Here is a 115826-nt window from a genome sequence, read left to right as displayed (position 1 = left end):
AATCAAGTCACCCGACATCGTAGATCTTTATCAACGGGACATAATGATTCTACGTATCGGCTCGATCATTATATATTGAAGCGTGTGACAACCCGTGCTCAAATCGACATGTGTAAAATCATATATAATTCATGTTTTTAAGATCCGTCTGCTTTCTCTTCTTCCTCATAATCAAATGAGTTGTCGTACACAATACCGAGTTTTTTATCAGACAAGTTGGGGGCCGCGTCGCTGCCATCACTACCGAGAGATGCATCGTCCTCATCCTCGCTGGGTGATGCCTCGATATCGCTGACGTTGGGCAAAGCCGCCGCTTTTGGGAATCGCATTGGAGGTCGCACAGGAGCGGTAGCATCACCAGATATAATACTTTTGCGCAGTACAACATACTCCCTTGCAAATTGTTCAATGACGCGGACGAAATTATTAAGTGACGGATGAGTCTTTATCCTCGCATCCAGCTCCCGGTGAAACCTCTCTAGAGGATTGTTAGTCCGATTCACGATTTGACGTTGAACGCCATATATATTCCAAAGATCGGGAGGGTAGGTTTCTAACCATGTTTTGGCAAAGTATGCCCAAAACTTATTCCACTTTTCCCGAGAATACGTAATACTTTTCCGATCGCAACGCTTTTTAATCTCGCGTTTAACCCACGCAACCCCCTGTACCGAAATCTTGTCTGGGTCAACTACGGTGAGCATGTCAAATACTCCAAAAGACATCGCAATTGCAGATTCATCTTTCGGCATACTGTACTCCTTTAGTTTCCTGCTACACGCCTGCTTGAAATGGAACAAGCAGCCAACAATGCGTGTTGACGGAAAATTATCACGTATTGCAAAAATCAAGGCTGCTTCAAAGTCACAAACCACGTTCGCTGGATTTGTTTTTTTCCCCAACGAAAACTCGATGCACTTGAACATTTTATTGTACAGCTTTTCCGTTTTATTTGTTGCCAGCGTAAAAAATACAGGTACGTATAGCTCCGTATACTGATCATACATCATGAGGGTCACAAACTGGTGATATCCTTTGGGTGTGCACCGGAACGTGCCATCGACAAATAAATGGGCACCGTCAATTCGAAGGAGATTTCGAAGTTCGGGATGCGCCCAACCGATCAATCGCTCAATGCCAGACTTATTTTGCTTTGCTCTAATGTCATCGTGCCAAACGTAGTGAAATTGAAGGAAACCCATGTTGGTACCGAATACTTTTACTCTTTCGGGACTCTCCAACAAGGTAAAAATATTTGTTCCCGATTTTGACTTTCCCACACGTGCGATCACTTGTTTTCGTGAGAGACCACGGACAACTCCAATCGAGTTTTCGTAAAACTTTTCGTAAGCCAGAGTCCATATCTTGTTAGCTGGAACATCTTGTTCGGCTAAATTATCGACAAATGTTTTCATCTCTTCTTCCATGTCGATACAGACAGATTCGTCACTCGCAGCCCCAGATACCTTTCTGCTCCGACATGTATGGGGTACCATGTTGTCAAAGTCGTACGTCATTGTGTCAGCATAGTAAAACAGGAGACCAGGACATAGTTTGGGCTTCCTATAGAAGCTACATCTATACGTTATTTTGACTGCTGATACTTTTGCGCGTGTGTATTCGAAGCTTTGATGGTAATTTTTTGATTTTCCTTCTCGGGGCCGCTGATCTGAGCGCACATGCAGATCTCCACCTCGAGCATGACGTGGAGGCCGATCATTGGAGCTTGTTATGATCTCTGTAGTTTGATGCGGTGTGGCCACGTTCGATTGACCCAGTTGCGCGGGCTGTGGGGGTAGCCTCTCTGTACGAGAAGTAGGAGCAATGGACAGGAGCGGTGATGGTGGCATTAGCTGTACGGACGCTGCCAAATGGGTTGAGGCTAGAGGGTCGTCCAAGCTTACAACAAGCTCTTCATGAGGATATTGAGAGCTTGTCGAGCGCGTATTGGGACGAGAGGTTGGTGAGTATCGGGGACTTTGACATCGCTTTTGATGCCGAGGTGATGGTGACGAGCGTCTCATGTGTAGTGTCGGTTATAGGATGCAATTCTGAAAATGAGACTCACACCGAGTTGAAAGCATGCGCACCCCGTAAAAAACTGCTCGTTGGTTCAGCGAGGCTCTTCAGGGATTATGACTTAAACACTTGAAGTGTGTAGATTTATGGTGCCCCTTCATTAATAACAGCTCGTTGGTTTCGCGAGGCCCTTGCTGGATTATTCTTAAAGCTCTTCAAGTATAGATGTACCAAAATGTAACAACTCGTTGGTTTCGCGATGATAGTCGTGGTTTCGCGAGGCTCGTTGCGGGCTATGTCTTTAACACTACAGCTGTGTAAATGAGCAAAAAGCCTTTGGTCGCGTTTGGGTTTTCTTGTTGCTGTCGTACGTGACCAAGGGCATATTTGAACACGCGCGTTAACGAGACCAACCGGTTTGGTCTCGTGACCAAAGTGCAAAATTATGGCGTGACCAAACTCGTCAGAGACCAAATATATATTCTACGCTCGATCATGTGATTCGACACTGGTTAGCTCCGGTACGTCACGTATTGGCCTTCTTCTTGTGTTGCAAACCGAGTCGACGGTATTCCGTGGTCTTTTGGGGAAGGATTCGGGCTCGTGTGCTGCAAGAAGCCCTGACGGGTCGACTCGGTGCAATGCCGTTGGATTGGTCACCACAGACGACACTCACACCGAGTCTCATCAAGACATTATTCCCTGATGCAACATTCAAGGAGGCCACCATACAACACCTCATGAACCGACATATCAATCGAGACTGTTGTCCTAGCTCGGAGGAAACCGATTGGGCTGCAAGACCAAGTCTACGCAAAACATCGATAGCTAGCAGCGCACCAAAGTCACCAGATGCGAAGTGCGGCTGCTATGTTGATACGAACACGGAAAAAACGGATATCAAGCAAGTTTCCGCTCGCCTCGACTTGCTTGAGCAGAAATAAGATTACCTGATTGAGAAACTCACACGTAAGGTGTTGTAAATTTAAAATACGCCGTGTTTTTGATAGCTCGACTGTGTCGATTTTTCTCTGTTTTGGAAGGCTCACAATGTTCATGTATCCTTGTGGTCGATTTAAAAAAACCCTTAGCATTACACAAATTTTACGAGTAGGAGCACATTTCCCACGATTCTGCTAGGTCGCGAAGTTACTCTTGGCGAAACACGATGACACATTTGAGCTCAAACCTGTCTTTCTTCTTCGTCATCTTGATTAATTGCGGCGAAGCTTTGTAGTCCCACACAAACATGCGCTCGTTGCCTTCGTCCATGTAATATTTCAACGGAGCAGATAGGAGTCCATACTCCATGATGAGATCGTCTCCTTCTTGACGTAATTCAAGCGAACCAAAAAAAACAGTAGAATTCTGAGCTGTATACTTTCCCAGCATTTTTGACCTCGCCATAGAACTGAGAGAGCGATACGGAGGGTTCTTCCAGAAGCGCAGTCCACAAGCTGGTACACCTTTCATGACTGGTACCAGTTTATCGTTGTTGCGCACTCACGATACGCAAAGTCCAAAATGTCCTTCGGTACATCCAAGAATATTCCCATGACATACGAACGGATGTGATCAAGCGGATACGAGAGATGCCCTTCCGGCGTCTGAGTGTTGCTCATAAACATCACACCGAGTTGCGCATCGGGAGCAATGCCAGTTCGAGTCACGTGCACTGCAGTATCGCCACTTTTGTCGACATACGCGTGACCCCATTGCCCAACTCCAACATAATCGAAACCATATCCTGAAGCGAGCGTGTTCCCGTCCGGGTAAAATTGGTGTCCTTCGATCAGGAATTGTTCCATAAACTCTTTGTTAACCCCTCTGTTACCAACGTCGTAAGTTACGACTTTGAGTAGGGCGAAAGTCGTAACTTACGACGTAATTCGAGCCTTCAAACAGAAAATGGCTCGAAAAAAGAGGACACGATACTTTAACCAAGTCAAATCTTGGAGGCAAATTATATATGCTGAAAGAGGTCGATTCGGCAAATGTAAAAGAAAGGGTGGGGGAAGGGTAGATGTGCTGCACCGAACAGAATGATGAGTGGCCGAGGGCGCCGACTCGAGCCACTGGTGTCTCATTCAAGAACTTGCCACCATGGCGAGAGTTCGATCAAGTACGCGGACGAAGCAATCAGCGGTTGCCAGCACGATGGACGTGCGTGCCATCGACTTCAAGCATCTCTGGCGGCAGCTACGCGCAGTGAGATGGACGTCGAAGAGACCTTCCGGTGGACTTGCGAAGGAGTGGACGTACACGTCGCCGGACGGGAAGTCGCTCACTGGTGCGAAGTTCGTATATGGTTATGTGCTTCATTTGTCTAATTTATATCACTTGTCTAGGGGAGGATGCTGTGGTGGCTTATGCAATCGAGACTGGGCTTATTGCTGAAGAGAGTGGCGACAGTGAGAGGGAGGTGGGCAGTGATGAGGTCGTGCCGGTGGACGTTACAGTGACGGCGTCACAGATAGACACATCCATCGCGCTGTCGGCCAACTCCTTATCGGCGATGTTTGGCACGGACAGTGACCCCCAGTCGGAAGCGGAGGATCAGTTAGAGCAGTCCGATCGAGAGATGGTCGTGGGGCCGTTCCAGCGGCTCCTATCGGGCGCCGAGTCGAGCAATTCGGACGACAACGATGATGGTTGCGCCAGTGTGGAGGAGAAAGGCGCAGACGAAGGCGTACTACCAGCCACGTCCAAGCGCAACACCACGCGGATGTTTATGCCCGACAAGCCCCATCGATACGGAACCAAGTTGTTTATGGCTTGCGATTCTGTGAGTGCATACTGCCACCGGTAAGTTTGTTTCGTTTAATAATTATGTCGTAACTTACGGCTTGAATTGTAATACGATATTTTATTACGTCGTAACTTACTACTATAGATTCGAGGTGTACGTCGGAAAGCGTGAGACCGAGGATGGTGATCAGCAAGCAGTCGACGACAAGACGGGGGCTGCTGCAGTTATTCGAAACATGAAAGCCGTTCTGAAAGATCGATCACAAGGGTTTCGATTGGCAGTGATCGATCGATTTTACTCGTCTATCCCACTGGCTATTCAGCTTCTATCGATGGGTATCTACGTGGTGGGAACGATCATGATCAACAGACTGGGGTTCGACAAGCAAGTTATTGAGAAGCGTAAAACACGTCCTCGAGCGATTGAGCGTGGTACTTTTGCGTTCTCTCGCTCCACTGCTATACCGACCATGATAGCTTGCCACTGGTGGGACCGAAAGCCGGTCCACTACCTGGCCACGGGTCCGGTCATGGCAGAGTACTCTATTCGTCGCAACGTCAAGATGGTCGGGCCGTCTTGCGTCAAATGCCCAAAGTTAGTTACTGATTACCAACGCTGGATGGGCGGAGTTGATGTACATGATCAACTTCGCCTGCAGTCCTATTCAATCCAAACGGCTTTCCGTTTCAGGAAGTATTACAAGTCACTGTTCATGGGTTTCATGGACATGGCACTCGTCAATGCGTATCTCACACACAAGGAAACATGCCGGATCAAGAGGCTGGTACCAACAGATCGTGATGAATGGTATCTTCTACTTCATAAGCAATTGATGCAACTCAAAGCCGACGACTTCATTGAAGCTACTGCTCCTACACCTTCTCCTATGGCTCGCTCTCGCAAGCGCCGCCGACTAGACGGTCACAAACACATCCAGTTCGACGACTGGGTCACCGTTTCAGGCACCCAAAAGCGCCGGCAACGCTCTTGCAAAGTATGCGCTCTTCTACGAGGCGATCGAAAAAAATCCTTTCAAACGACCTATTATTGTGAGGATTGCTCACACGCAGACGCAAAGTGCTTCCTCTGCCCCAAGTCGCGCCATAGCTACAGAGGCGTGCGCAAAACATGCTATCAGATTTGGCACGAAGACTTTGACAGTGGGGCTTCCATCCCAGCATCGCTCGGCAAGCGAGTCGTCTTGCGACGATCAGCCAAGGCTGGTAACTCGGCGTGAGCTGCTCTGTCAACAAGACGGCGAGGCCGACAATGAAGAGGATCAGCCAGCTCAGCAATCGGCAATCGTTTGAATGCGTTTGGACAGCACTTAGTTTATGTAAATGTAGCTTTTTCTCTGTTGTCAGAATGTCGTAACTCATACGACGTAGCTCAGAATATCCTCTGACAGTTTATAGCGGGAATCCAGTGTGGAAAAGACACATCCATACAAATAAATATACTAAAATAAAGTCGTAACTTACGACGTAAAATAGGCGGTTCCAACACGGATCTTCTGGTAACTGAGGGGTTAACGGCGTATTTGCCAGTGATCATCTTCGCCACCGAAGCAGGATCCTTCAAAATTGTAACTCCGTCCACCGTTCCTTTGTTCAGAATTAGTCGAAGCAACGTGGCCAGATCGTCCGAACTCGATAGTGTGGACCCCGCTGCAATTTTCTGGCCTTTACCGTGACCAGCGAGCTGAGCTTCTGGGTCATTGACGAGATCGTAAGGCCCAAAGAGGTCTCCACCACATAGAAAGTGACCATAACTAGTGTCGTTGTCACCTTGAGCGTCGAAAGCTGATGGAAACGTGCGAGTCATTCCTAACGGCTCCCAAATTCTTTCCTTCAGGAAAACATCCCACGACTTCCCAGTCACGCTCTTGATAACCTGTCCGAGAACGGCAAAGTTCGCGTTTGCGTAGTCATGGCCACCACGAAGTGTATGTGCTGGCTCAATGAAAGCAAGCCCGGGCATTAAATCCTCGTCCGTTGGATAGAGTCCAAAGAAGCGGCCGATGCTTGGAAGATCGTTTAGGCCAGAATTCATGGCACATAAATCCCCTCGGTAGCGTATTCCTCAGCATACTTGTCATAAAGGCGGAATGACGCGAAAAGTTTCTTCACCGGGTCATCCCACGACATCTTCCCCTCTTCAACCTGCAGTGGTTGCCGTCATAAGACAGCTCTATATACTTTTCAGGCATTCATCAAGTAGCGACTTACCAGGATAGCGATACCCAAGCTGATGAAGGTCTTCGAGACAGATCCGATCTGAAACAATGTTGAGCTGGTCACCTTGCTACTGGGGTCATCCGCCTAGAAAGCACAATTAATTTGCATGACCAACTTGAATCGAATCAGCAAAATCAAACAGACCTTGAAATATCTTACCTTGCTCAGACCGTATCCCTTGCTAAACAGCACCTTGTCTTGGTACACGATGGCTCCACTGACGCCAACACCTCGTTGCTCCTCGATCATCAGCTCCCGATCCAGAAATCCGTTGACCTCGTCGATTTTCTCCTGCAGCGAGCGTCCACCCTTGGGGAAGCGGCCTTGTCGTGTATAGCGAGCGATCTGGTCTTCCAATGGCTCCTCTCGCAGGACGGCCCTCGCACGGTAGCCTGCACGCCACTCGTCAAAGATGTTCGGCGATAGAGGTGACAGCTCGGCCTCCACGGCATTCCCTGCCAGATTAGCGACTAGCAACAGTCCTACACAGCTCCAGCGCATTGATACCCTTGCCACTTGACCGATAAATCTGAAATGGCCTTGACACGCATAAATTTATCTTCTACATATTATGGACTCGTAACTCAGGCCGTCGTGACACAGTACACTGCATCAGATGCAAACGACAGCTGTTGCGCATTTTTCTAAAGTACCTTTGCGGATACTGTATATTGCAGTGAGTTCTATCGCCAAAGCTTTTTGCAGAACTTGTTCGGCCTGGCGAAAGGAGCTTGCTGGTCGATGAGCTCACCCAGACGCTTAATGGTAGCTTCGTGGAACTGTGTTGTGGACAGAAATATTAAAAAGGGCCTTGAGAAGAGGGGAACGAAAGGGACGTACCTCCACAAAGGTTACGAAATGGGCGCCTTCATCCAGCAGCTTGCCGAAGTGGATCTCCATCTCGCGTTCCATAGCCTCGTCGTACTTGAGGTACCTACGATTGATAGCGAGGTTAGTGCGCCTTTGACTGCTACGCAGGGACTGGCATGCGATCTCTCACAATATTCCCATCGCATCGTCTAAGGAGATCTGGTGCCACATACACGACTTATCAGACTGCTAATGAGTGACATGCTGCATCGTCGAGGCGTACCCTCCCGCAGCACTCCTTGTCGAACATGAGGAAACACGTGAGGAAGAATATTTCGGACGGCTCGAGGCCCGAGCGATCGTTGCGCGACCTCACGTAGCTGTTGACGAACTCTTCGAAGCAGATAGCACCGTCCAGGTTGTCGTTCACCTGCCAAATCACCTCTTCCAGACGACCCTTTTCCTGTCCTGAGAGTTGGTATCCGAGCTGTTCGTAGACCGTCAACAGACCCTTCGTGTCGATCGGGTACTTGGAGCTGACGAGTTCATGTCCGAGATTCTCTTCATCCTGTAGCGTGGCGAGGTACTTGAGCTTCTCTTTCATGTAATGCTCTCGTTTCGAGTCCTGTTCCAATTGCGCGTATCGTCCTCGTGGAGCTTGTCGCTGTCAGCATCATATACGTCGTACATGTATCATAAAGGAATACCAGTAGTGACCTACTGGTCTCACTAAGTGAGGCCTCTATACAACGCCCTGTACCCTGTACCTCTGGATACTTGACCCCCTGCTCCCTTTCCGACAGTTTCTGAGTAAATCACCACAACTCGATCATGGTCAGCGAGGTCTTGTCACTGTGTGCCACGTCGATCAACCACCTCGAGCTTGTGCTCCAGTCGTCGAAGAGGAGTGTCGAACGCTAGCAGCCGAAACACTCGCCGTAATTGGACTTGCTCTTCCACGCTCGTGTCAGCCCCGCTCCCTGTAGCGTGCATCGTACCAGTCTATTATTATATAGCTAGCGGAGTTAATTGAGCGTGTAAATTGGTCTTCCATATCCTTTTCGCGGTTCATTTTTGCGCTTCTCACTTGTACGCTTTCATAATAACTCAATACGGTACGACGCAAGAAGCGAAGCGTTGGTTGTTTTTAGTTAAGAGCAGCTCTCTTTACTGCCGGTGGCAAAATTCTGCGTCCAGTGGTGTTTGTAGGTTGTGCCCGGCTTGTAGGCGTACCCGCAACCGAATGTCGAAAGTTGACACTTGGAGGAAGGAGGGTTGCGGAGAGGCGGAAAGGCGCTTGTACTCGTCGTGGTGTTTTGGAAAGTGATTGAGCTGGTGGGTCTTTAAAATGCAAAACTAACTGACACTACATGCAGACGGAGTCCCCTTTGACCGAGCCGCCTGCCCAAGCCTTCTCATCGCTCACGTCGAAATACCCACGTCGCTCCCATTGATGTCGCTAGTGCTGGAGCCACTCTGTCGCCCGTGTTCATCCTGTGTCCACTTGACACAGTGGGCCAACGAGTAGTACGTACCAGATTCTCCCTGATGACACTAGATCTGTTCGTCGATGTCAACGACGTTGACGCTCCAACACTCCCACTCGACGAACGGCGAGACGGTCACGAAAGTACTGGAACTTGGTTGCTCCCAGAGCCTTGGTGAAGTGGTCGGCGATCATCTCCGCAGTGGGGCAGTACTCGATACGAATGTGGTCCTCCTTCACCTTCTCACGAAGCCAGTGATACTTCGTGTCGATGTGGCGCGAGCGTTGCGTCACGGCCTTGCTCTCCGCCAGGTGTTGGGCCCCTTGGTTGTCTTCGAACACAGTGATCTGGTCAACTTCCAGTCCCAAATCCTTTAAGACCAAGTTGATCCCAATACACTCCTGGACACCGCTCCCCATCGCAATGTACTCAGCCTCGGTGGAGGACAGCGTCACCATCGACTGCTTCTTCGATCCCCACTCGATCAGGCAGCCGTCGTAGAAGATAGCGTACCCCGTCGCCGACTTAGCATTGCGCTCCACTGCGAATGCAGCGTCGCAGTATACAACGAGTCCTTTTACAGCACTGCTCTTGTATACCAGCCCAAAATCTTGAGTGTTGCGCAGGTACCGAAAGACGTGCTCCACACCGTGCTTGAGGCAGTCGGTCGGAGTCTCGATCTCTTGAGCAAGAATCCGCACCGCAGTAGCCATATCCGGTCTCGTGTTTACCGTCAGATAAAGCAGCGCTCCGATGGCAGGACGGGGACGAAAGTTGATCACCTCCTGCGCCTTGAAGAGTTGATCACGAAAACGTTCCTCCATCGGAGTGCGTGCTGGCATCGTTTTATCCATGTTGAACCGCTCGAGGATCGACTTCGCATACTTCTGCTGCCCGATAGTCACTTCGTCACCACTTGGTGACCACTGCAGCTCCAATCCAAGGAAGTAGCTGGCATCCTCGAAGTCGTTCACGTCGTATGTCGTTTCCATAGCAGCCTTGAACGAGGCCAGGTCCTCATCGTGCGTTGCGAACACCAACATGTCGTCAACGTAAACGAGTATTATCATCAGATTGTCGTCATCCGCGCTGCCCTTTGAGAACAGGCAGTAGTCGGCTTCTCCTTGATAGAAGCCTTGACTCTCCAGAAAGAGACGCAGGTTCTCGTACCAGGATCTTGACGCTTGCTTTAGCCCGTAGAGTGCCTTGCGCAGACGCCATACGTGTTCATCAGCATTCTTGTAGCCTTCAGCTGGTTCCAGGTAGATCTCTTCGTCCAAGGCTGAGTTGAGGAACGCGGCCTTCACATCCAACTGCATGCGCTTCATGCGTCTCGTCACCACAATGACCAGCACAAGACGAAGAGTGCTGTGGCGCACGACCGGGCTGAACGTCTCAGTGTAGTCCACTCCGAACCGCTGGCTGTACCCCTTAGCGACGACACGTGCTTTGTACTTGTCCAAGCTGCCATCCGCAAGAGTTTTCTTTTTGAACACCCATTTTGACTTCACAGCAGTGCGACCTGGAGGCAATGGTACTTCTTCGAACGTCCCATTGTCCAGAAGACTCTGGATCTCGTCGTCCATTGCACGCTCCCACTCGCTTCGATCATCAGACGCGTCGACTTCTTCAATGTTGAGCGGCTCAACACCCAGAGCCCAATTCGTAATGTCACTAGGTGTTAGGTTGCTGTAGATGTAGCCGTCTCGAACACTCCTACCATCAACTGCTGCAGGAAAAACACGCTCTTCAACCATCGCGCAGACCTCCTCCATGGACAAGTGCGACTCGTCGTAGTCCAGCTTGCGCTGACTTGGCCTCGGGATCCTGCTGGACTTGCGAACAGGATTCTTTGCCTTCTCTAGACGTGGATCACCTCGAAGCCGGGCTTGCATACGAACGGCTCCCACTGGTTGAGAACTCCCACTCGTTGGTTGATCCGGTGTTTCCAAATTGCTGCTTACTGCGCTCGGTGTCGGCACCATTGCCACGTCCTCCTCACCGGGTGTGGCCATGGACACATCTTGCTTTTCTTCTTCTACTGTCTCGAGACGTGATAAAAGCGTGCTGTTAACCGCATCCAACTGCAAGAGATCGAGCTGCGAGCTTATCGTGATCTCGTCTCCATCGTCGACAGGAAGGAACTGGTCTTCGTAGAATACAACGGTGCGCGCCGTGATTGCTTCACCAGTCCCATGGTGCGGAATGTACACCAAGTACGCACCACCTGTAGCATACCCGATGAAGATGCCGTTGCGTGTCTTGGAGTCCAGCTTCTTACGGTGCTCCTTCGGAACCAGTGCTTGCGCCTTACATCCAAAGACTCTCAAGTTGCTGATGTCAGGAGCTTTCCCAAACAAGGCCTCCATCGGGGTCTTCCCATCAAGCACCTTCGTTGGACAGCGATTCCGCACATACCCAGCGCACACGACTGCGTCAGCCCAGTACACAGTTGGCAAGTTGGCTCCAAGCATCATGGACCGAGCCATCTCGACAATTACGCGATTGCCACGCTCGACCTTCCCATTCTGCTGTGGACTGTACGGAGTCGAGAACTCCTGTACAATGTCGTTCTTCTCACAATAGGCAGCAAACACACCACCTGTGTACTCTGCAGCGTTGTCTGACTTGACGAACGCCACACGATACGTCGGAGCATACGCCTTCATCTTCGCGATGCAGTCCTCGATAGCATCCAGTTGAGCTTGAGAGCTCTTCACACGAAGTGGATACACCATATCTAGATGAAATGGCTCCACAACAACGTTCGCCATACCAGTAAAACCTTCACGAGACGTCACCTGCATTGGCCCCACGTAGTCGATTGCGAGCAGGATCTGGTTTTTCTTGAGGACGCGCTTGTCCTTTGCGGCAAATGGCTTCTGTGACAGCTTGCCACTCACGCACGTTGGGCACGCTTGCTTCACAGCACCTTTCCATGGTACCCCCAGCTCTCCCAGTAGCTGTTGAACACTTTGCACATTTAAGTGTCCAAAGCGGCGATGCCACGTCTCCACATGAGGCGCTTCGCTCGTCATCATTGCGACATCTTCGACGGGCTTGCTGGCAGCATCCAGCACGTACATTTGGTTGTGTGCTCTCGATGCTTGTATGGTCACTCCATTCGACGCGCGAATAGCGCAACCAACTCCCTTAAACTCCACCGTCATCCCGCGACGCGATGCCGCCCCAACAGACACGAGGTTGCGGGCTAGTCTTTTCACAAATAGAACATCTTGGAGGACGCATACCTCTTTCCCGTTCTTGTACAGTGGTGCTTGCCCCATGGCGGTTGCCACCAAGCTGTCACCGGACGCAACTGTGAGCACACGAGGCTCTGCCAGCTCACGCGCCCCCACCAAGTTGTCAGCATGTCCTGTCATGTGGCTCGTGGCCCCGCTGTCCACGATCCACTCTCGCTTGCACTCGTCGGTCACATCGTGGACCGAGAACGCCACACTAGCGGCCTCGCCGCCCCTTGCCCTTCGGTGACACTCGCTCCTTCGAGCAGTCTCGCGCGAAGTGCCCCATATCTTGACAGCTGTAACACTTGACCTTGGTCATGTCACGTTTATTCTTCCCCTTCTTGCCAGCCACTTGTTCAGCAGAGAAGGCTCCATTCGATGCATTCGACTTACCACTGCCATTCGTCGAGCGACGATTCTTCTGCTGGTCTCGACGAATTGCCTCAGCTTGGCACCGCGTCACCATCGCCTCGAATGTCTGGCACATCTCGAGAACGCCGACAAAACCGTTCCACGCAGGTCCCAGACTCTGCATGAAGTTCTGGCGCTTCTCTTCGTCCGCCAAGTACACACGCTGCTCTTGGAGGTCCCCAATCACCCTCTTGGTGGTCTTGATGTGCTCCGTCATGGAGTCACCATCAGCGAGGTACAGACTCATGTACTCTCGTTTCGCAGCACCGACGCTGGCACTACACTTCACGTTGTAGGTCAGCCGCAGGTGGCGCAGCATGGCCAGCGGGTGATCAAACAGATACACCTCCGCCGCCAGTTTCTCCGTCAGCGCCGACAGGATGATCGATGACGCCATCTTCAGCCGCATGACTTGTTCATGTAGTGGTGTTCTCGGAGCCACCGTCCCGGACGTTCCAGCGGCGACAGCCGCATCGTACACCTTCAGCGCTTCAGCCTCCGCTGCAAGCCTGTCAGCCGGTGGCGCATCCTTCTCGACGTCAGCCCAGAGTCCCTTGATCTCGAGGACCAGCTTCACCTGGGCGCCCCACGCTGGGAACCCAGTACCGTTGAACTGCTTCAGCTTCGTCGCGAACGCCGTGGCCGTAGTTGCGGACGTCATAACCTGTCGAAAGTTGACACTTGGAGGAAGGAGGGTTGCGGAGAGGCGGAAAGGCGCTTGTACTCGTCGTGGTGTTTTGGAAAGTGATTGAGCTGGTGGGTCTTTAAAATGCAAAACTAACTGACACTACATGCAGACGGAGTCCCCTTTGACCGAGCCGCCTGCCCAAGCCTTCTCATCGCTCACGTCGAAATACCCACGTCGCTCCCATTGATGTCGCTAGTGCTGGAGCCACTCTGTCGCCCGTGTTCATCCTGTGTCCACTTGACACAGTGGGCCAACGAGTAGTACGTACCAGATTCTCCCTGATGACACTAGATCTGTTCGTCGATGTCAACGACGTTGACGCTCCAACACCGAACATGGTATACTTGGTGCCCAGGATATTGGCACGATGTCCGCTGGACGCCATCCACGCTGTCATCACCGCATCCACCGTCGTCTGTCCGGCCGCGACGTTCTCGGCACAGGCACTCCACTTGAAGCCTGCAGTCGTGATCCGCTGCGACATCGTCGATCCGTCCGAACCAGTGTGACTCATGTAGTTGCTGGCGGCCATGTCGTTCGAGTGGCGTTGGGCTGCAGTCTGCAGCTTCTTGTTCATGCACAACTTGGATAACCCCTTAGCTGTTCGCTGCTTGTTGACAGCCTTAAGCAGCAGCGTCTGGAAACCAGTCGACGAGTACGTCTGTAGCTCTCGAGTAACTGTGGAGTTAGTGATCTCTGTAGCAACAGCAGAGCCGACAGTCGTCGTTGGAAGTGCAGATGCCAACGTCGAGTAGTCGAGCAACGTGAAGGCCAAGAACACCAGAAGGACGATGGAGTCACGGGGAACAGTTGGCATGGTGCTACTTGCAGAGTCACACGGGAGTACTCGGGTATTGGTGGTGAAATTCAGAATGAGCTGATAAAGTGGTCACGGGATTGAGGCAGGTTGCCTTAAACGTATACTTCGAAGTGCATGACTGCGAGCTTTTAGAGGTGGCGGTGCCCATAGCATCCGTAGAAATCTCATCGTGTTCCGTTCATCAATCGCGCTAGCTGCGTCAGATGGGGGGTACAATGTCAGTTATGCTGACACACGGTTCGCTAACGACGAAAGATCGCGGATGACCTGAGCTTCAGCCTACAGTACTGCAGACTCTGCAGGGCAGGCAGAAAGGTAGAGACTGTATGAGGCATTTCGACTGACGACCAAGCTTCTCCAGTTCCCAGAATCATTTTGCGTGACGACATCGAAGCTGAAGCTGTTTTCGATTAAAGAGAGTTATGTACATTGTCTCGGCAAAATACCACTATAGTACAATGTCTATCGGCTTTGCTGCTTCACCCGCAAGCTTCGGTACTGCCTGATGCAAAGACTTGCGTCCAGTAGTACTTGTATCTGCTGTTGGAGGTGCCAGCGTATTCGCAGCCCAACATTGTATTTCTGGCACTCAAGATGTTGGCTCTGTGCCCGGCGGAGTTCATCCAAGAAGTCATGACCCTGCCCACCGTTAGTTGGCCGGCCGCAATGTTCTCGGCGACACTAGTCCAGCGATATCCTGCATCCTGGACTCGAGTCGACAAAGTAGACCCGTCCGAGCCTGTGTGACTGACGAAGTCACGCAGGGCCATGTCTTTCGAGTGGGCCTGGGCAGCCACTTGTAGCTTATTGTTCATGCAGAGCCTCGGTAGTCCGACGGCCACTCGTTCCTTGTTCACAGCATCCAGCATTGTCGTGCGCCAGTCGGTGACGGTTTGCAGGTGGCGCGCGGTGGTATTGCTGGTTGAGTTAACATCGGCCGATGCAGTTGAAGCGCACAGGGTCGTGACGATAGCGACAAACAACAAAGTGGATCGTAATAACTGCAGGAGCGGCATCTTAAGGGGTGGGGGGAGAGAGAGAATGGAGCAAGGAGGGGGTCGAGCTCGGACTGGCGAAAAAGCAGAGTGAGGTCTCAATGTCCTTGGAGAAAAAGCGACCGGATCCGCTGCAACCTCTTCGGAGTGCAACCTCTTGAAGATGCAACCAGTTATTCTGTGAAACCTTGCCTGTCGCTTTCAGTTTTCTGAATATCGTCTAGTCAGGTAGGTGGTGGTGGCTGCTGCCTGTCGCCTTCGCCTAAAAGACTGTACAGGGATATTGTAGATAACGGTCAATTGGGTGGAGCAGGTTGATTCCTCGGAAATAAAGGCCGTGAAGAAGCTCAAAATATTTCATATGTATCGAACGGCTTTGTCTGCATCGATGTAATCCTCTCTGATATTTGAAGTAAACGTTATACCAACGTTATCCCCGTATCCCCTCAGTTGTACTGGGAGGGCAGCTTTAGCTGGCTGGACAGCCTAACCAATTTTTTTACATTGGCGGTGTGCCCCCCCCCCCTTAATACAAAATAATTAATGTACAGTACATAAGTGTTGCGTGGATATTGCTAGGAAGCCCAATGCGAGAAGCCGCTCATTATTGAAGCGGGGTTGGCATCCGCAGCTGGTAATAAGCTAGCGCAAGCTTCGGATGCTTTATTTAATTTATCAATATCACAGGGTCGTAATATCTTCAGCTGGTCCCATAATAATTTCAGCAAGTTGGCCCAATAGCGATTCTTGTTGCTTTCGCTTGAACCCTCTTGTCTTGGCTGAACATGCTGTAACAGCTCGCCTTTTCTCGGTGTCCATGAATCAATAGTCGTCTCTATCGTCTGCACTTTGGGCCATCCATTTATTGCTTGCCTGTCCCAACAGCAATGTTAAATATTACGAAGTACTTCGTATTATATTTCTAAAAATAAAAAAAATTGTAATTCTACTGTAGTAGTATTTCACTGCTATTAGTTTTTGCTCGGTGTTTTTGATGATTATTAAGATGAATACTTTAAAAACAGTTTCTCGTGCTCGACTTCGGTGTTATAATGGTTTCGAGTAAGGAAAAACTCCATAAATTTGAAAAGGAGTTACTGAGCTTGAAAACCTCATTAGCATGGGTTTTGGACGGAGTTTCTTGACATGTGAGCTCTATATTGCTTTTCATCGTCTCCAATTCCTAACTGTACGTAACCTTTTGCTTCTTCACGGCCTTTATTTCCGAGGAATCAACCTGCTCCACCCACTTGACCGTTATCTACAATATCCCTGTACAGTCTTTTAGGCGAAGGCGACAGGCAGCAGCCACCACCACCTACCTGACTAGACGATATTCAGAAAACTGAAAGCGACAGGCAAGGTTTCACAGAATAACTGGTTGCATCTTCAAGAGGTTGCACTCCGAAGAGGTTGCAGCGGATCCGGTCGCTTTTTCTCCAAGGACATTGAGACCTCACTCTGCTTTTTCGCCAGTCCGAGCTCGACTCCCTCCTTGCTCCATTCTCTCTCTCCCCCCACCCCTTAAGATGCCGCTCCTGCAGTTATTACGATCCACTTTGTTGTTTGTCGCTGTCGAGTTGGTTGGAAGGAGACGGGTGAGGCGAAGAAGGAGAATTAGAAAGTGAGTGAGATTAGAACTTACGCAAAGCCTGCTTACACCTAGTCTGCCTGCAGTCCTTGGGTATCGTGTCCAGTCCAGCACGCTGTCGTGTCCTACCTTGAAGTAGACCTTGAAATTGCCAAGATGACTCAAATTACCGTTGCACCTGCGGTCTTACCACTTGATGACGCGTGATATGTAGACCGTGTGCCGCACTGTGCTCACAGAGTAGCACGTTCCGACACTCTTACTCGGCACATGCCAAGTCGCGTGACGAACAAGCTGAACTTTGCTTGTGGCAGCGGCTTGGTGAACATATCCGCAACCATGACCGCGGTCGAACAGTACACGATCTTGATTGTTTCGCGCTGCACTTGCTCGCGAATCCAGTGATAGCGGAGGTCAATGTGACGCGATCGTTGCGAGACGCCCTTGCCTTCAGCCACATGCTGAGCTGCCTGGTTGTCCTCGTGGACTATCACCTTGCCCACGTCAAATCCCAACTCGAACAGCAGCTGCTTGAGTCCGATACACTCTTTGGCTCCGTGCGCTAGAGCAACATACTCTGATTCAGTGGTCGACAGCGTAACAATCGGCTGCTTCTTCGACCCCCATGCAATGCAGCACCCGTTGAGGAATATAACGAATCCCGTCGCCGACTTGCGCTCGCGCTCGCAAGCAAATGCAGCATCACAATACACTTCCAGCTGCAGCTTACGCTGAGAAGATCGACGGTAAACAATCCCCATGTCGGCCGTCCGCGCGATGTAGCCAAGTACACGCCTAACTGCATCTTGTACAGTGCGGGTCGGCTGCTCGGTCTCCTGTGCGATCAGGCGAACTGCTGTTGCGAGATCAGGTCGACTAACCGTTGATGCGTACAGCAGTGAACCGACTTCAGGACGGATCGACTCATCAATGACTTCGGTGTCGTCGGCTACTTGGCGTTGGAAGTTGCTGTCCATTGGTGTCCGGGGTTGCGACCTGTCACCATGGCTGGCGAGCCGCTTCACAACGGTGGCGGCGTACTTCTGCTGTGCGATCGTCAGCACATCACCGTCCTTGTTCCAGCCTAGCTCCATGCTCACGAAGCTGCTTGAAGCATCGCACTTGTTAATCGCGAACCGACTGGTGATGCTGGCTTGAAATGCAGCAAGCTCCGATGCCAAGTTGCTGAAAATTAGCATGTCGTCTACATAAAGTAGCACAACCACAATGCTGTCAGTAGTCCGCTTCACCAAGACACAGGAGTCCGACTGGCATTGCACGAATCCAGTCTCGCACAGGAACTTGGTCACGGTCTCATACCAAGCGCGTGATGCCTGTTTAAGCCCATACAGGGCTTTGCGAAGCTTCCATACCGCTTTGTCGTTGCCCTCGGTGGGTGGAGTGACGAAGATGGTTTCAGCAAGATTGCTGTTCAGGAACGCCGTTTGCACATCGAGCGGAAGATGATCCCAGTCCAGTTGAACAGCCAGAGCAAGAATGGCTCGGATCGAGTCGTGACGTACAACTGGGCTGAAGGTTTCCATGTAGTCCACGCCATACTGCTGCGTAAATCCCTTTGCAACCAGCCTGGCCTTGTACTTGTCAAGTGATCCATCAGGCAGTGTCTTGCGTCGGAATACCCATTTGGTCTGCACTGGACGCACATTCGCTGGAGCGAACACTTCCTCGTAAGTGCCATTGCGACGCAGGCTGTCCAGCTCACTGTTGATTGCTTGACGCCACTGTTCTGCGTCGGGCCGAGCCATGGCTTCCTGCAACGTAAGCGGGTCGCTTAGCTCGCTGACCAATGCTGTCTCCTCCGCGTTGTGCGACTGCTCGTAGTCCAGCCTACGCACGGATTTCTTCTTGATGCGCGTACTGCGACGAGTTGGCTGTTTTTCCGCGCGAGGATCAATGAGATGGCGCTCCGGCAAGTCACTCAAAGGTTGACTGCCATCCGCGCCACTAACCAGTTGACTGCCATCAGAGTCCTCCATCTCGATGTCTTCTTGGATCGCTTCGAGATAGCGAGAAGGTGCGACCCCATCCACTGGCTCGTCATACACCTGCGCTGGTAGTTCTCCATTTAGCGTCACCGTCGTGTTTCTCGGTACGCTTGACTCAAAGAATACTGCAGTCATGGAGACAATAGCTCTCCCACTGCCTCCGTGACCACTGGGTACCCAAAACCGGTAGGCGCCGCTCTTCTCGTACCCGATGAAAATCGCCTTGATGGTCTTTGCGTCGAGCTTGTGACGCTGTGACTTCGGCAGTAGGACTTCAGCATCACAGCCAAATACTCGAAGCCTGCTCAGCACTGGGGCGCCGCCAGTCACCGCTTCGAGCGGAGTCTTGCCACCAAGTACCTTTGTTGGGCAGCGGTTCCGAATGTATGCAGCCGTCAGCACCGCGTCACTCCAGAAGCGTTTCCCCAAACCGGCAGCCTGCATCATCGCTCGCGCCATTTCAACGACGACTCGGTTACTGCGCTCAACCTTGCCGTTCTGTTGTGGTGTGTATGGCGTGCTGAACTCCTGTGCAATCATGTTTTCATTGCAGAAGTCAGCGATTTCTCCTCCCACGTATTCTGCCGCATTGTCGCTTTTCAACACCGCCACTCTTGCACTCGGGATCACCACCTTGAGGTTGGCGATGCACTCGCGTAGCGCGCTCAGCTGGGTGACCGAGCTCTTGTCCTTGACAGGGAAAACTGAGGCGAGATGGTATGGCTCGATCATCATGCTCACCATGCCTGTGTAACCGTCCCGTGACGTGGTTTCCATTGGCCCCACATAATCGATAGCGATCACCATCTGCCCGCGCTTGAGCTTTCGCGGCTTCTTTTCCGGAAATGACACACTGGCCAGTTTCCCAGCTGCACAGGACCCACAAGGGAGCAGCTGCGAGCTTCGGGTTGTCACATCACCGGCTTTCAGCAACGCCTTTAAATCCCGAGCATTCAAGTGGCCCAATCTGGCGTGCCAGGTAGCTAAGTCGTCCAATTGGTCTCCAGACGCGTATTCCACCTCAGCACAATTGCCTGTGCTGAGGGCCGATACAACATACAGCCCACTGGTGCGACGTGTAGCAAGTAGCTTATCGTGACCGCTGGTGATGACACAATGCTCACGATTGAAGGTTGCCGTAAGGCCAGCTGCTCCGACCTTGCTCAAGCTCACAAGATTGCGCTTGAGGCCTGGGACGTACAGCACGTTGTCCAGTGTGCAGGTGCCGTTAGAGACGAGAGGTAGGTGAGCCGTTCCGCGATGCGTAGCGCTCAGCTTCATGCCACTCGCAGTCGTAACCACGATGTCATTGTCCATCTTGTTCAGGCCATTGAGCAGACCACGCGATCCCGTCATGTGACTCGAAGCTCCTGAGTCAATGATCCAGTCAGCTCCCACCGACTCTGCACTAGAGCTGACTTGGAAGGAAAAACCGCTTTCCTCACCTTCGTCGTCGTCTTGTCCAGACGTAGCAGCGTGGCCGAAGGCACCACCAATTTGCTTGGCCTTGCACTCGTTCTTGAAGTGACCGTACTTCCCGCAGTTGAAGCACTTGCCCTTCTTCGCGCCTGGCTTTCCGTGCGTAGCAGCAGCAAATGCATTACCACCTCGCACAGCCTGCGTTCCACCACGCTTTCCGCGTTGCGTCTGCGTCGTGCGGCGCCTGGCTTCGGCAGCCGCCTTGATCAGCAATTCCTCCATCGAAACACACGATTCCAGCGATCCAATGTAGCCATTCCAGTCAGGTCCAAGGCTCAGCAGGAAGTTGCTCTTCTTTTCCGCGTCCGTCAGAACTACCTTGTAGCACTCCAGCTCAGCAAGCATCAGGCGCGTCTGGCGGACGTGCTCCAGCATGTCGCCACCAACGTCGACATAAAGCGACATGTACTCTCGCTTGAGAGCCCCAACGGTTGTGTCACACACGTGACGATGCGTCTTCTGCAGCGCCCCCAGCATGGCCTTCGGGTGCTGAAGATCAGCCACCAACGCAGCTTGATCATCCGTCAGCGCTGCCAGAATGATGGTCATGGCCAGCTTCTGCTGCATCTCCAGTTGGTGCAGCGGTCGCTCTTGCTGCCGTAACGGCCGATCGGCTTGGCCGGACTCTTCGTTCTCGAGCTGGAGCAACGTCGGTGCGGGCTTCAGCACCGCGCTCCATACGTCCTTCACCTCCAGGTAAAGTTGGAGTTGCCGCGCCCAGACTCGGTAGCCCGTTCCGTCGAACTTGCGAAGCTTGGTCGTGAACGCGGTCGTGGTGTTGGCACTCATAACCTGTCGAGTTGGTTGGAAGGAGACGGGTGAGGCGAAGAAGGAGAATTAGAAAGTGAGTGAGATTAGAACTTACGCAAAGCCTGCTTACACCTAGTCTGCCTGCAGTCCTTGGGTATCGTGTCCAGTCCAGCACGCTGTCGTGTCCTACCTTGAAGTAGACCTTGAAATTGCCAAGATGACTCAAGTTACCGTTGCACCTGCGGTCTTACCACTTGATGACGCGTCATATGTAGACCGTGTGCCGCACTGTGCTCACAGAGTAGCACGTTCCGACAGTCGCTATCGTCACGACCCTGTGCGCTTCAACTGCATCGGCCGATGTTAACTCAACCAGCAATACCACCGCGCGCCACCTGCAAACCGTCACCGACTGGCGCACGACAATGCTGGATGCTGTGAACAAGGAACGAGTGGCCGTCGGACTACCGAGGCTCTGCATGAACAATAAGCTACAAGTGGCTGCCCAGGCCCACTCGAAAGACATGGCCCTGCGTGACTTCGTCAGTCACACAGGCTCGGACGGGTCTACTTTGTCGACTCGAGTCCAGGATGCAGGATATCGCTGGACTAGTGTCGCCGAGAACATTGCGGCCGGCCAACTAACGGTGGGCAGGGTCATGACTTCTTGGATGAACTCCGCCGGGCACAGAGCCAACATCTTGAGTGCCAGAAATACAATGTTGGGCTGCGAATACGCTGGCACCTCCAACAGCAGATACAAGTACTACTGGACGCAAGTCTTTGCATCAGGCAGTACCGAAGCTTGCGGGTGAAGCAGCAAAGCCGATAGACATTGTACTATAGTGGTATTTTGCCGAGACAATGTACATAACTCTCTTTAATCGAAAACAGCTTCAGCTTCGATGTCGTCACGCAAAATGATTCTGGGAACTGGAGAAGCTTGGTCGTCAGTCGAAATGCCTCATACAGTCTCTACCTTTCTGCCTGCCCTGCAGAGTCTGCAGTACTGTAGGCTGAAGCTCAGGTCATCCGCGATCTTTCGTCGTTAGCGAACCGTGTGTCAGCATAACTGACATTGTACCCCCCATCTGACGCAGCTAGCGCGATTGATGAACGGAACACGATGAGATTTCTACGGATGCTATGGGCACCGCCACCTCTAAAAGCTCGCAGTCATGCACTTCGAAGTATACGTTTAAGGCAACCTGCCTCAATCCCGTGACCACTTTATCAGCTCATTCTGAATCTCACCACCAATACCCGAGTACTCCCGTGTGACTCTGCAAGTAGCACCATGCCAACTGTTCCCCGTGACTCCATCGTCCTTCTGGTGTTCTTGGCCTTCACGTTGCTCGACTACTCGACGTTGGCATCTGCACTTCCAACGACGACTGTCGGCTCTGCTGTTGCTACAGAGATCACTAACTCCACAGTTACTCGAGAGCTACAGACGTACTCGTCGACTGGTTTCCAGACGCTGCTGCTTAAGGCTGTCAACAAGCAGCGAACAGCTAAGGGGTTATCCAAGTTGTGCATGAACAAGAAGCTGCAGACTGCAGCCCAACGCCACTCGAACGACATGGCCGCCAACAACTACATGAGTCACACTGGTTCGGACGGATCGACGATGTCGCAGCGGATCACGACTGCAGGCTACAAGTGGAGTGCCTGTGCCGAGAACGTCGCGGCCGGACAGACGACGGTGGATGCGGTGATGACAGCGTGGATGGCGTCCAGCGGACATCGTGCCAATATCCTGGGCACCAAGTATACCATGTTCGGTTGCGGGTACGCCTACAAGTCGGGCACAACCTACAAACACCACTGGACGCAGAATTTTGCCACCGGCAGTAAAGAGAGCTGCTCGTAACTAAAAACGACCAACGCTTCGCTTACCGTTTTGAGTTATTATGAAAGCGTACAAGTGAGAAGCGCAAAAATGAACCGCGAAAAGGATATGGAAGACCAATTTACACACTCCATTCACTCCGCTAGCTATATAATAATAGACTGGTGCGATGCACGCTACAGGGAGCGGGGCTGACACGAGCGTGGAAGAGCAAGTCCAGTTACGGCGGGTGTTTCGGCTGCTAGCGTTCGACACTCCTCTTCGACGACTGGAGCACAAGCTCGAGGTGGTTGATCGGCGTGGCACACAGTGACAAGACCTCGCTGACCATGATCGAGTTGTGGTGATTTACTCAGAAACTGTCGGAAAGGGAGCAGGGGGTCAAGTGTCCAGAGGTACAGGGTACAGGGCGTTGTATAGAGGCGTCACTTAGTGAGGCCAGTAAGTCAATACTAGTGCTCCATTTATGATACATGTACGACGTATATGATGCTGACAGCGACAAGCTCCACGAGGACGATACGCGCAATTGGAACAGGACACGAAACGAGAGCATTACATGAAAGAGAAGCTCAAGTACCTCGCCACGCTACAGGATGAAGAGAATCTCGGACATGAACTCGTCAGCTTCAAGTACCCGATCGACACGAAGGGTCTGTTGACGGTCTACGAACAGCTCGGATACCAACTCTCAGGACAGGAAAAGGGTCGTCTGGAAGAGGTGATTTGGCAGGTGAACGACAACCTGGACGGTGCTATCTGCTTCGAAGAGTTCGTCAACAGCTACGTGAGGTCGCGCAACGATCGCTCGGGCCTCGAGCCGTCCGAAATATTCTTCCTCACGTGTTTTCTTATGTTCGACAAGGAGTGCTGCGGGAGGGTACGCCTCGACGATGCAGCATGTCACTCATTAGCAGTCTGATAAGTCGTGTATGTGGCACCAGATCTCCTTGGACGATGCGATGGGAATATTGTGAGAGATCGCACGCCAGTCCCTTCGTAGCAGTCAAAGGCGCACTAACCTCGCTATCAATCGTAGGTACCTCAAGTACGACGAGGCTATGGAACGCGAGATGGAGATCCACTTCGGCAAGCTGCTGGACGAAGGCGCCCATTTCGTAACCTTTGTGGAGGTACGTCCCTTTCGTTCCCCTCTTCTCAAGGCCCTTTTTAATATTTCTGTCCACAACACAGTTCCACGAGGCTACCATTAAGCGTCTGGGTGAGCTCATCGACCAGCAAGCTCCTTTCGCCAGGCCGAACAAGTTCTGCAAAAAGCTTTAGCGATAGAACTCACTGCAATATACAGTATCCGCAAAGGTACTTTAGAAAAACTGTCGTTTGCATCTGATGCAGTGGTGTTTCGCCAAGAGTAGCGTCTGAAAATCGGGCAATGGGCATGGATGTTGGTTTTTATCAACGTAGCCGGCCGCATCACTCGGCATCAACGGCCCATTCACGAAAAAGGTAAATTTAATTAATCTAATAATAATTACGGTTGGGTCTCCATTCAAGATCAGCAATATTAATGTCGGGATTTTACAAGTCCTTGATTTTGGAAATGGAAAATTGGTTTGGAATTTAGTACTGTACAGGTACGATAATTGTGTGATACCGTCGAAATTCAAAGTCTTTGATAATTTTTATTACTCAAGAGTAAGAAAAACTCGTGGCAAGCTTTAAAATTTAACGCAATGTCTATCTCTTCTACTTAAAGTTGTTAGTCCTTCAACCGCAAATTTCGACATTGCCCGACGCAAAATCTTGCGTCCAGTAGTGCTTGTACTTGCTGCTGGAAGTGGCAGCGTAACCGCAGCCAAACATTTTGTGCTTTGTGCTCAATATGTTGGTTCGGTGTGGCTTAGACCTCATCCACGACGCGAGAACGCTGCTCACTGTTGCCTGGCCGGCAGCGACGTTTTCTGCGATGGAAGCCCATCGGTAACCCGCACCTCGGACTCGAGACGACATGCTTGATCCGTCCGAGCCGGTGTGACTGAGGAAGCTCCGCTTAGCCATGTCTGACGCATGGACCTGAGCAGCATTTTGCAGTTTCCTGTTCATGCAAAACTTTGGTAGTCCACGAGCTGCACGCTCCCTGTTTACAGCATTCAGCATTGCAATACGGTAGTCGCTGGCGGCTTCTTTCAAATAGCGAGTAGTATTGTTGACAGTCGAGTTGTTATCGGCAGCAGCTTCAAGGTCGGCAGAAGCGCTTGAAGCCCATAGGGTCGTGACGACAATGACGACCAGCAAAGTGGATCGACACAATTTCCGGAGCGACATCTCGGGATATTTGAGTTGAACAAGTAGACCGAGCTCGGACTGGCGAAAAACAAGAGTGGGAGCGGACTCGAAGTCCGAGTCCGCTCGGAAATGACGCCCGGATCCGTTGCAATCACTTCCAACTGCCCTGGGCTGTAACCAGAGATGCCATGGAGCATTGACCCTCGCCTCCACGTTTCAATGAACGAACGTTACTAGTTCGAAGTAGACGTTATGCGTAATAACTTTTTAGGCATTATTTTAACGTCTTCCAGAACTTCTGGGCCAGCAGTAACGTTAGTGGTCGGTGGTGGTTGCTGTTTTGCCTTGCCTGTCGCCTACGACATAATACAGTGCCTGACTGTGATAACGGACGCCATGTCGATTCTCGAGCCAGATGAACAACTTGTCATTCCGATGATATTAGAGCGCTGTCCAACTAAGCTTTTAGATAAAAAAATTATGTAAAATAATTAAACAATAAAATTGTTCTGTTTAATAATTTTCTATTTTTAAATACCGGTACTTAAATACTATCCGATAATTGTTTTAAACTTCCTCTGTCTGAAGGATTAATTCTTCAAGTTTAAATTACTACGGGAAGACTCTACGATGCTGTAGCGATCAACAGGAATTAAAACAAATCTTAGAATTCAAAGTGTTGTCGATTAGATTGATAAAGTGCTCATCATATCATCAGCACCCTTGGCAATGAAGTCATCTTCTAAGAGCCCGTCAGCATAGTGCTTTCCCGCAACGTCCCGTGATTAATATGTTCAAATTAAACGCGATGGCGTCACACGAAACCATAGACAAGATTCCAGAAAATGTGCTTGTTGTATTCGAATCGCCACATCTACTCGTCAACTTCGTTGCTCTTTGGTTCCTGCCATCGCATAGAGAAAACAGAAGACACAGGTGAGTAAAACTGTAGAGATGAAATGGTTTGTTACACAGTGCATCGTTATACCTGCGGCTCCAAGTCGTCCCCGTAGTTGATGGCGTGGTCCACGTGCATGAGCACGGTTTCAATGCTCTCCTCGCGGTTTATGTTCATAGGAACGAAAGCGACCATACTAAAGTCGTTGATCTGTGCACAGAAGTAACCCAAATTACAAATTAAACGTGCGCGAGTCGCCCTTTGCATGAGCATACAGGGGTGCACCAGGTTCACGTACCACGTTGCAGATCGCTGTGCTCAGCGGACGCCACTTGGGATCAGTGGAGTTCGCGAGGTTTTCGAGGAGATAGCCCTCCGATGGGTCCAAGTATCTGCAATAAACATTCGGTATTAACATCTGAAACCTCACCGAGTTCACAGAATCCGCACGTACTTTGACATCTCCTTCTCATCGACAAGATCGCACTTGGTGAGGACATTGATGTGAGGCAGTTCAAGTTGAACCATGGCCGAGAGTGAGCAGAGCACGCCCGAGATGAACTTGGTCGGGTCAACGATAAATAAGGAGTCGATCTGAGCACACCGAGTGTAGGTAAGGCATACGCAGAAAAACCCGAGGTCAAAGCAACAAACCAAGTAAACACAACAAATGTTGAATCCCCAGTCTTTCAGGGAATCGCAAAGCTGCTTCATCACTGGAAGGTGCGAGTACAGCTCGATCTGGCCTGCGTAAACCCAGCAAGTACTGCCACTTCAGCACTAGCACACCCTGGTATTAATCCAGCACAACCCACTAACTAACCTGGGCAGTCGAAGATGAAATAGTCTTCGTCACTGTACTCTCCCAGGAGGTCTTGCAGCCAGTCGAGGTTCTGCACAAGATACCTTTTGTCGACACTCCATCGGTCAGTCCACGCTCAATTCTGACCAAAATGCAGCAGTCCAATACTCACTCCATGCAGTAAATGAGGCCACCATTCGGACCGTAGCCCAATTCCTCCATCACGTCTTCCACGCTGATCAAATCGCGGATGTCTGGTGCATCTCACAGCAGAAATCGTTACTCCACCGGGACTGACGCAAATTTAATAGGACAAGCGGCATACCGAAGGCCACGGGATAATCGAAGTGGTCAGCGGCTGGATCCAGGTTCACCACATACGTCATACGTCCAGACGCAGCGCAGAACTCGTGCATGTTATTGCAGTACGTGGACTGCAATCGAAAAGCAGCAAACAAACCAGCACCCTTGGGTCAGAATTCGCTCAAATTACAGCAACCGAGTGGAAAATCAACGGAGAAGAGCATCGGACTTTCGTCGTACCTTGCCGGTGCCCGCAGGGCCCATGACCATTTGACAACAGCGCATGATGAACGAGCTCCAATTACGTCGCTTTCTGAATGATGACCAGGGCCAGCAACACAGTGCAGCTACCGTAGCTGCTTCGAGTAAGTACGGATTACGTTAGCGCCAATAACCGTCTATTATAGAGGAGGCACAGAATGCGCTAGAAAAATGCCTGAGTACATACTTTTAATACTACCGGTACAGTAGTAAGTGCTAAGTACTAGCTTAGTACTACTAAGTACAAGTCTTGGATGACACTTTCTGAACGCACAACAATTGAACGCAAAAGCACATGACATGTTACTGATACATTTCGTTCGAACTCGGCGCTGACTCTGACAGGGTGTCACCGTTTCCAATGGAAAGCGCTTGATGGAAATTCCATCAAGCGCGTGATGTGCCGTCTCCATTACCAGTGACGAAGACTTCATGACGCGCGAGCCTGTTGGCTGAGAGTTTGTCCCTACGCTGCGAGGGAGCCGCGTCGCGAAGACCCGAGGTTATTGCTACTATCCTTACGTTCAATCTCGTCCCAAGAGCAGCCCACAACTCGGTCCATGAACGCGTCGGACCACTTGTGGCTCCCGCCAGGCGAGCTCTCCTTGCCCAGTTTAGCACGCTCATCAAACACACTACTGCATGTCTTGCACACACGCTTCAGGTTGGACCGCTCGTCGGACGCATTGCGGTCGATGTGGCCTATAAAAGTGGACGGGAACGCCTCACTCTCTACCGAGACATGCGAGCAGCGGCCGCAGATGAGGCGACCGCAGTGACGGCAGTGGTGACGGCGCACGCCAACGCCGAGACGACTGAAGTTTCGCAGACAGATCATGCAGCCCTTGCGCTCCATGTTCGGGACCCACACGGGCGGGTACGAGATCTTACCGCAGAGTTGACGCAGGACCTTGCGGTCGACCTTTTCAAAGACCATGTGGCCCTGCGCATCCTTCGCGTCTAAACGACCTCCATGCCGCACCAATCGGTAGGCGACCTCATATAATTTGAGATCCAGAGCCTTGTGAAGCAGCGTACTGTTGCCGAGCGCACCGTTCGGGTCTGTCTTGTGTTGCAGCAACATCTCAGCAATAAGCGGATCATCGCGCTTAGTCGTGACGATGTGCACAGCCAGCGGTGTCTGGTTCCTGTTGTTCACACGTGAGGCGTCGGCGCCGTGCTCCAGCAGGTACTTGGTGATACGGCGCGACTTGGCCGACGCCAGATGCAACGGAGTGTTCTGTCGGTTGTCCACGGCATCAATCAGCAGACCGCGTGTCTTTTTACCGCACAGCAACTGCACGGCGTGCAGCTGGCCGAAGCGCACAGCAATGTGCATCGCCGACTGGCCGTGCACCGGGTCACGCTCCGTGAAGTCCGTGTTCCTGTCCAGCAAACACGTGCGCAGCAGCTGGATATTGCCGGTCTTAACAGCGCGAAGATAGTCCGAAAGACCCTCTTCCGTCACGCGCGGACCAAAGTGCATGACGGAGCCGCGTCCGCTCACTAGATCCGTACTGCGAGTGCTAGCGAACGGGTCTACACCGCGACTGCTGTCGAACACGTTGCTGCTTCGGCTGCTACCGAACTGATCGTTGCTGCGGATGCTGTCGATCCCCATGTTGCTGCTGCGACTGCTAGCGTACATGTCGACACTGCGGCTGCTCTCGAAGTTTTCCGGGGCTAAGCTATCGCGGGACATCATGGCTGTCTTGAGGTCCTGAGGCTTGAGATCACTCGGACGGTAGCGCATCATGCTATCGCGGTGGCCATTGTTACTCCCACCGACCGGATGAGACGCAACTTCGGGTACGGTTGGCGCGTCCGTGGCTTTCTTCTCCACCGACAAGCGATCGATCTCTGAATTGCCGCGTGAATTTCGAGGCACTCCCAAATTGACCATCTTGTTGTTATCCGCGGGGTTTGCAGGCGACTGATTCATGGGCATACTCTTGCACTTGCGGAGCTTCAGGTCTGTGGTTAACTTGTCATCCACGCTGTTGTTCAAGCTACGGCGTCCGCTGCTGTGCGGTGGGCTTTTGCGACGCGAAGATGGCTGCGGAGACTTCACCTTAGGCATCGTGGGGGGAAAGTAGTCGTCGTCATCCTCGTCCTCGTCGTCATCTTTCTTGTCATCGCGCTGTTTGTCCTGCTCATCCTCCTCGCCGGCACTGGAGATGGGGTCGGTGTCTGGAGACTTAGGGCTGGAGTCCTGCGTGTCCGTGATGGAAACGTTGGACGCCTTCTTCATGAGGTTGGACGGGAATGCCGGTTGCAGACTACCACGCGGAGCTGCCATCCAAGCCGGGTCGTCTGACACGTCGTCGTCGTCGCTGTCGCCGTAATACGGTGACTGCTGCGAATGCTGTTGCTGGTTAGATACTCGCACTGAGAGACTGCCGCGTACGGGTGGCGCATTGTGGTTCACCAGGCCTTCGTGGTACGGCATGTAGGCCAGATCCAGCTCGTTGCTGGTGCGTGTTTCCAGCATCGGTGACGCAAGTCGCACTGTTCGTAAGAAACCGCTTCAAAGAGCTCTGCTGCTAGCCGAGGAAATGCGCGAGTGACAGAAGGGGTCGGTTGTCGATTTGCAGCTCCGTTTCTGCGACGCAGTGCATACCGTACCGTAACCCTTCTGATTGTGACACGGACATGGAAATTCCAAGTTGGAATGCAAGTTGAACTATTAATAGTAGCTTAGAGCTACATGTACTGTATTTGACCTGTACTAATACTATTATTATACTTTTTATTTGATAGTGCCAACTGGGTCACAATTTGTGACCCAGTTGGCTGTAGAGACTCTCAACTTGGAGGTAACCGTTGCTGTTCGTGCAATGTTCGTGGTGTTCTGTGGGCAGGAGGCCATGCTGCCTCTTCCCTGTGTCACACATGGAAGTTGGCGTTTTAATTTTCTCGTGCTTTGATGCAACACGAAGGAAGTTTGCCAGCAACACAAGGCGGACAGGAAGCTGCCAGCTGGAATCTGTCCTTCCAACGTAGGTTGCACTTCTCGCATCCTGTGCTCATGACCGGAACGACCGGAAAACCATCGCCCGCACCGTAAGGCACAAGAACTGGGCTAGTGACCCGTATGTGAAGGCCTTTGTGGCTCAGTGAGCTGTCTGTGTTGCATTGTGCCAGGCTGTATGCTTGGTGGAACTCCATAGACGCCGATCCCGGGTGATAACTGTTGCACTTTGTCAGACGTTATTGTACAGACTGTAGATTCATACTGTCACAGTTATTTTTTTTTAATAATACCGGTACAGTGATCGCTGGGGCCGTGGCATTTGCACGTGGAGGCACGAACCGCACAATTACTAATACCCACGTTGATGGCATTTTGGCAGCTTGGCCGCTTTTCCGTGCAGCGGCAAACATTCAGGTTTCTTGAAGAACCTCTTCGTTCGACAATGCGATCGCTGTCCCTTTGCGGAAATGTTAGAGTTGCGGGGCAGCTCGCTAATAGTGAGTCGCTATGGGCACCGGTAACGCTTGGACGCATTGCAAACGGGTGTCATGGTCATCCAGCTCAACGAAGGTGTGGTCGCATCTGGTAGACGATGCTGGGCTTATGATATCACACCCCACTCCGAGAGAGCACGGATAAGAAAGATCTATGAAGAAAATGAGAAGATCAAAAGGCTCCAACTGAGCAAACGATCTTCTCATTTCCCAAGTGATAAACGACAAAAGCTTTGCAACGCCTTTCCGGCTAGGAACCCGGTATACAGTGACCAGCAAAGGCGTCCGACATGATGCCGGCGGCATCTACCCCCGTTACTTAGGTTCTCATGGTACAGGACCCGTACCATGAGAACCTAGTGGTCGTGGACCACGGTCCGTGGTAGCCTGCCAACACTTCAAGCACTCCAGCATCTATTAATGGTTTGCGACCTACCTGTCACAGGAGGATACACTCAGCTTTAGCTAGTCCAGCCCGTCAGTACCTAGTGTTGTGCCCTGAAATGATCGGACGCAGACGTTGGTCGAGGCACGCAGCAGAAGGCGATCGAGATCGATACTGTAGCTGCATATCCAGCCAGCATCCATCCAAGCTCAATATCAGCAGCATGCTGAGGGCTATTAACTACTTCGACTTTCAAATGCGAACCCTAGGACAACGCCAGAATAACTCAAGCAATTGGGCAGTTCTCTTATAAACTGCATTTCAGTCTCTATCGTCAACGCGTCCTTGTATTACATATCGAGGCCTAGTACTGTCCATACTGGTATTCTTCCTGCTGCTGCTGGATCTGCGGCTTCTTGCCCTCCAAATGCGCCAGAACCTGAGATAACTGGAACTTGACTTCCTCGTTCATCTGCACAGCAACATCACCAACGTTAAGACAGCTCCATTTCTTCGTCGCATTTGTATACTGCGCCGCAGTGACCGCACCATCAGATCCGTGTTCTCTTCCTCCTCTTTGCTATCAACGAACTTCTTGAGCAGCTTGGCCGCCGCCTTCTCGCTGATCGCCGTCGTCTTAAGCACCTCCATCCCGTTTGGAATTGGCTGGCCGCAACCGAAAGTATACATTATATACATGTATACTATAAATACTGCACAAAGTGCGTCGAGTATGCCGACGACGTGGCTCACCGGTGCATTCCAGTGGCCCTCGTGGGCGTCTTCCTGTTGCCTGGGGCTACTCGTATGTCTTCTGTCTCTGCACACGATAGAGAAGCTGTTCGTCCTGCAGACATCTAGATATACGAGTGGCAAACAAATCTATACCACGAACGATGAGGCTTTTGCGAACTTCCAGCGGCAGTATCTTGTCGTCTACGGTCTCGTCATGTTCGCCGACTGGTTGCAGGGCACGCACATGTATAGTTTGTACCAGGTGCAGCGTTAAAACTGCACTACGCGATACTGAAGTGGCTCAGCTGATACTTGTCGTCGTCTTTGCTGTTGGACAGAGCTACGACATGAACGTCGGGGCACTATTCCTAACAGGGTTCCTATCCTCGGTGGTGTTTGGCAATTTGGTTGGGCCGCTGGTTGACAAGTACGGACGACGCAAGGCGTGCTTGGTGTATTGTGCTTTGGAGGTCGGTGCGGTGCTGGAATTGTAATTAGAGAGGTGCAGATTGACTTTTTGGTGTCTGTTGCTGATGTTACTGCATTAGATCGTTATCAACATTTTAGAGCATATACCGATTATGGCAGTTCTACTGGCTGGGAGAGTAATGGGTGGGATCTCGACGTCGCTGCTTTTCTCGGCCTTTGAGAGTTGGATGGTCACGGAGCATCGGCGACGGGGTAAACTCCTTTTTCAATTGCTGTTGACTTACTCTTCTTGGCATCTCGTGTTAATATATTATCTGTCGTTTAGGCTTTGCGAATAGTCTGCTGGGAAAGACATTCGCTCATGGGTCTGAGATTAATGGTGTTGTCGCTGTAATTGCTGGGCTTATTGCTCAGATTACTGCCGATGTTTTTGGAGATATCGGGCCATTTCGTGCTGTGGTTATTGTGACGGCAATCGCTGCTGCATTTGTTTTCTCTTGGTCTGAGAACTATGGATCACCAACCAAAGATAGTCGCGAGGAGATCCGAAAGCTAGACAATTCGGAAGACAGCAGAGTAACAGCTGACTCCGGTATGCTTGCGGATTCGTACGCATTGGGCTGTTGCTATTCGCTTTTTGAAGGAGCGATGTATGTGTTTGGTAAGTGTCATATTGCCACATAATGCTAGAACATCCTGGGCTAATTTTTCATACTGTAGTATTTTTGTGGTATCCAACACTGGAGGCTGTCGTGCCGAGCGGTGAACTGCCAAGTGGTCTGGTGTTTTCGAGTTTTATGCTGTGCATAGCTATCGGTGGCAAGCTGTTCAATCTAGTAGACAACTCGTGTGTTCGTGAGGAACTGTTGCTCCTGGTTACTGCTACAATTTCTTCGATTTCTCTCCTCATTCCTACGGTTCGCTTTGATGATGTCGTCATGGTGGAATTGCTCGTTTGAATTTGCTCACAGTCTTCTTGTTTTGTTGTTACAAAGGTTTCGGAAAACTATCAGTACATCTTAGGCGGATTTTTGGTATTCGAGGTGAGCAAATGAAGCGGCCTAGACTAATTGGTTCAGCGGTACTCACGCTATCTTGTCTGACAAGGTGTGTGTCGGACTGCTTTCCCCATGCTGCGCAACGTTGCGAAGTAAATATTTCCCGAAAGCCGACTTGTGCACAACATTATCACTGTTTCGACTGCCAACGAACATTTTGGTGGTCCTCGGAACTGCAGGTGCGAGCTACTTCACCAGTGATCAGCTTTATTACGGGTGCAGTGCGGTCCTTGTAGTAGCTACCGGATGTGCTGCGAAACTGGTTCGGTCTTCGTCGATCACATCGACGCCACGAAGAAATCGTAAGGCACAATAAGCACGGAGTTTCAATCTGTCATAACCTGGTTGAGCTGCCGAGGCTGCCTCAGTAATTCTTGGGAAATACTTCAAAGTAATAATGTTATACTACATAGTATCTCTGTCCACTGTCTCATTCTGGCGTTTGCTTTCGCTTGCTCCTTGATCACGTCTATTTTTTTTATCAACCTAATTGTCACTACTCCCAGATACTTTGCCTCTGATGAACAAGAATATGAGCAGAAGGAAAAGCTGCAGATAACACAAAAGGAATACGTGAGCACATAGTGTAATCCCACCACATCGCATTCGTGTAGCAAGCACACGCACCAGAATTAATGCTCCGATGGCAATGTTCATCTTCACGTTTTCCCACCATAAGTGGCGGTGGAGGTTCGAGCTCGACTTGGCAAATGCTGCAGATTGGGAGCTACACGGCAAAAAAAAAAAATCGAGTTAGTATTCGTAACCTCATAGAGCTTACTGCACAGTAGGCTATCGTCTACGCACTTCAGCTGGTCCGTTCTGTCCACAAGCAACTCAATTTTATCGCCTCGTTCCAGCACTTTATCTGTCCATCGCATCGAAAACAACTCCGTCAGCGCTGTCTTCGATATGCACACCTCTACACTCAACGTCGTACTGATATTGTCCTGAACGTTGAATTTTACATTGTCCAGGTCCTTCTTAAGCGCTTGCAGCTTCTCCGCCCCTTTATCTGACGAGAATGTTTCCTACTCCAGCACATTCACAGTCAGTATTCTATCGCCCAATTAAAATATCTCTTGTAAAACCATTTGCTTCTTCAGCGTCGGCGCAAAGTCCCGATTCATGTCCAATTTGAGCTTCGTGGCCTTGCCTCGTATGCCAAACTGGTTGTCGAAAAGCTGGTTAATGTGCTTAAGAAACAGAGCCGCCGAACTGCCACAAACATCAATACCACATCCGTTTATGCCCAGCCAATAGCGAACGCACCTTTTGCCGAACGCAGCGTTAGTGACACAGACGTAGGCCACTTCGTTGTCCACACGGTAGCTGTACGTCTTGCCATCAAAGTCCATGGCCTCCACTGCGTCCTCGGCCAAATTAAGCTTCTTCAGCAACTTCTGTGCAAACTCGTTCATGCTCTTGTCGCCACCGTTGCTGTGCTCGGCCAGAGGACAGTGTTGGTTGGCCACCACGCAGTAAAAAATCGCCATGGCGAAGCAGCAACAATCAAGTCGAAAAATGCCAGTGAAAATAAAACGTTTCTTCTCGTCGACCAATCGTACTTAACAATAGGAAGCCACGGTACCCTTAGTGTAAGCCACTTCAACTTCCACGAGTTGCGACCTTTTGACTTGACACATTGCTTCGCGAGAATGGAGCAAGACCTGTCGTACTCGTACTCGTCTAAGCCGCGACCCGTGCAGACAAATCGAGGCAAAACGCGCGATGGCGGTAATAAAGCTGTCCCGACAAATATTATGCACGACCCCAGGATCCCGCGCGGCAGTGTCTTTGCTCCAGTACGAGCTGAAGCTTGTACAATCAACAGTTCCATCGCCACTAATTGTGATTGCGTAGGTCAACACGTCGAGATCAAGTGAGGGTCGGGAGAAGGCGAAGAAGCGGAGAAACACAGCAAATAAAAGGAGGAGTAACAACAATAGGAACCATGTGAACGCCTTTAAGACGATGGCTGGACCGTCAAACGGATGTAAGTGGATCACGATAGTTTTGCTGATATAATATTCGTGTAGTGACTTGTAGACAATTCACATTACGCCGTGGTAGTCACTTCGATATCACTGGCTTCGAACCTGATTGAACAAACGCAGCCAACATCAGAGCGCGAGTCCTTCAGCCAGACGGACGAGTTCTTATCGCGGACGGTGAATGCACGCAATGCAAAAACGAACGACATATTCATACGACCGAAGATCGGTATCGACACATTTACGCAGGCGAGTATTTTATCGGGTTGAGCATGGATTTATCTGTTTCGCTAATTTTTCACTAATGGCTGCCTTGAACAGATTGAAGAATCCGATGGACTGTTTAACTTTGATGTCGAGGTGAAGCCGCTTTTGAATGTATTGGTGAACAAAACACTCGCGCAAGCATTGTTGGAAGTGAAGGAAGAGCAGGAGATGCAGATTTTACACTGTCAGCATGAAGTGCTGAAGGCCGAAAAAAGTGACGCAAGACAAGAGGAGCGTGAGTTGGAGGAGAAGGCTAAGGAAGCAAACCGCAGGAAAGAGCTCGTAAAGAAGAAGAAAGATGAGCAGCAGATACACGACCAGATTATGCGCAGGAAGCTGTTCGCGTGGCAGTTTTCGCGTCCTCTGGTATCCCAGGCGATCGATCAGGCAACAGCTACACTGCAGAACAAGGGAGTATTTTATGATCCAATGCTCCGAAATCTTGTTATTTGGCTCTCAAAGGGTATTTACGATGGTGCCGACAATGTCATTTGTTTGCGTGGTCTCGCGACGGAGTTGTTAGATGGTACGTTTTACATTGGAAGCTGGTGACTCGGCTTGGCATTTTTATTGACGCTCGGGATTCCGCCGGCTCTAGATCTTATCTTTCACGGACTTCGTCGACAAGCTTTGTTCGCGCAATTACCTCTAAACGAAAGTGAAGCCATGGTTCGGCTTCTACTTCGGAATCCTTTCGTTTTACGTATCCCGGAAGATGCACCAAGCGGAACTGAGCCCCTGTCTGTAAGTGTTATCGGGCCCATCGCACTTTCGCGTAGTGATAGTTTGGAGGCCATAGAAAGCAGGATTGAGGTACGTTGCTTGTGTTTTTTTTTCATTAATTACCTTCGCTCTAATCGTGCGGCCGACACGTTTTCACAGGCGTGGATAGTTGAAAACGTAGGAAGCCCGGTGGACATTCCCAAGGGGGGCTTTCTCTCCTTGTTACAGCTAGCAAAGACAATTTAGCTAAACACGGGTATACCCAGTGTCTCTTAAGAGACTTTTGAAATGGTGGTATGGTACAGAATTGTTATCTCTCGCGCCAGAATGGGCTGCTTTTGCAGACGAAAACTCGGTAGTTTGTGTAGCTAGCTACTCTAACCCCGTCTCCTTATACATCATCCACTCTTTGTCCTCCAAGCGACCAGACATGAGCTTAAGCAGTCTGTCGGCCGTGACGTTGTCCTCATCCTCGTCCACTTCTGCGAAATGCACCTTGTAGGTGCCGTTATCATTCCGTGCGATCACTTCGGCCTCGTAGTACAGACGAGAGCCCTGCTCCTTGACTTTAACTCGATCACCCACCTCGATCTCGTCCCACTTGGCGATACGCTTAACGTCACTGCGCGAGATGCCGTCCAGCACCTCCACATTGGACACCTGGATGCTGCAGCAATCTTCCTGCACGTCTGTTACAATCTACAGCACATTCGCGTCAGTATAATCCCTATTGAATTGCTGATTTAACGCTGATACTCACTCCAACGACGCGTTTGGGATGATCTTCGACCTGGAAGGTTACGACATCCCCTACCACGATCTAGACACAAATTCAACAAACTTAGCTACAATGCATACACACTTTTAGTATAGCTACTGCGTAGACACCTCGCCGTTGTTGTCCGTCGAGGCACCAGCACCCATGCTTTATATCTAGTTGGCGGGTAGCAGTTGGCGAGTTAGTGCCGTGGATGTTACGGCTCTTCAACTGCTATCTTTATAATACCACTTGTCACTTATTGGTCAAAATGGAAAGACGGTAAGGTCACTTGCGATGACAGCCCCATCATGACCTCCGAAAGCTACCTTCGGAGTACTCTTATCGTGTCATTCACACTATTTCATAATTGTATAGTACTCCTTTCTCTTGTATAAATACCCTGTTTTGTCATTTGCTCATGTGGATGAATGGTGTGGCGCACACATGTCACCGCCTGTTTGCCACTCTCTTTCATATCACCGCTCAGCAGCTCCGAGAAACCCGCACGCGTGACGCCAATCTGCTCTTGAGTTGATGAACCGCGTGCTACAGCTGCCGCTGGGATCCAGCGCCCCGCCTGTCGTAGAGAGTTATACTCTTGGTGACGTTCTTATCTGCAAGGCCAACCGCGGGAAGCTGCTGGAGGTCGAGCACCTCATTAAAGCACTGCATGCCGACGTCAACTACCGCAACCAGGCGAGTCAGAGTGATGGTCGTTTGCACCACATCATACATAACTGACTGTGTCATTGCTATTACCACGTCTTTGCAGCACGGCTGCTCTGCGCTACATGGTGCAGCGGCGTCTGGACAACTCGACGTGGTGCAATGGATGGGCACGCACGGCAGCGTAAACTGGAGCGCCACAGACCACGACGACCAGACAGCACTGCACTATGCGGCTTTCTACGGACATCTGGAGGTGGTGCAGTTCTTAGTGGAGAGCGGAGTGCCACTGGATGCGCCTGATAAGTTTGGTCGCCTCGCGCACTGCTCTGCCGCCATCAACGGCCACCTGGACGTGGTCGCGTATCTGTTGGAGGAATGCCCCAGTCCCATTGAGATTAATGCGGTCGACGAGGTATGCTCCGAATTTAGTGAGAGAGAAATTAGAGGCTGACGCGTGTGTTATGCGTACAGTATGGAGGCACGTGTCTGCACTGGGCAGCGTCAAAGGGACGCAAGGAGGTGATCCAGTATCTGTGTATGAAAGGCATCGACATTCACATTACCAGCTATGTGCGTAAAGCTGCTGCTTAAATGGAATTTACCATCTCGCGTTGACAGATTTTGTACGTTTAGGACAACAAGACGGCGTATCAAATTGCCAAGGACAAGCACAAGCAGAAGTGCGTGCAGTTTCTGAAGAGCTGGTACGAAACGTCACAGGTATGACTCGTTTACTGTCGATTTATTGTTAAGAGATCGCTAACGTGAAGAGCTTTTTGCAGAAATTTGTGCATGCGGCGGAAGAAGGAGACGACGAAGAAATCGCGCGAATTATTGCCGATATCAACGGGTCGTACCCGCTGCGGTTTATGCGCGACAAGGTACCGGGGTGTATGAATAATATCTGCTGTGGACCATCGGTTAAACTTTTTGTGGTAACTTTGCCAACAGAACGGTAAAAATGCCATGCATTGGGCTGCAGAGTTCGGTCATTTGTCAACTTTGAAGCTCCTGATCGAACACTTCACTCTGTGGACGGACGTTGACAAGGTTTGTCCAATCTAGTACACTATGGAATGATGTAGTAACTGTACTATGTACGTTACAGTTTGGCCGCAATGCCTTGCATAGTGCAGCGCTTGGAGGCAACAAGGAGTGCGCGTTTTGGCTTATCCGCAAGTCCCAAGACTCGTCAGAATTTCTCTCGTTAACACTGGTAGGCGCTTCGATTTCTTTATCCAGCGATCTGCTGTCGCGGAGTTGAAGTGAATGACCTGACCTGTCTTTTTCCGCATTATTTGCTCCTGTCCTGTAGACGAACAAGAGTCCATCGCGCTGTGCATTTGAAGCCGGCCACAGCTCTCTCGCTAACTATCTCCAAGCCTGGGAAGAAGGCAACGACGATTATTCGACGAATGACGAGGCACCAGCGTCATTGATAGAGAATGACAATGGACGGCCTGCGGGTGATGAAGAGGAAAACGTAGCTCCGCGAAGCAGAAGTATGTCGTGTTGACGGGACTGCTAGTTTATTTGGCTGTGCATCTAATTGTTTTGATGGTGCTGTTCAGATATTGAGACCGTTTACAACTGGCTCAAGTTTTTCAAAATGGAAGAATACGCTCAGAATTTTGAGAAAGATGGGTTTGATACGCTACGTGGCGTGGCAACTATTGACGAGGATGACCTTATCGATATGGATGTGAAAAAGGGTCATCGACGGGTGGTGCTATCTCACATCGAGGAGCTCCGCAACCAGTTGATGATGCTGGACGAAAACGCAGAAGTTGCGGGGATGGAGCCGCTTTCATCACCGGACATTAAGCATGCTTCCACCCATCACGAAGCAGTCGTCAATGTCGAGTATTGTTAGTGCGTCTGGTGAGGCTATCCCTCATCGAACAGAGCGACGAGGATCAATTACAGCACCTCCCCCGCCAACAGACGTGTAGGTAGACAGCTCTCCGGTTGCCGTCTATGTTCTCTTGTCTACGATAAAGGTTCCAGTACCTGAAGACGGGAAGTGCACGCGCAAGGGTTGAGAAATTGGGTTCTCGTCGATGATGGAGATGACGGAGGAAGGAGGGCTTTAATATGTTTTTTGGGCGTAGCCTTTCTTAATATGTTGGCTATAACATGTTTATTCCTCTTCTATCCCTGTGGTTCCTGGATCAGCGAGTGGATTTGTCGGCAAAAGGGCTGCAGCCTGCCATAGTGCAGTAAGAATCGGCGAATTTGGTGACGTCGCAGCTTGAAACAGGCAAGAAACAAGGTAAGAATCACGCCGGATACCGGAAGGTAAGAGCTTGTGCATGTACCTGCCACGACCCTTGAACATTCGTTGATGCATGTCTGCTCGGATCCCTTTGCTTGCCATGTCATGAAGCCACCCGACACGCTGAGCTTCTGTCATCGGTAGGGCTTGTTTTTCTGTGGGTCTCTTGGTCACTTCACGCAGCTTTGCAGCGAGATCTCGTGTTCCCTGGTCATCTTGTACTTTACCAAAGTCTTCTGGGTGAGTCTGGGTTGGCTTTAGAGTGATCGAGCTTACTGAGGCAATCAAGCAAACTGTGAGGACGAAGAAAGCGAATTGAATTAGTCAAAGAGCAACACGTACGTGTCTTCGGGTTGAGCTGGAACGGTGTCAGTGCACTTTCCATCTCATACTCGGTCTTGAGCTGCTCGCGCCAAATCTGGTTGCGAGCTACCTCATCGATCTTGGATGCAAGTGATTCACGCTTCTTGTCTGACATTGCAGGAAAATCCTTGGAGATAAAAGCACAAGTGAAGATTGAGGACGCTTGAATACGTGCAACGTCGCATGCCGATACAGTGTGTATTTTAAGAAACCTATTTGAAGGAAAATGGGCTATGACAGTTTCTCGCTAATCAGTTGGTGCCTACATCTTTTCCATCGTAGTTTTGACAGCCTTGATGAAGTCGTCACGCTGCTGAACTTCGTACGAGTTGCGCTTCTCCACGATCTGTCCGTCGTCTGCCTTCCACTTGTAGTAGATGCTTACCATAAGTGCGTTCTTCTTGAGGCAGGTCATCCGTGTGATGTGCGACAGCGGGTGGCAAGATTTCACGATGAACGAGTCGTCCTCGTTGCGCGTAGCAGACCTCAGAACCACAAGGTTATTCTCCATCACAACCACGCGACGTGGGTTCATGCTAGAACGCGAAGCAGCACCTGCATTTCCAATAGGTGTTTTCTTCTTGTAGCACGCGAAGAATGGGCTACTCACGCATGACAACATTTGTGTACGACTCACCGTCATCCCCTTCTTGAGTTCACAAACGTGGCCCTTGATAACTTCGTGAATAGGTCCTGCAACACTAGCGCCGACAGGAGAATCCTTCGCGAAACTCGAAGTTGCAGATGTACGACTACCGCCAGCGTCTACACCTTGAACGAAGTGTCCTTCCTGATCTTCATCGTCGTCGTCGTCATCGATCGTGAACATTTCGTCCGTAGACTCGTGGAAAAACTTGCTGTGAGCGGGGTCAGCTGAAAGGACAGCTCGTGGCGCGGGAGGCGTACCAGAAGAGCTTGTGCTACCTGCGGGCGACTTACCTGTCGACGGTGACGTCACAGCTCCTGCTTCCTTCGGGGTGGGCGAAAAGGTTGCAGGGAACGGAACTCGGACCTTGGCTGTGGTTGTCGTAGTAGCCACTGCAGCTTGCTCGACGGCGTGTTCCATCGCAGACTCGACTTTCTTGAGCATATCCAGACTCTCCGAACCGATTGCGACCAGTGAGGTGCGCCATTTACTGAGGTTCGGCATTGCTGGCTTCATCTCCTTTGTAGGAGAATCACCCGAGCTCTTCGCCGTAGCCGCCGTGTCTTTCATGCTTCCTGTGCGGGTCTTATTGCCCATGTTTCCCATGCTGGCTGCAGCGTTGGCAAACTCAGCGGTGGTTGCAGCAGATTTCTTGAGAAGCCATTTCGTGCCGTCCACCGTCGGACTCAGGAGTGTCTTGCTGCCAGTCTTAAAGGCACCTGTAAAACTCGAGTAGTAAGAACCGCATGGAGGGCTCTTGGTGTTGGCAGGAGAAGAGAGGTTGATATCCGTGAAACCAGCGTCATCCAAAGCAAAACTTGAGGACGCTTCACTTGTTCTTGAGCTTCCAGTCCGTAAACTCGCAGCAAACCCCGAGCCAGAGTCATGCACACACTCCTTTTCTTCAGCAATTCTCGCAGTTATAGCGCCGGCAGTGGCAGGAGGATTGGCAGCCTCCATGCTACGGTCATGTTGACAAAGCTGGCAGTTTGGTGTGTCGTGGTCTGCCAGGTCGTCTACAGTCAAGCTGTGAGAGCGGAAGAGATGGCCGTGAGCAGCAGAGTACCCTCCATCCAGGACACTCACGCGTGGGAACTCGTGCTTCAGCAAGAACTCAATCGTGGATTGCACGCGCGTTTGGTCGTTCGCGTACGTCTCGAGAAATTCTTCGCTTAAGCAAAACGGGGAAGCTGATGCCACACCTTGTTTTTGCTGGAACTGACGTAGCTCCTCTGCAATGTGCGCATATCCTTGCCCCATAACACAAATGTGGACTCCAGCGCCTTTTAACGGACCGATTGTTGCGAGCACTTGATCAAGCACAGCAGGGTCGGAGACCGCATTGGGATCAAAATGGAAAGCAGTGGGAACTTGACCACGTCGCATATCTTCCTTTCCACGGCAGTCCACGATAAAATAGCGAAGTGATCCAGTTTCGTGACCCTGAATACCTCCGAACACAGATGGGATAACTTCACTAACCTCCAGGGTCACAGAGACAGAAGCTACGTCCATGGCCTGCACGTGCAGATAGAAGAGCTGCTGGGCTTCTGGAGAATCCGTCAGCGAAGTCGATGTCGGCGACGACAAAGCTGCCATGGGATTCAGCGGAACCATCGTGAGCAACTTGACGGGCATGTCGATCATCAACTTCACCGGCATGTCAATCATCATGTTCGACACATCCTTCAGACCTTGTGTCGATGCTGACAGCAAGTTGTTCATCCCGAAATTGTTGCTGGTAGTTCCTGACGTTTGAGCCTCAGTAGGCTTTACGTCATCCTCGATCACTGCTGGTGGTGGTGTGCCGGCACTGCGAAGCTTAGCGCAAATGCATGGTGGCGTGGAATTTATCAAGTGACGAATCCCTCGAACGAAGACGTTCTCTTTGGTCGCTTCACCACGGAGTAGCGTATCCAAGAGGGTCGTTGCCATGCAGTGGCGTAGTTGCTCTCCTTGCATGCGCATCAACGCTTTCTCAGCCGTCACAATGGCATAAAGTGTGATGAAACATCCCGTCGTAAGTGGAGCATTCGCCTGTGAAGAAAAAGCTTCCAGCACTAAACTGCAGTCCCAAACCTTAAGCAAGAAGTCGAAGTTGGCAGCATCACTTACCACTCCCTCACCTTCGAAGAAAGAGCCAAGCCACGAGTCTGGTATAGCACCACTGTCTTTCGTTCCATCACATTCCTCAGGAGGCGCTTGATTCCACGTCGGGAAGTGCTGGTTCAAATGGGAAGCAAGTCGTGGGGCGTGGTAGAGCAACATACGCTTGAGTAGCGGACGTCGGCCTGTCGTTGATGAGCGAAGGGGGACCTTCTGGCTAACGTGTGGAAGAAATCGACGACATGTAGCTGCGAGTGTCTCCACTGTTTCCGGGTGAAGAGGTTCACTGCCACTCGCAAGCAGCAACGGCGCGAAGGTAAGTACGATTCCCGAGTAGTAGTCAATGTTGAGTTGGCTGCACAGATAAGTGACGAGTGTTTCAGCACTGTCGATAAAAAGCAAGTGCGTGCCACGCATATTGTCACCGACTTCACGAAGAATACGCGCGTGCGCTGCACTCGAAAAAATACGTGAACACAGGGCTTCCACCTCCTTACGAAGCAAGGCTTGGCTTGGTAGCGAGCGTGAGGTTGTCTGGACCGCATACATCGAAGCCGAATCTTCGGTTCCGGGCTGAAACAAAGATAACAAGTCGTGAGAACTAAGTAGTCATCTCACGAAAACCATTCGATACAAGCCGCACCTGGACAGCACGTTGCCATAGTGCAAGCCGAGCGCTTGCTGGAAGCTCTCCAGTCTCGAGGAAAGTTTGTCGCGCAGTCAGCACATCTGGCATCATGCAACAAACGTGAGCACAATAGCGACAAAACCGAGGGCAATCAGAACGTACCGATTTGGATCTTGTGCGGTGCGTGGACTTGACTCTTGATCTGCAACGAGGAGCTACTGTTCTCACGCGAGCTACTTGCATTGGCCTGCTTGTTGGCTTTCTGGACAATTCTCTCGAGATCGTCGTCGTCATCGTCATCAAGCGAAATATTGCCAGCCGAAACGAATGTGCTTGCTCCAGCGCTTTTGACGAGCTGCTCCAAGTCATCGTCATCATCAAATGAAACAGAGTTTGAGGTATCTGAAGTCACGTATACTTGCGAGGTTGTGCTCTGCAACATCCGATCGAGATCGTCACCAGAGTCTGGTGCAGTGTTGTTAGCCATTTCCACTGAAATTGGACCAGACTCAAAAGAGCTTGGCTGTGCGTCAAGCATTCGGTCGAGATCATCGTCATCATCAAGAGAGACACTGCTTGGCGTATCAAACCTAGATATCGGAGGAGGGGCATGAGTGATTGTGCTCGTACCCTCTAGCATCCGGTCGAAGTCGTCGTTGTCGTCGAGTGAGACGCTATCAAACGTGGTGGCAGAGGTAGGTGCTACTGGCACAGGTGCAGGAGGGGGGACAAAGTTCGATGATAACGGTGGTGCGTCTGGAATTAAAGTACTTGCTGTAGTTGCCGGCTGGGAAGACCCGCCGTCATCGAGCCAAGACAAAAACTCATCCTGTTCGTGACTACCAATCTGCTCCCAGTTCGATCCGTGAGAAGGCTGAGAAGGTTTAGTAACTTTACCACTTGGCTCTCCGCCCAACAAGTCGTCGTCGTCTAGATTAACGTTCGTTAGCGTGGGTGCCCCAGTCGCATCCATCTTCGGGTCGTCGCCGAAAATGTCGTCGAAGTCTGCGGCCGACATCTTGCCTCAATCCAATGCCTACAAAAGTGAAAAGCTCCTTTGCGGATAGTCTCCTACTGTAGTAGTATGCTTCAAGTTGATCTGGCAGGCTTCGCTCGGGATGAAAAACTGCAAGGGTGGTTGCAGGTGGCTCACTATTTTTGCCAAACGCAAACATGGGAGAAAACAAAACTGCTTCAGGGACACTGGGAATAGTCAGCTCAAGATTAAAATTGTCCACCCGTCCTAAACCATGCAAACACAACATTACTGTGAGATAGTTGCCATCATAACAATCTCTCTACACACTTTCAAAAATATATATTCTCGTTCACTTGGACCCGATCTTGTACTAACTGTTTACACCACCTCAGGCAGGTGAACAGGAGGTGCAGCATTCATGGCGGCCGCAGCGAACGATTGGTTGTAGATGGAAACCTCCCGCTGATGCAGATATGAATGGCGAATAGCAATAATCCACATTACCACAAGCATGATCGTCTGGAATATATTGGCCGACACGATATCGTCTTTCGTTGGGCCCTGTCCGCCGTAGGGGTACTGCACTCGCTCCGTTGGAAAGTCCGTCTCCGAGATCTGCACCGTTGTGTAAATCTGCTCTGCTACAGTCAAGATGGCAAGCCACACAATACCACGGCAGTAGAAACGAATGGGGCGAATGTCCGTATCGTGTGCAGCCTTGAAGCCCACGCAACCCACGTACACGCCGAAGCAATGCACCATGAGCTCGAGGCCACCAATCAGAGGGTCGGGCGTGTAGTACTGCGGGTACTCGTCGTATCGGTTCATTGGCTGGTCCGTCTCGCTGGCCCCCGCGGCTTCCTGTTCACGTTGAGCGGCCCGTTGTTGCTGGTCATTGGCGAGCAATGCAAACTGGCCCATGACCTTCATAGTGTAGATAATCAACAGGAACGAACTCCAAAGTTTCACGCGACGTGCACAATTACCCAAAGGAGAGTCGAGCATCAACGGGTCTACACGTCTGGCCGAGTCGGACGGGAACACGGCCGACGATACAATGTCACTGTTGATGTTTACGACCGTGATGCCATCATCTCTGGCGGAACTGGAGCTCCCATTGGCATTGAGCTCAGCATTTAAGATCTCGGGGTCGGGTGTGGGCGCGGCCCTTACAAAGAGGTGAATAGTGTGTCCATCCTCGACCTTATAGCTATCGAGCGTGGACTCATCCTCTAGCACTCGGCCACGGTAGATGAGTCTCTGGGATGCCACAGCCACCTCTGTACTCTCCAACACCTTTTGTTTCATCTGGGCCACGGTCCAGTCCAGGCGACATGGGATGTTAAAGAACTTTCCGTTTAAGTCCAGGATGCGGACGTTGATGGCTTCGGGATCTGCGTCCTCTTCAGGCTGCTGGCCGGCGTCCTCCTTGTTGTCCTCGTCTTTGGTCTCGGGAGTTTCCTTCTCCTCCTTCGACGTGTCTTCATCCTGGTCCATCTCCTGGTGCTGACGCTGCAACGTCGGGTGCTGTGTTTCCTCCACGCTGACATCGCTGTCACTTCGCATTAGCGCAGATCGGCTCGCCGTGTTGAGCGGCGATGTCACGCGCGTGTCCTCGGCTGTAGAGGGAGATGCGGGTACAGCCGTCGGCTGCTGTGTTGTCTCGTCTTCTTCGTTGTCGCCTGGAAGCATCTCGTACCTGCGTCCACGTTCACTGCTCGCTGTGGGTGACGCCCCCAAGAACCTCCCCATGCTGCACGTACAAAATGCCTCTTCCCTTTTCCGCAGTGAGGTCGGAAACTGAACATCCAGTATGGATTGTTTAAAACAACCGATATTTGACCAATAACAGAGCGCCGTTCTATTGACGCTTTATGACCAGCATTTTTTTGTGTAATCATGGCAAAAGCGAAAGCGAAGGCGCCCGTGGCGACGCAGTTCAAGCGGCTTGGAGCAAAGAAGCAGAAGCGGAAGACCCGGAGCTCAGTGGAGATTGCTCGGCCATGGACGACGCCGCAATTTGAGGAACTGGCCAAGGAGGATCGTGATATTGTGCTGGATAGACTTCAGAAGGAGGTGGCTGAAGTACCGACCACTCTTAGCCGTACAGTGCGAGGCGTGAACCAAGTGGCCCGAGCATTGGCCAGACGTGAAGTCAAAGTGGTGGTCTTCGCGAACAATCCTGAGTCGCTGGCGTTCGGCCACCTGCCGCTACTCTGCAGACTGCACCAGGTGCCTATTTGCGTGCTCCATTTGTCATCCAAGACGTTCGGCAGGATCTTTAAGCTCAAGAGTATGGTGGCCATCGGAATTAGAGCTCCAGTGACAAAAGTGGAGACGGATGAAATTGCCGTGGTGGACAAGAAGCCGCTGCAAATAACAGAAGCAGAGCAGAAGAAGATCGATAGTATCACAAAGTTTTTGATCTCCAAGGCCAGTAAGCGGACATCGTGAAAGTACCTGTAGATGACCAGGATGCACAGTTACAATGTAAAACATTGTGTTTAAATTTTCGCCGTAATGCGGTGTCAGTCAAAAAATATAGTACTTCAGCTAGCAAAAAGCTCGAGACCTCGAGATCATGGAGAACGGAAGACAGCTCAATCTGGGCTTTGGAGCACACCTGACGGACGAAGTTGTAATTCATAGCAACGAAAGCAGCATACGCATGCTCGTCCCCGGTGAACAGATAAAGATATCGAATAACTGAAGTACCATAGTAGCAACTTCAGTCGAGTTCAATTGACAAGCCTGAATTCGAAAAAAACACTCACCATACTTTAGTCAAGTGTTCGAGACGCCAATCAATTTAAAAGCATGACAGCGCTGCGTAAGGTGCTGGTGGTGATCGGCACGACGGGCGCAGGTAAGACCAAGCTGTCTGTGGACTTGGCCAAGGCAGTAGGCGGCGAGATTGTCAACTCAGACGCCATGCAGATGTACCGAGGGTTGGACGTGGCCACGGCCAAGATCACCGAGCAGGAGAAGCAGGGAGTGCCCCACCATCTCTTCGACGTGGTAGACCCAAGCTCCCGCTGCGACGTGCTCGACTTTAAGCGCTTGGCTTTGCAAACCATCGACGACATACTGGCCAGGGGTAAAGTACCCATCGTCGTGGGTGGCACCATGTACTACACGCAGTCTATCCTATGGAAGTCTCAACTTCTGGACGATGTGCCGGTCAAGTCTCCGGCCACCGGCCACAAAGAGCAACAAGAACAGCAGACGCCAGAAGAACTGTATGTCCGGTTACAAGCCGTAGACCCGGTGATGGCCGCCCGGCTGCATGTCAACAACATGCGTAAGGTGCAGCGCAGTCTACAAGTATTCGAACAAACCGGTGTCCCTCATAGTGAGCTACTGGCCCAACAGGAGCAGGGGCAGAGGAACATTGAGAAATATTTCGATGCTTGTGCGCTCTGGGTGCACGCTAGCAAACCGGTGCTTAGCGAACGCCTTGCGAAGCGTGTGGAAACGATGTTGAGCTCCGGATTAGTAGAAGAGATCCGTGGGCTGCGTGTCCATGTGAAGGAGAATCCACCGCGAATGAATCCGGACAGCGAAGATGATGAAGAAGCGCAGAACTCTGTTGGTATTCTGCAAGCTATTGGATACAAAGAATTCCAGCCCTATTTCGACGCATTAGAGGCGAATAGCGGTGCAAAGGAGGAGGGTTCCAAAGAGCTGGAGACTGTTTTAAACGCGTGCGTTGAGCAGCTAAACATTGCAACGCGTCAGTATGCTCGACGACAGCTCTCGTGGATCCGAAACAAGTTTGTAACCAAGAACATCCCTGTATACCAAGTGGACAGCAGTGATGTCGCTCGATGGGACACTCTTGTGGCTCAACCTGCTGTTGACATTGCTCAGAAGTTCCTGAAGGGTGAGCAGATCACGACGTACCAGAGTGTCCAGCAGCAAAAACCCGAGGCGACTCAAGCAGCTTCGTTAGAGGACAAGTTCCAAAAAAACACATGCACGGTCTGTAATGGGCGGGAATTCACAGGGAAGAAGCAGTGGGCTGAGCACTTGCGCTCAAAGGGACACAAGTACCATCTCAAGCGAGTACAGATTGAGAAGGAGCGAGCAGAACGTGGAGAACCACCAATACCCAACAAGAAGCGCCGACATGAGAAGGATGTTAGAGATGAATCGCCATCACAGACGACAGATACTGAGGCACAGACGTCCGCATAGAACCAAAAGGTGCAACATGTTGATACTCTATCTATTGCTTGCGAACTTTTCGTTGCCCCAAGTTCCGCTCAAGCTGAGCATTAAGAACAGAGAACGCTCGCTTTTTGTCTGCACTGACGACTTCCTCAGTCAGATCCTCCTCTGCGATGTCGTCTCCTCCGCTTACAGACATCTTATTCTTGCGAAGAATAGAGGTGGCCTGCAGCTTGCCAGCCTTCTCTGCTTCGAGCGTGTCCTTGAGCTGTTGCAGTGCTTCAGTGTATCGAGGCACCAGCGTCTTCATGTGTTCCTGTTGGAGCGCGTACGGCTTCAACTTGTTGTTGTCGGCTTTCTTGAGCATGCGCATCATGCTCTTCATCTGGCCCAATTTCACAAGCGTCACACAGCGACCGTGACGGCCAGCACGAGCAGTACGACCCACACGATGAATGTACGTCTTGATGAACGACGGTACGTCGTAGTTTACGACGTTCGCGACATCCTCGATATCCATACCACGGGCCATAGCATCGGAACACACGACCGTCTCCACACGCCCAGCCTTGCAGTCTGCCACTAAGGACGATCTCTGTTTCTGCGAAAGACTACTCGAGAACTCTCGAATACGCTCCGGGTGGGTAGAGTACAATTGGAGTAGTCGGGCCAGACGATGGGTCGAGTTCACACTAGCCGTGAAGACAATGGACAATGAGCCCGCAAACTCGCTCAGCAGCTCCAGCAGCACAAGCGGCTTTGATCCAGTGTCACACTCGATCCAGTACTCATCCAGATTCGTAGGCGTCGAGTACATTTTCTTCGATCCGGTAGCTTCGTCACCGTCTTCATCTTCATCATCCGAGTCACCAGCATTGCCCAACTTCGCGTTATCAGCCAGCGGGTCGTCAATGCGGCCGATCTTGGTCAACTCAGCATTGCTCATACCGATGGCGGCCAGCTTCCTCGGGTTACGTGTCAGTGTAGCAGACAGCAATACTCTTGTAAGAGGCGTACGGATGCGACGTCTGTTGATGGAGTCCTGGCGACGACAAGTGACGCCGACGCCAAGGGTGAGGCCGTCCTCGTCCACCTCCTGGCCGTTAAAGACACTAGCGTAGACCTTCGAGATCCAGTCCTGGTACGACTGATTTAACAGTCTATCGGCCTCATCGACGATCATGATCTGAAGGTGCTGCAGTGTGAAGCCCGGCGTCTGTTCCAGGTGATCCACGAGACGACCGGGTGTGGCCACCAGGATGTCCACCAAGCTGCGGCCTCCATCAGTTGTGGCGATCACTTTGTTCCCTGAAGTGGCCCCCACCAGAGCGTTCTGCTCTGCTGCGAAGTTGCTCTGGCCGATGGCTAACCCGCACTTAAGAGGTGTGCCCTGAACAAACTGCTGGACGATCTGATGTACCTGCACGGCCAGATCGCGACTTGGTAGCACGATAAGCGCACGAACGCGACATACGACGCGTGGAAGGAGGCGCTGCACGATAGGCACCACATACGTAAGTGTCTTACCACTGCCGGTTGGCGCCGAGATGCAAATATCCGTCACGCGGTCGCTGTCACTGGCCAGGATCTTGGGGATGGCCACGGCCTGTACGGGGAAGAACGAGCGAATGTTTAACTTGGTTAGCGTGGCGCACACCTCTGGTGCCAAGTTCCACTGCTCGGCAAGCTTGGCCACGCCGTACTTGGCCAGGAAGCGCGCCGTCGCATCTTCGTCCCCTGTCGAGCGAGGCATCACCAGTGGTTATGTGTCAATACTGGGATTACTACATTGTATAAGTATTATACACACTTTCTATAGTACTTTATACTACATCTGCCAATGAAAATACAATAGTACCGGTGCTCGCCAGTCATTCACTTCGGCTGGTCAGCAACGCTTGCCCCATAGTGTATCATTCCTTGAGCATGACGTCGCATCACCACCGCTCCGGGCCGCTTAAGCAGACGAACAAGAAGCATAAGACTGGTCGACATGACTCCAAGACGCTGTTGGCGCGGCGTTCTGGTGGCAAGGTCGAAGGCCGTCGATCGAGCGTACGCAGCACAGGCTCCAGCATTGGCAGCATGAGCTTGTCAGGCCAGAAGGCGGCCCGTCTGCAGCGCCAAAAGCACCTTCGCGACAACAAGCGCGAAGAACTGCTGCTGCAGCGCCGTTTTGGACTTGGAGGTTCTCTTGGCCCGCCCAAGATCGTGGCCCTGGTGGCCCTCAGTGACATGGCCAACCTGGCGGAAGTGCAGCAAAGCATCTTGGAGGGCGCGGCTACCGTGGAGGAGCCGGCTCAGGACGCCATCGGTCTCAAGAATTGCACAGTCGGTGTCTTTAGCCAGCACAAGCAGAAACTCTGTGTCGTTGACTGCGGCTGCAACCTGCTCGTGGCCCTGGACGCGGCTAAGGTGGCCGACGTCGTGCTGTTCGTGCTGTCTGTGCACAACGGTGCGGACGGCGGACTGAGCGAGGAAGGTATCAAGATCGTTTCGGCTGTACGTGCGCAGGGCTTGCCGACCACGGTGGGCGTCATTCAGGGACTGGAGAAGCACACGGCCAAGGGTCAGACCGAGCTCAAGAAGCTTGGCAACAAGTTCTTCGCCACGGAGTTCGGCGAGAGCGCCAAGGTGGCGCTGGCCAATGTGCCCGGCCAGCTGTCTCGCGTGCTGATCACGCTGTCGCCCAAGGTTATTCACTGGCGCGAAGCACGCTCGTACATGCTTGCCACAACAGCCACGTTTGTGCCGGGCTCTGAGGCGCAGAACGATAAGGGAGAACAGGTCGGTGAGCTACAGGTGAACGGATACTTGCGCGGTAAGCCGCTATCAGTTAACCAGCTTATCCACATCACGGATGTGGGTACGTTCCAGATGAGCCGTATAACACGAGCGGGTGCCCGTCAGGTGCAGCACGGCAAGATGGACGCAGACATGAACGCCAAGCCTCCTGTTGCCCCGACTGCTGCTGGCCAGGACGAAGTACTGGTGCTTGCTACGGCCGACCCTGATCTACAGGAGGATCTTCGTTTCGAAGCCGAGTACGACCCATTCGCGTCGGAGCAGACGTGGCCAACGAACGAGGAGATTGCTGAGGCTGAGGCCGAAGCCAAAAAGCAGCGCCAGGCGGATACTGTGGCTAACAAGGGTGCGTCTAGCTACCAGGCTGCTTGGCTCGATGGAGATGACGAGGAGGACGAGATGAAGGATGAGGAAGAGGAGACAGACGCTGCAGTTAACCAAGACTTCTGCAAGACTGCCGATGACGACGAGGATGACGATGACGACGACATGTTCATGGTTGACGACGACTACGTAGACCAGGCTCAGAAGCGCAAGGATGAAGAGGAAAACATGACGTTCCCAGACGAGGTGGACGTACCGGTGGACCAGCCTGCTCGTGTGCGTTTCGCCCGATACCGCGGCATGAAGTCGCTGCGTACGAGCGCTTGGGACCCGAAGGAGTCGCTTCCTTCGGACTACGCTCGTTTGTTCCAGTTTGCGGATTTTGCAATGGTGCAGCGTCTTGCTCTTGCGCGCGGCAAAGATGCCGAGCGTGCCATGAAGGACCAGCTGCGTCGCAAGTCCAAGACCCTGCAGACTCGCTCTCGTGCTTCGTCGATGGCAATGGAGGACGTGGAGGACTCGGCTTCCGTTGCGTTATCCTATCTTGGTAGCGAAGCTCTGCCCAACGAGTTCGGTGAGATGGGATACGTCCCGTCCGGTGTCTACGTGACTCTGCACCTTAAGGCGGTGCCGGTGGCTAAGCTGCAGGCTCGTATTCAGGCTGGCCCTCTTGTCATGGGTGCTCTACTGAAGCACGAGAACCGACTGAGTGTGCTCAACTTTTCAGTGCAGCGCGCTTCGTCGTTTGCTGGCGAGACACTCAAGTCCAAGGACGAACTGTCTTTCCACTGCGGCTTTCGACGATTCTCGGGTAAGCCCGTTTTCAGTGACCAGAGCTTGAAGAGCGACCAGCATCTCTTCCAGCGATTCTTACCGCAGAGTGGCTGGAGTGTGGCCACTGTTTATGGTCCCGTAACATTCCAGCCTGCTTCGTTGCTGCTCTTTAAGCCTGATGGTCAGCTTGTGGCGTCCGGCACGCTGAAGAATGTGAACCCGGACCGCGTCGTGCTCAAGCGTGTGATCGTCACGGGCACGCCGGTGAAGGTGAAGAAGCGCAAGGCCGTGGTTCGGTACATGTTCCACTCGCCAGAGGACATTCGGTGGTTTAAGCCGGTGGAGCTCGTGACCAAACACGGTCTCACCGGCCACATCAAGGAGTCTCTCGGTACGCACGGCGACCTCAAGGCTGTCTTCAACAAGCCCATCAAACAGCACGACACCGTGTGTCTCCACCTATATAAGCGCGTCTACCCCAAGTTCCCGACCATGAACCCTCTGTCGAACTAGATCAACGGAGTTAGTAATCTTGCCCCTTATGCATCTGAAGATTTTTTTTCCTTTTGAGATACTGTAAAACTACGTATACAGTTTGATGCCCATGGATTAGTATTGCAATGTATGTCCATGTCGGTCTTCATCTCGAAGTGATGAAAAACATGCCAAGCATGCGTTGACCGGTGTGGAATGACACGACCTTAAGCGTCAGTGCTGGGCCAATTGCTACATGTAGCTGCGACCTCGGTATCGACTTTCCTTGAATGTGGCAACTTGTACTCGTAGTTTTCGTATGCGTGAAAACACGTTCGGTAGCCATGACTTTGACAGAGAATAACAATAGCATCCTATCATACTAAAAGAATGGCTGATTCAGGAGTCAGCTTTACTCACGCCGTCGCTTAGTAGCTGGCGCATCAGTGGGGTCAGTTTCCTCCCGTTGACGTGTACGGCCACGATGACTAGAAGCGTCGTCTCCTTCAGTCCAGCACAACAGACTATCCACAACAAAGCGCGCGATGAGCTCGGTTACGCCGAGCCACACGAATAGTCCTCGCAGCAAACGCTTCAAGCGCTCGTCGCTATCATCTTCATTTTCCATCGAGTCGCCTCTCGCGTAGGCCCGTAGTTGTCGAACAACTTGCTGAGCCATGGTGCGCAAGAAAGTTGCGCTGCTTGTTCCAAATGCTGCGGCGCGACTAGCAGACGTGGCTCGAACTAGGTATTCAACCAGGTCCGGGATAAATGGCTCCACAACACGCAGCAACTCGTTCCCAAGCGCCGTCTGTCGCTCTTCAGACCCATTAACTTGATCCAGCACGTCAGCAGGGAGCGCATGCGAGCGCAATAAACGACGGAGTTCAGCAACGAGATCCTGCGCCCACGTTCGGATATTCGGTCTCGTCACTCGCGGAACATCAACGCCACTGAACAACGCAAACCCAATGTGTGCAAGGATATGGTGGAGGTGAGTGGCGTCGCCAGCCACAACGCCGTAAAGAGTGGAGATCGGTAGTTCACTCATCAAGCGACTCACAAAGTCAGCCAAGTTCCAAGTTGTGGTCGCATGACTGCCGCCTAGCCCTGCCGCGAGCGAGAACGGGAACACTACTGATGACATTAGAGGCAGACCCATGCCAGAGATGGAAATGTGCGCGCCAGTGGGCGGTACTGAGCCATTGACGTCGTTTGGCACTGCATCAGTACGTCTGCTGCCCGTAGTTGACTGGGTAGTCGTCGCTGCTGCAGATGCCGGTAGCGCTGCGCCACTAGTCGGGTTCGTAAGATCCACTGGTGTGTCTGGTGTTGATCCGGGAGCCACTGCTGGGGTCGCTCTCGTAGCTCCTGCTGCTGCAGAGCTTCTGCTGCCCAGTAAATCCGTGACGTTGAATCTAACTCGTGAACGTGAGTGACCTGTACTTGACGACCTCGCAGCACGAGCTGGTCCCTGCACCACGTCACGCCTCGCTCTGTCAACTACAGTTGAGCCAGCAGTGCCTCCGCCTGCAGCTCTCCCTTGATTAAGTGCCGCTTGAATCCTATCACCCGCCGCAGTCAATGTACTTAAACGTCTCGAAAGTGGCTCGCCTAACAGCACTGACTGTCGAACAAATGCATGCCGTGCCATACGCGCCAGCAGATCTGTCGATTCTCCAATAGTTTGCAGCGCCTCGATGGCACGAAGTACGTGGCGAGGTGATACCGCTGGTTCGGCGGTGTTGCGAGCACCAGCGTCTCCAGTGTTGGGTGCACTGTTCGAAGCTGCCTCAGCTGCTACCATACTAGACGCAGGTACTGGTGCAGTGGGGCCGGGCGGGAGTGGCGCTGTAGAAGACTCAGTCTCAGTTGATGGTATCGCAGTCGACGCAGACGGACCTGGACCAGCGGCAGCACCATTCGTGCGGTCGCGCTGCGCAAGTGCAGCCGATAAAAGCCGAAGTCGTGGCCCAAAGCGTTGCACGAGGGTTAAGAACATCTCCACTTGTTGCTGTAGTTCTGTCATGGCTGCGTTGGTGTCTCCTTGCGGTAGTGCTGTAAGCTCTGCGGGGAAGTCAAGAGACGCGTCGTCCAGCGTCGCACGGACAGATTCGAGTCGGGCACCCGTGCGAGCACGCAAAGTGGCCTGTCGCTCAGCACTAGTGGACGAAGATCGTCGTCCGTGGCGTTGCCGTCCAGACCCGTCTCGATTTCGGTGGTGATGGCGAAGAGCTCTCGCCGTGGCGGCTTCCATCTCGGCGGATGTGCTGCCGCTCGAACCTTCGCGTGAAAATGTTGTGCGACGTCGTCCACGCGCCGCCGTTGGGCCTACACCCTCTTCAATTTGTGTCACGAGGTTGGAGATCATGGAGTTGAGAAATGGCACTGTCACGTCTGAAACCCTCGGGCATCGAGATGGTCGCACCCATAACCACGCGACTGGGCAGGTCGCCACTTCCTGATCGCCCCATTGTCGGGTCGGGCTCGTCGTTATCTCTCGGTGGCGTTAAAGATGACTGCTGACGCAATCTCGACCTGGCCAATCGCTCATACTCGTCCCGATAATATGTTCGCTCAACACGCATAGGAGCGTACTGGTACGGAGCGGGCATCTGTCTACCTGCAGGAGGAGCACCTTGGCCGGCGGAAGGGTCTGGAGCAGACGTAGCACTGGCCGACGCCCGGCTAGCGGCGTCAGTAGGCGGAACAGCCCGCACCACAAGGTGCAAGACATGGCCATCCTCCAACGAGTACGCGGACAAAGTCTGATCGTTCTTAAGCACTCGTCCGCGGTAGATGAGTCGCTGACGGGCCAGCGTGACGCCCGTCTCGGCGGCAACGAGCTCCTTAAGCTGCGGCACGGACGCAGCCGCGCAAATGGTGATCGGGTAGGTCCTCTGATCCAGCGTGCGTACCTTGAGCGACAGTTGTGCGCTCTCTGCAGCTATGGGTGGCTCGGCCGCGGGCTCTGGCATGGAGGCAGCGGCGGGAGGCGTCATTGTTGTTTTCGCCCTGTCTCGATGGAGTTATCAACGTGGCCTGGACGATTTCAGTGCACTTTAGCGCACAAAAATTCGGTAGTCGACGCGCAGGAGACTTGGCCAGCGGATGTGGGGGAGCAAGCGGGTGGAGAGAACCTGGAAATCACTCACAGACGCTGCGTACAGGACGGCAGTTGAGACGACGATGAAAGTGTGGAAGACTCTCCCGTTGCAGAGAGGCAGTAGCCGTACCTAAACGAGTGAAAACAGTATTTCTGTCAATCATGTTCAAGACGTTTTTTCTACTTAACGTTAGTTTAACCTTTAACCTACACTACGCTCATCAACCTGTTGCCGGAGCGACGAACTACAGTATACTGCTGGTTCGGGAGCAGCTCAAGGACACACTGTTCGATGTTGTATTTGAGGCCGATACTGGCACTGCAAAGAATCCGCGCGTATCAGCTCAAACGCTTACAGCCCGTTCAGTAACGAGTTACAGTAGCAGCGGACATGAGCCTCGGCAATGCCTCGGTTGAAGCGTAACTTTGTTCAGTTCGCAGGAAAAAGATGTCGCATGACGAGCCGGAGGGAGATGTCACCTTCTCGATTCATGAACGCGCAAAATAGGAACCGCAGACGTAGTCTGACCTGACTTGCTTGCGGTTGGAACGACCTGGAAGTGGATATGATCATAGTTGTTTTCGTCGGAAGAACTACTGTCCACAACTGTGATAAGTATAATGAGTTTTTGCTGCAGCTTGTCGAAACTGAAGCCTGCTTTCCCTCGTTTGGCATTACTTCGCACCTTACTGGAACTTTTTCAGCTCGGTCGAATCAAATCCTCACCACGTACAAGAAAAAAATAAACGGCAGCGTAGCACTAGGGAAATTTCTATTGACAGCAGGATGGTAAACAGTGCTAACAGCGCAGATGTTGCAGCTTGGGTCTGGTGAATAACGGCATCACTACTCTTTTGGGTTATTTATGAGATACTGTACTCCCAAGTCTCTCATTGGACGATGCTCAGTGCGATTCGAGTGGTAAGATTCACTGTACGTCGCTCATTCTTGAGTTCTCCCTTTAGCGCTGTGGAAAGTAATGAATCTCGACGCACTACCTCAGGCCAAAGTGTTTTCTGTCATTACGAGGAACCTTCAAGATATCATGGACGTACTTGCTGATAACTTACGGAGAAAACGTTGATTAATAGAAGAAATGTGGATAGCACCTACGGAAATAAACACTGCCATCAAAAACGAGATATCGCGAAGCAATTGCCTTGGCCGGCATATTGACGATGTCTAAATAGTGCGTTGTGCACTGCTCGTTGTGTCTCGAGAAAGTGATATGATGGCGCTCCTCGGTGATTACTGGAATACTACTACAGCTGTAGTAGGGATCGAAGGCAGGGTTTCCTAGAATAGTATTGCAATTGTATGGTAAACAACTGATGAAATATATAATGGTGAGCATGGTAGAGCCGACATGAAATACATTATTGCACCCTTGACAAAGATGAAATACATTATGCATACCTCAAATTCAATTCTGCTTACCAACCATCTGCACCATTGCCACGTTCCAATATCGGCGATTTGTCTTGAGAAATAGGATGTTTTCCAGTTGGGCCGGCGCCATGGCTTGCCGCTGAGGAGACAACACGATTCCAGCTTGGCTAAAAAAACGTTCGGCAATATTAGACGTCGGTGGAATGTATTGCACCAACTCGTATCTGTTCATATACAAAAGGAATTGGTCAAATTGACATGACAACGACATTTAAAAAGCTCCTACCTCGGTTGCTGTTGCGCATCCACCTTCCGCTTCTTAAGTGCTTGCTCAGCAAAGCTGAGCTTTTTATTTTCCTTGTTGGCTGCGGCATGCTGAGGTTGGATTAAGGCTGGAGCAGCAAATTGAGCTAGAGCCGCGACAGAGTTTCGCGTCAAAAGCCGAGTCTCTCCGTTCAGAACTTGTACGCACGCCATCTCGAATATCGGGAACTTGACTATGGGGGCCTGTGGAGCCAGATAGCTCCCTAGGGATGGTGCTTTTTCCATGAGGCTGTCAAACAAAGCACGAACATCTGCCAGCGTTAAGTTACCTTCCTCCTGGAGCTTCTTGCTTACCGACTCAAAATCCTTCAGATCGTCAAGCGTTGAACGCAGCTGCCTCTCTTCCAGTGGGGATGGCATGTACGCTGCTAAGTCGTCATCCGCGGAGTCCAGGAAGGGCTTGAGCTTGAAGTAGCGTTCCACCATGGAAAACGTGGAGGACCATCGAGTCTTTTGCCGAATAACTGGCCGGAGTGGTGTTTTGTGTCTATGTAGTCCGCATAAAAACAAATTAAATAAAACTCGGATATAGAATAAAACTCAGATACGGCTTACCTTAACTTTGCCGACTGATTGAGACCAGCTGCCATGTAGTGGACCAAGGTATCATCACATATGGGCTTGAGGGTCGTGTAGCGTCGCGTTAGGCTGTTCTCGCAGAATGAGAGCGGCAAGTTAGCATCAACAATCCACTCTAGCCATCCAAATATATTGGCGCTCTTTTTGTCTACGAACGACAAGAGTGTGCCATTGTTGCCGCCTTGAAAACTGTCTAGAGTAGTTTCATAATCAGGATGTTGACTATAAATGTGGTTGATTAGGTTCGTGTAGCCACGTTTGGCGTCCTGTTTCCGCTGTACGCCGCAGCGACATCGATAGAAACCCATACAGTCGTCATTCTCGTCACGGATTGGCTTGAAAAATACATCGCAGATCTGCTTTCTGGTGTAGCGAGAAACTGGTGATCGCGTTGGGGAGAGAAGATTATCCATGCCAGCACGGAATTTACAAATGAGCCTGGCCTCAGCTCAGAGCAGCAGCATGAACGGTTGGTTGTCGAGTAGCTCCAGCGGCCGCTTTCTTATTGGTTACTAAGTAATACAATAGGGTTATGATAAGTAAATTTTTGATTTCAAAATGACAAAATATGTTACTCTGGACTAAATCTACCGAAATAAGTTATTGACGGGGGAGTCGTGCGGCTCGAAATACATAATGGTATGGCATAATATGGCAATTATTGCTTATTACAATATATTTTTAGGAAACCCTGATCGAAGGTTGTCAGCAACGACGTGCGATGCGATGAAGATAACTTGGTTTCCGTATAAAAAAGGTGTCGTAAGTCGAGCTCTCGCAACTCGTATCACGCGAAGAATGGTTGAACGATGTCCAGTATCTCACCTAACTGCAGACGCTTGCAGGTACGGTTGGTAAGGCGGAACACTTCTGGCAGACATTGGCCATCTCGTAAATCGAGAGCCACCCACCCGGCCCACTGCACGAATGAGAGCTGGAACAGTCTCTCACTGCGACAAGGGTGGCCATTACGTGCTTTCTGTGGCGGCGCGTAAACTGAGAAGGTCGCTGCGCCGTCGTGGTCAACGGCCATGCAGAACACATTATGCTGGCCTGCGCTAACCTTCTCATCGGTTGGTGTCGGACCACTTAAAGGTGAATCTAGCTCTTCCGAGCTTTCATCATTATCGTAATCGTCGCTGTTGGCGTCATAGACTTCATTCGTCACACTTGACGCTGATCCTCCACTTGTGGCAATGGACATCATGGCACTGGCTGCGGATCCCTCTTCGAAGTTGTCGTTGCTGCCAGCGTAGACACCGGTGACGATGTTGTCATGCTGGTAGTACGAATGGTAACTAGAGGTCGACGTGTCCAGGTGCTCCGACGTTCGTAGTCCGCTGAGGGATTCGTTTCCATTGACGAATGTCTTCTGGACGTCGGAGCTGGTGCTGGTGCAGTCGCCACACCCGGAGACACCGACGCTGGTCTCATTCGTGTCACTGACTGTCTGGTTGCGAGCTCGCTTGGCAACTTTAACATTGCCTTCAAAGGCCTCACGGAGGACAGTGATCCAGTGGGCATACACTTCGGCGGTTGGTGCGAGAAAGCGGAGCTTCTTGCCTTTCGCGCCGTAGCGAATGCGGAACTGAAGTTTGCGACGGTCTTTGGCAGATCGCGGGAGGAGATCAATCGGAAACCCGTGGTGACCGATTGGTAGCTCGATGCGGCCGCCGAAGACGCTTGGACGCTCCACGCGGAGGATGTATGAGGCACTTCGGCTACCGTAAGGCATCAAGTTGACCAGGAGGATGGAGGTCTTGAACCAGAAGGGCCCGAATTTGAGTTTCAAAATGCCGGAAAAGGCCATGATGGCTTTGGTTTCCAGTGTTGGTGGTTGAGACTGGCTGGTTGTTCTTTCGGTTGTGCGGTGAGAAGGAAATTCTCGAGTGAGCGAGCTGTGGGCTGCGTGTTTCCTCCATTGTCAAGACCGACGAGAAGAAGTTTCACCTTCGTTTCGGCTCTGTGGCCAGCGAGCGATCTGGTAAAAGATACCGTAAATCCTTTACGTAAAAGTCCGCGCAACGGAGACCATGAAAAATGCTGCGAAGTGGACAGAAATCAAGACAAGTTGCAGACGGATACGGTCCTTTGGTGTTTGTCACCGAAAGAGCAGCACTGTAATTGTGACGGAGTTGCAGAAGATGTGATCTCATCTGATAAAGCTTTAAGTGTGGTGCTACACTTGTGTGAGTTTTTGAGCGGCAGGACATCGATCGGGAAGCAATTTGTCGTCATTGCTGAAAAGGCAGTGTGTTTCCCAGAGGCTAGCGAGCTGTCATCGATTGCGTTTTCTCGCTTTAGCGTTTCCATGCTGGCTAGATTGGCATGGCGTCATAGTTGCCGTTTACCATCAACTTCTCAGAAGTACCATGACCACAACGAATGCCTCAGCACCTTTTCGGTGCAAGACTATTTAGGATTTTTTTCAGCTGGTTCTCTTGCCAATCAGCCATTTTTCTGGAGTTCGGCCTCGTCACTGCAGCTTCGACACATTCCCCAAATTCATTGACGTATCGCTGACTCTCCTGAGCTGAGAGTTAAGTTGAGACGCGGGTCTTGACGGACACGGTGGTCAGTGGTTGCGCTGAATATCATTTTGATGTTGCTAATTGCCGAAACGTCGCGCACTCCGGTGGTCGAACGAGGGTCCTTTATTTGGAGCAAATCTTTCACGTCAGCTCCGTTTGATGAGCTCGTCGTGATCTGATTCTGAGGCCCAGACAGATTCAAGCGATGTTGCGGGCTCTTGGGCGGCATCGATGCGGCTGGCGCGCGGCCGCCGAGCGCCGCGGCGTCTTCTCCTCGCGGTTCGCTAGCAGTGGCTCGGGCCTCAGTAATCACTCGGTATGGAGTTAATGTTTGACCATTTTTGTTTCAGCGATTATAACATTCTAACACTAATTTAATCTTCTTAAAGCCTACGGAGGTGGAAATCGGTGACATAAAAGCCCCCTTGGGTTGCCCAAAGTCGTTTGAATTAGTGCCACGCGGGTACATGAAGGAGCTGCTACAAGGACGGCCGCTGCCACAGGTAATTTAGTGAACTGTTTTCTATTTTATAGCTTTGTTAAAATTTTAACCTAATTTTTTATTGTCAAAGGAGTTGCTGGGTCACTTACGATGGATGCTGCAAAAGGATATCCTAAAGCAGGACATGTTTCTCATCGGGTACGACAGTCGGAGTAGTTTTTGGTTTAATTATTTTCTAAAAGTATCCGTTCTTTTTTGCTTCTTGGCGAAGACCTCCTGGATCGTCCCGTCGACTGCTGAGTATGCAATTCTGCGAGCTTCTACAGAAGGAAGTGGAGTATGTCGCTATTTCCCAGGACACCACGGAGTCGGATTTAAAACAGGTTTGTCATTTGCCAAAAATTGTTGAAATGCTCCATGAAATCTTCATTAAAAAAAGTAATTCAATACCAGCGGCGAGAGATCGTGGATGGTGCTGCAATTTTCACCGATCAGGCCCCGGTGCGAGCTGCTATCAACGGTCGAGTGCTTGTGATCGATGGTTGGTGAAACAGTTCTCTCTTTATCCAGTGCACAGACTGCTTACATTGAGCTTTATCTTCGTGTTTTGAGCAGGATTGGAAAAGGCAGAGCGAAATGTGCTGCCAACATTGAACAATTTGCTTGAAAACCGAGAAATGATGCTCGACGATGGGCGATTCCTCATGAAAGCCGAGAGTTACGACGCATTAGTAGAGCAAGGATACTCGAAAGACGCTTTGGAGGCGCAAAATCTGGTTCGAGTGCATCCAGCTTTCCGAGTCATCGCGTTGGGTCTCCCGGTCCCTCCGTATCCTGGGCGAACGTTGGATCCGCCGCTGCGGTCTCGATTCCAGGCGCGAAAAGTGACGCCAAGTTCGCCAGGTTCTCAGCTTGAGGAGTTGGTAGCGATTGCTCCGTCTGTGCCGCTGCCTACACTTGAGAGACTTGTGGGTATTCGCGAAGCTGTTAACACGATCGAGTCCACATACGACGTTGGCACGAGCACGGGGCCACGCATGCCGCACTTCGACGACTTGTCACTCTCGCATTGCGCCAAGGTGCTGCAGAGATTTCCTGACGCAAGTGTAGCTGACGTCGTTCGGCGCGCTTTTCCTGTGAGATTAAATGTTCTTGGAGCTAGAAGCGCCTCGAACTCGAAGGCACTTGATCGCATTGTGGACAAGTTCACGGATGGACTGCAAAGAACAGAGTATACTCTGGATAGTGTTTTCAAGGCATCGGCTAAAGATGTGAAGGCGACGGTGGCATTCCGGACTCCTACCGCTCAGCTAGAGCTTAACGATGTTCCGTGTGGGACGACACGCGTCGAGATGGATGCGATGCCAGGTTTTGTGGAGACCGACACTCACTCTACAATGCTGGCTGCAATGATTCAAGATCATGCTGTTGGTAGCGATTTGTGTGTTCTCGGAGCCAAAGGTAGCGGGAAATCGGCCATGGTGAGGCTGTTCGCTCACCGTATGGGCTACGCAACGGAGCTTTTCAGCCTTTTCAAGGACATGACTGCACGCGATCTCCTTCAGCGGCGATCTACAGACTCGCATGGGGATACTCAGTGGGAAGACAGTCCACTCATCCATGCTGCACGGAATGGCCACTTGGCGGTGCTAGACGGTGTGCATCGCCTGGAAAGTGACAGTCTCGGTGTACTACAGAGACTGATCCAGGATCGAGAAATTGATTTGGCAGATGGCTCAAAGCTCGTATCGCAAGCAACTTTCGATGCTATTGTGGCAGACACGAACGTTACTGGAGATTCAAGTGCGTTAAGCCGAGTTTCACCCATCCACCCTTCGTTTCGCATCATGTCGATCGCACAAGCAGACCCGGCAACGTTGAAAGGAAGTGCAGCCATGTCAGGCAAAGAGTCCACCGCTGCGTGGCTGAGCTCGGACAGCATTTCCATGTTCAGCTTTCATCACCTTCCGACAATTTCGACTGCACAGAGTGAAGAAATCGTTCGACGTCTGTTCCCTCAACTTCCGCAAGAAACAACGAGGTAAGTTTTGTCACGACGCGATAGTTCTAGCAGGATACTCATTTTTTCGTGGCTTCCTTTATACAGCTCACTGTTAGCCTTTTTAGAAAAGTTGCAGCATGCCAAGGAGAACAGTGCCGACTACCTCGCGCTCTCGCTGTCTACACGGCAGCTTTTGCGAGTTTGTCGCCGGCTTAACGCGTTCCCCGAGCAGTCCCTGCAAGATTTGCGTCCGTTGATGCACGACACCTTGCTCACGCAGCTCTTGTCTTCAGCATGCAACCGACTTGTCGATTCTTTGTTGGACGAGTGCAATGTGCCGGTCTCTACGTCAGCTACTGAGTGTCGACAGCAGCAAACCGAAACAATCCGTAAGGAAGACGGTCGTCTGCACATCGGTGACGTCTCGTATCCGATACAGACTCCAGGCCACCCGGAACTGGTACCTCAGCCTCACTACTTCGACATTCCCAAGCACACTCTCTGCATGAAGGACATGCTCCAAGATGTCGTGGCTGGTCAAAAGCACATGCTCCTGATCGGGAATCAAGGAGTGGGCAAGAACAAACTAGCGGATCGATTATTGCAGCTGCTTCAGCAGGAACGCGAGTACATCCAGCTGCATCGTGATGTACGCTCCGTTCAGAAGGGGTTCTTGTTAAAGTGATGTCTAACACTTGTGTTCTCCGTCTCGCAGACGACCGTGCAAACACTGACTCTAGTACCGACTCTAGTTGACGGGAAGATCGAGTGGGAAGACTCGCCATTAGTTCGGGCTGCTAAGACCGGTCGAACGCTAATCGTCGACGAGGCCGACAAAGCGCCACTCGAGGTCGTGTGTGTTCTTAAAGGACTAATTGAAGACGGCGAGATGCTCCTGGTAAGGCCCCATTTCTACCTAAAGACCCCACCAACCACTTAATATGCACGTGTGTTGTTGCCAACATATTGCAGGGAAACGGCAAGCGTTTGATCGACCCAACGAAAGTGGCAATTGAAGAGTGGCATGACGAAGATAACATCATCGAACTGCACCCTAACTTCCGCATGTGGGTACTAGCGAACCGTCCTGGGTTTCCTTTCCTGGGAAACAACTTCTTTCGGGAAATCGGCGATATCTTTGCCAGCCAGTAAGTGTCCTGCGCTCTTTAGATAGTGGTGGCGTACTAACGTCAAGTATCTGTTCTTTGTTAGTGCAATCGATAACCCCGATGAAGAATCTGAGCTGTCGTTGCTGACAGCGTATGCACCAAGTGTTTCTGTTGATATTCTGCGTCGGCTCTGTGGAGCCTTTGCTGAACTGCGTGAGCTCGTGGAGAATGGAACCATCACGTACCCATACTCTACACGCGAGGCTGTTGCCGTGGCGAAGCACCTAGAACAATTTCCGAATGACGGTGTTGCGTCAGTACTGGTAAGATGCCGTTGTTACACTCATTGGGGAACTAATACGTATTATCGTGGACTGGCAGGAAAATGTACTAGCGTTTGATGCCTACGATCAAAACATGCGCACCCAATTGTCGGAGATCTTTTTGCGGTATGTTACCTGTGCATGTTTTAGTTCTTGTTTGCATGTGCGTGCTCACATGTTTCCATTCTTCTCTATTAGAAATGGCTTACACTAGAGCATGCACGGCCAGCTGCGCTTAAAAGTGCAAAAAACGAGAAACTAATGTGTTCTTGTCGTTCATGATTTATTCTTTCTTATACTTCATCAGGCACGGCATCCCTTTGTCACCGACCGGTGAAGCTTTGACACTTCGGATGAATATCGCTGAATCGCGTAATCTTCCCAAACTCGTTCCTACTGAGTCGTGGCGATGGATACCTGACGAGCGCGTACGGTTCAGCGCATCTGCCACGAAATCCTCTCGGGAACTTCACCACTCGCCGCTCACTCGACGACAGATCTGGTTGGACCCGTCAACGACGCGATCGTTCCCGCTCCAACATCACCGTTTGCATGAGTTTACAGAGCAATTGGCATCGTTCCAAGTCCCACTAAAAGAAAATCGGAAGCAACAAGCTCACGCGATGGCTGTCTTCCCTGATAACTCGGTCCATGTGCTAACGAGGCGTCCGATGAGTGTGCACTCATTCACAGACTTCGAAGGCAATGAAAGGTACGTTTTACAACTTTGTTAGGATACTTTTGAAGGATAATTGACGTCTACGTACTGTCTGCTCATGTATTCCAGAAAGCACAGCATCTTGGAGCTTGAAAATGAGTACATGCAGTGGGAATTAAACCCGGTACTTGTGAACTTGCCTGACAGGAACGAGGTTGCCGTCTTCATCCCATCTACAGGTATATAGAAGTACCTTTTTCCTTGTGTATCATGCCCCGTTGGTGACTAACAGTACAGTGTGTTGTTTGGTTAGGACTTACTATCTTCTTGAATCCTTTGGAAAGCTCGGACGGGCGTGCAGACTGCCTCACTCTCCCTGACGGCGCTCTTGATGGTCGACTGCACATTACTGAGTCACATGGAAGGAAGAGAGCGAAACAGAACCCGTTTACCCAGTGGTTTGGTGGTGGAAAGGACGGTGCGTGGCGCACTCAAGCCGACGACGTGAACGCGGGATTGGTGCTTCGCTACCTTCAAGGAGGGTCGCTGTTCCAAGTTATTGATCTGAACTCAAACAACTTCTTCTCTATCGATCTGACCAAGATCAGTTCCTCCCTGTCCGTGGCAATAACTGAGATCCTCAATGTGCAATCCACAGGCGAACGCGAGTGGCTCTTGCGCACCCCGAACGAAAACGTGGTGTACAAACTGCATCACAATGTGAGCGAGAACAGCTTCGCGTTAAACGTGGCAGCGGTAGATCACACGGGCTCATCACTTGCGGATTCCCGACACTCAGTAACTCCTAGACGTCTGCAAACACAAGGCAGCATGAATTCTAGTAAGGTCATGGTACACCCGCAGGCCTTTTTGCAGACCATCGACGGCGATGAGAATGTTGAGAAGATCCACAGTTCCCTCCGAGAGGATTCGGATGACAACGGGGTACGGGAAGTTCAGCAAGCGTGGCAAAACGAGTCGTTCATCGTGAATTCAGTGCAGTCAGAGGCTGGTGATGTCGTTGACATGGAAGTTACTTTTCCAGAGTCTCAGTCGACGAAAAATGTTGTCGTTGGCTCTACTTCACCAACAGAATCTGCGAACGACGACAGCAGATTCTTGTCGTTGTCCACTGAGCGTTCAGCTGTGCCGCGTGTCGTAGCTGTTGCAAGTGCACACGATGGTAAACATACGCTTACAATACAAGAAGACGGCGCTGTGCGGGTGTGGCAACTGGACCAAGCTTCCCTTGACCGTGAGGCAGCGTTGTGGGAGCGAATGTATGGTACGATGGCTGAACTCGCAAGTGATGGCACGCTTGAACTCAAAGTCGATGGCTCGAGAGTCGGTGGCCCATCGACCCCTAAGACGGGTCTGGACACTCCGAAGTACGGTAAAGATGATCCCAACAATGACCCGCACGTTGGTGGCAATACATGGGCTGGTGGAACTGGAGGATCCGACACGGCAGGCTTGGGAGGTCGAGGTGGCCCTTATCGACTCGATAAGGGTCACCCGGTGCACCAAGTATCGCAGGAGAAGAAGGACGAAGTGTCTGCTGAAGCACGAGCTAAGGCCCGCGCAATGGCACAAGAAGCTCTTGCTGAAAAACTGCGTGAGATCGACATGAGCGAGCGCGAGTGGGAAACGTATCAAACTTACTTCAAGCGTGTCGAACGCGAGAGTGCTCAACTACGTGCTGTGCTTGCAAACCTGGAGGCTGTGGCGCAAGAACGGAACTGGCTGCGCCATCAATCAAGCGGAGAACTCGATGATGGCAAACTGGTGGACGGTGTTGCTGGCGAACGCCTGGTGTTCAAACGTCGAGGTGTCCGTGACTCTCCATTCCAAGCTCCAGCGGGACATCAGCAAGAGCAAGAGCCTAAACGGATGGTCTTTGTTATGGACGTGAGTGGCAGTATGTATCGGTTCAACGGCCAGGACTCCCGACTCGAACGGATGTTGGAGACATCTCTTATGATCATGGAGAGCTTCGCAGGCTTTGAACGGGAGCTGGACTACTGCATCTTTGGGCACAGCGGTGACTCACCGGAGATTCCGTTCGTGGAATTTGGAGCTCCACCAAAAGACCGCAAGGAGCGACTTCAAGTACTGCAGAAGATGGTTGCCCATACACAATACTGTCGTAGTGGAGACCACACTGTTGAGGCTGTGGAGCGTGGAGTGCAGCGCGTAGCTGCGCTTGAAGGTGGCGACCGATTCGTGTTTGTGGTGAGTGATGCCAATCTCGAACGCTATGGCATCGAGCCCAGATATCTCGGTCGCAAACTGCTAGCAGAACCCGGTGTACGGGCCCACGCTCTTTTCATCGCGTCGTTTGCTGATGAAGCCGAGCGGATCCGTAGCGAGCTACCAACAGGCAGAGGACACGTTTGCCTCGATACGTCGGATCTACCACGGATGTTCAAGCAAATCTTCACGTCCGCTTTCGGCGACAACTAAGGTACAAGTATTGTACAGTGTAGCAGGACGTACTGTACTAGGAATGAAATGACTCCTCACTTGGCCTGCTGCAAGGGAAGCAGTCTTTTCCAACCTCATGTTGATGTCCTACTAACGTTACTTGAGTAGTTTTACCCTTGTAAGTTAGATCGAATCGATGCATTCAAGACTGCAACTTCAACGTGCAGCTCCAAGCTTGGAGCTATCGATCTGCTGCTAAAAACACTTTCTATTAATAAGAAGCCCCTGCAGGGGGAGATCCTCACTTTGTTATTTCTATCGTGAAAAGATCGGAAGTTCCGATCCTGTAACGTTGCACCGCATGGTTTTCCAGTGGTTCCCTTTTCACGTGAGGTGGCCATCAGGTTCAGGTCTCAGCCGAGGTCAATAGTACAGCAAAGCACATGAAAAAAGAAGACGGTGTTGTACTATCTCGTTCCATTCACTTCCTTTTAAAGATAAAACCAATTATGACGCCAAGATTGTCGACGGCAGAGGCGGTGCTAAAGGTGAGCTCACTGTGAGCTCTCCTGCCAACTGCGTCGGTTGCATAACGTAGAGCTAGCTTATAACCCCTCGCAACTGAGCTTTCAACGTCCGATCCCCGACCAACATCTTGGCTAGGAAATTTTCGACTAGCGGGTGTTTTCTCTTCTTCTCTCTGCTCGGAGCTCTTCCGTTGCGCTGGTGTAATGAATACTCCGTGTTGCTGCTCCGATCTACCGTGTTTGTTGCGCCGGGGCACTGTGCTCTGCCCACTTCATTCCGAAAAATGCCGCCTGCAACAAACCAAGTATCAGAGTCCTTCGTCAAGAAGAACCAACATACCAGAGCGTATCTCTCCATCGCGGTGGAACCGTGTCCGGAGCCACCGATTTCAACTCCGTCGGCTCTTGACGATAATAATCGGTCGCGTAAGGTCTCGAAGGTGTCCCTGTTGCTACTCTTGCCACTGCTGGCTGTGGTGGCTGTCGGAGTGACTTCTCACAGGGCCCCTTTGCGCACTGCTGAAGCCGCTCGCGAACAAGAGCCCGAAGATGCCCACGACTACGAAAAACGCGAAGTGGAAAACTGCGTGCCGTACGACATCCGCTCGACCATCGTGGGCTCTCAAGCTGAGGTGAAATGGTCTACTCGACGCACTTACATTCCTCAGGTAAACTTGCAAAAAGCTGGCGATGACAGTCCAGCACTTGAGAATCCGTGGCGTTCATGCCACGACGTGACCGACGTTGAAGTTCGCTACCGTCGTCTTGGAGAAAACGACACGATGCTGGTCACGGGAGATGTCAAGGAGCCTTTCTCGAGGAAGGTGGCCACTACGAACACTTCCGATGAAACCTCGTTCAACGCTCATTCGGCTCGCATTGAGCTCCCGGGAGGGGAAGAAAACACGTCGTACGAGTTCACTGTCGGCTCGACTTTTCACGGTTGGTCGGCCGTGCACCGGCTCGGTGTCAATGTCCCGTACAACGGTGATGAAGCCGAGCGATGCCGTCCAAAGCACGTTCACACGGCATATGGCCGCACACCGGACAGTTTGTCTGTGCAGTGGATGACCAAGCAGTTCTGCGCAGAAGGAGACGCCCAGCTGAGGCTGGTTGAAGGTTACCATGCTCACATTGAGGTCGAAGGCCCGAAAGTGACGCCGATGACGGCTTGGGCCAACACGACGCTGTTCGAGGACGACGGTGAAGCCCAGTCCAAGCGCTGGATGCATGTTGTGAGACTAGAAGGATTGAAACCCGACACGAGATACACATACGTTGTGGGTAACGCGCACTACTCGTCGTGGTCGATTCCGTATGTGACCAAGACTGCTCCTGCACCTCTGCTTGCAGGGGAGAAGGCCAAGCCCACACGCTTCCTTGTCACGGGAGATATTGGCTATCAGAACGCAGCCACGTTGCCGATGATGCAGTCCGAGGTAGCTGAAGGCACCGTGGACGGTGTTGTATCTATCGGAGACTATGCTTACGACTTGGACATGATGGACGGTCATGTTGGTGATATCTTCATGCAGCAAATTGAGCCTTTTGCAGCGAGTGTCCCGTTCATGGTGTGTCCAGGAAACCACGAACACCACAACACCTTCAGCCACTACTCGGAACGATTTCGACTCATGCCAAGCAACGAGAACGAAGGTGTTCAGACGGTGCACATCGGAGGACACTCGAAGGATGCGGAGCCCAAGGAGGTGCCGAACAACTGGTTTTACTCGTTTGATGTGGGACTTGTGCACTTCACGGTCATCTCGACAGAGATTTACTTTAAAAAGACTTTCGACGTGGACGGTGACGTGATAGCGAGACAAGAAGCTTGGTTGGAACAGGATCTTGCCAAGGCCAATGCGAACCGGGAGCAGACTCCGTGGCTCGTGGTGATCGGACATCGACCCATGTATTGTACCTCGGATAGTACGAATTGTGGCGATAAGGCTGCAATGCTACGGGACAGACTCGAGGACAAGTTTTTCAAGCATGGCGTTGATGTGTATCTGTGCGGCCACCAACACAACTACGAGCGGGCCTTCGATGTGTACAAGTCTCGGACATGGAAGCGAACTCGCAACATGCGCGCCACTACGCACATCTTGACGGGAGCCTCGGGTCAGTATCTCACGACGATCATGCGTAAGGCATTCGAACGACCGGCTGAGGCTTGGGACGCCTTCCGAAACAATATTTTCGGGTATTCGCGTATGGAGGTCGTGAATGCCACACATCTACATTGGCAGCAGATTGAAGCCGACCCGGAAAACCCAGCTGCACGAGGGCACTACGGAGAAATCGTTGACGACGTGTGGCTTGTACAAGAGCGGCATGGTAGCTTCGACTCTATCAGTGCACTGTCATAAATGAATACACGAAATTCGATGATTACCTATGGAGTAGTCTTTCCAAACCCGGTGCACAGAATTTGAATTGAGGGTAACTTGTAATGTTGAAGTGACCTAAAATGGAGTAGGCTTCATGATTGGCAGAAAACAAAAAGATTTCTGCAAATTTCTTACTGCGACCTTCGCGCGACACTAGCTTACATTTGCGGGGAGGGAGGATATTATTTTCCGCAAGCTCCGACGAAGGTGACGAAGATCGGCTTCTCTGCGCTACGAGTTCCTCTCTAACTGCGCCTACTCACGCTTCTCGCAGGCTAATCTAGACGCTTCTCATGAGCAGCACAGGCGCAGGCTACGACTACTCAGCGGGAACATTCTCCCCCGAAGGCCGTATCTTTCAGGTCGAGTATGCCAAGAAGGCCGTCGAGAATAGCGGGTATGAAGCGATGCAAGCATGTTCTGTCGACCATCATCTAGCAGGGAATTAACATTTTGTCGACCACAGCACGACCATTGGCATCAAGTGCACGGACGGTATCATCATGGGCGTGGAGAAGACGCTGCTGAGCAAGATGCTGGTGCCGGGCACACACCGTCGAGTCTACGCCATTGACCGCCATGTTGGTCTCTCAATGGCAGGACTTGTGGCCGATGGCCGCCAGCTCGTAAACCGTGCTCGTGAAGAGGCCCTTAACTACAAGAAAAACTATGGCGGCAGCATCCCGCCGCACCTCCTGGCTGAGCGCATGGGCCAGTTCGTGCACTACTACACGCTCTACGGCTCCATCCGACCTTTCGGCACGGCCATCATGCTCGCCGGCTACGACCAGGACATTAAGAAGTCCAGTCTTTACATGGTGGAGCCCTCGGGAGTCACTTACGTACGTCAACAGGCAAAAACAATCGCCGCTAGGGAGGAGTATTACTGACTATTTACAAATGATGTCCTTATTGCGTCCAGAGCTACCGCGGCTGCGCCCTGGGCAAGGGCCAGCAGTCGGCCAAAACAGAGATTGAAAAGTACAAACTCTTTGACATGACGTGCCGCGAAGCCATGAAATACGTTGCCAAGATGTACGAAATGTTCCTGCTTTATTTGTGCGTGGTAGCTGACGCATAAATTGCTATTTTTGTGTGTGTTGCTGCAGTCTGAACATGCTGCACGATGAGGTGCGTCATCCGTTCGAGCTGGAGCTGAGCTGGATCTGCGAGGAGACGAACTGGCAGCACCATCTCGTGCCGGACAACCTGCGCGACGAGGTGAACGAGTGGGCCGTCCAGTCTATCAAGGAGGATGAAATGGCCGATGACGATGATGACGATGACGAGTAAGCTGCACAATGTTTCCACATTTGAAGCGTAGTGGTCGTGACTTCCGTCCGACGGCAGTTGCCAACTCCCGATGAATGCGTCGTGTTGAAACAACGTTGGAAATCGGTTAACCTTGCTTCTGCATGGCGTAATAAAGACAAACACTTGACATACCGTTTTTGAGAGTTTTTTTTCTTCGTCAGCAACAGGTTACACTGTACAGTAACGAACCCCTGCAAGTTGCGTGGGAAGGGTCTGCCCTTGAGTTGTCCTTTCCATGCCGTGTTAACTGCTTGACTGAGGCTTGTCGACACTTCCAGCATGCGACTGTGGACATAACAGCATTGACAAGTGAAGTGAATGAATGCGAAGGCAAAGCGTGATAAGAAAAAGTTAAAATAGTAGGAATCTTATACACACACGACGAAAGACTAATACAGTACACGCATATGAACTACATGGCTCTCTCCAACTCACCCATCCTCTTCCTCTCCTCTTCTTCGCAGTGCTGAGGCACCTTAAATAGTAAATACTCCGCTGCTGCGCGTGCGACTTGACGTTGTACTGTATCAGCTGCATGAAGAGCCCGCGGTCGAGTCGTCACTGAAACTGAAGGACGCGACACTGCCGTCGTCCCTCTCCTCGTCATCACTGCCCCCGTAAATGCTCGAGGGCGGACGGGTTGTGCTGTGCACTGTGTGGCGGCGCGCGGGTCGACGCCGCATCGTGTACATGCGCAGATCCATCTCCCTGTACATGATGACACTCCACTTGCATTCACCCGAGCAGTAGCAGTCCACCTGGTCATCAGGAATCTGCAGCGAGAAGAAGGACACTCCGCAATTGCTGCATACAAGCGGCAGACCCGATACATTGGAGGATCCGCCTCGCGGGCTGCAGTACTCATCGTATTGGCTATGGTACTTGTCAACGTAGCTGTCATCAGTGGCCGCCATATAGGCTAGCACCTCGAGATCTGTGGCCTCGTCCACGGTACGGCCTGAGCCGTCAGAGCGGGCGTCAGCTTCTGACGGCTGCGCCTTACTGCAGCAAAGCCGCCAGTCGCGGTCCATGTAGCCAAAATAATCCTCGTGGACTCCGGCCACCCCTTGCATTTCTCCCGCGCCCGAAAAGCTCGTTTGGGACACCATGTTGAAGATGAACGTTTCAATCGATTCGAGGGGCGCGCGTTGCAAGTAAGGGAGCCGGCTCAGAGCTCCGACGCTGACACGGCAAATTAGATAGTGAAGGCGGAAGTTCTGCTGCTCAAAAGAGATCTTTCCTGGGCTTTGAGCATTGACTTGTCTTCAGTATCCCACACGCATGAGGGTCGTTCCGCGCTTTCTGGCGGTTGATGCAGACGCCCATCTCCGGGCGCCCTGTCGCTTAGAGCCCGCAGAGTCTCTGGTTGACGCGAGTATTTGAATTTACCGTGATCTCTGACGTATTTCACTTCCTGAACACTATAGCGTTTCATCTACTCCGATCATCAAAGGCTGAATTTACACGACCAAAGGTCGAAGCTACATGTGATATCGCAGGGTCTATAGTTTTGGGAGCTCGGATCTGGAATTTGAAGGGCCGCTAAGTTTTATTTGAGCTCGACCAATCAGCGGCTATCTGATAACGACAGCAGAAACGGGACTGTTTCACGCGCACGTTGATTGGTCACAATATAGAGCAATGTTCTGGTTCCGACTCTGAAGCTTGGCCCGTTTGGGCAAGTCGTTAGTGATGTTCGCTGGAGAAATGTTACCTATAGGCGTGAACTGCATTCAGAAGTCTATCTTGAGAGTCTCAAGTTGAGACCATGCGCCTTGGGAGATAGGGGCTCCACCATCAATCAACGGTCCCAATTGCTGATGTTGACAGTGATGGTCATGGATAGCCCCATTTGCGAGCTTATCGGCTGTTGAGTCTGGTGGCTCAGCAGCAAACTTTGCTGCTGGCGATCAAATTCGTCATTGACATTTCTCAATTCCGATTTTGTACTGTTTTGCAAACAGTTTCCTGCCCGTTTTGATTTTTTTAGTTGCTTATTAAAACTAAAAGGACCTGGACTTATCTCTCAAAACCTGAAAAGTCCGGCGTGACGTCGCTGACAATAGACAACGGACCCAAGAAGGGGAAGAATGCAAGTGACGCGTCACATCGAGCCAATGGCTGGTGCTATATGGCGCTGCATTTATAATTTATTGGTCAGTGGAAATTCCTGTACTACGCTGACAATGAATTGGCTTCACCAGATCACCAGAGCTTTTGGTGGTGAGTCGCCACTGGCGACTGATTAATAGTGGAACACTTGCTGAATGGCGACATGCAAAAACTTGGACGACACGAAGCTGTTGCTCAGATCAGCGGTATGCTTCAGTGGTGAATTTGAGCTATCGCGTCATCTTCATTTGGCGTGACGGGCGAAACGCTTGTGAGAGCTACTTTGTTCGCGAACCGCCTGTACTGGGCTAGGAAAGCGGCACTCAGACGCCTGTTTTACTAAAAGTGAAAGTCAAACAGAGCATAGATACATGTGGCGAGGTACATGTAGAGCATCCTTGCCCCATCTGGCGACCGTGAAAGATCGTTTTTGCGTGGCTCACATTACAGGATCGATGATTTGTTTAAATTTAAGCTTGGGAATTAACAAAATTCTCAAAAATCAAATTCGGCGGGCTTTTGGCTCACGCTCTTCACACTCCCATACTGAACGCAAGTGTTTTCTCATGCCGGTTTCTCGCCCCTTTGGAGCTAATACTCTACTAGCAAAGACAGAGCCTGCCAGCCTCTTCAACGCTTTGCCAGCATGACGCGAAAACCTCGCAGCGCCAACCTCACGCACGAACAGAAGCGACTTATTTGTCTGCATGCGCGGCAGTTCCCCAAAACGACGCAGACGCAGCTGGGCAAGTGGGCCAAGGACCAGTTCAACCTCGACTATGCGCCGTCGCAGGCGGCTATGAGCTACTTGCTCAAGAAGCGCGCCCACTTTGAGCTTGTATCGGGCGAGGGCCGCGACTACAAGAAGATGCGCACCGTCAAATGTCCCGAGGTGGATGCGGCGCTAGCCAACTGGTTCCTTTACTGCCAGGTCAGACGATTCAAACTACCGGGCGACTTGGTGCGTCACAAGGCGCGTGTCTTCTACGAACTGATATCGCCACAGCTACCCGAGAGCGTCTCGAGCTCACCACCACAGTTTTCTAATGGTTGGATGCACTGCTTCATGGGCAGACACGGGTTCTCTCGTGGAAGGGGCGGCAAAGGATCGCGCGCACCGCGTGTACACGAGGATTCAGACGGGCGATCGAAGTTCGCACCAGAAACCTCGGTCATCTCCACTCCTGACCATCTCAAGGCCGCCGTAATGGACGTGCTGCCCGAGAACGTGTACTGGCTGCATGAGACGCGACTGTTCTATGCCATGAGCCCCGACAGGCAGGCTCTGCCTGCAGGTCACCACCCAGACAAGAAGCTGACCATGTTCCTAGCAGTTAATGCTGATGGCAGTGACCGAATGAATCCGTACTTCGTTGGCCCGCACCCGTTGCCGGTAGACCCTAATGCCAACCCAGAGGAAATGCCATTCCAGTTTACTTGCAACCACAAGGCCTGGATGCCGCCGATGATGCTGCAAAAATGGTTACGAGCACTTGATTGGCGCATGCGCATTACCAACCGTGAAATTGTGCTCATTGTGGACTCGGTATCTGCCATGACTGTGCAGAAGTTGTCGTTGTCGAATGTTAAGATGCACTTTGTGGAGCGTAATCACGCTGGAGAGCTGTGTGTCCGTCCTCTGGAGGTGGTAATCGTGTCGTCAGTTAAGCGCCGCTACCGCTACCAGCTCTTGGACTACGCGCTTGACAGACGAGAGGAAGGACAGCTCGATATTTATGACGTTCCACTGGAACAAGTGGTTGAATGGGTGGCACGAGGTTGGCAACAGATCCCGCGCTCTCGAATCATGGCTGCCTTCACTAGTGTTGGCGTGCTGGTGACCACGGAGAGTGGAGCTGAAGTCATTCCGGATAATCGCACCGATGATAAGTTGGATGCGCAGATCCAAGCGCTACTGAAGCGGCTGAAGCTCGTTAGTCCCATGCGGTTAGTCGAAGTGGTGGCTCCTACTGCTGAAAAAGCTTGCGATGAAGATCTGACAGATGCGGACTTTGCTGACTCGGCGCTGCATTCGACTCAAGGATCGGTGAGTATGAAAGTCAGTGCTGCAGATATAAGTCGCCACGTGGCTACGATGTCATCAGCTGAGAACTCGTCCGGTTCGTCGAATCCGTTCGAGGCTGGATCGCACCCTGGCTTCGATGATGACTCGTATTTGGAGTGGAGTGCGTCACAACGTGCTGCACTGACCGCTGTTCGACCACCTATAAGCGACCTTGAGGCTGTGCATACGACTATCCGCTTGGCTTCCGAGATGAACTGCGATCCAGTCGTGTTGATGGAGCTCACCCGGATCCATAGCGAAGTGGCTAGTCGCGACCGGAGTGCGTCCAACGCCACGACACTCACTGCCTCAAGTCAAACAACCACGACGAGCAACGGTGCCATCTGCCAATTCCGTTTTGGCGCACCCACTCGGCGCCTACTTTAATTTTAAGAACAGTAGTGACCCCTCGATGTAACAAAAGCAATTGTAGGGTGTAGCCATGATCGCTTCAACCTGTCTCTGATTGGTCAAAACCCAAATGAAAAGATTTTCTTTGAAACTGAATCACCAATTAGCCGTGAAGAAGGCGCAGCAGACGCGTTCTGGCTGGTGTTGTCCGTGCTGTAGCGAGCAAACCAAGCCACAGGTCAAGCAATATGTCGCACCGCAAGAAAGTCCTACTCAAGCTGATCATCCTGGGCGACAGCGGGTGCGTTTATTCTCTGTGAGAGTCTGGAGAATTATTTGACGGGGATTCTGACCTGTGTATCATTTTGTTCCATTCCACATTAGTGTGGGGAAGACGTCGCTCATGAATCAATACGTTAACCAGAAGTTCAGCAATCAGTACAAGGCCACGATCGGTGCCGACTTCCTCACCAAGGAGATCATGCTGGACGACAAGCTCGTGACCATGCAGATCTGGGACACAGCAGGGCAGGAACGCTTCCAGAGTCTGGGTGTGGCCTTTTACCGCGGGGCTGACGCCTGCGTTCTGGTCTACGACATCACCAACCCCAAGGTGGGGGTAGCAATTAACAGGGGTGGGTATTGAGGACACTGACGTGATTTGATATTTCCTAAGTCTTTCGAGAAGTTGGATACCTGGCGGGACGAGTTTTTGGCCCAGGCGGGACCGAGAGACCCTGACGCTTTCCCATTTATTGTACTGGGCAACAAGGTGGACAAGGAGTCGGAGCGAAGGGTGAGACTTAAGAGGAGGGGGGGGTTATTTATTCACTGGTGTGCTGACGGAAATCGCGTCGTGGTGCAGGTTCAAAAGCAGAGAGCTCAGGAGTGGTGTCGTTCCAAGAACGTTCAGCAGGTAATGAAGTGGTTAGTGCTAAGTATGGGGGGGGATGTTGTTGCTGATGATAATTCATGCTGGTTTTAAAGCCGATTCAGCACTTTGAGACGAGTGCCAAGGAGGCGACGAGTGTCGAGGAAGCTTTCCAGACGATCGCGAGCTCGGCGTTGCAGAAGGGCCAAGAAGACATGTATGTGGAAACATACAAGAATCGAACTGCTTGAATCTGGTAAACTGATATAATTCGTGTTGCTGTTGTTGCTGTAGCTACGTACCGGAGACAATTGATCTTAGTGGCACATCGTCGAAGAGGGAAAGCTCGTCATGCTGTTAAACTGTGGTGCTCGGTGCTGTTTGTTTGTCTTGGACATTGGTTGACGGGAGCGTGTGTGTTGAATAACAACATAAAAGGTGGCGAGGCAACAAGTGACTTAAGAGGAGCAAAGCCTGGCTAGACGAACGTAGCTCCAGTCCCTTTTGCAGATCGAGAAATATTCATTCGTCGGGTTTCTTTTTTCCAGATGACAGAATTGGTCCGCGTTTATTTGCTGCACCCGAAGCTTGCTTAGTAGGCGACGCATGCACCACTGCTGTCTTCGATGATCCCCTCAATGTTTTAAACGACAGTAAAGGAGCACGGATCCCTTTCTTCTTCTGTTTCTTCTGCGCAAGGCGTTCTGCTTCGAGCTGCTGGCGTCGAGCCTCAATTCGCTTTTGCACTACCTTCTTTCTCCAGCGACAGAACAGCTTCAACTGAGCCGCAAGCTCGACAGCCTCCTCCACATCGTGTGTCGGGACTCGTTGAGGTGGACCTAACTCATACCGCACCCACTCCTTAGGATCCACTTGCGCCTCTTCATCTGTCGCAATCATGTATTTCCGCAGTTGTTTCTTGCTGGTTTCTCGTATTGCAATCTCCCGCTTCAATATCGTCAGTTCACCAGCAGCGGCAGTGGGATTCTGTTCACGATGCTGATGCAAGAAATCTTCGAGTGCTGCATTGGAACCAGCACACGTCAGTCATTTCAGAAACTCGACTGTAGAAAATTATCATCAGTTTTATGCTACCTTTGGCATGATCCACAGGTCGAGGCCCTCGATGCTTCCTCACAGGCGAAGGTGGCATGTCATCTTTCCCATGAGACGTTGTGTGAGCTTCTTTGGCCATGTATTTGCTGAATTCCTCCTGCTGGCGGAGCTCAATCTGGTCTCCATGACAGTCAACGCAGAGATAATCGAGCTCCGGATCACCGAGATCTCCACAGCCGGCACGACATAAAGCTTTCACATGGACGCTCATGTTAACCAAAGCACTTCAGGTGCTAGAGAAACAATTATCGCAACGTCATGAAACCGTTGCAAGTCCATTGCGATATTCTAAATTTGGAAGTCCAGTGTTATTGGTCCATGGTGCGTCAATTGCTTAGAGTATCTGGCACGGGATCTACGGAGCCTTCGGGTCTTTCAAGTAGAATGGGTGGAACGAGATCAAGCCGCTGCTCCAAGCAACACTCAGCAATGCTCCATGCTTGAAGTTTGAAGCGAATGCCAGCCTCCGCGGTACGCCGGCGTTAGGAGGCCCCCGCAAAAGCCCACTGTATATGCAGCAGAGGTTAGCACGACGTTTAATGCTGACGTGATTCGGCACCTACCTGCGAGTGAAAATCAGGAACGGCTGCCATGCCACGCTGAAAATGGCAACCAGCTTCGCAGTACCAGCCTCGTGGGAACCGATAGCTGATGTCTGATACGTGACAGCTACTCTTGATCCACTGGGGTCCCATGCAACGTCCTGGATCTTGCCGCCTACAATACTGCACATGAAAGGCCAGATAGTCGTAGAAGTTAGCCTTAACGATCATCACTGATATCAAGAGGCGTGCGAACATACGCAGAGGTACTTCGGTTGAGTGAAAAGAGCTCCTTCTCAGCGAAATCAAGAGCAGGTGAGCTAATCTGTACGTCTGTGTCATCAGAAATTGGACCGAGTTAGTTGGTGCGACAAAGCTCATTTGGCAAATAATCCACGCACCTATCGAGGGAGGGCAACCTTGGAAGATGTATGGGTACAAGAGGGCACTATTACGAAGACCCACGAGTAAACAACGCCCATCGCTCGACCATCCGCAGCCCTACACAACACCATCAAGTCAGCACGAAATATTGTACTGCGTTTCAACGCACAATCTGCACGGCATACCCCTGCAGCCACCTCCCATGTTTCTCTCTTCCATGTCAGCGTCTCCCACATCAATGACACACCACTCCTACGAATAGGAAGACAGTTTAAAGCACGTTAAACAAACAGATTAACAGGCTGATCCAACAAGCAAATGACGTACTCGGTAATGACGAATAAATACTCTCCTGTGGGCGACCAATACAGCGACGACAACTTGTAAGGGCTCTGCAGCTCCGTATGTCTTGAGAAGATGGTGTCAAACACAATCACCGACTTGGATCCTTTTGTGAACGCCGCCAGTAAGCTCCCATCAGCGTTCCAGCATACCTGACTGAACCTGTCATGGCTCGGGTGCTTCAAGATCTCTTGCAGCACTGGTTCCTTGCTCTCCCTCGGCAGCTTCCACAAGAGCAGACCCGTTCTGCACGCGACGGCCAGCGTGTCACCCGTGAACTTGCCCCATTCAATGCTGCCGATGTCGACTTGTTTGGGATGCTCCAGCACTCGAGCGTCCCACGACGCGCTCTCCACGCTGTACAGCGCCACAACGCCATCTAGCTGTGCAACGGCCAGCACGTTTCGAGTCGGGTGCCAGCTCATGTCCACGATACTCTCGCCATTGGTGGTCGTATCCAAAGTCTCCTGCTCCAGCTCCTCGTCGTCTGTTGCAATCTTCAATAGCCTCTGCGCGGTGCTTCCGACAGCGTTTAGCGCGCGATTTAGCACATCCAATTCGTCGTCCACCAGGAAGCTCTTTGCTCTTTTAAGTGCGCGCTTTACGAGCCTCAAAGCCCCCGAGTCCAGCTCCTCATCCTGCTCATCAGTCAGTGACTCTCCCTGGCCGAATGGGCGCGGTTTGGAGCTCGCTACGCGTGCTGGCGGGAAAACGCAGCCGCCGCGCCTGACGAATTCGTCGCCCACATGTGCAGCGTCCCTCTTGGAGACGCTGTAGAGCTCGCCATTTAGCTCGCCCAGCGTCACGGCGTCCTCGTTTGGTAAGACCCAACTCATTGCGGAATGTGTATGGTTGGTGTGGCGCAGTTGGTCAGTAAAATGAGTCAACATGGTACATGTAGTGACATAGCAACACTCAATGCTGGTGGAATTGACGGCGACAGGTAGCGCTACGAGCGCTGCGTGCGTGTCTCCGGCGACGTTTAGAGAATTAGATGCTGTTTGGGGGTGCTATGTGTTGTTGAAATGCTGTAAGCTACAACAAACACGTCTTTTTCGCTTGGAAATTGATGAAAAGCTGGCGGATGCGGTTGACACGAAGGTTCGGATTGATCACTGGCCGACTTGTAGCGAGGATGCGAGCGCAAACAGGTGTCGCAATACAGTGGAGACTGGAGATGAAGTGGATCTCAAGCTTGTAGCACCCGCGGACGTTCGGATCGTGCAGTACTTGGCGTTGGCGCCTGCTAGTGAACAGCAGATGCAGGTTGCGCTTTCGCTCGTAAAGAGTTTGCTGCGTGGTCGAATCTTGGCAGGACGAGTGGGATCCATTACTCTAGAGCGCGATGGGCTAAAGTATGGCGAATGGAAATATCAGGCGTTCTACCGTGGATGCAGTAGCGATAACGTTGAGGCGTTTGATGGTGGACTCGTAATGGATCAGACGCTGGTGTTGGTATTCCCGTCCGCTACGTCGACGTCAACAATATCGTCGCTAAACAAACCTAAGTATCAGCCGATAGGAGCTCATGCTCGTGGATTCCGCGAGTTGGTGGCAATGGCGCTTCGAAGAACGTCGATCGCTTCGGCGGATGTAGTAGGCCAGACTATATCCGCCCCTCACTCGCTGCTATTGCACGCCCCGAGTGGAGCTGGCAAGACGACACTCGTGCATCAGATTGCTGATGAAATGGGAGCCAACTTACTAGTGCTTGATGGCGGGCTGTTAGCGTCTCCGCAACTACGTTTGGAAGACTTTTTATCGGCTGCACTGCGAATCCAGCCGTGTGTGCTGCTACTAGAAGACCTCGAGCTGCTGTTTCCGATGATTTTGGATGAGACCAAGTTTAAGTTGGCGTGTAGGTTTGTAAATTGCCTCGAAAGTATTCGTAAGTGCTTGTCTGAATGCTGGAACCCCATATCTTTAGCTCTCACTCTTACTCTATTTCTCTTGCAGACAAAGCTGACTCGGTTCGCGTCGCGGTCATTGGAACCGTGTCAGTGATTGGCGCTCTGCATTCAAAAGTGCGACAGCTCTTCACCGAAGAAGTGTTTCTCGATGTAAGTATTACAGTACTAAGTCAGCTTTAGCCGACTCATTAACTCAAGAGGTATCGTGCTTCAACAGGTTCCTCACAAGCAATGGACGGTCGAGTTATTAGCTTCATTGTTGCCATCGTCAAATTTGCTACGCCGCGAATTTCTCATGTCGTTAGCGGTTCGCTATGGCCAAAGACCCAGTAGCATCGCGGCCATCGCTCAACAGATATGCATGGGACTGTCAAGTGAAGACAGCCAAACTGTCGGTGTAGAGACGTTTGAATCGGAAATCGCGGCTTCGGCACGCGAAATCTCCAGTATCAGCAATGGTGCTGACACTCTTAGCTCTTCAGTCCCTGATGTCTCATGGGACGATATTGGTGGACTAGAGCGAGTCAAGCAAAACTTGATCGAGATGGTTGTGTGGCCGTTGGAGAAGCCTAAAGTCTTTCGTCGAATGGGAATCTCACCGCCATTGGGTATGGTGCTGCACGGTCCTCCAGGTACAGGGAAAACCATGCTCGCCAAAGCAACAGCCAATGCAAGCGGATGCAACTTCCTCAACTTGTCAGCTAGCGATATCATGAAAGCTGAGATTGGCGAGAGTGAGAAGGCCATCACTCGTGCGTTCGACACTGCCCGGGCACTGAGTCCGTGCATGATCTTCATTGACGAGTTTCAGTCGCTATTTGGCAACCGATCAACGGCAGGCCAGACAACGTCTCGGATGATTTCTCAGCTGTTAATGGAGCTCGATGCGCTGAAGGCAGTATCTGATGATAGCGACGTGTATGCCTCTGACGTTGCTGCTGGTCGGATCTTCGTTCTCGCAGCTACAAATGCCTTGTCCGCCATTGACCCGGCATTTCTCCAACCCGGTGCGTGCTGTGTATCGCCTGAGACCAGCAAGACCGCTGCTTACGTATTTGTTTCTGGTGTAGGTCGCTTTGAAAATGTCGTGTATGTTGGTCTTCCCAATGCTGACGAACGTCAGGCCATTCTGGAGATTCAGCGCAACAAAATGCCGTGGAGTCAAGACGTCAAGATCACCGAACTCGTCAACGAGACCGAGGGCGCTAATGCAGCGTCATTGATAGCATTGTGCCAAGCTGCAGCAATCCAGGCCATGCAGCGGATACCTGCCAGTGCCCCAGTAGACGAACAGGTACGATACGATTGACGCCTCAGGTTTCTGCCCTATGATTTTGACTGGTATGCCTATGGGTTGAGCAGTGCATTGCGATGGTCGACTTCGTTGCTGCGTTGGAGAAAGGGAACTTTGACTTCCAAAACCTCAAGAAGTAGAGACCAGCTAGTTACCGCAAAAATGACAAGCAATGGCGCTGGTGGATTATTCAGGATCGTCGGCGTCAAACTATTCTCTAAGCATTGAAGCTCGCGTACGCAAGCAGCGCCTTCTTGACGTCAGGAGGGAACGCGAACAAGGATAACTCGCCCTGAAATACCTCCGTGATGCGATAAATACCGCTGTCGATTCCTGGGAGCAAAAAAATGACGAGTATTTGGTTAGCTCCCAGATTTACTTTCACAGCTTAGCAACGCTTCCCACCTTTTGCTAGAGCCGTGGCTTCTTGCACGTATACATCGGTCGTACTACTCTCCTTCAAACACGTCTCCATGTATGCGTCCAAAGCGTTGCGGCACTCTAAGAGCGACGAAACCACAGCAGGTACAGTGTGCTGCATTTAGCAAGAGCAATTAAAACTCTTAGCTGACGACCTTCACGATAACAGGGCAATCAGCATCGTACCTGAACAATTCCCTGTTTGTCCTCCGCACGCGAGACACTAACAAGATGGCACAACAACGATTCTGCCGCGCGCACAACTTTCGTGCGCTGGAACACACGCCGACGTGCCTCTTCCATCAAGAAGCGGCGAACCGCGAGCTGCAACTTCGACTCGAAGAAAAACTTGATGGACGACTTCACACTAGACGAGGAGATGCGAAGGTTCGCTAGGTGAGGATACTGCTGGAGCAGAAGCAGCGGGTGGGTATCTTGCTGTGTGTTTAAGAAGCGTAGCAAAGAACCAAAAGACTGCTCAAGAGCCAAGGCGCCAGCAGGAGCGTTGTCTCCTGTATCACCCTTCCTATCTGGCAGTGTGTTCAGCAGCTGCAACATTAACGTGAATCCATCCACCACCGCAGTCGTCGAGTTAAACAATGCGTTCCATCGATCCCGAGACGTGAAAAGCGTTTCTCGCGCAGTTGCATCGAATTTGCATCCAGTGAGCAAGTTCTCAAACTTAAACAAACTGTCCAAGATCTCCACATCTTCGGCATCTGCAGGGGCCTTGGGCGTTTTCTTGTCCGAGATCGTCTTGACCGCCGCATCCATACGACTGTGCAGTCCATGCAGGTACTGTTCATTCAGCGGCGTGACATTCTGTGGACTCGCTGTAACTTCCGTCGCAAATAAAGCACTCGCGACATCTCCTTCCTTAAATTTCATGCTTGCAAGTGAGTCCCACAAGTTGTTGGTCCCCCCGAATGCACCGCCTACCACCTGGTGACTCGCACGGAAGAGCAAGGTCCTGAACACCGAAGCAGCACTCAAGATAGCCAAGTTCTCCATAAAACTAGTCGTAACTTGGAATGTCACTCTCGATGAATGCAGCGAGAAGAACCCTGACTCTGTCGTCGCCAGCTCCACGTCACTGCCACCAAACACCCAGCTCCATACGCGTCCCAGGATGTAAACAAGAACTCCACGACGCACTGCACGCACCACGTCTCTCTGCATGGCTCTCACAAAGGCTGCACGCGGATCCAGCACGAACGGATCTTCAGCTAGACTCTTCTCCACCAGTACAAACGACACAAACGATACGAGGCCACCGGCGACAGCGAACGATCCAAAGCTCGTTGCAACGTGGATGCTGGACGCCATTCCGTAGTATAGCACGATCTTCCAGACATACGAGTGAATTACACAGAGAAGTAATAATACTGGTAGCTGCGGCTGCTCGCGTACGCGCGTCACAGTAACCACGATGGCGCAAACAGCAGCTTGGAGCCTTCCGCGGACCGGCTCGGCCTCCGCTCTTCGAGGCGTGGGCAACAGCGCATACCGGAGCGTCAAGTGAGCGACAGTAGAGGCCCACAAAGACGCAATCACCAAGAGGAAAGCAGAGAAGCCTGGAAATTCCAGTGGAGAGAGCAACGGCAGTAAGCACAGCAGCAGCAGCGGGATAAAGACTGCTCCGAAGGCCGTGAGAGCAACCACGCGCAATGTCTGCTGCAATCTCTGTTGTAGATGCGGGTATGGAGCGTCAGAGAAGGAAGAGGATGATGCAGCCCCGCTCGCGTACAGCCGTAGCAGCGCGTACAGCACCTCGAGTGAGTGCGCGAAGCCCATGGCAATTATTCGATGGCGGGCGGATCGTCGATTTAAAAAACTGGATTTGGAACGACCAGATTTGAACGCAACTAACGTTAAAAAGTTGAATTATGTTGCTACAAGATCAAGAGCTAAGTTGCGCGTGGGGTCATAAAACATGCTGACTTGAAGCGGAATGATTCAGTGAATCAAGTTAATCATTCACATCCTTGTGCATTGGCAGAAAATGTGGCGACGCAGCGGGACAGCGTTGAGCCAGCGCCTGGCGCTAAGCGAAGAGGTGTCGGAGGCGCTATACGGACGCGCGAAGAGGCCTGTGGTGGCGCTCGAATCCACTATCATCTCTCACGGGATGCCGTTCCCGCAGAACCTGCACATGGCCAAGCACGTGGAGGAGATTGTGCGGTCTCATGGGGCCTGCCCCGCCACGATCTGCATCGCTGATGGCGCGTTGAAAGTGGGGCTGGCGGAACAGGATCTGATGCAGCTAGCGGAACTCGGTGCAGGTGCCAAAAAGTGCTCGACGAGGGATATCGCGGCTGCAGTTACGGACAAGAAGGTGGTGGGCGCCACCACCGTCTCCAGCACAATGTACGTCGACGAAAGCGGAATTGAAAGTGGTGGTCAGCGTATTTTAACGCAAAAATATGTGGTTCTTACTACAGGCGTATCGCCCATGCAGCTGGTATCAAGGTCTTCGTGACAGGAGGCATAGGGGGCGTACATCGCTTCTGCGAGGAGACCATGGGTACCTTGGACTATTAATTGGGAGTGTAAGAGATACTGATGGTCTAATCACTGTAGACATTTCAACGGACTTGATGGAGCTGTCCCGGACGCCAGTGGCGGTGGTGTGTGCTGGCGTCAAGTCCATTCTCGACATTCCACGAACGCTGGAGTTCCTGGAGACCCATGTAACGAAATGCGCACTGATAACGAAGGTTGAAAATTGCTGAGACTGACGGTGTTTGTGCTTGATGTCGTAGAGCGTACCGGTGATCGGCTACAAGACGGACCAGTTCCCTGCCTTCTTTACACAAGACAGCGGCGAGAAGGCTCACTTACGCCGAGATACGCCTCAAGACGTTGCACGCCTGATTCATGAGAGTGACGCGCTGGAGTTGCCGAATGGCCACATTATCGCCGTTCCCAACCCACAGCCTGTGCCTTCCGAGCTTATCAATGAAGCGATAGAGGTAAAAAAAGCTTCATTTATCTAAATGGAACGGGATGGTAGGAATAACTAACCTCACTAATTTGACTTTGTATTCCAGCTTGGGCTCAAAGAAGTTGCGGACAAGAATATTTATGGCCAGGCCGTCACGCCCTACCTGTTAAAGCGCGTCAATGAGATCACACAGGGTGTTTCTTTGACTTCAAACATTGACTTAGTCAACAACAACGCAACTGTTGGCAGTCAGGTATACTTGGAGATGGGGGGATGACTTACCACAGCTATTTGTTGACGTGATGTTTGGGCTGGATGTTGTAGATTGCATGCGCACTGTTTGACTTGGAAAATGGATATGTGGTGGATCCCACAGCCAAGTCGGGCATTGTTTATTCGCTGCCGGCTGAGGTAAGCTCATGATTTGTGCTGAATTTCAGTAATTAAGTAGTTTTTACTGGTGATTTTGATTTTTAACCTCAAATGGCTTACAGAAATCCCCCACCACAAGCCCCAGAAAGCGCGTTCTTGTTGTTGGTGGTCTCGTGCTCGATATCATTAGTTCTTCTACGTCGCCACTTATCCGCGGCACCTCTAACATTGGAACCATCAAGCAGTCCAGCGGAGGTACGGCTTGTGTAAACAGACAATGCTAATCTCTCTGCTGCTCTTTTCGTATCTAATTCACTTGGTATTATGCAAGGTGTTGGTAGAAATATTGCTGAATGTCTGCACCGACTAAGGTTGGATCCGTTGCTCGTGTCGTCCATTGGGAAAGACGCGTCGGGCTCAATTCTCTTGGACAATTTGAAGAAGCTGGGCATGAACACCAGTGGTGTCCAAATCTCCGACAAGCTTTCAACTGCTGTGTACTCTGCTGTCCTTGATTCCACTGGAGACATGGACGCTGCGATTGCAGATATGAGCGCGTTCGAGTCGATTGTAAGTGCTGAATTTGGCAGTTCCACATATCACGTACCTCACCTTGTCTGTACGCTAGGAAAGCGAGGTCATCTCCGACCAGGCGATTGATAAAGCAAAGCTAGTGATCGCAGACGGGAACTTGGTTCCAGCTACTATCGGAGATCTCTTCAAACGAAGTGCTCGTCTTGGCGTAGATACTTGGTTCGAGCCTACCTCGGTTCAAAAAGCTATCCGAGTAGTGGAAGGAGACGGCGTGTCTTCCATGAAGTACATGTCTCCAAACGCTGACGAGCTTCACGCGATCAGCAACGCCATTCGCGAGAAGACAGATGTTAGTCCCGAGACCTCCGAACGCTTCTCACTTACCAAGGAGTCTGGAATTATTCCCACGGAGGAAATGACACGGTTGAAGAACGACCTCATCACAAGTACGTTTTGCTGGCAAGCCACAGGTTTGTACCGTGATGCTAACATGTCATTTTGTGTGGCATAAACAGCGCTACTCGCCATGGCTGATGGGGACACCAAGAGACCGAAGCACATCCTGGTCACTCTAGGCAAGCATGGAGTCCTAGTTGCCTCTATCAACATGCCTGCAGACGAACTGCGTGAGATCGTGGAAGATTGCGACTTTGACGCTGAAATCTGGGGCATGCACCATGTTCATGGAGGCCACTCGCTCACCATGGCTCATTTACCTGGTGTTGAAATCCCCGTAAAGAACTGCACTGGAGCTGGTACGAGATCTGCCGATTTCTCGTGCGTAAGAGAAGACTAATTTGCTTTTTTTTTTGTATTGATGATTGCACAGGTGACAGCATGGTTGGTGGAACTGTGTATGGGTTGCTGGAAGGATACGATGTACTCCAGAGCTGCCACATGGGCATGATCGCGGCCCGTAAGAGTCTGGTATCTGAGCATGCCATCAGTCCGGAATTGGCGCCTCAAATTTTGTACTCAGACTCTTGATCAAGACTCCACTGGCTGCTGAACTTGAAGAAGACGAACGGCATGCAGTATTTTCATTCTATGCATGGTAAATCGTTCTGGGCCTACGTTGTGAGTTGGTGTCTTTCTTTGCACCTGTCTATTGCTGCTGGAACTCGTTGGCGAACACGCTGATGAGTCGCACGAGCTCCTTCTGCAGGCCGCTGCTCTTCTTAGCGACGAACGTCTGCACGGCGCTTTGCTCGCTGGTACTGGTGGATTTCTTGGTCAGTCTGCACGAAATCTACGCAGCAAAACACACACACACACAGCTCAGTTAGGCAGCAATACAATACGGAGCCACAGCACTTGATCGTACCTCGTAGTCCTCGTCGTTCGAGATGTCGTTCATCTCGTACGTGCCCTTGCAGGTGCTACCTCCACTGACAGCCACTTCGAAGGGCAACTTGAAGTTGAAGTCGAACAGATATCGCTTCTTGCCTCGCACCACACAAATACTAGCGTCACCCGTGATCTTATCGGGCGCCTTAAAAGTCGCCAGCAGGTTGCCCTCCGAGTAAGTTGCATCCGTGAAGATCTCCTTCCACTTGTCCTCTGCCCACTTAGTCACTACACGCTCTTCAAACGTGCCGGCCTTATTCCACGCCGATCCGTCATGCTGCACAGGACTCGCCTACAAGATCACGATCACTCCAATCAGTACATCTTGATCTTATCCTGTATCTCCTTATCCAGTCACTCACCTCCGCAGGCTTAATCTCGATCTTCTGAGGTGCGATATCTCCAATCAGATTCTTCTCCTCCTTGGACAATTCGCGGTGGAAATACGGTAGACCGTTCTTGTAGCCACGCATGTCCTCGGGCAGATCTGGTTCATCCGTCACGACAACTGACGAGTCACTAGAAGTCTTCGACTTGCTGCTGCTAGACGTCGAGCTCGTCGTTTTCGTCGAGGAGGTAGAAGCAGAGCTCGTGGAGTTCTTGGTGGGCGATCGACGTGGTGGCTCTGGCTTCTTAGGAGGCTCTGGCTTCTTGCAGATACGCTTGTGGAACTGCCAGTCGCTCGCCTGGCACTTGCGCGCACAATAAACAGCCTTCTTACACACGCTGCACTTGAGCTTAGCACCAGGTTTGCTGCAATTGCGGCACTTGGACTCGGACGCCACTGCAGTGGGTTCTGTATCTTGTTTCTTGTCCTCGTCCACCAGATCCTTGCCGATGTCCTTGAACCGCGAGTAGTCGTTCACGTCCACCTTCACCTCCTGCGTGCGCTCAATCATCGAGTTGGCGTCAAATTCGCCACCAGTGGAGGAAGATAGAGGAGACGGGTCCCAGCCCACGTTCATATTCGCGGCGCTCGTTGGGGGCACAGACATGTCGATGGAGCAACTGCTTGGATAAGTAAGTGACGTACTGAGCTAATCGAATTTTCTCGATACCTTTCCACTAAACTGACGTTTCAGGATAGTATTACAGGTTTATTAGGCCGTGTTCGGCAAATCCAGCTTGTTCGAAAATAAGCTAGAGCTGTAGAATAGTCGTTTTGTTAAGTAAAATAAAGATAAAATAAGTGATCGTGTTCCATCAGAAAAAGACTGGATTTGAAGGCGCAAAGCAGGACGATTCAAAATTTAGCTCTGGGTTGAATTTCGAACACGGCCTTAGAGTTAAGCTAACGTAACTAAATTTACACTTTAGCACCGTTTCTAGACTCTAATAAACTTTAGTCATCTGTCATCATGGCGTCCTCCCAGCAGGACGAAGACACGAGCGTTTTCGAAGCCGCGCTGTCGTTCGTGGACGAGTTCGAGTTTGACACTATTAAAAATGACGCCACTGCCTCGGTGAACGTCTCTTGCCCTCAACTACACCAGGAAGTAACATCAACGCCCAGTCATACACTAACCATTGCTGTTGGAGCGAAACCTCCTCCCTCGCTGTCCAGAGAAGAGACACGCCGCCTGCGTGCCGAGAAAAAGCGAATGCTGCGCAAAGCTGGTATATACAGCGACCCGAATCGCGCACGTAACGAGCACACTAGAGAAATCGCGTTCCTGCGCGAGCAGCTGGAGAAGCTGCAGCTCGACCTGCATGTTTTACAGAAGACCAAGAAGAACGGGCTGATTGCACAGTACCCTGTTACACAGAGACCGAGTTTATGGCAGGAGCAGGCCAGGAGACAGCGATGCAGAAGAGAGCAAGCAGAGTGCGATAATGTGAGGCTTAAGCTGGCTGTGGAGCGACAAAAGAAAGTGGCAGACAGTCTCGGGCTGCTGGTGCGCAAGAGGACACGGCAATTGGTATGGCTCCAAGTGTGCTGAAACTTATTTCATTGCTAATGTTGTTGTTGCTGTTGTGCAGAATAATGAGTGCGCAGCGCTGATTAACCAGTGTTGCAATGAGCGGCCGATCATCGGTGTGTCGTATTTTTGTGGAGACGTGGAAGACTTTCGGGAACTGTTTTGCCGTTTGGATGGGGCATATCACGACCTGGACGCCATCTTTATGGCGAATGGTCTAACAAATAGAAGTGTTTCGATTCCGGATGTTCAGCTGCGTGAAGGTGTTGACGGGAAGTACCTCGAGTTCTTCACGTATAAAGATCTGCCGTTTGGATTGCAAGACACAGCACAAGCTTCGTGGGATTATTTCAAGGGGGCAGAGAAACACATGGCGTACGGTAACTTGTACGAGAAATCGGCGAAGGTAGGCGTGCTATAAGCAGGCGGAGGGTGTCCGTGATGAGGTCTACTATCTGAAAACGTTGCCTTGAATGACAGAACCTTGACGACCCGTACACAATTATCGAGGAGTTTACCAAGGAAGTGTATTCTAACAGCTCTAAAGCAGACGTGAAGATGCACCAGGTAGTGCGGCGCTACGCTGAAGAAGAACGCGACATTGTGATCCGCGTATCGCACGCTGCACCAATTGAGGTCAGGAACAAAATGCTCCGAGGACTGACGCATAATGTTCGGGGTTTTGCTGTAACAAAGCGCTCTCCTGCTTCCACATCGAGTCGTGTGTTGACTCAACTACAACTGTGTACGCAAATTGCATTGGAGCTGAAGGAAGGCGCAACATGCAACCAAAAGAACGTGCGTGCTCTAACAAATTTCCTTATCGTTCACGGACTGAAGAACACGATTGTCAATCGAGAATATATTGAAAATACGTTGGCAGACCGCGCTTTGAGACATAGACTAAAATAAAGAGCTGTGAAATATGTGATTTATTGGTGCTACAGGTAAGGAGTGGAGTTGCATTTACGTTCTGGTTGTCCTAAATGGCAGTGGGCTCCGCAGAAAACTCGTCATTGGGGTGTTGCTCGTGTTTGATGTTCGTACAGACCTGGCTCCTGGAATCACGTTGCGCGTGATTAGTCGAGAATAAGTTTTCCTCTTTCTTCTGACTCTTCTCTAATTGTTTTATAAAGAGGACTTTGAACTATTAAGACGACATTCACATGTGCATGAGTTGCTGGACGGCCGTTACCTGTGAAAAAGAAAGATGACGTTGCTTTTAAAGTCTGGTGTGGCAAGTTCCTCGGAATTAACAGTAAGTTTTTTTAACCGGATTATTAAAAAAGCCACACTCCTGATCATCTTTTTCTTTTCTAATTAATCAAATCTTGCAGCAAGATTTATTAGTTAGAGCGAGCAACATTGTCAGCTTACTACCTACCGGTATATGTTTAGATAGTAACTTACTACAGTACGGTAATGTAAGATCGCTGCGAGCGATTCGCTCGAACGAAGTTTACTTTGAACTGCAACCAGCTGTACTATCGATCGTGGCAAGCCGACTCCGGCGGAGTCTGGCCCGGAGTTGTCGAATTAAATGAGCTTATTCGTTCTATTACAACTGTAGCTGATCATTAGTAAGCTTTTTTACGTAGCTGAAATGGAAAGGCGTCGAGCTCAACGCTGTCGAGTCAACAAACCAAGCAGCATTCGAGCTTTGGGCAGCTACTGGCTGCAACTTGCAGCGGTAAATGAGCAGGTAGCTTCGAAAATATGCAATGGTGGGTTTTCACCACTTAATGTATCCGATACCTCGAAGTATGCTGCCATCATTAGCGAGCAGAGTGAATGCATCTAAATGGCGATGCTCAAAATGCGTAATTGAAGCTACTAGCTTTCCTTTTATTTTTATATCGTACTTACTGAAAATACCTTCCCTCTCTAGAAGATAAAGCCTGTAATATCTTATCTAGCTCATTGTGCCTGACATTATCCATATGTAAATGGAAATGTATTCAATAGCAGTCCAGGTACCGCACCACTACAGTACGTTGACCGAGGGGGGTTACCATGAAACCATTGCATCACGCGTTGCGTGGTACATGCCGATCGGTGAAGCAGCTTCAACCACCAGCAATGACCACGCGCGTCCCACGTCTCTCCCTACGCCATGACGCAGTCCGTAGAGCCTCCACCGCATTGGTCCTCTGAAGCGCTCTCACTTTTTGATCTCCCCGGGGTAGCGCAATCTACAACTGGCGATTTCCAAGACGATACTCGCTATGCTGACATCGTGGACTGCCGCTTTTGGCTGTATTGCAGCATTCACCGCTTTTCAGATTTCCGCGCGCAACCTTGGAGACGATGTGTACGACTCGCAACTTGCGAGTCGCAAGCTCAAGCCATCGTGCATGGCTTCAGCACTGCTGAAGTGCTTGGCCAGATGACCCAGATCACCATCACCCAAGTGCTTAATAGCGATTACTCGCTGAACGAGGACTCGGTGCGCACGTTACGCCAAGCTGAAAGTTGGGTCGTACCTTAACACGCCATGGGGCAGTGAGATCAACGGCAAGTGGGGCTGGAATGCAACGGAGTGGCGTGCCATCGTCACCCGCATCCAAGAGATAACGATGGAGGAGAATGGCGGCCACCCCATGGTCTACGGCCTTGACTCGGTGCACGGTGCCAATTACGTCGCAGGTTCTGTTCTGTTCGGCCAGGAGATCAACAGTGAAGCAAGTTTCAACCCCGACTTAGTCTACCAAGCGGGCAGGATCACTGGTCGCGACACGGAGGCGGCTGGGATTCCGTGGGTGTTTGGTCCTATCCTCGATCTCTCGCAGAACCCACTGTGGGCTCGCACCTACGAGACGTTCGGTGAAGACCCGTACTTGAGCTCAGTCATGGGTGACGCTATCATCCGAGGGCTACAGAGTAACAACCAGACAGCGGCCTGCATAAAACATTTCGTGGGTTACTCCAAGACCCCAACCGGACATGACCGCGATGGTGTAACCATGGCGGATTTCGACTTGCTCAACTACTTCACTCAGCCCTTTCAAGCTGGGATTTCAGCTGGTGCGCTGTCAATTATGGAGAATTACATCTCCATCAACGGTATCCCAGTAGTCGCGAACACCAAGATCCTCGAGGATCTCGTTCGTAATGACCTCAACTATGATGGTGTGGTAGTCACGGACTGGGCCGAGATCAACAACCTGAAAGATTGGCATCGTGTAGTGGACACTTACGAAGAAGCCGTGCGTCTGTCGCTCACTCGTACCGCTCTCGATATGAGTATGGTGCCCTACGACACTGAGTTCATCACCCACGCAACCGAAATGTTAAACAGTTTTCCCGAATACGAAGGTCGGTTGCGTGAATCGGCCAAACGAGTGATTAAGATGAAACTCAAGCTCGGCTTGTACGAGACTCCAGTGCCTGGTGCCAACAATGAATTCCTGGTTGGTAACGACAATGACAAGGCAGTGGCGCTGGAGTTGGCACGGGAATCGATCGTGTTGCTCAAGAATGACAACAACGTCCTACCTTTGGCTAACGGATCATCGGTGTTCCTTACGGGCCACTCCGCTGACAACGTCGGATACCAGTGTGGTGGATGGAGCATTGCATGGCAGGGATACTCCGGTAACGACATGTACCCGAACGGTATCTCGGTGCGTCAGGGGTTTGAGAACCTGGTAGGCAATAATTCGTTTACCTACTTTAACGGACTGAACGCTGACGGCTCCTACTCGGACGCTGACTTCGCCACCGCTGTGAACCTCGCAAGCCAACACGAGTACACTATTGCAGTTATTGGCGAGGCTACGTGTGCTGAGAAGTCCGGAGACATTGACGATCTTGATCTCCCTGCCGGTCAAATCGCGTACGTGCAGGCTCTTGCTGCTACGGGCACCAAAGTCATTCTTGTTCTGTTCGAGGGACGGCCACGTCTACTTGGCTCGCTACCGGACACAGCGAATGCTGTTATTCACGATTTGCTTGCTTGCGAGCTCGGGGGACAAGCTTTGGCGGAGATTGTGTACGGGAAAGTGAACCCTAGTGGACGTCTGCCACTTACATACCCTAAGGACTCGGCCAACGTGATGATCCCGTACAACCACAGAGTCACCACGAAGTGCGTTGACCATGTCGGTTCGTATGTTGACTGTGAGATGCAATGGAATTTGGTACGGGGTTAAGTTACACCACGTTTACTTACTCAGCGCTAACGTTGAGTAAGACTACGGTGTCAGGACCTGATGATTCTCTGACAGCGTCCGTATTCGTAACCAACTCGGGCCCAGTCGCTGGTAAGGAGACGGTGATGCTGTTCGTGATCCAGCCGTACCGCTTGATCTCCGTGCCGGAAGTCAAGATGCTACGAAAGTTTAAGAAGATCAGCCTTGAGCCTGGCATTACTGAAGAGGTCACCTTCACCCTCACGGCCGATGACTGGAGCGTCTACGATCCTCCGATCGGCAGCGGCTTCAACCAGGTTGCCGAAGACGGCACATTCGTTGTGGCGATCAAGCCTGAGACCGATTGCGACGTGTACAACACGATCACAAACGAACTCTGCGCGCACTTCACGCTGGACACGGGGAGTCTCAACTTTGGCATCAACGGCACAACCTCACGTCGCCGTTAATGATCATTTTCGTGGTGCCTTGTGCAATGAATGTCTGCAGAATCTGTACCTGTACAACTTCGAGGTAAACCGATGGATCCATGGAGATTTTGCTGCCGATGTGCGGCTTCGTGTGTGCTATCGTTGAATCTATTTGCAAATCTTCTTGTAGGATACAAGCGCGTTGTTGTGATTTCATGACGAAACATTGTTCGAACACCTTCTGTCTGCTACCGGTATTTACATGTTAATGCTAGCACTGTAGCGTCTTCACGCGTTAGATGTCCGCTGAAATACTACACTGGTAGTTAGCTTAAACTATACCATAGCACGCAGTGTTGACTTCACCTGCATTAGATCACGGAAACTCCAGGTGGCTATCACTTTCTGGTAGTCGCGACGAATTCGCACTACGAAATGTCTGCATAATTGATTGGATTCCAGTGCAGCCGCACGCTGTGGTGGAAAGACAATCGCTCGTTCCACCTTGATCAGAGCCTTCCAACTTGGAGTTCCAAGTAGAGGAATTAACTTTAGCAAGTAGGTTGGATCCAAAATGGAATCAGTAAGTAGATTGACTAACCTACGTATAATCAGGAATAAGAAGTTAAGGGTTAGATCAGATATTAAGACGTTTTACAAGACAATGCAGCAACACAACAAAAAGTTATCGATGTAAGTAGGTTTATTAATCTATCTACGATGTCCGAGCGAGTCGCTTGCCCTGTTTGCGGTCGAGTTTTGTCAGCACATAGCCTCAGAAAGCATGTCGGTCGCCAAGTCTGCCTGGAGCAGCATGACCCGACTCTCAAGGCACGCCGACTTCAGGAAGCTCGAGTAGCCAAGCTTGCTTACGACCGTCGATTTTCAAGAGCTCGGCGTGGGGCTCTCGAGCAGCTTGCGCTGCGGTTGGTCCAGCGTCAAGATCCTAGTCCTTTTCCACCCATCCAGGGCTCTACGAGCTCAGTTCCAGCAGCAGCAGCAGCAGCAGTACCAATTACTGTCGTAGAATTAAGAGGGTCGACACCAACAGAGCCCCCCCCCTCCACCATTTGAAGAACCCCCAGCAACAAGAAGATCGCGGCGTGTGCAGCCTGCGGCTCCTGTCATCATCGAAATATCTGATGACGATGATGACATGCCCCGCAGAGACGAGGATACTGCCACCTCCAACAACTGCCCCATTTGCTTGGGTGTCCTTGAGAATCCGGTAGCCCCGCCAAATTGCCTACACGCTGCATGCAGAGAATGGATGTCAGCACTTGTCGCCCATGCACTCAGCGAGCAGAACACACCTCTGTGCCCGCAATGCCGTGGGGTTATTCAGATGTGAATTTCCTAACCTTTTTTTTATAGAATAGCAGATTTCAATTTTTCATTTTATAAGAAATTATACATGTACCAATACAAATTAATTTGAAATTTAATCTGAAAGCACCACATATATTAACTGAATAGACATACATAGATTCTGAAAATTAATCGAACAGGTTTATATTTTTTGGGTTTCTAAAAAAATCTAGGTCGTACGATCTTGCTCGGTTATTGATCGTACGATTTCGACCAAAAGTCTCAGTCGTACGAGTCGCACACTTTAACTTTAGTCTCTCTTTGGGTACGGCGCTCGAGACCTACTGTGTCATTGCAACTGTAGGTGTTACTGCGGATCCCGGTCTGTGTGATTTGCGTTTGTGCTTCGACCAAGGCCCCGGTTTTCATCCTCGCTTGCCCAGTTCCTCTGGTGTATCGTCTCAACTCCTAGAGTTAGATGGCATTAGCTGGTCTCTTTCAGAAAATGGTGACACGTTTGCAGTTTCCGACATTTTTGCTCGGCTAACAGTGCACGTAAGGAGTGCGCAAAATATGACGAATGAAGGGACGTGAGCACCTCGTCCTCGCAAGGCGATGGGGTTTCAAAACTGATTAGCCAGGAGAAGCTGCGAAACGGACTGGCTGTAGAGCGGTCATGTCTTCTCTTAGCTCGATCAAGTGGAGAATGTTTCCTGGGTGTGAGTTCCACTGGAAATACTAGGTAGTACTAGCAGTAGCAATAATAAGTATGATCGTACGATTGGGCCTGTGTGGCCTTGTGCGGGTCGTACGATATTACACTGTACTTGTAAGACTTTGATATATGCTCTCAAATTTTAAACGGTCATTCTAAATTTGGTTATTTGTTATGCATTACATGTAGGTATATTTTTGGTGTCAGTCTACTTATTTTTGAAAAACGCACCTACTTATTTTTTCCATTTTGGATCCAACCTACTTGCTAAAGTTAATTCCTCGTTCCAAGTAGGAAGACGGGTCGTCTATCCAGCGCCCACAGCGTTGTCCTCAGCCTCATCCACAATGGCTTTCGCCTTTGAATGCTGGATGTCGTCCTTCCATCGCTTAGGGGCCGCAGCGACTGCATTTGTAGTAATTTTCGGCCAAAGAGTCTTTGGACGGCTTGGTGTCAGGGTTCTACTGTACCGGTAAGATGCTGAGCCACTTTACAGTATAGCTACACAAGTAATTTACATTTGTACTGTATTCTGTAGCTATCTAGATATCCTGTCAACAGCTGAGCCAAGAGATTGTTGAGGTTGTCACAACAGGCAGCCGCTGTGCTTGTTGTGTGACTTGGGACAACCACAACAATCTTTTCGCCAGCTTTCGTACGAAGGAGTCGGAGAACAAAGATGAAAATCGCAGATGTAAAATGGATTGGGATTCGGGCAGGGGTTCGCTTGTGGTCGTTGGTGGTGGAATTGCGATCTTAGCCCCAAACAGAGCCGCATGGATACCGGTACTGCCTATCGTGTCTGGAATGGCAGTCCAGCGAGAAAGGCAAAGTCTCAACTCAGTTTTCAATTTTCTTCCTGCCTAACACAGGACCAACACCCACAAGCCCCAACCTGCCTACTATTCGACGCACGTGGATCTAATGTGGACAAGCTGGGTCACTGCGGCCAGCTTAGCTGCGACGGCGACTCTCGTGGTGGCCAACGACGACGCATACAGTGCCAAAGCTCAAGCTATCGTTGATAGTTTCTCGACGGCTCAAGTGATCGGTCAGATGACGCAGGTCGACATCAGCACTATCATGAACAAAGATAACACTTTGAACGAGGACTACGTTCGCGCTTACGCCCAGCAGTACGTCGGTTCGTACCTCAACACCATTTGGGACGAACCTCTCGGAGAGAAATACGGATGGAACGCAACGGAATGGCGCGCTGTCGTGAGCCGTATCCAGGAGATCACTATGGAGGAGAACGGGGGCCACCCCATGATCTACGGACTTGACTCGGTACACGGAGCGAACTACGTCACCGGAGCTGTGATCTTCGGCCAGCAGATCAACAGTGGTGCTAGTTTCAACCCGGATCTAGTTCACAAGGCAGGCCAGATCACTGCCCGCGACACCCAAGCTGCTGGAATCCCTTGGATCTTCGGACCCATTCTCGAGATCTCGCAGAACCCCCTCTGGTCTCGCACTTACGAGACGTTCAGCGAGGACCCACATCTCGTTACCGTCTTGGGTGAAGCGCTTGTCCGCGGTCTCCAAAGCTACAATCAAACCGGGGCTTGCATGAAACACTTCATTGGTTATTCCAAGACCCCTACCGGACACGACCGCGACAACGTCATTATGGATGATTTCGATCTGCTTAACTACTTCCTCCCTCCGTTCAAAGCTGCAATGGACGCCGGCGCCATGTCGGTGATGGAGAACTACATCTCAATCAACGGTGAGCCTGTGATTGCCAGCCCTCGCATCTTGAACGACCTGCTCCGTTCGGATCTTGGATTTGATGGTCTTCTAGTGTCCGACTGGGCTGAGATCAACAACCTTAAGGACTGGCACCGTGTCGCCGAGACTTACGAAGACGCCGTTCGTTTGTCACTGACTCACACGTAGCTTGACATGAGTATGGTCCCGAACGATACATCTTTCATCAACTACACCGAGAACATGCTGGTGGGCTACCCTCAATACGAGACCCGTCTCCGTGAGTCTGCTAAGCGTATCATCAAGATGAAGCTCAAGCTTGGACTGTACGAAAACCCGGTCCCTGGCGAGGAGTTTGAGTTCTTGGTTGGTAACGACGAAGACAAGGCGGTAGCACTGGACTTGGCACGCGAGTCGATCGTCCTTTTGAAGAACAATGAGAGCGTGTTGCCGTTAGCCAAGGACGCCTCCGTCTTCCTGACCGGTCACTCGGCTGACAACGTTGGTCACCAGTGTGGAGGATGGAGCGTTGCATGGCAGGGGTACTCTGGCAATGAAATGTTCCTGAACGGTATCTCGGTACGTCAGGGCTTTGAAGACTTGGTAGGCAACAACTCGTTCACCTTCTTCAATGGTCTGTACGAGAACGGCACATACTCAGAGGCCGATCTCGCCAAGGCCGTGGAACTTGCCAGTCAGCACGAGTACACGATCGCTGTAATTGGTGAGAAGCAGTACACTGAAAAGCCTGGCGACATTGACGATCTGGCCTTGCCTGCTGGTCAGATTGAGTATGTCGAGGCGCTTGCTGCCACCGGAACCAAGGTCATCATCGTTTTGTTCGAGGGTCGTCCTCGTCTTCTCGGCTCCCTGCCAGACACCGCCAGCGCAATCATTGATGGTTTGATACCCTGCGAACTCGGAGGTCAGGCAATGGCTGAGATCATCTACGGTGATGTGAACCCGAGCGGAAGGCTCCCGATCACCTACCCGAAGGACCCGGCGAACGTCGCGATTCCGTACTACCACCGTGTTAACACTCAGTGCGCTTACGACCACTGCTGGATGCAATGGGACTTTGGTGCCGGTCTCAGTTACACCGAGTTCAACTACTCAGCGGTGTCTCTTGACACGACAACGATCACGAGCGCTGATGCTACCGTCACAGCTACCGTGACGGTCACGAACGTAGGCATCCGTGCCGGTAAGGAGACCGTCATGTTGTTCCTAACCCAGCCGTACCGCACGATTTCCGTTCCTGAAGTGAAGATGCTAAAGAAGTTCAAGAAGATTGAACTGCAGCCCGGGGAGTCCCAGGACGTGTCGTTTGCCCTCTCGGTGGATGACTGGAGCGTTTACGACCCGCAGATCGGCAAAGGCTTCAAGAAGGTTACAGAGGACAGCAACTACGTGGTGGCCATCAAACCTGACACGTGGTGCAACGTCTACAAGAACATAACGCACCCGCTCTGCGCCGTGTTCACGATTGACACTGGCCGTGACAGCTTCGGCCTTCCCCCTCCGGTCGTGAACGTCACCGGCACAAATGCTCCTGTTCTTCAAGACCCCGTCACGCTTCCCAGCACGACTGACCCAGTCACTGAGCCATCCGCTGATGAAGCTGGAGCCGGAACTGTTGAGGCAGGTAACTACTAAAAAACTGTCCAGTCTTACTTGCGATTCAGCCTAATAGCATGCAGTTGTCTATTAAATAGCTCGAAATAGAAGCTAAAACGAGACAATTCTCATTTGTCATGCTATACAACCAGGCTTGCATTCTGCATTCATAAAATAGAGAGCTTTCGGAGCCTCATTCGTCAAACGACAGACTTTAAAACTGCCTACTACGTAGTTCTTATCCGGGCAATACCGGCGTTATAAGCTTACCTAATACTGTACCCGCTAACGTCGTCTTAACTTCGGCCGTTGCAGTCTATTGGAACTCGGCCGAAGATAACAGATATTGGTAGCGCTCAGTATACACTTGAACTAACTATGGAAGAGTAAACGTACCCCCGCTAACTTCGTCTGCAAAATTCATTGGTTAAAATAGAACAGACCACTGGCGAATTCTCGGAGGGGCAAGTAAGCGTCGGAGTCCGCGAGGACGGCTTAAACGAGTGCGTGGTGAGTTCGTTTGGACGACGTACAACTAGATGCGCTGCGGGGGGTATGTGCTACTCCATCTACTCTTTCTCTGCGATCCCTCTGTTGGCTAATTAATTGCTTGTGGTGTGTTGATGTATTAGAGCTCCTCCAAGCGCAAGACCACGTCTGCTTAAGCACCAAGGTGCCTACATCGTCCACTGCCGAACCTGGTTTATCCCCGGGAAGCCTTGTGTATTTTGTAGTCGGAAGAGCTGCCCAGTCGGAAGAGCTGCCACAGAGCCGCCACAAAGACACCATCGGTCCATGAGACCCTACCACTTTTCTCAACGGATGCACGCCAAGCTGCATTACGCTTGCAGGCCATTGGAGCGCAGGTACATACGCTAATACTGTCGGTTTGCTGAGTGTGATGCTAACTTCTGTCTGTCGTCTTTACTTTTGCGCTAGAATGAAGGGCGCAGTTATGTTGTGGATGGCAGAGCCTCGCGATCAAAGCGAATGCATGCCGCAATTAGTCTTTGAGGCGCATTATGACAGTATGAACTTGGCGAGGGCAACCGCTGAGGTATGGCTGTCTCGGCAGAAATCTAAATTGGCCTTTATTCTAATCTTTCTGTTTAATCAATTTTTTTCTGTGGTCTTCAGCTTTTTAGTCATATCTACTCTGTAGTCACGACGCTGAAAAGCGGATGCGCGACAAGGAGCGGAAGGCAGCCCGTTGACCATCACCTAGTTCGCTCCAGGCTTTGACAATTCCTGTAAGCTTACCAGACCTACGTCGTTTGCGTTTCCCTCGTTCTACTTTGTCAGTTTTGCTCAAGCCTGTCACTAACAATGTCTCGCATTGACTAGCCATGGTTACCATAGCAGACATCCACTGCATCCTTTCCAACTCGTGAACTGGCGCTGGGATAGGTGGTATACTAGACAAATCAGCAACGTACGCCACAATTTCGACAGCACGCAAGCAGTCCTTTTGACTTCTGTTGCCACGGGATTTGGAAAGAGAACCGAGACCCTCCACGAAATACTGCACCAAGAAGTCGGATAGACGCTTGCCCCTCAAGCTGGATAAACTGTGTGGCCACGTTTGTTCTACCATTGGAGGACGTAGTTCCAGTGTTGAGGCTGCATTTGGTGGCTGGGTTTGCTCCGCCACGTTGCCGGTACTGCACACAGCGCACACGGTGTGCTCCATGCGAGGCATGTGATCTAATCTATCTAATATTTGATGCATCATGTTTTTCAGACTTTCATTTGCAGCAACAAGTTCTTGATGCCCAAGTAATAACCTCTCAAGCGTATCCCCAAAGGTATGAACTCCAACAAATTGTTCCGCTTGTTCTTCCATCGTGAGACTGCTTTTAATACTTTCTACTGGAAGCGAGAGGATGTTATCAGTAACAAACCGCTTCCGGATCTTGCTACCCCAGTCCAGCAGCTCCTCCTGACACGAATGCAGCTGTGGTAACGCGGCGTGTACACTCTGCATTTTCTGGTGAACAATGTGCTGTGGGGAAATTGCTAGCGTGTCTCGGTAATACATTAAAAGCGTCGCGGTAAGACAGTCAGCAAAACCCTTCGGGGAAATCTTTGCAAAATGGAGAAGCCGTAAAGATTCAGCAAATTGGCTAACTCTGGTGTATGTTTGATGTGATTCCATCTCGAAACAGGCTAGCGAGGGTGGATGACCAGCTTGCTTGGTATCTATCCAGCCGCCCAGCACTTTAGCAACATTTTGGTCTGCAGCAGTGGTAGGTGATATGTATTCGAGAAGAGTTGCAAATCCATCCATTGACCACAATCCTCTGTGTGCTAGATCCGACAAGTTCACGCTGGCGTTTGAGCTGGCGTACGCCGCACCACCTCGTCGTGTTGAATGCGACTGGAGATTTCTCGTAAGTGTCAACGTGTGATCATACTTGTACATGGATTTCAATAACCTGTTGATGTACGCAGCCACATGCGCTTCCGTCGTAGTCTCCAATACTTGTGAGAACACCCTCGGCGAGGCGTTATACGGATTGGCAATTAGCTGAGATGCCAAAGCATGGAAAGGGTCAATACTCCAGCATATAGGAGAACAGAAAATCGAAATACTTTGTTGTTGTCGAACTTTTATGCTGCAGAACGAAAACTCAATTAATAGGAACAGAAGAAATAGTACTAGCTAACTCTTACCGTGTGACGTCGATGAGAACAAAGTTCCCATTCCAGTGTAAGTCCGAGAAGTGAATGGTGCCAATATCCGAGCTGCGTCCAATTGCTAGCCATTGATTGTTAAGCAGAGTTCTGTCTAGTAGCGCTTCGACATCATTGCGAAGAAAGAGAATTGTAGAGATGGAACGTAAGTCGTCTAGTGTCATAGGAGGAGCCTGTTGCTTCAGCTTTTTTCCAGTCGAAATGGAAAGCATGAGATATTGTTTTTGAAGATGACGACGACATCGTCGGTACCACTCCGGATCGTTGCGGAAAAGCTCTGTGCCAGTCGTCTCGTCCAGCTGACGCTTGATAGAGCTGAGATAGCTCATCGACGTCTGCCAATGGATGTCAGGATCATTAAACAAAAAAGATAAAAACTTACCAAACATTTCTTTTGTCACATGAGCTGCTGTTAGCGTAGCTAGCTTCAGAGTCTTGTCTACATGTCTGGTCAAGAAGGCATTGAACTTCGCCCTTGCGGACGCATCTTGCTTCTTGGAAGAGGGGCCAAGCTCACTCTCCATCAAGTCCACAATCGATTCCACGTTGGTATCGCCTGCCATCTCCAAAAGCTTTTCCCCGACTGGTCACAGTAAGGTGACGTTACTTGAATGTTGCGCTAAGGCAACTTTGATTATCTTCGTCAGACGAAGTTAAGTAAATACCCTACTGTACCCGCTAACGTCGTCTTAACTTCGGCCGTTGCAGTCTATTGGAACTCGGCCGAAGATAACAGATATTGGTAGCGCTCAGTATACACTTGAACTAACTATGGGAGAGTAAACGTACCCCCGCTAACTTCGTCTGCAAAATTCATTGGTTAAAATAGAACAGACCACTGGCGAATTCTCGGAGGGGCAAGTAAGCGTCGGAGTCCGCGAGGACGGCTTAAACGAGTGCGTGGTGAGTTCGTTTGGACGACGTACAACTAGATGCGCTGCGGGGGGTATGTGCTACTCCATCTACTCTTTCTCTGCGATCCCTCTGTTGGCTAATTAATTGCTTGTGGTGTGTTGATGTATTAGAGCTCCTCCAAGCGCAAGACCACGTCTGCTTAAGCACCAAGGTGCCTACATCGTCCACTGCCGAACCTGGTTTATCCCCGGGAAGCCTTGTGTATTTTGTAGTCGGAAGAGCTGCCCAGTCGGAAGAGCTGCCACAGAGCCGCCACAAAGACACCATCGGTCCATGAGACCCTACCACTTTTCTCAACGGATGCACGCCAAGCTGCATTACGCTTGCAGGCCATTGGAGCGCAGGTACATACGCTAATACTGTCGGTTTGCTGAGTGTGATGCTAACTTCTGTCTGTCGTCTTTACTTTTGCGCTAGAATGAAGGGCGCAGTTATGTTGTGGATGGCAGAGCCTCGCGATCAAAGCGAATGCATGCCGCAATTAGTCTTTGAGGCGCATTATGACAGTATGAACTTGGCGAGGGCAACCGCTGAGGTATGGCTGTCTCGGCAGAAATCTAAATTGGCCTTTATTCTAATCTTTCTGTTTAATCAATTTTTTTCTGTGGTCTTCAGCTTTTTAGTCATATCTACTCTGTAGTCACGACGCTGAAAAGCGGATGCGCGACAAGGAGCGGAAGGCAGCCCGTTGACCATCACCTAGTTCGCTCCAGGCTTTGACAATTCCTGTAAGCTTACCAGACCTACGTCGTTTGCGTTTCCCTCGTTCTACTTTGTCAGTTTTGCTCAAGCCTGTCACTAACAATGTCTCGCATTGACTAGCCATGGTTACCATAGCAGACATCCACTGCATCCTTTCCAACTCGTGAACTGGCGCTGGGATAGGTGGTATACTAGACAAATCAGCAACGTACGCCACAATTTCGACAGCACGCAAGCAGTCCTTTTGACTTCTGTTGCCACGGGATTTGGAAAGAGAACCGAGACCCTCCACGAAATACTGCACCAAGAAGTCGGATAGACGCTTGCCCCTCAAGCTGGATAAACTGTGTGGCCACGTTTGTTCTACCATTGGAGGACGTAGTTCCAGTGTTGAGGCTGCATTTGGTGGCTGGGTTTGCTCCGCCACGTTGCCGGTACTGCACACAGCGCACACGGTGTGCTCCATGCGAGGCATGTGATCTAATCTATCTAATATTTGATGCATCATGTTTTTCAGACTTTCATTTGCAGCAACAAGTTCTTGATGCCCAAGTAATAACCTCTCAAGCGTATCCCCAAAGGTATGAACTCCAACAAATTGTTCCGCTTGTTCTTCCATCGTGAGACTGCTTTTAATACTTTCTACTGGAAGCGAGAGGATGTTATCAGTAACAAACCGCTTCCGGATCTTGCTACCCCAGTCCAGCAGCTCCTCCTGACACGAATGCAGCTGTGGTAACGCGGCGTGTACACTCTGCATTTTCTGGTGAACAATGTGCTGTGGGGAAATTGCTAGCGTGTCTCGGTAATACATTAAAAGCGTCGCGGTAAGACAGTCAGCAAAACCCTTCGGGGAAATCTTTGCAAAATGGAGAAGCCGTAAAGATTCAGCAAATTGGCTAACTCTGGTGTATGTTTGATGTGATTCCATCTCGAAACAGGCTAGCGAGGGTGGATGACCAGCTTGCTTGGTATCTATCCAGCCGCCCAGCACTTTAGCAACATTTTGGTCTGCAGCAGTGGTAGGTGATATGTATTCGAGAAGAGTTGCAAATCCATCCATTGACCACAATCCTCTGTGTGCTAGATCCGACAAGTTCACGCTGGCGTTTGAGCTGGCGTACGCCGCACCACCTCGTCGTGTTGAATGCGACTGGAGATTTCTCGTAAGTGTCAACGTGTGATCATACTTGTACATGGATTTCAATAACCTGTTGATGTACGCAGCCACATGCGCTTCCGTCGTAGTCTCCAATACTTGTGAGAACACCCTCGGCGAGGCGTTATACGGATTGGCAATTAGCTGAGATGCCAAAGCATGGAAAGGGTCAATACTCCAGCATATAGGAGAACAGAAAATCGAAATACTTTGTTGTTGTCGAACTTTTATGCTGCAGAACGAAAACTCAATTAATAGGAACAGAAGAAATAGTACTAGCTAACTCTTACCGTGTGACGTCGATGAGAACAAAGTTCCCATTCCAGTGTAAGTCCGAGAAGTGAATGGTGCCAATATCCGAGCTGCGTCCAATTGCTAGCCATTGATTGTTAAGCAGAGTTCTGTCTAGTAGCGCTTCGACATCATTGCGAAGAAAGAGAATTGTAGAGATGGAACGTAAGTCGTCTAGTGTCATAGGAGGAGCCTGTTGCTTCAGCTTTTTTCCAGTCGAAATGGAAAGCATGAGATATTGTTTTTGAAGATGACGACGACATCGTCGGTACCACTCCGGATCGTTGCGGAAAAGCTCTGTGCCAGTCGTCTCGTCCAGCTGACGCTTGATAGAGCTGAGATAGCTCATCGACGTCTGCCAATGGATGTCAGGATCATTAAACAAAAAAGATAAAAACTTACCAAACATTTCTTTTGTCACATGAGCTGCTGTTAGCGTAGCTAGCTTCAGAGTCTTGTCTACATGTCTGGTCAAGAAGGCATTGAACTTCGCCCTTGCGGACGCATCTTGCTTCTTGGAAGAGGGGCCAAGCTCACTCTCCATCAAGTCCACAATCGATTCCACGTTGGTATCGCCTGCCATCTCCAAAAGCTTTTCCCCGACTGGTCACAGTAAGGTGACGTTACTTGAATGTTGCGCTAAGGCAACTTTGATTATCTTCGTCAGACGAAGTTAAGTAAATACCCTACTGTACCTATGGAAGTACTGTACTGTATGTACATGTACTGTACTGTAGTGTCGATAAACTTTTACTACAGTACCGGTAGTTGGAGAAATACAATATGTCTGAAATGCCCTGAGCTGCTTGAGCAATGCTGTTAGTACGTATTGGACTCGGTGGCTCAAGGAGCAGCCACTGCCAGCTCCTTATACCTCCCTGGGTGGGATGCCACTCGTGAATCTTGGCTCAACTGCTCGAAACAGAGCCAAAACCGTACTCCCCTGTATTTTTAATCCACTTACATCGTCGTTCTCGCTTCACTATTTCTCGTAGCCGGTTGATCTCGTCCATGAGAAGTGACAGTGATCACGAACATTGTTCACCGAACAATACTGTAAGCTTGTTCGTATTCGCATGAAGCCGGAGGTCCAATGCTTGCGGTGATCATTATCGGTGGCAGTGGCTCTGGCATTATGATTACCGTGCTGGCTGATAAACTTCCGCTCATCGAACAATACTGTAAGCTTGTTCGTATTCGCATAAAGCCGGAGATCCAATGCTTGCGGTGATCATTATCGGTAGCAGTGGCTCTGGCATTATGATTCGCAATAGCACGACTGAAGTGGACCGTGCTGGCTGCCACTTGCAGTGCAAGGGATGCCGTTTGTTGTGCCATAGTCAATATTGCAGCCGACATGCACGAAGTACTGTTTTAACAAATTATTCAGCTAGATACTGTTACTTTTAAAAGTACCGTAAGAAATAACAGTCTCTTTCTACCACTATTTTAATAGAAGCAGTCTCTTGCTGAAATGTTTTATAATACAGTACTCCACTGGCTCTTGTTGTGCGATTTGTATTTCTGTGGCTTAATAATAATTTAAGAGAGTGAGTACTGCGCCCAACTGGGTTTGGGTTATACCGGGTCAAATTTTTCGACTGATATCCTCAAACACCACTCATTTCGAGCAGAGCGTAAAAATGCCCCGCGACCTGCGCGTCAAGGCGCTAGTGAGAACGCCCCTCCGGCAGCACAGCAGCAGTATGGGGAGTAGTGTCTCGGAGTACAGTGTATCGGCCGTCTCCAGTGATGAGGAATGGGTGGATTCTTCTGAAGAGGTATCGAGCACCACAAGCAGCGGGACGTCGAAGTCCAAGTAGGGGCGGTCAGAGCAATTGGATCGTCCCAGGAGCGTTCAGGACGCCAAACATGATGACATGCAGCTCGAAGTGGTAGCCCCGCGCCTGGAGCGTTTTGAATTCGAATCGTGGGACGATTTGGACGCGTATTTGGTCGAATACATGAAGGCAACGTACCAGGTATGATAACGATGAAGATGGAATCGACTGTGCTCGTATACTGACTTCAGAACTCACACTATTATCTGTACAGAACTTTCGCGTCCGAACGAACAACACGGCTGCTTCCAGAAACAACAAGATCCGCTCGTCGGGCTCCAAGCAACCCTTGTTGCCGGTGGAGTGGGAGAACTACGGCAAAACGTTTATCTGCACGCATTCGGGGGTATACAAGCCGCGAGGGAAAGGGAAAAGGAAGAGGCTGCAATCCAGAGCAATGGAGTGTGGTGCTCAGGTACGATATCTGGGCCGAGTTGGGCGTTATGGATTTGAGTTGGGCACGCATCTCGCCAGTTGGGTAAAATATGTGCCAGTATGTTCAGTTTTGGCTTACAAGATATTTAATTGTATTCATTTCTATTACAGATCAACGCGTGCGTCCAAGTAAAGGATGAATCCGTTCCTACCTTTGTTTTGAGAATTACTACTGCTCGCTTGATCCACAACCATCACATCAGCAAGCACACGTTCAACCAGTATCCACACAATAGAACTGCGCTGGAACCGGAAGTTATCAGCACCGTGAATGAGCTACGAAAAGCTGGTGACAAAAAGAAGCGAATACTCAAGTATATTCCTGATAACTCCGCATGTAACCCCTCCAATCAAGATGTGCACAATCTAGTGCGAAGGTTAAAGAAGCAAGAGAGCACTGCCACCACCAGCACGAAACGGCTGAAGAAGTGGATGATGGAATTCTCGGAGGAGCCTGGAAACGTTGGTCGCATATTTGTGGACTCAGTGAATGATAAGGTATGAAAAGGTGTTGCTGTTTATACATCTGATAACTTTAACTGTGTTTCATATTTAGACGATCGCCACGTGTATCACATTGCAGACCAAACATATGCGTGAGTTGTTTGACCGGTTTCCTGAGGTGCTAATGATTGATGCAACGCATGGCACGAATGTCTCCAAATACAAGGTGTTTTCGATTATGGCCCATGATGTTTTCGGAAAGGGGCAGTTTGTACAGCATGCAGTCGTCCTGAATGAGCGTCGTCCTACACTCTTGACTGCGTTGGATGAGTTCAAGAAGAGCAACCCAGCCTGGTCACGGTCTAAGTGCATTTTGATTGACAAAGATTTTACTGAGATATGCGGCACGTTATGAGCATTAAACGTGGTGGTGTGTCTCGTTCTTCTGGAGCTGGCCCCAATTGGGGTCATTTGGTCACTGAGAGCAGCGAGTTGGTTACTGAGAGCAGCGACTTGGACACTGAGATTAGCGAGTTGGGCACAGTTGGGAACAGTTTGGGTGTTCGTACTGGGTTGGGCATGGATAGTGAATTGCGCGGAGTGGCTCGGCCTCAATCCCAACGTGACTATATTCGACTCGGAAACCCTGGGGGTCGTAGTGGACGGGAAAATCTTGGCGGACCACGAAACTATACGCAGAAATCTGGCAGGCTTTTCGAAGGAGATTATTTTGTTCCCTGTGAATTGCAACGGGAACCATTGGTGCTCTGTGATGATGAACCTCAAGAAAGGGAGTGTAGCTATCTACAACTCTAGTTCATCTTCCTATTTGATTAGTGTTCGGGCCGTGGCCCAGACACTGGTCATGCTATTACCACAGTTAGCAAGACCGCGGCCACGAGTACACACGTACGAGTCCGGACTTGGCGTTCAAGTGGACAGCTACAACTGCGGTGTTTACGTCCTACTGGCGTTTGAAGTGTTCTGTGGAGGTGAGCCACTTGGTCACCTAGACAAAAATATTTTACAGTGTTTGAGATACAGATACTTGCACATGTGCATGCAAGCTTGAGCAAGGAAAATAGACTTAGTTTAAGCGTAATACATTTTGTTCTGGTCGTTATGATAATTGTGGTGTTATATTAAGAAAACAGTGAAGGATACATCCGGCGACAATTAAATCTCGACAAGTGATCCTTGCGACTCTAGTACATGTATGGGCGAGCTCTGTGTCTCCCAACGCTAAGTCTCACCACAGACCCGTCTAAGTACGGCACCGCTCTATCCGGGTATACGATGAGGGTGTATAGCGTCCTAACTGGCTTTAATGATCTGGGCTACGTTTGGGAGCTGTTTGTGTTCCTGATGGGCACGCTTGGGCTTCTGGTGGGCGTGAATGGGCGCAGGAGTCTCGTCTCAGGATTCTCATCTGGGTGCAGGAGCACGTGCCATATTTTAAACATGTGATTTGCTGGTGACATAAGAGCATAACATGTACAGCTCTTTGGGAAGAGTCACGCGTACGGGAGAAAATAGGAGAAACACACGTCCATCGCTGGGATAACACACACGAGGCTGGGCGACGTGGGTGACATAGCCGCGGTGCCAACTAAGGTGAGCGGGTGCGAGGCGGGACGACAAGACAACAGCTCTTATAGCAACGCAACAGACCACATCGACACAAGGAGAGCCACAGAGAGCAACATTTGCTAAATAAAATACGCTCGTGGCGTAATTTAAAAGAGATAAATGACGGGAACCGTAAAAGTTTCTGGCCCCTATTGTGAATTTCTTAGTAGATCGCAGTCGGCCGCTTTAAAGGAGACAAGTATGAGCGAAGACGACATCAGCCACGCCAACCTTCTTAAGAGCGCTATTGCTAGTCACCCAGCGCCTTCGGGGTATCTAGAGCTAGCTGCAGCTCGCCGTGGTGAAGCGGAGACTCTTCAAACTCACCAGGCCAAGCTTTGCCAAAAGCTGCTTCAGTCCCGGCTTCAGCAGATTGAACTAATGGAAGGGAAGCTTGAAAAACTGGCCAAGTACACGGCGAAGCTGTTAAATGCGCACGATGAGCTAGCTACATTGATCTCACTCGAAAAGGAGGAAACCACCCGCATTGCAGCCGTGACGGGGGTTCCTATTTGCAGCTCAAAGTACGTCATGTCTTACTCGGTTGTGCTGGAGGAGAGTTGCAGCTCAATGTTAGGCCACACGCAGCATTGAGAATTTGAGGACCAGAGTGGGGTTATTGAGTAAGAAGTTTACAATTAATTGGCTTCCGAAACACAACATGCTACGTCTTAATTGTCGCCAGTAGTTCCAGATCTGTGTCTTGGACCGCCTTCGCTACCTTGTTTTTTCTCGTGGTTACCTCGGGTTGCCTTAAGATCATCCACATAATGCGAAGACGCATAATAGTGACGTCGTCATGGCTTACAGCACATTGGGTAAATTGCGAGCTATTTTTAAGCATCGTATACACTTGGGTGAGAACTAGCACACCGCAAGAAGTTCCGTCGGGCTGCTTCGGTCCGGAAAGCCACACGGTCTCCTCAACGATTGGATATGGCTCTCCCAGCATGGTGGAATCGTGCAAAACGCTTAAAAACTCGGCCACTACTGCCTCGTAGGTGTGCTCAAGAGTGTCGTTGTATGACGTAGAGCACAATGGTTCGTAGAAATACGGTGTGACTGTCGCCATCGCCGTCCGGTATGAAATACTGACAATAATCACACCCCAGTGTATGTTGCTCAAATGGACAGGCAGCACAACGTACTTGCAGCTATCAATAGGGATTTCTGGTGACCTCGGACAGCCCAGCGACGGTGCGAATGAGTCCAAAGCATAGCAGCTACCAATCGATTCGCAAATGCATCGAATTCCAAAGTCGATAATCGTATCACTCAGCATACGATCTCGGCCAATCATACCAACCATTTTCTCCACCATGACGGTTCCCTCGCCACAATCAAGCCGAAAGATTGAGCTTAGACAAGCGCTTTCCAGCACACGCACGATGTCGTCCGCCAGTTGTTGATGTCTCACTGGAACAACGTCAGGCATTGGAGCAGCAGTTCCGGTCTCCTCGTCGAATATCTTCGGGTGTGCGAGGATCTTTTTCCACTTTGTCGATAACAGCCACTTCACATCTGCCATCCATGAATTGAACTTCTTGACAAGACTGAAGTACTCAACCATTCTGAAGACCCCACCACTAGTAGCAACACAGAAAGCAACACACCATGAGCAACACATCAAGCAACACAGAGCTCCAGCAGCACATGGAACAGCACATGAAAAGCACAAACCTAGTAAAGCGCGGGGTACCACCAGGAAAGAAAGCTAAGACTTCGTTCGTGGACCCCTCCGGATGTTCGACATCTTGATGCTCATTGAAGTACTTTGATCCTTGATGTTTCTTCTTTTAGACAGCAACCACAGCGTTCAATTTAATGACAAGGTTCTGAGGAATCACGGAATTGTAGTCATAGTCAGTCGTACAAACTAATTCACGACAGCTGCGAGGAGTTCGGGCGCTCATGAAATCGTCATCCATGATCACAGGGTAGTTTCCGAGTATCTCGCTCACGTGATACGGGTCAGTCATGTGGTTCGCCCATTCCAATAGTCGCGAAAGTGACGGTACGTTTTTGTCCGGAAGCGCAATAGCAGCCAGTTTCTGGGGCCTTTCGTGCTTTACTAATTTGCGCTGTGTCAGCTTCTTCCTCTTATTGTGTCGAGGCTTGGGGTGAGGGATACGAAGAACTTCGAGTCCGCAGTTAGCGGTGGCTTTCGCTTCACTGCACTTCCTGGGTGCATGTGCAGCCGCTTTAGTTGGCTCATTGTGAGCTTCGAGACGCGTATCGGTTTGGTGGTCGGCCGACGGTAACGCTACTTGGACCTTCAATGTTTGTGTTGCACTCGGTGCTGGTCCTTTTGTCATCGTAAATTTGTGTATGGCTCCATCACCCGTCTGAGGTGAATTTGGCGATTTCATCTGCCGGATAAAATCCATAGTATCAATAAGTTCTGTGGGCTCAATTTCCGATGCGGCATCTGATAAATAGGAATTGTCGGTTTCGTCGTCCTCTTCCGGCAAAGTCGTTGTATCTGATACCGATCCAGCTCCAACACCTTCACGTAGCTCACGTTGAACCAGTTCCTTCCAGGCATGCAATGCTGTGCAGAAAGCAGGACTCGACAGACCTGAGAGACGCTCCATCACGGGCTCGAATACTGCTTTTGCATAGCAGTACTTCTCCTCGGTTGACATAACAACAACATTTGCTCGCTCGCGGCGACGCAACTTCACGTAGATGATTCGGCGTTTCCATTTAACGCGCAGTCTTGTCGTTTTGGTATCTCCTAGCTCTCCTTTCACTTGTGTTGCTTCGTGTGTTGCTTCGTGTGTTGCACCACTCGGTTGTGTAGCGTCCTGTGTTGCACTACTCGGTTGTGTTGCTGATAATGTTGATGCAGAATCCTGTGGCTGGACCGCGTCGAAGGTATCGCTGGCTACTTTCATCGAAGTTTGAACGTCCTGGAGGGAATAGATACCCGCTTGAAACGCCTTTTCCATTGCCGCCATGTCCAGCATGTCCCAGCGTGGAGCAATCGTCAATGCCGGGAGATACTCGAACCGGTGAACGCGGTCAGCAATGTACATCAAGTGTTGACACGGGAGGTGATTACTTCGATAGAATAGGCATGTACACGTCCACTGATAGTCATTGCAGCGATATATGCGCCCCCTGCGTAGACAACATCCACTCTCCCACTTCCACGTTTTCTTTCTTGCACGTAGCTTCCGCCAGATATACCATGAAGTGCTCCCACTGAGTGCGCACTTTTGTAAACGAAGCATCGCTCAGGTGCTTTGTCACAACTACAAGGAAGTCTGGGACAGAGTCAGGTTGCCGCGAGGTCACGGAGTGCTTGCGAATTGAAGCAAGTAGCTGTCGAATAACTGTCGTTTGGTGAGCTAGAAGCCCTCCAATCGTCGCATCAATACGGGGCCTTTTACCGAGGAGCAGCTTCACCTGATTCCAGTTGGACTCAATTCGATTGGTGGTGGTATTGCCTGCAGAAAAGTACGCCCCACGGAGATAATTTGCCCACATCGAATCGCACGTTTTCCAATTCCGCAAAAAATAAGCAAGTAGCTTAGGGCACTTCTCCTCGCACGTTCTTGTGAATGCTGCCAACTCTGAATTGAACGCTATCTGCGTGTTGATACATTTTGCACAACATATTTAGCAACTCAACAAAGCAACATATTAGGCAACATTTCATAATCAACACATGAAGCAACACACAGAATCGTACCAGTAGATTAGCTTTGCAAACGCGTCCTCCATCCTGTCGCGCTGTGACATTGTCAGGTCAAACTTGGGACGACGAAGCACTTTTCTCCAGTACGTGAGCGCGTGGAATTGGCACAGAATAACCTTGGTGCCGGGAAATGCTCTTTCCAGGACCCGCCACTCCACGAAATCTTTGTCGATAACGATAGTCTGGATTAAATTCCAGGACGGGTTCTTCATTTTGAAGAATTCAACGATACGGTCCATTGTTTGAGCTTTTTGGTCTAGCGCAAGAAAGTCGATTACAGGTATGCCCCGTCCTGTTGCCGACGTGACAACAAGACTTCCTAAAAAAGCAAACAAGTTAGTATGTGTATGATCTGACAATTAAATACGATGCAACTTACCCAAATGATATCCGAGGTTATTAGTCCCGTGCGTCCAGTCCATCACCAGTGTGTCACCCCACTGACGAAAACACTTTTTCTGAATGGAGGTTTGCAATGCAATGACACAGGTTATACATTTGGTCTTGCACCAGGAGAACATCATTTCCTTCTTCCGCGACAAAAGCACCCAAAAGAGACTTGGTTTGTTCCAACGCTGATGATCCCAATAGCACCCGTAGCATATTACGTGTTTGCTGAGGTGTAATAGTAATATCTGCACGTAAACAAAATGTTGTTAAGCTTGATTAAAACTTTGAATGTACAGCGATTCTTAAGGTTTACTGCGGTCACCCTCCATCACGAAAAGCACCCACCTAGCTTGTCCGCCAGATACCGGTTGACAGCAGCAGTACT

General features: G+C 50.9%; 33 protein-coding genes across 33 annotated transcripts; 14 read left to right on the top strand and 19 right to left on the bottom strand.

Annotated features, from left to right (window-relative positions):
* Positions 1–7688: 7688 nt before the first annotated feature.
* PITG_03172 (uncharacterized protein) lies at positions 7689–8808 on the bottom strand (the record flags this gene model as incomplete). The annotated part of the gene is made up of 5 exons (XM_002906213.1): positions 7689–7784; positions 7846–7939; positions 8006–8034; positions 8099–8479; positions 8692–8808. The coding sequence occupies 5 exons, from the start codon at positions 8806–8808 to the stop codon at positions 7689–7691; spliced, it is 717 nt and encodes a 238-aa protein (XP_002906259.1).
* A 6137-nt stretch (positions 8809–14945) lies between these two features.
* On the bottom strand, positions 14946–15335 carry PITG_03171 (SCP-like extracellular protein; the record flags this gene model as incomplete). The annotated part of the gene is made up of 1 exon (XM_002906212.1): positions 14946–15335. The coding sequence occupies one exon, from the start codon at positions 15333–15335 to the stop codon at positions 14946–14948; it is 390 nt and encodes a 129-aa protein (XP_002906258.1).
* Positions 15336–24867: 9532 nt separating this feature from the next.
* Positions 24868–25425, bottom strand: PITG_03170 (SCP-like extracellular protein; the record flags this gene model as incomplete). The annotated part of the gene is made up of 1 exon (XM_002906211.1): positions 24868–25425. One exon carries the CDS (start codon positions 25423–25425, stop codon positions 24868–24870), a length of 558 nt encoding a protein of 185 aa, XP_002906257.1.
* Positions 25426–26222: 797 nt separating this feature from the next.
* On the bottom strand, positions 26223–30141 carry PITG_03169 (GPN-loop GTPase, putative; the record flags this gene model as incomplete). The annotated part of the gene is made up of 10 exons (XM_002906210.1): positions 26223–26290; positions 26375–26494; positions 26583–26676; positions 26739–26878; positions 26939–27030; positions 27108–27190; positions 27259–27340; positions 27412–27520; positions 27630–27736; positions 28173–30141. 10 exons carry the CDS (start codon positions 30139–30141, stop codon positions 26261–26263), a joined length of 2826 nt encoding a protein of 941 aa, XP_002906256.1.
* A 1726-nt stretch (positions 30142–31867) lies between these two features.
* PITG_03168 (uncharacterized protein) lies at positions 31868–32154 on the bottom strand (the record flags this gene model as incomplete). The annotated part of the gene is made up of 2 exons (XM_002906209.1): positions 31868–31975; positions 32053–32154. 2 exons carry the CDS (start codon positions 32152–32154, stop codon positions 31868–31870), a joined length of 210 nt encoding a protein of 69 aa, XP_002906255.1.
* Positions 32155–32236: 82 nt separating this feature from the next.
* Positions 32237–34041, top strand: PITG_03167 (Major Facilitator Superfamily (MFS); the record flags this gene model as incomplete). The annotated part of the gene is made up of 8 exons (XM_002906208.1): positions 32237–32347; positions 32405–32500; positions 32577–32708; positions 32787–32919; positions 32993–33328; positions 33388–33584; positions 33663–33710; positions 33775–34041. The coding sequence occupies 8 exons, from the start codon at positions 32237–32239 to the stop codon at positions 34039–34041; spliced, it is 1320 nt and encodes a 439-aa protein (XP_002906254.1).
* A 136-nt stretch (positions 34042–34177) lies between these two features.
* On the bottom strand, positions 34178–35221 carry PITG_03166 (vesicle-associated membrane protein, putative; the record flags this gene model as incomplete). The annotated part of the gene is made up of 6 exons (XM_002906207.1): positions 34178–34274; positions 34353–34452; positions 34533–34593; positions 34666–34756; positions 34817–34943; positions 34998–35221. 6 exons carry the CDS (start codon positions 35219–35221, stop codon positions 34212–34214), a joined length of 666 nt encoding a protein of 221 aa, XP_002906253.1.
* A 267-nt stretch (positions 35222–35488) lies between these two features.
* Positions 35489–36538, top strand: PITG_03165 (uncharacterized protein; the record flags this gene model as incomplete). Its single annotated transcript, XM_002906206.1, has 4 exons — positions 35489–35530; positions 35589–35721; positions 35775–35896; positions 36041–36538. The coding sequence occupies 4 exons, from the start codon at positions 35489–35491 to the stop codon at positions 36536–36538; spliced, it is 795 nt and encodes a 264-aa protein (XP_002906252.1).
* A 463-nt stretch (positions 36539–37001) lies between these two features.
* Positions 37002–37633, bottom strand: PITG_03164 (uncharacterized protein; the record flags this gene model as incomplete). Its single annotated transcript, XM_002906205.1, has 3 exons — positions 37002–37408; positions 37470–37529; positions 37598–37633. The coding sequence occupies 3 exons, from the start codon at positions 37631–37633 to the stop codon at positions 37082–37084; spliced, it is 423 nt and encodes a 140-aa protein (XP_002906251.1).
* Positions 37634–38003: 370 nt separating this feature from the next.
* Positions 38004–40090, top strand: PITG_03163 (uncharacterized protein; the record flags this gene model as incomplete). The annotated part of the gene is made up of 10 exons (XM_002906204.1): positions 38004–38147; positions 38242–38550; positions 38610–38708; positions 38772–38858; positions 38921–39019; positions 39090–39188; positions 39247–39354; positions 39454–39640; positions 39710–39924; positions 40025–40090. 10 exons carry the CDS (start codon positions 38004–38006, stop codon positions 40088–40090), a joined length of 1413 nt encoding a protein of 470 aa, XP_002906250.1.
* Positions 40091–40221: 131 nt separating this feature from the next.
* Positions 40222–40904, bottom strand: PITG_03162 (cleavage induced hypothetical protein; the record flags this gene model as incomplete). The annotated part of the gene is made up of 3 exons (XM_002906203.1): positions 40222–40388; positions 40457–40688; positions 40756–40904. 3 exons carry the CDS (start codon positions 40889–40891, stop codon positions 40310–40312), a joined length of 447 nt encoding a protein of 148 aa, XP_002906249.1.
* A 134-nt stretch (positions 40905–41038) lies between these two features.
* On the bottom strand, positions 41039–44267 carry PITG_03161 (uncharacterized protein; the record flags this gene model as incomplete). The annotated part of the gene is made up of 2 exons (XM_002906202.1): positions 41039–44101; positions 44172–44267. The coding sequence occupies 2 exons, from the start codon at positions 44265–44267 to the stop codon at positions 41039–41041; spliced, it is 3159 nt and encodes a 1052-aa protein (XP_002906248.1).
* A 1246-nt stretch (positions 44268–45513) lies between these two features.
* PITG_03160 (ubiquitin family protein, putative) lies at positions 45514–46701 on the bottom strand (the record flags this gene model as incomplete). Its single annotated transcript, XM_002906201.1, has 1 exon — positions 45514–46701. The coding sequence occupies one exon, from the start codon at positions 46699–46701 to the stop codon at positions 45514–45516; it is 1188 nt and encodes a 395-aa protein (XP_002906247.1).
* A 333-nt stretch (positions 46702–47034) lies between these two features.
* Positions 47035–47589, top strand: PITG_03159 (uncharacterized protein; the record flags this gene model as incomplete). Its single annotated transcript, XM_002906200.1, has 2 exons — positions 47035–47457; positions 47503–47589. The coding sequence occupies 2 exons, from the start codon at positions 47035–47037 to the stop codon at positions 47587–47589; spliced, it is 510 nt and encodes a 169-aa protein (XP_002906246.1).
* A 363-nt stretch (positions 47590–47952) lies between these two features.
* On the top strand, positions 47953–49332 carry PITG_03158 (tRNA isopentenyltransferase, putative; the record flags this gene model as incomplete). The annotated part of the gene is made up of 2 exons (XM_002906199.1): positions 47953–48309; positions 48358–49332. The coding sequence occupies 2 exons, from the start codon at positions 47953–47955 to the stop codon at positions 49330–49332; spliced, it is 1332 nt and encodes a 443-aa protein (XP_002906245.1).
* Positions 49333–49363: 31 nt separating this feature from the next.
* On the bottom strand, positions 49364–51058 carry PITG_03157 (DEAD/DEAH box RNA helicase, putative; the record flags this gene model as incomplete). Its single annotated transcript, XM_002906198.1, has 1 exon — positions 49364–51058. One exon carries the CDS (start codon positions 51056–51058, stop codon positions 49364–49366), a length of 1695 nt encoding a protein of 564 aa, XP_002906244.1.
* Positions 51059–51231: 173 nt separating this feature from the next.
* Positions 51232–53721, top strand: PITG_03156 (pre-rRNA-processing protein TSR1; the record flags this gene model as incomplete). Its single annotated transcript, XM_002906197.1, has 1 exon — positions 51232–53721. The coding sequence occupies one exon, from the start codon at positions 51232–51234 to the stop codon at positions 53719–53721; it is 2490 nt and encodes an 829-aa protein (XP_002906243.1).
* A 373-nt stretch (positions 53722–54094) lies between these two features.
* On the bottom strand, positions 54095–54844 carry PITG_03155 (secreted RxLR effector peptide protein, putative; the record flags this gene model as incomplete). Its single annotated transcript, XM_002906196.1, has 1 exon — positions 54095–54844. The coding sequence occupies one exon, from the start codon at positions 54842–54844 to the stop codon at positions 54095–54097; it is 750 nt and encodes a 249-aa protein (XP_002906242.1).
* An 863-nt stretch (positions 54845–55707) lies between these two features.
* On the bottom strand, positions 55708–56684 carry PITG_03154 (ubiquitin family protein, putative; the record flags this gene model as incomplete). The annotated part of the gene is made up of 4 exons (XM_002906195.1): positions 55708–55749; positions 55793–56079; positions 56141–56214; positions 56281–56684. 4 exons carry the CDS (start codon positions 56682–56684, stop codon positions 55708–55710), a joined length of 807 nt encoding a protein of 268 aa, XP_002906241.1.
* A 2841-nt stretch (positions 56685–59525) lies between these two features.
* On the bottom strand, positions 59526–60891 carry PITG_03153 (uncharacterized protein; the record flags this gene model as incomplete). The annotated part of the gene is made up of 2 exons (XM_002906194.1): positions 59526–59593; positions 59907–60891. 2 exons carry the CDS (start codon positions 60889–60891, stop codon positions 59526–59528), a joined length of 1053 nt encoding a protein of 350 aa, XP_002906240.1.
* A 926-nt stretch (positions 60892–61817) lies between these two features.
* On the top strand, positions 61818–68700 carry PITG_03152 (uncharacterized protein; the record flags this gene model as incomplete). Its single annotated transcript, XM_002906193.1, has 12 exons — positions 61818–61928; positions 62002–62115; positions 62381–62437; positions 62681–64095; positions 64162–64705; positions 64772–64954; positions 65029–65204; positions 65269–65488; positions 65547–65614; positions 65796–66200; positions 66276–66385; positions 66460–68700. 12 exons carry the CDS (start codon positions 61818–61820, stop codon positions 68607–68609), a joined length of 5553 nt encoding a protein of 1850 aa, XP_002906239.1.
* Positions 68701–69381: 681 nt separating this feature from the next.
* Positions 69382–71466, top strand: PITG_03151 (calcineurin-like phosphoesterase, putative; the record flags this gene model as incomplete). Its single annotated transcript, XM_002906192.1, has 2 exons — positions 69382–69523; positions 69638–71466. The coding sequence occupies 2 exons, from the start codon at positions 69382–69384 to the stop codon at positions 71464–71466; spliced, it is 1971 nt and encodes a 656-aa protein (XP_002906238.1).
* Positions 71467–71780: 314 nt separating this feature from the next.
* Positions 71781–72780, top strand: PITG_03150 (proteasome subunit alpha type-3, putative; the record flags this gene model as incomplete). Its single annotated transcript, XM_002906191.1, has 4 exons — positions 71781–71884; positions 71954–72329; positions 72410–72522; positions 72597–72780. The coding sequence occupies 4 exons, from the start codon at positions 71781–71783 to the stop codon at positions 72778–72780; spliced, it is 777 nt and encodes a 258-aa protein (XP_002906237.1).
* A 344-nt stretch (positions 72781–73124) lies between these two features.
* PITG_03149 (uncharacterized protein) lies at positions 73125–74034 on the bottom strand (the record flags this gene model as incomplete). The annotated part of the gene is made up of 1 exon (XM_002906190.1): positions 73125–74034. The coding sequence occupies one exon, from the start codon at positions 73908–73910 to the stop codon at positions 73329–73331; it is 582 nt and encodes a 193-aa protein (XP_002906236.1).
* Positions 74035–77577: 3543 nt separating this feature from the next.
* PITG_03148 (Rab7 family GTPase, putative) lies at positions 77578–78561 on the top strand (the record flags this gene model as incomplete). Its single annotated transcript, XM_002906189.1, has 6 exons — positions 77578–77630; positions 77714–77942; positions 78006–78125; positions 78195–78245; positions 78317–78417; positions 78495–78561. 6 exons carry the CDS (start codon positions 77578–77580, stop codon positions 78559–78561), a joined length of 621 nt encoding a protein of 206 aa, XP_002906235.1.
* Positions 78562–78678: 117 nt separating this feature from the next.
* Positions 78679–79527, bottom strand: PITG_03147 (uncharacterized protein; the record flags this gene model as incomplete). Its single annotated transcript, XM_002906188.1, has 3 exons — positions 78679–78701; positions 78782–79222; positions 79296–79527. The coding sequence occupies 3 exons, from the start codon at positions 79525–79527 to the stop codon at positions 78679–78681; spliced, it is 696 nt and encodes a 231-aa protein (XP_002906234.1).
* A 144-nt stretch (positions 79528–79671) lies between these two features.
* On the bottom strand, positions 79672–81420 carry PITG_03146 (uncharacterized protein; the record flags this gene model as incomplete). Its single annotated transcript, XM_002906187.1, has 6 exons — positions 79672–79822; positions 79880–80041; positions 80119–80191; positions 80260–80359; positions 80428–80494; positions 80570–81420. The coding sequence occupies 6 exons, from the start codon at positions 81418–81420 to the stop codon at positions 79672–79674; spliced, it is 1404 nt and encodes a 467-aa protein (XP_002906233.1).
* An 82-nt stretch (positions 81421–81502) lies between these two features.
* On the top strand, positions 81503–83928 carry PITG_03145 (ATPase; the record flags this gene model as incomplete). The annotated part of the gene is made up of 5 exons (XM_002906186.1): positions 81503–82472; positions 82541–82644; positions 82712–83501; positions 83565–83788; positions 83857–83928. The coding sequence occupies 5 exons, from the start codon at positions 81503–81505 to the stop codon at positions 83926–83928; spliced, it is 2160 nt and encodes a 719-aa protein (XP_002906232.1).
* A 77-nt stretch (positions 83929–84005) lies between these two features.
* Positions 84006–86002, bottom strand: PITG_03144 (uncharacterized protein; the record flags this gene model as incomplete). The annotated part of the gene is made up of 4 exons (XM_002906185.1): positions 84006–84121; positions 84194–84323; positions 84395–85247; positions 85314–86002. 4 exons carry the CDS (start codon positions 86000–86002, stop codon positions 84006–84008), a joined length of 1788 nt encoding a protein of 595 aa, XP_002906231.1.
* A 208-nt stretch (positions 86003–86210) lies between these two features.
* PITG_03143 (indigoidine synthase A family protein, putative) lies at positions 86211–89074 on the top strand (the record flags this gene model as incomplete). Its single annotated transcript, XM_002906184.1, has 11 exons — positions 86211–86575; positions 86650–86732; positions 86789–86898; positions 86971–87180; positions 87259–87405; positions 87477–87563; positions 87647–87779; positions 87856–88094; positions 88153–88504; positions 88574–88813; positions 88888–89074. 11 exons carry the CDS (start codon positions 86211–86213, stop codon positions 89043–89045), a joined length of 2124 nt encoding a protein of 707 aa, XP_002906230.1.
* PITG_03142 (hsp90-like protein) lies at positions 89051–90461 on the bottom strand (the record flags this gene model as incomplete). The annotated part of the gene is made up of 3 exons (XM_002906183.1): positions 89051–89307; positions 89383–89697; positions 89768–90461. The coding sequence occupies 3 exons, from the start codon at positions 90398–90400 to the stop codon at positions 89164–89166; spliced, it is 1092 nt and encodes a 363-aa protein (XP_002906229.1).
* Positions 90462–90763: 302 nt separating this feature from the next.
* Positions 90764–95924, top strand: PITG_03141 (lysosomal beta glucosidase, putative; the record flags this gene model as incomplete). The annotated part of the gene is made up of 8 exons (XM_002906182.1): positions 90764–91324; positions 91386–91730; positions 91805–92122; positions 92723–92748; positions 93290–93313; positions 93590–93770; positions 93832–95428; positions 95530–95924. The coding sequence occupies 8 exons, from the start codon at positions 90764–90766 to the stop codon at positions 95922–95924; spliced, it is 3447 nt and encodes a 1148-aa protein (XP_002906228.1).
* A 3040-nt stretch (positions 95925–98964) lies between these two features.
* Positions 98965–101277, top strand: PITG_03140 (glycoside hydrolase, putative; the record flags this gene model as incomplete). The annotated part of the gene is made up of 2 exons (XM_002906181.1): positions 98965–99759; positions 99811–101277. The coding sequence occupies 2 exons, from the start codon at positions 98965–98967 to the stop codon at positions 101275–101277; spliced, it is 2262 nt and encodes a 753-aa protein (XP_002906227.1).
* Between the last annotated feature and the right edge of the window lie 14549 nt (positions 101278–115826).

Source organism: Phytophthora infestans, genomic scaffold (genome assembly GCF_000142945.1).
Source record: "Phytophthora infestans T30-4 supercont1.4 genomic scaffold, whole genome shotgun sequence".
NCBI lineage: Eukaryota > Oomycota > Peronosporomycetes > Peronosporales > Peronosporaceae > Phytophthora > Phytophthora infestans.
This window is presented reverse-complemented; position numbering and strand designations above follow the sequence as displayed.